Source organism: Podarcis raffonei, chromosome 10 (genome assembly GCF_027172205.1).
Source record: "Podarcis raffonei isolate rPodRaf1 chromosome 10, rPodRaf1.pri, whole genome shotgun sequence".
NCBI classification, from domain to species: domain Eukaryota; kingdom Metazoa; phylum Chordata; class Lepidosauria; order Squamata; family Lacertidae; genus Podarcis; species Podarcis raffonei.
In genome coordinates, this window is record NC_070611.1 from 41,417,018 (window position 1) to 41,561,196 (window position 144,179).

At 41.4% G+C, this 144,179-nt stretch overlaps 3 protein-coding genes, 1 long non-coding RNA gene and 1 other non-coding gene across 7 annotated transcripts in view; 3 read left to right on the forward strand and 2 right to left on the reverse strand.

Annotated features, from left to right (window-relative positions):
• Window positions 1-2,307: 2,307 nt before the first annotated feature.
• On the reverse strand, window positions 2,308-19,476 carry LTA4H (leukotriene A4 hydrolase). The gene is made up of 19 exons (XM_053404989.1): window positions 19,260-19,476; window positions 17,489-17,619; window positions 16,831-16,951; window positions 15,388-15,456; window positions 11,573-11,677; window positions 11,362-11,414; window positions 10,437-10,509; window positions 9,571-9,711; window positions 9,342-9,365; window positions 8,351-8,421; window positions 8,122-8,233; window positions 7,497-7,641; window positions 7,306-7,409; window positions 6,581-6,651; window positions 5,471-5,525; window positions 4,602-4,697; window positions 3,662-3,744; window positions 2,923-3,027; window positions 2,308-2,763 (listed from the first exon to the last, which is right to left on the reverse strand). Exons 1-19 carry the CDS (start codon window positions 19,410-19,412, stop codon window positions 2,619-2,621), a joined length of 1,857 nt encoding a protein of 618 aa, XP_053260964.1. The 5' UTR covers window positions 19,413-19,476; the 3' UTR covers window positions 2,308-2,618.
• A 99-nt stretch (window positions 19,477-19,575) lies between these two features.
• LOC128421796 (uncharacterized) lies at window positions 19,576-20,809 on the forward strand. The gene is made up of 2 exons (XR_008332374.1): window positions 19,576-19,722; window positions 20,639-20,809. It is a non-coding gene; the product is annotated as an uncharacterized LOC128421796 (long non-coding RNA).
• On the forward strand, window positions 19,706-19,777 carry TRNAD-GUC (transfer RNA aspartic acid (anticodon GUC)). Its single transcript has one exon. It is a non-coding gene; the product is annotated as a tRNA-Asp (tRNA).
• A 22,555-nt stretch (window positions 20,810-43,364) lies between the features above and the next one.
• On the forward strand, window positions 43,365-88,559 carry ELK3 (ETS transcription factor ELK3). Of its 2 annotated transcripts, none has more exons than XM_053404994.1 (5): window positions 43,365-43,742; window positions 75,528-75,736; window positions 76,724-77,518; window positions 82,160-82,282; window positions 86,907-88,559. In XM_053404994.1, exons 2-5 carry the CDS (start codon window positions 75,530-75,532, stop codon window positions 87,003-87,005), a joined length of 1,224 nt encoding a protein of 407 aa, XP_053260969.1. In that variant the 5' UTR covers window positions 43,365-43,742; window positions 75,528-75,529; the 3' UTR covers window positions 87,006-88,559. The 2 variants fall into 2 exon arrangements, with proteins under 2 accessions (XP_053260969.1, XP_053260968.1); XM_053404993.1 differs by lacking the exon at window positions 43,365-43,742 and adding an exon at window positions 45,021-45,039.
• A 5,246-nt stretch (window positions 88,560-93,805) lies between these two features.
• CDK17 (cyclin dependent kinase 17) overlaps window positions 93,806-144,179 on the reverse strand; it is a 71,836-nt gene continuing 21,462 nt past the window's right edge. Inside the window, exons 1-17 of one of the 2 annotated variants that reach the window (XM_053404991.1) lie at window positions 140,182-140,201; window positions 136,348-136,496; window positions 130,016-130,180; window positions 125,236-125,369; window positions 116,821-116,946; window positions 109,561-109,617; window positions 107,555-107,669; window positions 106,607-106,701; window positions 104,305-104,367; window positions 101,391-101,514; window positions 100,318-100,438; window positions 99,726-99,823; window positions 99,360-99,465; window positions 97,417-97,459; window positions 96,428-96,518; window positions 95,786-95,863; window positions 93,806-95,412 (exon numbers count right to left, since the gene is read on the reverse strand). In XM_053404991.1, the coding sequence (XP_053260966.1) occupies window positions 95,375-95,412; window positions 95,786-95,863; window positions 96,428-96,518; window positions 97,417-97,459; window positions 99,360-99,465; window positions 99,726-99,823; window positions 100,318-100,438; window positions 101,391-101,514; window positions 104,305-104,367; window positions 106,607-106,701; window positions 107,555-107,669; window positions 109,561-109,617; window positions 116,821-116,946; window positions 125,236-125,369; window positions 130,016-130,180; window positions 136,348-136,465 (1,572 nt within the window). In that variant the 5' untranslated portion in view covers window positions 136,466-136,496; window positions 140,182-140,201 and the 3' untranslated portion in view covers window positions 93,806-95,374. Of the gene's footprint in view, window positions 95,413-95,785; window positions 95,864-96,427; window positions 96,519-97,416; window positions 97,460-99,359; window positions 99,466-99,725; window positions 99,824-100,317; window positions 100,439-101,390; window positions 101,515-104,304; window positions 104,368-106,606; window positions 106,702-107,554; window positions 107,670-109,560; window positions 109,618-116,820; window positions 116,947-125,235; window positions 125,370-130,015; window positions 130,181-136,347; window positions 136,497-140,181; window positions 140,202-144,179 lie in introns of those variants that run through there. The other variant, XM_053404990.1, reaches the window with a different exon arrangement.

Below are 144,179 nucleotides of genomic sequence, written 5' to 3' on the forward strand. Positions count from 1 at the left end.
GTACTTCCGGGTTTGACGTGTTTGTAATCTAAAACGTATGCAAACCAAGACATATGCAAACCAAGGTACCACTGTACTTTATTGTTTTTATTCATAGATTGCAAGTCAGGGATGTGGATCATTTTTTTAGTTTAAGAGTTATTCCGGTCCCCCGTCTCCCACCTTAGAGGAAGTCTTCAGGGGGCCATATTGACAATAGTGGGCAAATATATCTCTTGCCCTTGCACAGCAGGCTGCATTTAATCTCTCTGTCACACACACACACACACACACACACACACACACCTCAATCCACCTGAGCAAGAGGAATTATCATAGTTCAAGGACACACTCCATCTAGGAAAAAGCAATGTTGAAAGGTTTACCATGCTTGTTATAAGCCATGCTGAAGGTTCTGCAGAACCATCTGGCAAGGTGAAAAATCTCAAAAATCAAGACAAAAAAATGGCAGCACTGGAGCTGGGTTCTGCATGTGCACCAGAGAAGTCAGTGAGCACGAGAATGTCATTATTCACCATCAAAGTCAGAGCTGGTGGGTGTCTTTCTTACATGCTATGCACATTACTATTTTGAATGTGGAAGGGACTGCATGCCAGCACTCCACTTTTCATCACAAAGGGACAAATGTAATGGCCTCAAGGACTCCAGTCTTCTCTCTGCTGTTCCATCCCCAACTACTTATGTCCCCAGTAGTAGATGCTACCTTTGGACACATCTCATGATTCTCAGCCTTTGGCACCACTTATAGCAGCCAGCAAGTTTTTCAAACCATACATGCCACTGCACACTGTTATCAAGAAGATGGGACAGGCTGCAGAGATGTGATCTACAATTTATTACTTCTATGAGCTACTGCAATCCCAGCTACAAAATCAGCACTGGTCAACAATGGCAATTTAACAACCTTTAGACTTCAGCAACCTGAACAAGAGTCGTTTGTAGTCGGGCTAACTATTAATCATTAATTCAGATGTGTCTTTTGGGCACTGTATTATGTAAGTATACGTGGTTGCTCTCACTGAACTGCTCTTCACTTAGGCAATTTCTGATTAAGTTGCTTTTGTGCCTGTTGGTACTTTTATTATTCTGCAATGCATGGGGGGCGAGGGAATAGTGTTTATGCTGCCATAAAGAATACCACTGACTTACCTTACAGAACTGTTAACGATTACAACTAGGTGATACATGTAAAGGACCTAGAACATTTATGTAGCACTTTCAGGTCTTAAATGTTATTGCTATTTCATACTTGTTTGTTGTTAGCCACGCAGGGTTCTGTAGACAAGGTAATTTGAGTAACAAATATGGCAGAATTCAGATAATATGCATTTCCAAAACAGTGGGAAAGTGATGTTGCCATTATTTAAAAAAATAAAACTTCAATTAAGAACGTTCAGGGTGGCTTACATACAATAAAACAGATTAAGTCACCTCCATGGAGAGAACATGACAAGTGAGATCAAATGGAGTTCAGAAACTTAACTGCTTTATCGTCCAGTGTTAAGGTCTCTGAGAGGGGTGGAGAATGGGCAGCCTTGAGACTAGATCAGGCCTGCAGAACCTTCTGATTCAGGCCATGGTCCCTTTCACAACAGAGCATGGTGGAAAGCCACTGTGTTGCATACTCAGGCCTTTGGCATCTGCATGTGTCTGCCTGGTTCGTCTCTTTCTCCTTATGACAACTGGATTGCTGCAGGCTAGCAGCTTGCTGGATGGTGACTGCTTGGTGGGGGATGGAGACAAAAGGGAATGGAATGGAATGGAATGGAATGGAAGGGTATGCATGAGTGTATGTATATGGAGGGGCATGTGCATGTTTGTGTTTCACACCCAACAGCAGTTCTGGTCCCAACCACCACTGGGAATGCAAGGGCTAGACAGTAGCTTTTTGCATGTCAGTACTCCGTATACTGGGACGCAGGTGGCGCTGTGGGTTAAACCACAGAGCCTAGGACTTGCCGATCAGAAGGTTGGAGGTTCGAATCCCTGCGACGGGGTGAGCTCCTGTTGCTCGGTCCCTGCTCCTGCCAACCTAGCAGTTCAAAAGCATGTCAAAGTGCAAGTAGATAAATAGGTACCGCTCTGACGGGAAGGTAAACAGCGTTTCAGTGCGCTGCTCTGGTTCGCCAGAAGCGGCTCAGTCATGCTGGCCACATGACCCGGAAGCTGTACGCCGGCTCCCTCGGCCAATAAAGCGAGATGCGCGCCGCAACCCCAGAGTCATCACGACTGGACCCAATGGTCAGGGGTCCCTTTACCTTTACTCTGTATACTGGAGGCAATTAAATATACGGAAAGACGATCTGATTTATCATAAAAGATTTATTGCTTCAAATAAAGCAGTACATGTAGCAAAACTATGAATGCTACTTGTGGTGAAGTGCCAAATGCAGTGTCAAAATATATCTTAATTTTCCCGGTTTTGCAGAATTTTAAATGAGGCACAAGATTGAGATGCCAGCATGAATAATCAGGGGTGGGGGTGGGGCAGAGGGGGCACTTATTCATTCAGCATCAGAACAAAAAGCCAGTTCAGTAATCAAACATGCAAGTTACAATGATTCTTTTTCACGGAGGGAGCGGGGAGAAGAAAGTCGTTTTCTTATTGGAGTTTATCCTTAGGTCTGCAAAGGTTGGGCTGTTTGTCCCTCGAGTCCCAGGTCTTTGGTTACCAACATCGCAGTCACTGGATGCATGGAAGCTTTGTGCTGGTGGAAAGCACTGACAGCTTGAGCACGGGATTTGTCAAATTTATAGAGGTCCCTGAAATAGACACCACAAAATAACTTTTAAACGACTTTTTAAAAAATCAAGACAAGTACCATTTATCTTTGAAGAACCACTTTGTACATATTTAACATGTAAGATGCAGAGAACTTCCTATATTGAACCACTGCCTGCCTGCTTAGGTAATTGTCTTACTTAAACAAAGGACGAGTGAATTTCATTCTGCCTTGTTCTGTAGCCATCTTCAGGGCCAAAGGAATGGCATCTTCCCAGTTGGCTTGAATGCAGAGACGCAGCCATCTGAAAAGCAGAATTAGCTTTAGTTAGCAAAATCAAGATCAAGAAAATCCAAGTTTAACAACAAGCAGTCTCCAAAGTGTTGGGACTAGGACCTGGGATACTTCAGGACAGTCACTGTCACAGTCTAATCTACCTCACAGGGATTCTGTGAAGACCAAACTATTTATACCACCCTTTGCTCTTTGGAGGAAATGTGAGATGTAAGTAATAATCTTTAAATTTATATATATTTAAAATGCTTGCATATTTTATTCTGCATCTAAGATTGCTTATTCAATGAATTTGGATCTCATTGGCAAGATGTTAGGGCCCCACAAACCACATGCTTGCATGTATCTCTAAATAAACAGGTAAATTTAGAACTTTGCAACCAGCTGTTCCTGGTTGGACAGTATTCAAAACTACTTTCAGGGATCTATACCAGGGACGAACAGGATTATTTGTTTTCACAGTTGTTCTACAACCTCAGGTATGAATGGGTACACACATCACTGCTCAGTTCTATGTACTTGTGCTTTCATTTATATTTTATAGATAACAGGCAATTTGACTGCAGATTTAATACAAGTTACTACTATATAGTATCAATCCATTACATTTATAAAATTTCAGAATATTCCTACGTTTTACAAACCTGAATCTAATTTCAGAGTTGTTCACAGCATTGAAGTCATAAACCTCCTGCATTCGCCTTACATGGCTCACTGGAAGAGGATTCTAAAAATATGAAACAAGGGGTACAAAGAAAAGCAACATCAAGTCAACGACTCTTCACTTCTAAATAATTGTGCCAGCTCTAGAGTTCACCCCTGAAGCAAGAAGCCATTGTGCCCGCACAATAGACCATATGTTTCTGAAATGACACACAGACCAAAGTTGTAAACAACAAAATGGCACTCATTCTGCAGTCTGCAGAAAGTGCATGCATACTGTTCAGGGTGGTCAGAACAGTAGCACAAGATACCAACATCCCACAGTGGTTCTACAATTCTATATAAGCACAGCAATAAGTTAGAAGTACAGTGGTACCTGGGAAGTCAAATGGAATCCGTTCCGCAAGTCCTTTCAACTTCCAGAATGTTCAGAAACCAAGGCATGGCTTCCGATTGGCTGCAGGAAGCTCCTGCAGCCAAGCGGAAGCCGCAGAAGCCATGTCAAATGTTTGGGTTCCAAAGAACATTCGCAAACCGGAACACTCACTTCCGGGTTTGCAGCGTTTGGGAGCCAAAACATTCGACTCGCAAGGCATTCATGAACCAAGGTACGACTAAGACTTAGTCTCTTATCTACTAAGATGACAAGATCTAACAGTCATTGAGAAATGAACATGCTATGACTAATAACTGAAAGCCTTGATCTGCCCCAGCTGCAACGAAACACGCCTCTCCTGCATCTGTCTCCTCAGCCACAGCAGGAACTGAAACCTTCCAAAAGCACTCCTCCATTGTCTCTCGAGACAAACGGATGCCAACCTCCCCTAAATTTCACTCTACAAACTTGGAAACGCAACAAGAAAGATGGTGGCACAAACGTTTATCCTGAAAGGTAAAAAAACACATTTTGCCTATATTTACCTCCAGCAGCAGTAGTGCAAGAAACTCAATAAGCTGATGTGAAGACAACTCTTTTATATCAGCTGAGCTGAAGGAGCCAAGATTGTTTTCCGTGGCCTATAAGACAAGCAGAATTAGAAGGAAATTGGAGAAGCAGGCCTTTAAGAAATTACAGGGGGATAATTTACAGGGGGATAATCCAAACACAAATAAGAAATTACAGGGGGATAATCCAAACACCAGCAGTTAAAATTTGAATTTAATTTGTTTAGAAAACCTCATTTGGATACATAAAAGTCAAAAGAATAACTCAAGGGCTCTGGATTCTTTTCTCTTGGGAGGAATGCTATCTGCATGGAATCCTTATGAATTACAGTGACCTTTCAGCTGGATGTGTCAGTAGATACCCAGATGGGCACAAGTGGATCAAATCAGCCCAACCCACCTCTATCTATCCCCCAATCCATAATCAAATCATGAATAAAGTACTGTATTATGACTAACTTGTTCTTAAAACAGCACCAGACTAGAGAGGCAGGCTGAGACAGCAGCCATGACCCTGAAGGAAGATTCAGAAAATGCCTTAGCTTTTGAGCAATAGCCCCTTCTCTTTATCTGATCTGCTCAACCTCCAACACCCTATCTCCCCCTATACCACATTTACTGCCTCTAATGTAAGAGAAGTTTGCAAAGCTCATGTCAAAAAAATGAAGTCTGAAGTTAAAAAATTCAATAAAATCTGAAGTTTGCCTCAATTATAAATTGACTTTACTAAATTCTACATTGCATTGAATCCCCAGTTATGCATGTTAAAAGACAATGCAAAATGAAACACAAGTAATTCACTCAACATGTCTTTAACACGTTATGTACATGAGACATTAACTCACTTTGACCCATCTTTGACTCAAGGCAACACAAGCATTTGACAGTGTTGAATCATACCTGGTGAAGACATAAAAATGAGTATGTCTTGTTTAGAAAAGGTTTGTATCTTGAACATACACAGAACACATGCATTTGTATCTAGAGCACACATCCAAATTCTATCTTGCCAGCTGCTACAATATAGTTTATGAGTAGCTCTCTTTTATACTCCTCACTGATCACATCTGGCTTTGAAGAAAGAGAATAGACTATATTACTGTTACAAGCCACAATAGAAAACGAAAAATGAAGTCTAAAGGAACATTTTATAGAGTAGACACATTTAGAAATTGGCATAACCAAAACTGTGCAGGTGTTTGAGGAATATTTTTTATTATTGAAAGAGACATGCTTATGCTGCATTTAGATCATTTGCTATAGTCATACTTAAAACATTTCTTACCCCAGTCCAAAAGGATCAAATCAAGTTAAATAAAGAGTGTGTGTGTGTATAAAATTGACTATAAATAAAAAATTTAAAAATAGGAAAAGTGATTATATTAAGGATCTAATATAATCAAGGATATATTTTTATTAAATATATAATTGAATATTAAATTCTAATAAATTCAGTTATATAAATAGCTCTAATTATATATTTAATAATTTAAATTATATTATAATTACCGTATTTTTCGCCCTATAGGACGCACTTTTTCCCCTCCAAAAAATAAGGGGAAATGTGTGTGCATCCTATGGGGCGAATGCAGGCTTTTGGTGAAGCCTGGAGAGCGAGAGGGGTCAGTGCACACCGACCCCTCTCGCTCTCCAGGCTTCGCGGACCTCTCCGCAAGCAGCGGGAGCCAGCGCTGGGCTCCCACGGCTTGCAGAGAGCTGCCTGTTTGGGGGCTGGGGTCGGGGGAAGCTCGGGCGGGCCTCCCCCGCCCCAGCCCCGCGCCTGGGGGGGGGGAAATAATTTTTTTCCCTCCCCCCAAAAAAAACTAGGTGCGCCTTATGGGACGGTGCGTCCTATAGGGCGAAAAATACGGTAAATAAACATGATTATTATTAAATATACAGAGGTGCTCTTTCAAAACAAATAGAAATGTTACAGAAAAAGACTATGTGCTTACGTTGGTTTTACTGGAGGCATGCCAGGAGTGTTCATCCATGCATTCCAGTCAACTTTGTTAAGAAGGTCAACCTAAAATGAACAGACCAATGAATTATCCAAAATCTTGGAAGTGTTTTATTTCTTTGAAACTCATATTGATTCCAATATTTTTGAAGACTTATTATTAACTGTTCATTGATAATTTTAATGGGAATCACATATACAATGAAATGATCTGAATAACTTGAATGGTGAAATCTGAGGTTTCTTCTACTCCTTTCATGCCTAATTCCATATATAACAAGACCAGTGTAATGTGTGGTTCTACCAGCATTTTGCCGCATTGATGACACAGCAAAGATGGCATAATTGAGAAGGCATTGTGAAACTGAAAGCTACAGACTTCAGAAGACTAAGCCCTCAAAAAATCATTCAGCAAAGTGGACTTTTTTGGGGGAGGGGAGAATGACTCATTGTCAGATTAAACTTTTCAATTAACACTGTTGTTGCATGATAAACACAAGTAAGCAGGGAGCTAATCAGGAGAGGTACACATATCTCTGCAATATGGGAACTTCTAGGAGAGAGGGGTACCTGCAGTACAAGTTTTTTCTAGGTGGAAGTTTACTTTCCTATGACACTATAACTCTTGCTGACATTTGTTGCATAGCCAAAGGGATCGGAGGCTGGCTGCTCTTGATGGGGTTACACTCTAGCATCTCGAACTGGAAGATTAGACCTAACCTTGTCCTTGAAGTAGGAGTACAGGAAATTCTTCCAGTCTTCCGTGTCTATGCTCTTGTATGCAAACTGCTGGATGTATGCCCTCAAGAAGCCAATGAAGACATCTGGGAACATATAAGATGCATTAACCAGAAATAAAGTACTGCAACAGGAAAAAAGCCACACATATTTAAAGGTAAATTAACCAATACCTGGCCCTCCAAGAAGCTGTTCTAGATAAAGTAGTAAAGCAGAGCCTTTCTCATACGGAACAGAAGAATATGCAACATCAGGATCTACTTCTTTCAGATTAGGGATCAGGTGAGTCACAGGGTTTGTGCTTCCAAGGGTGTTTATCTAGAAAGAGACACATATTGCTGGAAACTGATGTGCTTGGAAGCTGTAACAGAACTCTACCTGCCAGCAACCAGATTGCTGAACTTCCTTCCAAAAGAAGTCTGGTAGTTCCTCTTGTGTGTTTTTGGAGGGTAACAAAGTATTTGTATCCTAATTCATCTCCTGCACTGGAATGTATTTTAAAACTTACCCATTGATTTTATGCCATGCTTATACTGCTGCTTTGTTATTTAATTGATATACTGTTTATTTCCCTCCAATTTTTACTGAAGTTGTGCTTTTTAATCTGGAAGCTGCCTTAGAGGCCAAAAGGCAGGATAGAACTTTTCTAAAGATAATTACCGCAATATGGAGCAGAAATTAATTCTATCTGCAATACCAGATAAAAGCAATAAATTTGCTCTTAATTTTACATGTGCCCAGCGTTTCTGAAGAAAAGTTATGTGTAAGTTAATCTTCAAATCAACCAGAAGCACTCACCGTGTTCTGCAATTCTCTCCAGCCTCCCTGAGCTTGGAAATGCCTGAACTGCTCACCAAAGAGCCGGCCACCGATCCTGCGTTCCAAGTAAACTGTGTGTCCTTCGTTTAGCCTGAAACACCAAGCGCACAAGTCATTATTTCTGTAAATTAGAGAAATCTTTTAATGAGTTAAACGCACACCAAAAGAAAAGCCAAGTACGTCTTAAAAGCACTTGGATTTCACCTACCAAAAATGCTCCCAGGTCTTGTTTGTTACCAAATTGCCAGTCCAACTATGAGAAATTTCATGGGCGATAACCTGAAATGTATAGAAGTGGCATAAGCACATAGTGGTCTCTTTTGCCACAAACACACATATCTGTAACAGAAAGGAGGGTGCCACTTAGGTGGCAAAGATGCCCTAAACTGGCCCCATGCAGACATGGTAATAACCATGGAGAAGTTGCTTCAGTTTTTATGGAGGTACTTGGGTTATCCTCCACTGAAATTAATCATCAACTCCCAAAATGCAAAATACTGTTGAATTTGTTACACATTTTAGTGGCATCTAACCTAACATTTGTAAATTTGTTTGGTTTCAGCTTTATTATGGTTTCAATAGAGAAGCCTGTTTATTTAAAAAAAGGGGGGGTAAGCACTAGCAACTCCATGATCCTAAATACATTCTTTGGCCTTTCTCCCACACAGAAGAGGGTCCCAAAACAACTTACAACATAAAAATAAAACCACACTTGTTCCAAGGCAGGTTTAATGTACAATATCCCAGTGAGGCTCCATAGATCTGGTTTCCAGATCACCAGCAAACTCCACTCCAGCAGCTACTACCACTGCTGTTATTATCTTTTTAATTAACCGTAATCTGTTGTCTTTTTTAGTTCACGTACTGTTTTGAGAACAGTTGGTCTAAGTGTTAACTGAGCAGACTGTTTGTATTGTGCAGAACTCTATAAAGTTGCAACATTTTTAGTTTCTTAATATTGAAGTTTAAGTTTAAAAACTTACAAGACAAGTAAACAGTGAGAAATAGTGGGTGATCTCCAATGTTAGTGAAATTCTAAAATAAATTTCATTGATTTCAGTGGGTCTACGTCTATTCCAAGTACGATTACTGCTTAGAAAACATACATAGCACCTAATGTTTCAGGCACCTTGTTTAGATTTCAGGGGAAAAGAGTACCTTCAGTATAAATACTTGAGTACAGCTGGACTTATACTTACATTGGATAATGATCTGTCACCAGCCTGCAGCAAACAAAGATCAAAAAGTTACGTCTCTAATCCACGTCAGATGAAAGCTTAATATAGTATCATTTCCCAATTCAGGCTAAGTTAAGGTCACTTAGCAAAATGAAAGCCACCATGCAAGTCCCAAACTCTAAATGGCTTTAATATGATGTTCTAAGGAAAGCTATGTAATGTAACCCATAAGAGAGGGAGACACACTTACCAGTAATGTGGGAGTCACAAAAGTGAGGCAGGGGTTCTCCATACCACCATATGGAAATGATGGTGGCAACACTAGCAAGTCATACTGACCCCATACATAAGGACCTGCTAGGTCTTCTGCAATTTTCAGCATGGCTTCTGTCTGAAAAAAAGGTCAGGAAACTAAAATAGATTCTAATATATATATATACAGGTAATGCCCAATTAGTGAGATAAGATACATCACAGACAGGATAGTAACTGACCTGTTTGTACAGAATGAATTTTACTCAGACAATAGAAACCAAGTCCCTCCTGACTTGCAATTCAGGAGGTCTGTAAAGTCATTATTAGTGGGGAAATAATACAAGTGGCTTCATATTTTAAGAAGTGGGAAAGAACTTACAAACCTGTCACAAATATGGCATTTTGAATTACAGTAATACAAACACAACTGTGATAGAGGTAGGATACAATCACTTTCAAGTCATCTTATATGCAGGTGAGAGTTGTGGAGTGATCCTCTGAGACTATCTTGAAGCTGAGGAATGCAGTCAGCTTAGTCAATTAGCTTTTAATGTTCAAACTTGCTATATGTTTGCTTTACATAGGGTCTTGGGAGAACACTCGTTCGCTTTTCTTATGCAAAATGTACAGCCACCTAAGGAATAATTAAGTACAGGCAATGACCATTTCGCACAGGGGCTCCATTCCCAGTCCCCACAAATGTCAGCTAAGCCCTGCCCGTTCTGCCTTCCTCCAGGTTCAAAAGGACCTGTGCTTCGGCAACTACGTGTAAATTAGACGTACCTAAAATGGTCACTGCCTCTACCAGCTATTCATGTTTTCACAATATACCAAAGTCATATAATCATAATTTTCACTAACCTCTGAAAATTCATGTGCAGATTTGTCCACAAGCTCCTTTTCAGCCCACACCAAAGTTCTGGGGCCAATCTCTCTGAAGAACAAAATTCAGTCAGAAAAACCAGGAATACCATCTTGGATTTCCTGGCTGCTTATTTCTTAGCGAAAATTTCAGTGCAGCTGTTTGTGGACATTTTAGTAGCTGGGGCGAGTGGCTGTAAAAAGCATTATTGAAAGGGAATAGCTGATGTGAACAGTTCCTTTAATTGCCTCTGGTTCCAAAGATTGGCGCAGACATAAGTCCATATCCTAGCCAGAGTTTGTGCATTAGGAGAAGGTGACAGGGCTTCACCAAACCCTTCTTCAACACTTTACCCTTTTGCAAGCAAGTTCTCCCTGCCAGCCTTTGTCATACTTCGTCATGATATTCACACTCCTCTTTATTTAAGTATTCTGTAGCCCAACAATTGGAGTGACCTGGAAGGACTGATGCAAAGATGCATTGCCCAAACAATGTGCATGTACCAGTCAATTTATGCACATCTGTCTTGCAACTTCTACTTCTCCCAGGAGCTCAACTATATTCTTCAGTGAGGAAGCAACAAAATACCATCTAATTCTAGAAATCGCTTCCAAAACAGCCCGTTCTTACTGCATACAAAATGATTAGAAAAGGAAGGTAGAAAGTTGTCTTGCCTGTCACAAGCTAGATTGAACTATAATATTCTGTTAGCAGCCAATATAGAACAACAGATGAAGTGTGCTTTCAGATTCGTGTTCAGATATGAATCCTACTGAATCATTTTTACCGTCCTCCAAAGTGACATTGTAGCAATATTGATAAATAGGCTGCAGCCCACTCTCAAGCCCTTGAGAGAGGACAGGCTCAAGCAATTTCTACACTTTATAAATCGAGGAATTTCCACAGTTATTGAGTAATACTCACCTGCTTTCCAAAGCACCAACAACTAAAGCAATCAGATAGCAGGGTATTGGAACCTAACCCCAAAGGAGAGAAAAATAATAGAAACAATAACAGTGCTGCATGTCACATATTTTACACCTACAAGGCTGAAGCCAGAGTTATCCAATATCCAATGATGCATATCTACATTATGTAACTGACCATTGTGGGCTGAAAGTGCATAATGGCTTACATTTTGTATGAAGCGGTATATCTTCCTTGTGCTTTCTTCTGGGTCAGGCAAGTCTCCATCTCTCTTGGCACTCATAAGTGCCACCAGCTCATTCGGAACAGATATCTAGTGAAGTACAAAAATATATTTGTTTTTATTTAATAATGTTAAACTATTTCACACCTTGCAGGCAATGATACCCTAGAACGGCTATTCTGTAGCAGTGCAGCTCAGAAATAATTCACTTCTTGCCTTACCTGAAAGCTCCCCTTATTTTCTGCCATGTTCACACCTGGGTTTTTCAGGAGTGTTAAGTGACACATTCCCTGGTGTCATGACAAACATCAAGTTACTTGATCACAAGTAACACATGCCAATGTGCAATTTTGATCTTTTGGTTCCCTGTTACATACTGCTCTCTTGGAGAGAATGAACAGTGACTGTTCCTGCAAAAAGACACCCATAAGACGTACTCTTTGAGCATAGCTGTGTGGGCAGTAAAACACTTTCTGGCAGGAAAGAATTGTTGCAGGTCCTCTGCCCCAAATTAGACTGGAACTGTGACAGAGGATAAAAGGTTAAAACTGCCTCCCATGGTCCTGGCCTGCTTTGTTTTCCCCATCAACTTTTTTTTTAAAAAAAATAGCTGTGCAAGGGCTTAACAGCCCATAAGACAGAGGCCTGGGAACCTGCACCCAACATTGAGCAACCAACCACCAACATATCCCTCTCCAGATTTCTGACAAAAGTAACCTCTGATATGTTTTGCAATGCATAAAGAAAGATACTCTAAAGGAGAACATGTGGATTTGATGTTAAAATGTTGAGTCAGCTTGTTAATAATGCCACAGCAGTTTCCACATTCTGGAGTTCTAAGTGCTGAAACTGCATTCTCACAACCTCCCTCTTCAGCTATTTAAGTGCTTATCATGACAAATCTGGCACAAATGATGCAAAACTTGTCACTCTGCCATCTGGTTATGGGTAATAAAGTGTCTGGGGCTGGTAAGCAAGAGATTCCGACTTCCAATAAACTTAACTTTATATCCATCTGTTTCTTACGGCATTCTTTATAGGCAAGGGTAAATTATACCCTTGAATGTTTTAAGTGTGTTCTAAGGTGCAATTTACGCAAACAGCAACACCGCAGCAACTGAAAAAGTTGCTGGGTTGAGGCTGCAGCATAGACAGTTTGCACGAGACTAGGTTGTAAAATCTTCTTTGGTTTATTTATTGGTAACATTTATTGCCCATCTTCCACTACATCTTCCATGTGGTGCACATGGAATTTTCCAGTGATTTCCCAGCAGGCACTGGTCATGCCCAGGCCTCCTTGGGTTCAGCAGTGTGGCTGCAACATGCACCCTCAAGATCCTGCCTACACTTTTCTTTCCTAACCTCCCCTCTTTTTCTTGGTAACAGTTTTTATTCATTATCAGCATTAAACTTTTTAACATGGCTGCAGCATTGATATATCCATCTAACTTTGTTTACACTAGAGCATATGACATGCAACAATTACATAAAATTAAAATAAATATTTTTGAATATATTAACAAAGTTGTATCAAAGTGTATCTACCAAAATTATTGCAATAATTGCAGATATGAAATGATGTATAGTAACATGCATTGGTATTTTGTATCAATAACAATTAACATTTATAGGAATTTAAAGGAAGTGGGAAGGAAGGAGGAAGGGCACTTTTAAAAAAAAATCCTTAATCCTTAAATCCAAACTATGATATTTGCATGGATCTTGGAAAAACATGCCTGCTTTTCTCAGATTTTTCTTAAGGCCAGATTGGGGAGATGTCATGTAGTCCAGTCTATACATGACCTGTCACCTGCCAGATCCTTTTCAGGTTTAGGAAAGCAATGAGTTCAAGGCACTCCACAGCTCCTGCTGCTGAGGTGCAGGCTTTGGCAACTAATTTACATTAAACCTGTCTGGCCATTCTCTACTGATACCCACTGGTCCCTCCAGAAACCCTTGTCCAGGGCCCAGATCAGTCTGAGATGTTGAAGATGCAGCCAAGTGACTGCTGTCAGTGTGCCCATTCTTTTAGGGAAGAAGTTGTGGCTCAGAGAAAGAGAGAGAACAAGCTTTACAATTTCAAGTCCAGTCCTTGAAATCTGCAAGCAGGACTGGGAGAGTCACTTGTCTGAATGCTAGGAGAACCACCCCCAAGCCACACCCTCCTGAGCAACACCCCTGACCAGACTTTCTCTGCAACCTCCTTGACTGTTTTTGCCTTGCTGGAATGTGTCTTCAAACTCTGATAAAGCTTTCATGGATGGAGGATAGAGAGGGATGTAAAAGTATAAAGGAACTAGCTTACTGTGCAAAGGTAACATTCACAATGTTGTTCTGCCCACTTTTGCCTCCAGCCCTGCCAATCACTAGCATGTGGCCACTGGAAGGTTGTCCAGATAGGAATGTGGCTATGGGCTGAAACTGGTTCCCCACACCTGATGCAAGCGATACTGAGCTAGATGGACCCAAATTCTGAGACCGTATGAAGCAGCTTCATATGTTCCTAATTATCTAATGCAAATGTGCCATGCAAGTCTGATGATAAGCAAATAGATCAAGCTCTACCCAGCTTACTGAATGGCTCAATTGTTCAAAGGACTTATGTCATGGAGCATAAGCACAATTTCAGAAGAAAGTTTTCAAAGCCAGAGAGCTTGGCTTCCTTGGGCTGGGAAAACAAACATCTTCAAGCCTCCTTTATTTAGCAACATTTTCTTTAAGGATTTCCCTGAAGATAGAAATTGGTTTTACTGTAAGCTTATAGTGGGGAAAACTTCTACTCAGCTGATTTACTTTAGCCGATTTGTTAAGATTCCTGTGTTATGAATCCTAAGCAGTTTCTGCCAAGTACTAGAACAAATAGACAGCTTGGCAAGTGCTTGTTGGATTCGAACAGAGTCACTTTTATATACAAACATTTCTTCCACACTCACACAAACCCAGGAGAGAGAAGCAGTCAAAGGAAAAAAATCCACTTGAAAGAAAAAAACAAGCTAAAAAGAGAAACCACAAAAGGCAGGAAAAGGGACGCACAAGACCAGCTGCTTCCAGAAGTCAATTTTCCTGCCTTTGGACACTAGATGGCAGGGTTTCTCACCTGCTGGGCCATCCTCCATGGAACAAAGTATTATTTTATTTCCAACATTGCAAATTCAATCTGTCAAAACCTATTCCATGGCACCCTCTTACAATGGAGGCTAACCAACTGGTTTTCTGCATATTCAAGAGTGGCTCCAGATCAAATAACTATCCTCGCTTCATAAGCCATAATTTATAGAAGTGGACAAGTTTGATTAAGCAAGAATCTTACTGTTTGGTCTGTACAGGCGCACCATCTATGCGGAGCCGTGGGGGCCAAGCCTCCCCAAGTTCTACAGTGGCCCTGCACACACACCATGGGGCGTCCACATGCCCTGCAACATGCACGAGTGACATCAGCACGCAGAGCACACGGGTCTGTACTAACACCTAGTTCTCCAAACCCCATCTATTTGTTGAAAGACAGTGGCACCTTCCAGATAGAGCATGATAAGGCAACCAACTGGAATCTTATAAAGTAGTAGACACTTAAATTTGTGCACCAAAGCTTTACGAACAAAATAACAATTGGGTACCTGCAAAGAATGCAAGAGTTTTTCGCTATACATTTTCAGGTTTTTTGTCTGCATGTTCACTCAAGTTGCACAGTTTGGTGGCATGGTTTTAATGAATAACAATGCACTAATTGAGATTATGCATGACTTCTAAATAAGAGAGCCAAGTTTGCACCTCAGGGGTACAGAGCTTTCAGGTTCACCTACTTCTGCATAGTATGTTAGCTTCACTGAAGGAGTGTCCTGGCAGGGAAGAATAGCTCTGCAGTGTGTGGCCTAAAAAACAAAGTGACACAGATTACAGGCTGCTGTTCTTACAGATATAGTAATGCACAAGGAACATTTTTTTAATATTACATTTTGCACTACACTGCTACCAATAAAAGCATAATACCCCCAAGTAACCACATCCAGGCACAATTTAATTAGGCTCATGTGCCTGCTTCAAATTCATATATACATTTCACATTCCCTAATGCAGTCCACCAATCAAATGCCCCTTAGTTTAGAAGGCATTTGAAGTTTGAAAGGCAAGTGGACCAGTAAGATCACAAGCACATGTACTATTTGAGATTGTCTCACCACATTATAAACATTGCTTCAAAAATGTCATAACAGAGCACCCTCCAGAACTTTACACAACATACATGCTTCCAAGTAATCATAAAAAGGCAGTAACCAGTGATATGGGTTTTCTGGAAAAAAAACTGAACAGGAAATTTCCTAGACTTGTCCCCAAAAAAGTGTTCTATCCAAAACTTCAGCAACTATCAAGCATTCCCCTCCCTACCATATCTGTTCCTGTGTAATTCTATGAGCTTCTCTGAATTTATCTGGTAGCACAGCCTACATCTGCTTCATCCTGCACCTAATAGATCGATCTAAAGCAAGCTCCTTACAGGAATGGTTCTACTAAGTTATTTTCATACCCCAGTATAAGGACTTTAGGAAATGGGTAAAGTTTTCTCCCTTTTTTTCTCCCTTTACTGCTCATCTCCAGAAGACCACAGGGAAAGTCTAGACAGCACCTCCATCATCAATTGTCTTTGGTGGAAATTAAATGGTTTGATGTTCTAAGTATCAAAATGATTTTGTTTTGCAAATCTTGTTCAACACTATTATAATCTTATTTCTGACCTTTGGTAAAGAATTACAACCCTATTAACAGTTGCACTTAGTATTATAGTTCATACAAATGTGTTGAACCATAAATGTCTGACATTTAGAAGATAGTACACAAGATTTGCAAGACACAATGACCCTGTTCTCTTAGCCACCAGGTCATAAAACCTCTTTTAAAGAATGTTCAATTTCTTGAGATATGCAAGAACCAGGATCAGTTCTTCAGCTCCAATATAACTGAGGTCTTTTATGCCTTTGCACCCAGCCAATGTACCCACTATGCAATGGAAAGTTATCACACAATGGGATCCTGAGAGCCTTTACAGACTGCTACTCACTCCCCCAATACACTGTAAGATTGTATGATATATACTTTAAGAGAGTCTGTGGCAGATAGTCTTGGCTCAAGTGATTTCAGTTGACAGGCACCATATGGCCAAGTGGAAGCAGTGCAGGATACACAAAACTATAAGTAACATGTGGGAAAAGGTTGCCCATAGCAGAGAAGGAAAACAATGGTTTGCTCACCTGACACTGACTGAAGAGAAATGGGTGCCTTTTCCCCGATGTCTGCTCGGGAGTGAACCACTGGAGTGCTGAAGACCTTGGAGACGTTTCAAAAGTGATCTCTATAACCACATCTTGCCCCCTGTGAACATTGGAATAGTGTGCATTTTTGAGAATAGGTCAGATGTGATACCTCCATCATCTTTGGAAAGCTCTAACTTTTAAATTTGTAACTGCAAATTTAGGGACAAACTTAGGCAACTGTTTTCTTAAAATTTTAACAGCCATTTAATTATGTTAATGAAGAATATGTAGTGGGCAAATAATCTTCCATTCAAACAACTACAAAGTTGTTCATGCATGAGCAACAGTAGCCCCAACTCACAAATACATTGACTGGTGTATATTAGAATTTCAGGACAATCATAACTACCTCAAGAAACAAGTCTTATCAGATTTTATAGCAATAAAAATAGCAATAAAAAACCTATACGGGCCCAAAGTATGTATATTTTGCCAGACTCTTAAGCAAATTTCTGCAAGTCTGGCGTCATGTCATATGCTACAATATTACACAAGCACAACTGCTAGTTTAGCATGACATGGCCTCTTAATATAGCACATTTTAAGATAAGATCATCAAGAGACCAGAAAAGGGGGATAAACTGAACACACATACTTTCCCAACTCAAAAGGTAGTGTGATTTCCAGCGGTGCTCCTTTGAAGCTATGACGTTCCCCAAGAACAAATTGTGCATCTTGCTTATTGACAACCACTTTGTGTATTGTTAGATCCTTTGTGTCCAAAACCTGTAAGTGAGTTCATGAGCTATTATTGACAAACGCACTAATATATATTGAAAATTGAATCAATGTATTCAATATTTTAAATGGCCAAATGGCCAATATAAATTCTATCTGTTCATAAATTCCAAAAGAAATAGAGAAGCAGACATTTACAAAGGCTCAAAAATGTAGCCCAGCCTTTCCTTGCATGTTGTTAACCGGCTTTTCCTCATAGTCATGCAAAAGGATTATGTTGCCAAGACAAAAGGGACTGAGCAGCACTTGATTGCATTGCCCAGCTCAATTCTCAGAACAGTCAGTGCTATCAATCTCTAGGTGCTATATGAATACAAGACAAGCATCTTGCAAAGCTTTATCTGCACAGCACAAACAATTATATGCTTCAGAGCTACACAACTGCAGCTATGTTGTGGCCAGTTTTCTACATATGTTTTTAAGATGTAGGAAAACACAGTATCTAGAGTTAAATGTTCTGTTCATTCCACAACCTTAAGTCTCTGTGCCTTCAAGTACTTACAAAGAACAGAAACTGGCATTGTTCCAAAGTACTAAACAGCCGACGAAACAAAGACACGTAGGACAGGTGTAACCCATTTCTGTGGCCAGGAGAGTCAACTTGAAGAAACTACTATAAATCATACATTTATTTACACAACAGCAGCACCAAGTAAAGTATATCAGTCCCTGAAGTGCATTAAATATTTTTAGGATATTGTGTAATCATTAGGGACAATATCCCAGAAACTGACAGACTGGTATGCAAGTCTTGATTCCCTTTACTGAGAAACTTGACTTGGATCTTTGTTTACAATTTAGAACATCCAGCGATCTCTCCAACTTCAAATCAACCGAAAGACTTTAGCAATCGCCACCAGTTCTTTATCAAGGACTCTGTCACTTAAGTTTAGAGAGAGAGAGACAAGCCCTTGAGGAACTTGCTTTTGCAAGCCCCTACCATACCAGCGTGACAAAGTACAACTTCCAAGGAAACAAAATGCAAATGCTGCAGCCACGAGAGAAAGTCGCCAGCCTCAGAGCATCTGCTTTAAGCTTAAGACAAACCAACTTAAAACAGAAGCCCAAGCCAGCTTTGCGCATAATCCCTCCGCCCGTTTCCTCCAAAGCTGTGATTCCCAATGCGGGGCACATGCCCCACAGGGGGGCAATTTCATTTTTAAGGGGGGGCAATTTGGAAGCTTGTTTAGACCCAGTTAGTGGCCTTTTAGGCTTCCTCCACGGGAATAGGAGTTCAATTTTTGAATAATAAATTATATGTGGGGGGGGGGGCACCAGGATTTTAGAGATACTTAGGTGGGGCATGGCCAAATAAAGGATGGGAACCACTGCTCCAAAGGCAGGTCTGCTGGGTTCCTCAGAGATAAACGCGCCCACAGGTAAGAGGAGGAGAGAGAGAGAGATATTATCTTGGGACGAAGGAGGCGTCAAAGGAGAAGGTGTCACCCAGTAACTTTCCAGGCGGTGCGGCAGGTGCGGCTTCCCAGGTTTCCCTCTGGGGCGGCCGTCGCCCTCCGCCCCACAGAGGGGCCTGCGCTCCTGCCGGCTACACGACGGAGGGCGGCCGGCCCTCCCCTCTCCCTCCAGACCTAGAGCCCCGCGCCCCGCCCGTCTAGGGAAGAAGTTACCAGTCGGCGCAGGCTGTCCCTCTCCGCCCTCACGGTGAGGGCCGCGGTCCCCCTCAGCGAGCGGCTGGCGAAGTCCACGCGGCAGCGCAGGTGGAGATGGTGGGTGCGGCAGCAGCCGGGCGACGCGAAGGAGCTGGGATCCGCCTCGGCCATGGCTGCGCTCTAGCCTTCACGCCAGCCGGCCCACGGCGCTTAAGAGCCGGCCTGCCGGCCACAGGCCCCGCCTCGTGAGGCGGGGTCAAGGGAAAGGGATTCTGGGAAAGACAGTTCTTTAGATGGGGAGAGCCTAAGGAAAATACGGAGGGCGGACTACTACTCCCACAATCCACTACGGGAAAGCCTCGTTCAATGGCTTCTGTTTGGATGAGTCGGTTATCCTATGGCACACCGCGAATTCTCCGGAGGAAGAATTTAAATTGACAGAGGAAGAAGGTTGGCCAAGTGGTTCCTCGTTAGTATAGTGGTGAGTATCCCCGCCTGTCACGCGGGAGACCGGGGTTCGATTCCCCGACGGGGAGGTGCTATGTTTTTTCCTTCCTTTCTTTGCTCTGTCTATACTGTATATATAATACAGTTTACAGCAACTATTTCGAACATGTACAATTCACCTACTGGTTTATTAATACTTGTCTCTGCTTGTAGAGTAAGTGCTGGTTTTGCACTAGCAATGCTTACAGCAATGGCTAATGATATTAAGCTGAAAAGCAGCTTTTTAATAGAAGTTCATTATTCATACCTCAGGCGATTACAGGAAACCTAGGGTGGCATCATTAAGTGAATTCATATTTTAGGTTGAGATTAGTGCTCGTGCATTTTACTTGATTAAAGAAGTGCCATCCTGTTTCATCAGGGATGGGGGAATTTTGCAAGACTACTATGTTTTCAAAATTTATAATGAAAATTAATTGTGGGTTATTAATTATGAATAGTATTCACAATCGTGGCAAACGGATAGTTGATTCCAACTGTCCACTTGGACTGTGTGGCTCACCTGTTGGAGTGGCTTGGGATGGAACTTGAATGTAGAGGGGGACTCTTCTTCCATTAATAATAATAATAATAATTAATAATTTTATTATTTATACCCCACCCATCTGGCTGGGTTTCCCCAGCCACTCTGGGCAGCTTACATCATATCTAAAAACATCAATCCTTATAATTTTTCCTAAAACCATTGATTTTTAGCACATACAGAGATTCCCATGTGCCCAGCTCATAGATAACCACATGGATCTTTGGATCAGGTCTGCTTGTTTAAATAAATTGTATTCATTTGTTTCTTAACGAAAGGTTCTACACTTGATCTTAGCCACAAATTACAAATATAAGCAACAACAACAACAAAAAGGACAAACTAGTCTATTTTTTTATCTGTATAGGTACATCTGTGTGCAGGTCTGAAAATCCATGTTATACTGGAGTCCTCAGCACAGAAGAAAACTCAAGGCAGCCAAATTGAGATGTAGGGCACTGAAGATTTATATGTGGTGCTTTTGGCTTCCTTGTGTAAGAAATAAAATGATACCACACACAAAAAAAATTCTGGTAAAGAGTTGAGTCAGGTTTTGTTTGACTTTGGGTAATTTTTGTATCATTTTGTAACATTTTTCCAGTAGGGCAGTAATATAAAGTTTATCATACAACCTGTCAATAGAATGCTCTATCTGTCATGTGTTCATTTCATTGGTTATTTATGCCTCTCTGAAGTGAAGTCACTGTGGGGAAGGAGGGTGTGAACATGGGCACCTGAGTCTCTTCCTAGGTGTTGGGTACTGAGAAACTTGTAAATGGAAGCCTATTCTCTCTTAAGGCCCTTTTATCAGTTCAAAGATATGCTAGTTTAGGAAAATGAAGGAACTGTGTTTCTCTCTCTCTCTCTCTCTCTCTCTCTCACACACACACACACACACACACACACACACACAAATCTGGTTATAGAAATTAATGGTCTTACTTGTATTAGCTTTATATGAAAAGCATTATATTCATTGCCAGTTGCTTACTTAATCTTGCTTTCTGCATGAGTTGATTATTAAATCTACAATGCTGAAATTTCTGTGCTAAGACCATGCATTGCAAAACCATTAGTTTTAGTTCCTCAGAACTAATTTCCTGACTTCAGAATTATGGATAACTTCCTTTTTCTTGTGGTACATCCCTTTGTATTTAGCTTGCTTGCTACACTTCATTAAAATATATACTGATCTTTAAGCATGTGGCATCACAAGTTCAAGCAGACTTGCATATTTATAGTACGGTCAGTTTCTAATCACTTATTTTAACATTTGCATCCTGTTCTCATTGCAAAGAGTATTTGGGGGCTGACTACTTGATAGTGCAATGGGGTGTTGTGCAAGCATAAAGAGGCGCTGTAGTAAGTTCCATCCGATCATATCATTGCCCCATGGTGTGATGGACGGCACTGCTGTCCGTTGCCTCTGAAAGCTTACACAAGAGCAAACCAGTTAGGACATGATCTGAAGCTTCACAGGGATCGGACATTCAAGATTGCTCCACATAATCTGTGGCTACCTCATTCCTCCATGCTGAAGTGTAAGGGGCAGCCCCACGCAGTGCTAAGCATGCATCAACATTTCTGCATGCAAGCTGGAACTACTATTGCATCAGAGCATCACTCTTTTAGCTGCCGCACATTTCATCTTATTTTTCCTTTAGGCAATGCTGCAGTCACTTCAGTGCACCACCATATGAATTTAAACCACTCTTAATAATAATGGTAGACCTACATTTTTGTGACCCTGAAGTTTAAGCTTTTATGGGTGCCTCTTTGCAACCAGCAATGAAGTCTGGGTAACCACTGTTAGCTTCTTTAGTGGGGTTGTTCACAACCATCTTTACAACAGCTGTGCTACTGACTCTCAGACTTTGGGATTGTTGAAATATATACAACAAAACACTCATAAATTTGTGTTGTGGAACCCATTTTTTAAAAAAGTAATGTGGACTAAAGTTGTTTCTGGGCCCCCCCTGGGATAACAAATTCTCCTGTGGCACAATGGGTCAGTGTCTCTGGCTGTTAATCAGAAGGTTGGTGGTTCAAGCACACCCAGGGATGGCTGTGAGCAGAATTCCTGCACTGCAAAGGGTTGGACTAGATGACCCTTGGGTCCCTTCTAACTCTACAGTTCTAAGATTCTGTATTGGCTGTGAACTCTTCCAATAAAAAAGTATATTGTGAGCTGTTAGGAGTCCACCTAGTGGGGAAAAGCGGGACATAAGCCTTTAAAAGAAATTCAAAAGCTAATGTAATTTCACTCCTTTCTCAATGCCTGGAAGTCACAGTTAGTAGACAATACTGAGCAAAAGAGTTCAATAGTCTTATCAGCCCAAAGCAGTTTCCTGTGTCCTAACTCTTTCAGTTACTGGTTGGTTCAAATAAATTTGACACACACACCCCAATGTGACAAGACCTTTACTGGAGAGAGAAAGAGAGAGAGGACACATTGATAACACTTGTGGTTGCAGCCTCCACCAAATATAATATATTATTTGCATTTAATAAGAACCACGTCTTTCAAGCTGGAAGCTGGTGAAATAAAGGAGATATGTACATACATTTGGTTTATTCCCCAACTATTGGCTGCACACTTTATTCATTCCATCTTTCTTCCTCCCCCAAAACAAAAGCTAGCAGCAAAAATAGGTTTGTTATTTACTTAACCATCTGCTGTTTATATGCAAGCCCAGTGGAAATAGGAGGATAAGAAAAGCCTGAATGTCATCATAGAGGTCTTATTTTTAAAAAAACCAGCAAACCAGGGCAGGCACCTTTATTTCCTGTCTCTCCTGCCACTGTTAAATGCAATTATAACTACGAGGTGGCTTTCAGACACCAGCTAACAGAATGGCATGACAATAAAATAAAGCCAAATTAAAACAAGGAACTCAAAAAGTACTTAATTTGGAGACAGCTTGCAATGGAGAAGCAGGAGTACAAGTTAAACACCTCACACTCTAGGTACAAAGGTGGGCTTGCTAGAGGGAGCAGTACAAGTTTTTTTTATATATTTAGAAAAGTTTAATAAAAGTTGAAGTCCAAAATGTCTTGCAGGAGACTTTTGCAACCACAGGTATTATATTCACCAGTATTATTTGCAATTTATTATTTGCAGAGGAAACTGAATAGATTCAGAATAACTGTTACAGCTGCTTCCAGTCCTGGTTTGTTTGAGGGGCTACAGCAACTATCTCAGATTCAATTCAACTTATGAAGAAGTCATTTTCACCCCAGTCTGCATTCCATAAATTGGCTGCCAACCACTAGGGTGTACCATTGTCAATGCTTCAGCAAATAAGCAAGCAAGCAAGCAAACAAACAAACAAATACTTTGTGAAAATAGAGGAGAGAGTTGGGAATGGTAGTTTCAAAACTAACTCAGTTTTTTTAAATTAAAATTTGGAGTAGGAAATAAAACAAAAATCCTGGTGTGAATTTCATCTCTGCTATTATGTGTGGCACTTCTTCTGCGATATGTATAATGGGGAAGAGAATCTCTTTGATATCAGAAAGCATCAGGCAAGATTCAGTTACAATATCTTAAGAGGTGTCCAAATACACAGCAAACAACTTGCCAAAATATACAGCTGATAAGCAAATGTGACATGCAGCAATAGTATTTTCCCCACCAGTTCTTAATCTTTTCAAGCCTTATATTTAAAAACAACACTGCAAGCAAATTTTCACAGGGAAATATAAATTGTTTCTCTTCAGTGAGCTATGAAACCATAAAAACACAAAATGAGTATCAGGAAAGCAAGCAAAAAATTTACATATTTATTACCAGTAATGCAATGGGAGTCAGAAAAGGTTATAGACAACGGAAGGCAATAATGCCCTTATCCTGTGGCACTGGCACAAATGGGGGGATTATTCCACTTAAGAGCAGGCTGCTATGCAGTTGGTTGGTTTCGAGCTGACTGGACTGATTATGCACAACAGTTAAAAATGATGTTCTGTGCTGGAAGTTGGAAACAGTAAGAACAGAATCTGGTAAACTTAGAATGTGCAGTAATTCGTATTTGTGTTCCAGCTTAAAAACCTTTGGGTAGACTATTAGAATTTATTTATTTTTAATATTAATAATGTGGTAAGCTTTTAGTATCCCTGCAAAGATCTTTAGTGTACAGTTCTGTATTTCGAGTCAGATTCCTTTCACAGTCATCCACATCTGAAGTGAATAATAAGTTTATTATTATGTAGTCTGAGGAATGGCTTTTCATAGCCCATTGCTTACTTGTTTCTGCCATGAAATATGCGGAAGAGCATCCACAGTAAACTACACAAACTGGAAAGCAATAGCAACAAAAAAGGGCTTTGCAGATTCTAGGGCAGGGATGAGGGTCCTTGGGCCCTGGGGAAAATAAAAGTATTTCTAAGTAGCCCCAAGCAGGTGTTGTCTTTCCCCCAGCTGTGTGTCAGTTAGCAGAAGACAACAGGAGACAATAGCAAAGCTGAGAATGGAAGGTTGCCAGGGTAACAGGCAGGGCATGGTGTCACACAGGAAAAATGCATCCCTTTGAAATTTAGAGGTTGGGGGATAATGCTGGGCTGCTCTGAAGGCTCAGCTCCTCCTGAGATGTGGATGCCATGAAATCTCTCTCCATTGAAAGCTTTCAGTGGAAATACGTGTAAATAAATCATATTTCAAAGACACTGTAGACTGCACCACACCTCATTTCCCCCAAAGGAACACAGACCCTAGTTGAGTTCCAAGACCCCCTGTAATCTTGTGTACCTCTTGACAGAGATTGGGGTGACAAGTAACAATATAATACATATATGCAATTTCAGTAATAGGGAATTCAGTCCTGAGGTAGGACCCAGGGTCACCAAGATTTTAGCCCTCCATGACAAATCCAGGGAGGCTGGCCTAGATTGTGAGGGAAGCCTCACTCACCCAAATTTGCTCCCATATGTACTCTCTGTCCTTTGTAGCCCTTTGCTGCTTGTTTACTTTATTGAGTTTCTGGTAGAGATACTTCAGTGTTACTATTATCCAGGCAAACAGGTTTTCCTGCACATTTCTATCAGCTTCTTCATCAAGAATACTTAAACAATGTTAACTGGCAGTTAAAAAAAAAAGAAGAAAGCTAAGCAGTGTTAGAGATGAAACTTGTTGCAAGGTCTGATAGCTGCTGCAAGTGTGTTAAATAAGGCCAGTTTTGTAAGTTTGTGGCGTGTACTGAGGTAAATGAAACCCATAAGCAGGTGGTTAAAAGAAAAACGAAGCTTATATATAAAGGAAGTCGCTATTCTAATAGGGTGAATTATAGTATGTAGTACATTCTGCACTACTAATGTAATTAACCAGACTTAAGTAGTTGTTTTTTTTTAAATCCAAGTTAGGAAGTGGACTAAGATTCTGTTAATAGATAGCAAGAGCCGGTTTCCTGTCCCTACTTATTTCCTCATGACCATTTTTTCCGACCACAGCTCAGGAAAGACTTGCACCTGACCCGAGGGCTATTCAGCAAAATTGCTGATCCACAGTATACATTCAAAGCACATTTAAAACACCCAACACACCCCAGAGAATCCTGGGAATTGTAGCAGAGCTACAGATCCCAGTAGTACCCTTAACAAACTACAGTTCCAAAGATTCTTTGGGGGAAACCATGTGCCTTAAAGGTGTGCTGAATGTGCTTTAAATGCCTGCTGTGATCTGCCAAATATTGTTGGAGACCCAACTGCCATCAGCCCTAGTCAGCCTAGCCAGTGGTCAGGGATAAGGGATAATATAATGGGAGTTGTAGTCCAACAACATCTGGATGTCACCCAGCTCCCCACCCTGCAATACTGGTATATGCACACCCACATTTAAGCCAAGTGTGCCCCACGAAAATTTCATTTCTATTGTTATTGCAACCTCAACCTTCTTTTCCCACTGGCCTTCTGCCTCCATTCTATGGGGTTTGGGGAAGTAGTTTATCTCTCATAGCTACAACTGGTATAAAAATTTCAGAGCTAATTGTCCAGGTAAACATTATTAGGAACCTCCCCTGCTCCTTCCCATCCACAAAATGTGTCTCCACTTAAAACAGGGGTAACCAACTTGGTGCCCTCCAGATATTGGCTGGACTACAGGTCCCATCATCCCTGCCCACTGGTCATGTGAGATGGGGCTGATGGGAGTTGTAGTCTAGCAACACCTGGAGGGCACCATGTTGGCTACTCCTGATTGAAAACAATGCAGGTTGGAAGAAAGAAACCAGAGGTTTCTGGCTGGCAACTGTATAACATTACATATGCATTTGGTACCGTGTCATATATTTTGAAACTGCACAAAATAGCACACATTTATTTGCTCAGGTGTATCAGTTATCACAAACACTGGCACCACTGAAGGAACCGGACTGGAGCAGCACACTCAATTGCTAATATACCACACAATGTATACTTTCCAACACTGGAAATATGTCTCAGGAAGTCGGCTGACTGGCTGGCAGACATTTAATTGCTACAGTGGAGCTGTTGTGCCAGACAGACTTCATGCTGCCTTGACTGTTGAAGTATATTGGAAAGGAAACCAGTAAAGTAACACTTTTGATTAAGAAGCTGGGGGTGGGGGTGGGGAACGACGTTGATGAAATTGCATATGGATTCCAGAAAAGTCCATTCCACTACTGAACATCTCTTACTGTCATAAAGTTATTTCTGATACGTATTTAGTCGGAATCTCCTTTCTTGTAACATGAATCTACCGGTTTGGATCCTACCCTCCAGAGCAGGAGAAAACAAGCTCCCTCTTTCATGTGATAGCCCTTGACAATATCTGAAGATGGCTATCATATCTCCTCTCAGTCTCCTCTCTTCCAGGATAAACATACCCAGCTCCCTCATTTGTAATACATTCTGCATAAAGGTAAAAGTAAAGGACCCCTGACAGTTAAATCTAGTCGCGAACGACTCTGGGGTTGCGGTGCTCATCTCGCTTTACTGGCCGAGGGAGCCGATGTTTGTCTGCAGACAGTTTTTCCGGATCATGTGGCCAGCATGACTAAGCCACGTCTGGTGAAACCAGAGCAGCGCACGGAAACACTGTTTACCTTCCTGCCAGAGTGGTACCTATTTATCTACTTGCACTTTGACGTGCTTTCAAACTGCTAAGTTGGCAGGAGCAGGGACCGAGCAACGGGAGCTCACCCCGTCGCAGGGATTCAAACCACCGCCTTCTGATCGACAATCCCTAGACCACAGCGCCACCCACAAATGTATCATTTGTAATACATTCTACATACAAAACACTAAAAATAATGTTCTCCCAATGAGATCACTTGATTGGCTCAACATTCAGACAGATTCAGTTTTTAAATCATGTTAATAATTAATATTAGTTCTCTAAAATATGGAAAGTATGAGGCAATTTCTTGTACTGAATAGCATTTACTCTATTTTGTATTGGTATCTTACATTATTATTGCTATTCATTTGCATGTTTGGAGTTGTTAGTCTTACATTTAATATTTAATAATATTAAAACGAGCCTTGATGCCTCATCACTCAAAAAGCAGAGAGACCTAGCAGATGCATCCCTAGTAAAAAACTGCTTATGTTCTAAGTACTGTATCCTTTTTCTATAATTACATTGGAGAATCGCACACATATCAACATACTACTTTTAATAAGCAGCTACTGAGATCAATATTTATTGCTGATATACGTAATTGCATAGAGAACTGTTCATGTCTCAGTGGTCCCTCTGTGGAGCAAAACCTTTAAGTCTCAAGCTATGTTGTTTATTTGACCATGAGTGAGTGCCTTTGTATTGCAGACATAGTGTATTTTGGGAACCAGAGAAGGTGCTGTTGAAGTGCAAAACCCCACTAATATTATTATTACTGTTTTTTGAACTTACGTATTTCACATTGTGAATAGCTCTGGGTTTTCAGCATGTGAGGGATTTGAGGACAGAACTGTGAATAAAATATTCCTATTGTTTACATGTCCCTTTGTGTGTCTCAGTTTGCAACTTCACATATATATATACTTGTTTAGCTGAGGTTTCTGTGTGTGCATGGACAGGCACCCCTCCCTAAGGAAGCTATGACAGAAGGCCTGTGCAAATGTGCTTCCTCTTCCTTTTACTCCCCAACTTTTAAGGTCAGAGGATCTGGAAAAACCTCCTCCACCCTGCGATTTGATCTCATGATTGCAACAGTGCCACTGTTCCTCTCCCCACTGCCAACCCCCTCCAATCCACTTCCCTTCTCCACCCTTTCCTCTCCTAGTATAGCTGTTAACCCCTTAAATGCCACTTATTGATTCAACCACTCCATAAGAGAGAGGAGGAATGAGGGAACGCAACATTTCATACAGTTACCATGTACTGGAGTGACTTTTAAGCATTCTAGCAGTGCTAGGATATAGGAAAATTATCCTATTCTGGTGCCCTAGGCATCTGATTTGCATGCCACATTTCATCTTTTGCATGCACACAGAGACATATAGAAATACTTTTCTTTACTCCAATATCTTTACAGGGTTGTGGTTTGATGTGAGCTGGATCTCTGGCAAGATCAGGGGTGTCTGCCTCACTTCTACAGGCATTGTATTTGGTGGATGAAATTCTCCACGCTATCTGGAAAAGCAATGATTTATAAAAGGCCAAGATAGTTAGCCAGGCGTATGCAGTCTCCTTATGTAGACAAAAGTTGGGGAAGCAATCTGAAGATTGCAAGTGCTGCCAACACTGTTAAAAACTGTGAAGCTTTGCCTCCTGCCCTATTCATCCACTGGTCTGCTGCATATCCTGCCTGCTATGGCAAGAAACTGGGAGTCCTATTTGCCACAGCTAGTTGGTAGAAGATGAATTGGGAAGCCACAAGGCTGCATCTTCTTCCGCTGTTTTGATACCATTATAGATAGAAACACCACTTCCAGCGGTGAGCTTGTCACCCAAAAGCAACATTGGCAATCGTTAATAATGATTGTGTAAATAGGTCCATTTACATTATATATGTACTAAAGAATGTATATAACCACTGGCATGGGAAGGGGGTGCGATGGGTGCGGGTCGCCCCGGGTGTCATCCCTGAGCGGGGGGTGACATCGCCGCCCCGCCCCCTGGGACACTCACCACTTGCTGCGGGCGGTTAGCCCTGCCCCCAGGTACACAGCATGTGTGCCGCTCTGGGTGCCAGAGCAGCTAGTTCTGCCTCTGTATGTAACACATAGTGTGATTCAAGGTGTCTGCTTACATCAGGGGTAGGTAACCTAAGGCCCAGGGGCCAGATGCAGCCAATCGTCTTCTCAATCCGGCCTGCGGATGGTCCAGGAATCAGTGTGTTTTTACATGAGTAGAATGTGTGCTTTCATTTAAAATGCATCTCTGGGTTATTTGTGGGGCATAGGAATTCATTCATTTTTTTTTTTTTAAATATAATCCAGCCCACCACATGGTCTGAGGGACGATGGACCAGCCCACAGCTGAAAAAGGTTGCTGACCCCTGGCTTACATGGCTGGTCAAAACAGTTTGCTACTTGAAGCAGAGTCTCCATTCCCTCTCTAGGCCCAACACCTCAAAAAGTTTTGCTGCACGTTTCAGACATCAAGGAGTTACCTGCACTTATCTTTCTTCTGCTCTTTCCAGGCATGGTCCCCAATTTAAAGTGTTTGAGCACTTGCTCCAGAACTTTCCCCATGAAAACCCACTCTTTAAAGCTCTTTAGAGCAGGTTGTCATGGGGAAAGCTTGGGGAAAAACAAACAAGGAAACAAAAAACACTTGGAGACTTCTACCTCGAAAGATCAAGGCAAAAGTTAAGTGTGGATAAGCCCCAAGTTCAGCCTTTATTTATTCTTCCCCACCTTCACCGTTCTGCAAGTGTCCCCCTACCCATGCCCGATCTGCAAACTGTTTACAAAAGGTGCTAGTCTTTCAAGTACTATAGCCCCCCTTGTTTCAATTTCCCTGTAATCGGAGCATATAATCATTGCTTTGCTGTTATGTGGTACCATACAGCTTTGAGTTGCAGCACTTCTTTTTTCTTCTTCTTAGAATAATTCAGTGCACAACAGGATGGCCACATTTTCTGCACAGAGAGCAAAAGCCCACCATTTGGCTGAACGCCTACTCCGCATAACACAACCTCAAGGGCATCCCCACATACAGCACATTGCAATAGTCCATTCTTGATGTTATCAGGGTGTGACCAAGCTACCTCCATCCAGGAATGTCAATAGCTGAAGCTGGCAAAACGCACTCCTTGCTGTAGAGGCCGTTTCTGCCTCCGTTGACAACAACAGCACTTAGAGCACCTCCAATCGATGCACCTGCTCCTTCAGAGAGAGGGAAATCCGCTCCTAACTCAAAACAGCAGAGTGTTACATCAGCAATTGGCTGGTAGTTGTCATCTCCGGGTCCAGTGTTGTTTCTTAAGGAGCAGGTGCTTCACTGTCTTATTTGGAAAGGAAGAGCTTAGTCTGGTTTCCTTTGCCTAGTTCACCCATCCAGATCTCAGCAATACCTGCTAAGCTGGACCCACAACCATGATAGATGCTTTACTCTGCACCAGGCATAGGCAAACTTGGCCCTCCAGATGTTTTAGGACTACAACTCCCATCATCCCTGACCACTGGTCCTGTTAGCTAGGGATGATGGGAGTTGCAGTCCCAAAACATCTGGAGGGCCGAGTTTGCCTATGCCTGCTCTGCACTGAAGAGCACTGTCAGAACAGAGGGCAGAACAGCAGGGTCACCTAGGTCCAGGTGGAGGAAGGACTGGCCAAGAGGACAGCTGTCAGATGCTATCCCTCACCTCTCCTTACCTGACATGTCCATCCTCTCATGTCATATCTCACCCTGCTCAACAGTTAATATCCTGGCACCCCAACTCACCCCACTCGACACACATACACACACATTATATTCAGCCAAGCTTGTGATAGTAGCCAAGTCTATTCCTGTTGCAAATGCATCCAGATAAGTAGGTCCCACCTGGTAAGGGCAGGCAGCACCTACTCAGATGCAAAGGTTTCCCAAGGCTCGCATGTAGACACAGACCTAGATGTTAACAATGTATGTGGCTATACAGATAACGCACAAACTTCCATGTAGTTTCTGGGTCCCAGAGATTTGGCTGCCAGAACACAACATGACAACAGAATGACCAGCTGCTTAACCAGCCAGAGACAGGAGAGGGAGCTCTCTCCACATTAGTCAAAAAAGAAGAGATGCTGTGAGGGTATCCTGCTTACCAAGTTAAGAGACAAGAGCTGGAACTCTCCCTATTACTATTGTCAGGTTTTGTTTTGTTTTTGTTTAACAAAGACCCACCTCTTTACTTCTTTCTGGATACCTGATTCTGAGGGAAAGTTGGTAAAAATAATTCAGGGTGTTTTGAAATGTAGTGAAATTAACATTACCTGCCTTCCTTTCTCACGCCCATTCACAATTTTCAAAATATTGTTGCATACCACCCCAGTCTCCAAGTGGTGTGAGATCGCAGTGTTTTGAGGCACTTACCCAGAGTTCAGTTTCCTCGGAATGAGGGACAGTGGAGACAGCAGTGTTTTTATGATATATGGTTTATTTACATGGATATACAACCTGAGCCTATGGTGGAGGGGCTCACAGTGTTAACACCCCAACAAGACCTTGCTTCTCCTATAGCCACAGCCTTGGATTCCAGCAGAAATCAAGCATGTCTCTCCCGCCCAGACTTCAGGCTGCCTCCTCTGTCTAGCGTCTATCTCTCACACACGTCAACTTTGGGTTTTGTGCTTCTAACTGCCAGCAATTTGGTGGCATACTTCACATAAAATGCTCCCAGAACCAGAAACCCATCACCCCATCATTGCAAGTAAAGAAGGAAGCTATACTTGCCTTACTGTACCTGCTCTCTGGCTGGGGAACGGTGGAGGAAATCAGCCCAACACCTGACATTTTCTAAGTAAAGTAAGTCTTCCTGAACTTGAAATTTCCTTCTTAGTAAAGCATGCATCAGGTAGCATAAATAATTTAAATCTACTAGTAAGGCATGATATTTTTGTAATTTATAAAAAGCGATGAATCCACTTTAGGAGGAAAGGTACTGGTTTGCTGAGAAGAAATTGAAAGGGCACCACCATTTCTTCATCCTGTCTAGACTGAAAACAGTTTACGTTCTATCAGTGTTTGTGGTCTGCAATTTTAAAAGAAAGGGAAAATAAGCCCTGCAAGTTGGCCTTGTTCGTCTGCCTAGTGTTTCCAGGCAATGGATGCTGCACCAGCATGTCTTACCCACAGGATAAGTGCTTTCTAACATTAGCATTGGCCAATGTGAGCAAAACAAAGATGTCTACATAATTATACCTTTACATGCAGTACCATTTATTCCAGGAACAAAGTGCCATGGAGCATGGTTTGAGGAAGCTAGAAATAATTGCGTCCTGGAAGAAATCTTTGAGAAATGCCTCCATTAGCATGCCTCCAAAAAAGCATGCCACTTACACAAGAATCTGTTCCATGCAAATCTTTCAGACCTCTTAGAATGTTTCATTTGACAGACAGGAGTAGATTAGGCATGTGCAGACAAACTGGAGAGGGGCAAGACATGTGTCTGTTTCCTAGCAAGCACTGGTACTCTCTGTACCGCTTACAAAAGATGCATGGAATATGTATTGCTTGAAGCAGAAAAGCATCTCCCTTTCTCCATGAGATCACATTGCATTATGTGTATGCATCCCTTCATCTTCAAAAAGCAATGTAAGTAATGGTGACAAGAACGTATATTCTGAAGGCACCCATTGTAAATGTGTGTACATTAGAATCTTGACCTGGTTTTGGCATCCAGGATGCACTTCATCAGAGCTAGAAAAAATCCCAGGCGCAAGATCACCTGCATGCTTCAAATTTGCAGCTGGATCTTATGAATATTAGTATTTTTTGTGCCTTTCCTACTCTATGTAGGGCTATTAACCCACAGGAAACATCAGTCAGTGGTCAGAGCCGGAGATAATGGTGGATAGAGCCATCCTTCTTTGCTCTTCTCCAGTCACTCTCTTTCCATACCTGCCCTTTTCTCTATCTTTTTCTGCAAGCATGATAAGCAGTGGCATGATTTAACAAAAGCCCCATCGGTAAGTACCAGTAGTTCTCACTTCAAACCTTTCGGGTACCTTCTAGATCAGGAACCCTCAAAAGGCAGGGTTCTTGGTTGTGAGGAAGTTTGTGCTCACAAACCTCCTCACAACCAAGAGGGGGGCATGTAGCCTTCAGATCTCCACACAAATTAGATGGAGGCCAGGAATGGAGGGGGTATGTCCAGTGATGTTGAGGGTTGGGCCAAGGGGGCAAGCCTCCACCCTCCTCCACACTTGTGCCCAAGCTGTTCTGTCAACAAGCAAATACACTCAACATTTTGCTTACAATAACAACCTGTTAAGAGTATTTTGTGGCTTCAGATTAAAATCCAGTGGAAAGGACAACCATAATGACTCAACAATAGGTCCCTTCCTAAAGGGTACTCTGCTATGTCCTAAGCATTGCAGATCTCCAGAGTGAGGTTGGTCAACAGACTGGAGCTGACATAGTGAAATGATCTGAAGAACCATAATTTCTCTCCACTTTGAAGAGAGCTAACCTTGCAGAGTCTACTGTGGGTTTCTTCCTGCTCAGGGGAGGAGAAGCCAACCGTTGAACACTGTAAAGCAAAACAAAAGGCAGAAGAAACCAATCGACAAAAAAGACTAGGAAAATGAAAGAGTCTGAAAGATGAAAGTAAGAAGAGTCTGATGTCGAAAAAAGTAGAGTCCCTCTAGATTACCTTTGAAAGGAATATATTCCAAGATCACAAAAACCTGGAAGCTAAACAAATGTAAATATGTTAGTTCATTTGAAAAGGCAGAGAAGAGGGGGAGATGCCACAATGAATGGCTTGTCTGCTCTAGAATCCCTTTGAAGACTGCTCCTGATTCAGAAACCTATGCCTGCCCTGGTGTGCGAAGGAGGACCCAGCACTGTGTTCCTATTGGGGCACTTGTAAGGGATAGGAGCATCCTGTACAAGCCTGGAGTATATTATCTCAAGTGATTGGATTGTATGAGAACATAGAAGGCAATGTCTAGTTAAGTGGGTTAAAGATACAAAATCGTTTATTGTGTTATTTTTGTATTCTTCTGTTTTATCATGTATTATGTTTTAAATTTTTGTGCAACCCACCCTGGGATTACCTTTAGTGATGAGAGGAGCAAATAAGAAATACTTTCTTTCTTTTCTTTTTTTAAATTAATTTTTATTTTATTAACATATAAAACACATACATATACATTTACACAATACATGTACACAACACACTACCTTATTCTCATAACATAAAACATACCTACATTACTCTATATAATACCTGCCTATACTATACATATCAACATACCTACACACCCACCCCACACGGACACCCATCAAGTGACTTGACTTCCAGCCATTCTTGTTACGCTACTTTATTTTTACAACTAGCTTAAATGCATTTCATTACAGTGGTACCTTGGGTTACATATGCTTCAGGTTACAGATGCTTCAGGTTACACACTCTGCTAATCCAGAAATAGTACCTCGGGTTAATAACTTTGCTTCAGGATGAGAACAGAAATCGTCCTCTGGCGGTGTGGCAGCAGCAGGAGGCCCCATTAGCTAAAGTGGTGCTTCAGGTTAAGAACAGTTTCAGGTTAAGAATGGACCTCTGGAACGAATTAAGTACTTAACCCGAGGTACCACTGTATTTCTTTTATCTCTTCGCAAGTAATAAATACTTTCAACAAACAAAAATAAAGAATACAATATGGGTGGCATCTGACTCAGAGTACATCCACCGAAATAAACCAGCTTAGTTGAGTCATGACTTACTTAAGTCCGTTGATTTTAATGGGTCTTTTCTGAGTATTACATTTTTATTTGAAGCCTGACTTCCAAAAAGCTGGGAGACAAGATAGATTCTGGAAAACATGGAAATCCTACTGTTGATGTAATGGACTGTCCTGTTCCTTGTGCTTTTTGTTTATCATCTTTCATCCAACTTTCTTCTTTGTTCTCTAAGCTGAAAAGGATGCAACTTCTCATATGACTTCCTCAGATTTAGTAGTCCTCTTCATTTCATTGCATAATGTGCTAGCTGGGAATTAATTCCTTTCTGGATATTAATTCTTTGAGTGCTCGCATTAAAAGCAATAGGCTTCTTTACAACATAATTCCCACCTCAGATAAATTGATGTGAGTGCAAGAGAATAAAAAAGGTAAAGCTAATTATAATTAGGGCTGAAACAGAAGAGTGCTAGGTCACTAGCAGTCAAGCATGTGGGGAGTTGGAAATATAAATATCAACAGAATTAGAAATAGTCAAGATGGAGTGTTGGGCAGATCTTATACAGTACAGTGAAACCTCAGTTTTCAAATATAATCCATTCTAGAAGTCTGTTTAACTTCCAAACATTCGAAAACTGAGGATCAAAGGGCTGGCAGCAAAATCCATTGAAAAAATGGAGAAATGCGCCTTAGAAGCCATTCGACTTTCGAGATACGTTCAAAAATGGAAGCATTAACTTCCGGGTTTTCGGCGTTTGGCTTCCAAAACGTTTGGCAGCCGAGACGTTTGAAAACCGAGGTTTGACTGGAGCTGGGTTAGGCAATGTCGTGCCCTCTAGATGCACGAGAGAAAATTGCCCAAAGCAGGACATTGTTGAGTGAGTCACCACAAGTCAGGGACTCCAATGCACAGGCCAGGAAACTCTTGGTTTAGTCACTGCTATTCCTGTCACAGATCAATACTAAGAATGGGGTAACTTGAATGTAAGGCTGTATCTACACTGATCTGGAAAACGCTATTTTAAAAAAAGTAGCAAAGCTCTCAATGCAATTTTACATTGATGACAGCTCGCTGCTCTACAGCCCCATCTGGTGCTACATGTTTATAACACATTTTTAACGTTTTAAATGAGCAGTGTAGATTAGTCCTTAGGACAAATCAGTTTTAACAAATGAGGAAAAGAGAAAAATGGAGCACCCCAGAAATCACATATTGTAAACCAGGGGTAGGGAACCTCAGATTCAGAGGTAAATTGCAGTTCTCTGGGCCTCTCTATCTAGCCCTTGGTACTCTTCCAAGCTCCTCCTCCTCAGCTATACCCCCACTTCCTGCCCCAGGCCGAATGTGTTACTAGCCTTACTTTGCACCTTCCTAGAATGTTTCTACCTGGCTAAAATGTGGCATTGAACTCTGATAATTAATGCCTAGATGGAGGATACAGAAGGGTGTGCAAAACTAGCTTAATGTAAAATGTATACCGGTATTTGCTGCCCTGCACATAATTTGCCCACACCCCACAGGCTGTCCGGAATGGAATATGGCCCTCAGTATGAAAAAGGTCCCGGCCCCTTTTGTCAATGATGATAAGAGTCTTTTAAATATATATATTCCATATAACCTTAATTTAAGATGCATTATTGTTTTGTCTTCTGGTCTGAAATTTCCTTTGATATAAATGAAAGCTCCCCAATGAAGGTTATCTAAGTAGTTTGTTGCTACTGGCAGGTATTTAGGATAGATCACATAAGGTAGAAACATATCTAGATCCCAGTATGAGCTGAGAAGTGGTGTACAAACCCTAATTTTGTTCTTGTGATTAACAGCTCAGGCTTTTGTCTGCCACATGCACAGTGCACTCTAATTTTGTGTGTGTTTAAGCCAGGGGTCAGCAAGGTGGGCTGGATTGCAGGCATGCGATTTCCAGTGTCTGCGCATGCGCAGATGCGATTACTGGCGCTGCGGAATTGAGTCCTCGCACCGTGCTGTGCCAGTTTAGCACAGCGCATGGGGACTCACCGAGTGGGCAGCTCGGTTCAGTGGCAGCTTGTGGGCTGGTTAAACTACCCCCATGGGCCGCTTGTGGCCCATGGGCCTTAGGTTGCCTATCGCTGGTTTAAACTGTCTGCAGAGTCAGTGGAAGATTTTGGGGCCTTAAATTTCCATGGTGCCCTATGCAACGAAAAATTTGATGACCCCCCCCCCATCTCTCGCCTTCCATTGTACATCATAGTTGCAGCACCCCCCCCCCACAGCACCCTCGAGGCTTCACACACAGTGCAACCAAACCAGTCGCACTCTGGCAGGGTGATGGTGGAAACGGCTATTGAAAATACATCCGGATAAAAGCTGTAGGGTTCGGGGGTGGGGTGGGGAGGTGTAACAGACTAAAAGTTCAGCCTGCGACCGACAAATCTATAGTGGAGTTAATTAATAACACTCTGGTGTCAGATAGGTAGAAGGCTACCCTTCTCCTCAACCCTTTTTCCTGTTCATTCAATTGAAACAATTAAGAGAAAAGGCTTACCCACCCTTTTCTCATTTATCTTGGGCTTGCATTCTTGATAAGATCCTGGGATTCTAGTCATTTTGATTAAATTTCTTTCTTTTTTAAAAATCCAATTTTGACAGTGAACATTTCATACGGAAAAGAAATGCTATGTGGTTGCATATACATTTAACTTTTATCTAGTTACGAATTCAGAAATGGACAGAGGCAAAATAATAAACTAACATTTTGATAGGAACATTACATTCTTAACATTTCTGCAAGGAAAAGGATATCCCTGCAGGAAGGAGAAAGGTGGAGCACTGCCTATGTAGCATTTCTTGTTCAGCATTGTACAATCCTTTGCAGGGACACAGGAAGAGGATACGGAAGTTTCTACAGGAAGAAGGAGGAAAGTTCAAACATAAACAGTGGCCAAAAATTACCAGCAGTTCGTTAGATTTCCTTTTGCTTAAGTCTTTCAGTGTAAGTCAATATAAAAAAAAAGTCATATACAAAGGTGTGCTGCTAAACACGCTAAAGCAAATAAGATTAGAACAAGCACAGTGTTTTAACATTAAAGCAATCATTTAGGGAGCATATTCGTTTTGTAAAAATATAAATAAGTTTAAAACAGCATGCTGGCTATAAGGCAGCCATTACTATGACTATCTGTGGCCTCTAAATCTCCCACCTAAATAAATATGGAAGTAGGAATTCTAAAAAGAGTTAATGTCATTTCCTAATTAGATTTGAATCTTCATCTTTGCTATGAAAACTATAGCAATTTTTTTGGGGGGGGCGGTAAAATTTAGCTGTGGCTAGTCAGAAAGTGATGATAAATATCCCTTCAAAAACTGAGAATTTGGATATAGTGGTACCTCGGGTTAAGTACTTAATTTGTTCCGGAGGTCCGTACTTAACCTGAAACTGTTCTTAACCTGAAGCACCACTTTAGCTAATGGGGCCTCCTGCTGCTGCCGCGCCTCCGGAGCACGATTTCTGTTCTCATCCTGAAGCAAAGTTCTTAACCCGAGGTAATATTTCTGCATTAGCAGAGTCTGTAACCTGAAGCGTATGTAACCTGAGGTACCACTGTAGTTCAGTTCAAAAAGTAGTTCCTGAAACTACGAGGTACACCTGCACGTCTGATACATCAAGCCAAACTCAGGTGGAATCTACACACATATAAAAAATGCTGTGAAAATGCTTTTTTAAAAAAAGTTTTGAAAAAATACATTGAATTTGGCATAGCTCACTGTCCCCTTCTAGTGTCACATTTGCATACTGCACTTTACAACACATTAAAAACGTTTCATTTGCAGCTGTGTAGCTGAGTCCTCAGTCAACTAGTCATGTGTGGCAGCCACTCAGAATCCCCTTTTGATATCTCCCTGGTCCAGACTGCAAAAACAGAATTGGGGTAGCCATAAAGATTTGACATGTCAGAATCCAGTTAGTCACAGGTAGCACAGGTGGTGAACTACAGAGCCTGAATCTGGGAGGATTGTCTTTCTTGTGTCAATCAAAAAAAGGGTTCACACCACGATAGGACAGATTCAAAAACAGTTTCTAAATGAATGGTCAAACCATTGATGGCTTCTCTTGCAGCTTATGCTACATCTTCACAAATAGGTGACTGGATCTCCTGGTAGTTTGTGTTTTTTATAAACTGTGTCGGTTTAAAGCACACACACACACACACACACACACACACACACACACACACACCAAGAATGTTGTGAAATGAAATTTGTTAAAGGTTGTGAGAACTGTAGCTTTGTAAACTACAGCTCCCAGGATCCTTGTTGTCGTTGAGGGAAATGGGCTTTAAAAGTATGGCATATTTGTAGCCAAAAACGCAGCTGCTTAGGATGTTTGGTCAGAGCAGCAGCCCAAGGAAAGGGGGTGTTTAACCTCACTCTCTATTTTCCTGATCAAAATCACACACACATCCAGGGTGCTCTTTGTCTAAAAGGGGAACATACAATGCTCCCTTGTAATCTTCTCTTTGCAGGAAAATCCGAAGCCTGAACTGAAGAAGGCAATTCTGATAAGGAAAATAGTGGAGAGATGTTTTAAACACCCATATCCTCACTCTCCTCTCCCCAATCCGACTGCTGCTCTGATCTCTTTGAGAGAACAGGAATTATGAGGATGAGGAACTCCATCTTTGTCATGCTAAATTTGAGACTACAGGAAAGTACAGAGGACAACTGAAATGCGGACGGAATGAGCTGAATGGCAGAGATTTGGATTTAGAAGAAGGGGCCCTCTAATGCTATGATTATATGAATGACTGCATGCAGGGAGCATAAAAACAACCACCACTGAATTTTCTGCTTAAATCTAATTGTGCTTGCTCTGATCAGCACAACTAACACAATGCACTTACCTCTAGGGGTTTGTGTTTCCTTTTGGAAATGAGACTTTGGTGTCTTTATGATATGTGGTTTATTTACACATATATACTATTTGAGCCTACAATTCACAACATTAACACCCAAAAAGGGTCTTGCTTCTCCCATAACTGCAGCCTTGGATTCAAAGAGAAATCAACCATTGCTCTGTCTCTCTAGCTTTCCAGCTTGCTGCTTTCATCACTGCAAAACTCAACTCTAAATTCAAGCCTTGTCCTTCTAACTATCTCTGAGTTGTGGGATGGTCTCCACCCATTTGTTTGTCTCGCACAGAGCCCTCTTTCATTTGTTCTCCTAATGGCCGATCATCCAGGTGATCACCTCATCAGGTAGCTAGCCTGGCCTTGATTAGTTTTTAACACTTGCTGGATCCAAGGATTAGAAGGGTCTGGCAACCAGTTTAACACACACAAACCAACTCATAACAGTATGAAGAGGAACCTTGCTGTAAGCCAGATCCAAACATAGGAGCCCAAGCATGTGGGTGGAAAAAGAGGACTCTATCTGGGCTCAGAGGTTCATTGGGGCCTGCCCTGGTTGCAAGCCCATTACTGCAAAGAATAAAAAAGAGGCTAACTTGTAGATAATTATTGAGGATGTTATTGTGGTGTTCAGACCTTGTAAGATTTGCTAGAGTCAATAAGTATTGTAAGAACAAGAAAGACAACATTCTGAGTAGTATGTGCTTGCCCTTATCTAAACAAACCTGGGGACACACACAGAAAGTAAGTTGCACAAGAAACACTAGAACTTGCAGTCTGAGAGACTTGTGCCTCCCTATGGCAGATGCATTCTCAAGAACTACAGAGTTCCTTAGTTACTGATGGCATTCCCTGTACAGGAATTTTCACCTAATCACTTTGCACCAGCAGTAGCTGACATAATGTCCTCCAGACATTACCAGACTACAATTTATGTCAGCCCCAGCCAGCGTTGCCAATACAGTTGTACCTTGGAAGTCGAATGGTATCCGTTCCAGGAGTTTGACTTCCAAAATGTTCGAAAACCAATTTTTTGCTTCTGATTGGCTGCAGGAAGCTCCTGCAGCTAGTCGGAAGCCATGGAAACCCTGTCAGATGTTCAGCTTCCAAAAATAGTTCACAAACCGGAACGGTCACTTCCGGGTTTGCAACGTTCGGGAGCCAAACGTTCGGCAATTAAGCTGTTCGAAAACCAAGGTACGACTGCAATTAGAAATGATGGGCGGCTGTAGTCCAACAGTGTATGGCGGGCACAACACTGGTTTCTCCTGCTTTAGGAGAAATCACTTTGCACCTACCTCCTTCCACTACTTGCTGAAACTTACAATAAACCCTAAAAAGTTACTGAGACAGGACTTACCTTTGAGGAAGGCATGCTGACTCTTAAAAAAACTCAAAAACAAGACTTGTCCATGTATATCATGGGTAGCCAAATTGATGCCCTCCAAGTGTAGAAAATTCCCATCATCCCTGACCATAGGTCTTGCTGGCCAGGGCTGATGAGGTTTGTAGTCCACAATACCTGCCCAGCACCACTCTATTCTGTGTGCTTGTTAATATTGTATTTAATAATGCTTTTCACCAATAGTTGTAGAGCAGGTGTTAAATTTAGCAGCCCCTTATGTCCTGGATTCCTGCCAACCTAGCAGTTCGAAAGCACAAAGTTCAAGTAGATAAATAGGTACTGCTCCAGTGGGAAGGTAAACGGCGTTTCCGTGTGCTGCTTTGGTTCGCTAGAAGCGGCTTAGTCATGCTGGCCACATGACCCGGAAGCTGTACGCTGGCTCCCTCGGCCAATAAAGCGAGATGAGCGCCGCAACCCCAGAGTCGGTCACGACTGGACCTATTGGTCAGGGGTCCCTTTACCTTTATGTCCTGGATACTTCCTGATCCCTTTTTAAAAACTGTTATTGCACTGGCTGCTTCTCAGTCCTTTGGTATAGGAACAAGTTAGATGTCTTTGCTAGAAGACCAGCAACTTCACATGTGAGCTCTTCAAGAACTCTTGCCATGGTAATTTGTTCATTTTCAATTTGTCAGTAAGGCCTAGACCTTTATTGTTGTTCAACCCAATCTGCATCACTTCCTCAGACTTCCTTTCTGAAAAAAATCAGTTTAGGCACTAATATCTGCCCTGCATCTTTTCCAGTGAATACATGTAAATTTGTCCAGCTTTTATTCAATCCATTTATCGTGCTTTAGCACACCTTTTACTTTTGTGTCATTCAACAGCTTCCTAGCTTGCCTTCCTAGCCAGATTGCTGAGGTCTTTAAATAATTTAAATATTTTTTATTATTGATCTTAATGGTCTTTTTGCAAGATGCTCATCAAATTCTCCCCTCGCACCAGCCCATTACTCTCTGCTACCATTTTTTGGCTAGATTATATATATATTTGTTCCTTTACCTCTTAATTTGGGGGAGGCTTCCATTTTTTGAAGGAAGCCTTCTGGCGTCTAATAACATCCTTGGCCTAAGCTCTATAACTATGCTGGCATTCTCTTAGGATTTGATGGTACCTTTCCTAATCTGCAGTGCACATTCTGGTTGAGTTTTGTTTCCATTATTTTGGTTTTGAATAAGCAACAAGAGTTCTGGAGATATTTGACCCTCTTGTCTTGCCCTTTTCACTTACATTTTATTTACAGACCTCCTTCTTTCTGAGGCATTATTGACTTTGTTGCATTGTAAATGCTGAATCTAATAGTACTTCACTGCTTCTAAGTGGTTAATTTTGCTGTTCCTTAAATTAATGTGTGTCATAGCACTGAATTAAGACTACAGTCCTGTGCATTGGTAGTAGCACCTTAAATTTTATCTGAGTTGTGGATTTCAGCAGCCTGTGTACTGGATTGCAGAGCTTCTCTGCTGGGTCACTGAGCTCAGAAACCGTTTGATTTTGCATTTCAAGGGACGGAAGGCTGCCTTTGAACTGTCCCATTGTGTCTTAATTTAGCAGTTTATAGCACCTCTATCAGTAGAAAGCCTGGTGAAAAGTTGTAAGGGCCACAGTAATTAGCAGAGCCGAAGTCCAGACACCCTAATCAACAACAACAGAAAATGCAGAATATTTGTTGTTGCTTACACTATATTAGTAGAGCTATTAATACATGCATGCTTATGAATAGAACTCTATTATTGTATAACTCTGTTAACACAGCATTTAACATACAGATATGTGCATGTGGGGTCTCTCTGCGCGGGTCTGCAAGAACAGTTAAATGACTCCAGCTTGCTGTTATCCCAGCATTTTGGGGGAAAGCTGGTTTATTATTTTTCAGCGAAGCCACCTTATGTTTTTAGTAGCTGTGGCTGATGAGCCAAGTTTGTTGGTCTTGTTTGAAGCTCCTCCCCGGGGGTGCAGAACAGGAAGAGGTGGAGGTCAGAGGGAGCTGCTGGAGTTCCTTGGTTTGTGTGTGCGTCTGAGTGAAGTTGCCATTACCCTTTTACTATGTGTGTGTCTTATATTACAGCAATGCTGCACATCAGTGGCCAAAGAGAGGGGAGAAGGGAGGAAAAGCCTGTTTACACAGACTGCAAACCGCCTGGGGAATAATGCAGGAAAGGAAGTGAGCCGGCTCGCTGTCTGACTGCTCCAACTTCCTGCTCTCTCTCACTCTCGCACACACACCAACCGGGGGGGTGGGGGGTGGAAGAGAGAAAGAAACAAGGGGGGATCAGGATCTCATTACAAGAGCAACAGAGCGTTTTCGAGGACTGTCAGTATGGAAAACGGGGGGATTTTACGCAGCTCCCTTTAAACCTGCGAGGAGAGATCGGAGAAGCCCACCAAACTCCGGGTATGTAAGCTTTTTAAAAGTTGGGCAGAGTTTGGAGGGGGGAGGCAGAAAAGGGCGAGGGGCAGACAGGTGGGAGCAGCATGGGATGGCGCTCAGGCGGTTCCCCCCTCCACCTTCCCTGATAAAAGGCGAAAAGTATCGCGCCACGGGTGGGGGGTGCGGGAGATCCCTGCCCCGCCACAAGGCATCCGGTTGGGGCTGCCGGGGGAGGCGGGAGAAGAGTCCCGGGTGCCGGGAGCTCCAGTGGCAGCTCCAGAAGCCCCAGTTGCAGCTCTTTGCTGCGGGGCAGAAGTGCCATCTGTCGGGGAGGGGGGTTTGGGAAATGTCTGAGAGGGAGCAAAGTGGGTTGTGTGTGGGGCGCGCGGAGCGGGGGGGGGGAGAGAGAGACTGGCGAGACATCGCCCTTTTGGACGGTGCGTGAGAGAGGGAGGGCAATGGGAACTCCCGGGGTGTGGGGGGCAGAAAGGAGTCCCTGGCTTCTGCAGGAGGCGCGCGTTGTGTCAACTGCTTGTTGTGCATATGGCAATGTGGAGGAGTCTCCACCTGCCGTTGACAAAAAAACGCCGGGGGGTGGGGGGCTAAAGATGGGGCTCTCTTCTGCAGCGGGGAAGAGGGGTGTGAGGAGGGGCGTCCAACTTGGCTGGAGAAATGGGAGTCTGGGGGTGCCACTGCGCCTCTCGAAGCGCGCGCGCGCGCGTGGCGGTGGGGAGGGTTCGCCTTATGTTTGGGGAGACGGTGTGGGGGCCAGTGCCTTTGTGAAGCGGGTGAGCTGGAAGGGGCGCGCGCCGCCTGACAGGCTTGAGGAGACGAGAGTTAATTTCTCTCCGAAGGCGCTGCGTCGCCATGAACCACTTTAGGGGTGTGTGAGGGGAGAGGGAAAGAGAGTTTGTATGTGCGCCTTTATGTGTTTCCACAACCTGGGAGCGAGGTGGCGGCGTCCCTGCTCTTGCTGCCACATGGGCCGTTTTATTAAGACAATGAATTTGAGTGTGTGCGCGCAGAAGGAAGGAGTGGGGCGGCGAGGTGGGGTGGGGGGAACCGCACACCAGACTGTAGCCCAGAGGAATTAGAGCAGTTTGCTTAAGGGCAGCGCAAATTGCTGGGGGCTGCAAGGAGAGGAGGAAACGGCCAAGGGGCTTTGGAGGAGGAGGGGGGCAGTGTTGGGAGAGTTTCTGGCTTGTCTGGAAACAGCAAGACTAATTGCCATGCGCTTCCGGTTTGAAACTGGCAGCAGACAACATCTTGAAAATGAGTCACTGCAGCTCACAAAGAAACTCTGTGGTTTTCTCCTTCTCAGGTTTATGTATTTGCTCTTTTACAGTTTCCTTTGTAGTTTTGAGAGAGAGCGAGAGCTGGAGAGTTTCCTTCACTCTCACCCTCTGCCTCCACCAAACCCCCTCCCCACTCCATTTTTATATTTTACACCATCAGTTTAAAAGGGGGGGGGAGAGACTGGAGAGTTGTTTTTGGATCTGGCTGTGCTGAAGGTTAGAGGGACTCTGATGCTGCAGGAGGAAAAAGTTCCCTGAATTTTCCACTGGCTGCAGGAAGAGAGCCCATTTAGTCATGGCTAAGTAATGTCTGCACACACCAACTAATCTCATTAGGAGTTTCCGTTCCCTAACACAGGAGGGTTTTGTGACGCCCTCTCAGCTTTTCTGCCCACTACTGTTGAAAGCGAGACAAGTTACATCTTTATTTAGTCAGGGTGGGGGGTGGGACCTACTTAATTTAATGCAGCATCTTTTTTATCATGTGATCTTGAATGCTTTTTAAATGACAAAGGACACAATGGTTTCATTTTAATGTTCCTAAAATAAGGGCTTTACCCTTTACTTTGCCTTTTTATACTTTTTTATTGGTTTTAGGGCTTTGATGTGTAATATTTGAAAATGGGATCTATTGTATCTTATTATTTTCCGCCTCCTTCCTTCCATCTCTTTTAGTAAATAGAGGATAATAAAATGTTTATCTAAAAGCAAATATATGCTAACTGCATTTGGCCAAATTATCTTGCAACTAATGTGTGCAATTTTGTGATTATTTTAAAATATTATGTGACATTTGCAACTTATTTTTGTATTGAAATAACTTTCGTACCCCAAATGAATCATGCAAATGATTGGAGGCTGTCCTGTCTAGGCCTGAATGCGTCTGTCACATTCCAGTGTACCACTATCAAATTTCTAACTGATGAGGTTACCAGGCATCTGGGAATTTTCCTAGCCATAATTGCATTAATACCCAAAAACATTTTATCCAGGATTGGGACCCTTTGGATACAAATGGAGAATATCAGGATCATTGTGTGTTTGAAAAAAGTGTAATAGGTATTGGTTTATTGCACTTTTATTTTGGTTTTCCCATGTTCCCACAAAACCTGATATGGGATGGCTTAGAAATTCAATAAATTGTAGAATTCCAGGTGGCTGCAGTGGCTAGAAGTGCTTTCTATCAATTGCTGTGGGCATCCGTCTACCTCAGGAGACAATGGAGGAGTGCACCTTTGGGGGTGAAGTCAATTACATTTTCTGTGTTGACTTCACTATTTACCTTTGAGTAGTGGTCTGAGAATTACCATCCAGGCTTCTGTAACTTCAAGGACTGACTGTTGTAGTATTGCTGAACATGGATGCCTTCAAATAATGTTTAGAAGGTCTAGGTGCTGGACAGTGTGATAGCTCAACTCCTTCCAGGTAGGTATGGCCATATTCAACTGGCATTTTGGCACTTTGCTCAATCTTGGGCTGCGAACACCTATGCAAAGTGCTGGGTTTGACCTTTAAAATGGTGCATAGAGTGAATACTTTATCAGTGTCTGCTGTTTTCTGGAGAAGTTATGCTCAGACCCTTACAATCATAGACATTTGATGAGCGGTGGGATGGAGTACTGCTTTTGAATAGTGGTGCATAAACTTCAGAATAGGGACAACCAACTTGGCATCCTCCAGATGTTGTTGGTTGCATTCCAACTCTCATGAGCCATGGTTGACTTGGCCAGTGTTCAGTGACGATGGAAGATGTAGTCCCAACAACATTTGGAGGGTACCAGTTTGGCTCTAGAACATTATTCCCAAAGAAGCACAACTCCAGACAGGTGGTTTTTGCAGGTGTATTCTGCAACATGTCATGATTCAATAATAGTGGTGGATTTATAGAGAACCATCCATATATCATCCCGCTTTTAGGGCCGGACAATATATCAATATATTGTCTTATATCAGTATCCAAGAGCAAATCATGATAACAATTAAAAAAAAAATTACCTGGCAATATATTGTGAATCGTGTGTGTCTTTGTGTGTGATAGTCAAAAAGCATGATACAATGTTACCTTGGTTTAAGAACAACCCTGTTTACGAACCATTCAGTTTACGAACTCCGCAAAACCGGAAGTAGTGTCCCAGTTTGCGAACTTTACCTAGGTCTAAGAACGGAAGCCGAATGGTGGAAGGGCACCACTGGCGGGAGGCCTTATTAGGGAAAGCACACCTCAGTTTAAGAATGGTTTCTGTTTAAGAACAGACTTCCGGAACGTATTAAGTTCGTAAACGGAGGTACCACTGTATTGTGAAAATTGGGAAGCCAATGCTTCTTCCTGTCCTGTGCAGCTGTTGCCATTGCTAACTCTGCCTCAGCTGCTCTTCCATGCCTCCTGTAGCGGCAGCAGCAGACTGACGCAAAATTCGCTCTTTGAGAAACCGTGTGTGCCCTGCAGGGTGGCTTTCTGTCTTAGCTCTCCATCACCCCTGCCTGCCTCCTCAGTGGCATGCAAAAATCATCCTTGGAGATATCGTGTGCACACACATGCGTGCAGCCTAACTCCACCTGAGCGCTCTGTTTCCTGAGCAGGTGGAGCTGAACAGCCTGCAAGCGGGAACTTCCCTCCATCAGAGACGCCAGGCTCTTTCTGAAAGGCAGGCACTAGGCTGGTAAGTGGCTTAGGTAGAAGCGTGGCTTCTGGAATCTGGCGCCCCTTTCCTCCTCCTGTTCTCAAGTAAAAACATAAACTTGGGTAATAGGAAAAAGAAAAACATGCTGCTCAAACATAAGACCCTCTCCTTTTTCGCTGTGCTTGTTCGTTGCAGGTGGGTGTGTGGTTGTCTGTATACACCTAAGCTGATTAGAACTCAGTCAAAATAAAATGTGGTATATCTATACCAGGCTTCTGCAAACTCGGCCTTCCAGATGTTTTTGGCCTACAACACCCATGATCTCTAGCTAGCAAGACCAGTGCTCAGGGATGATGGGAATTGTAGTCTCAAAACATCTGGAGGGCTGAGTTTGAGGAAGCCTGATCTACACCCATATATATCTTCATTCACCATGTTTGTTAGTAGGCATTCAGTAGCTCTGATAAGAAAGAAATATTGGGGGATTTGTTTTGTTTTTGTGAACAGAAATGCTGGTATAATAACATAGTACCATACACACCAGGATTTGACAAAAGACCTCACTACTAACATGTAGGCAAGGAGCTTTTTAACCCTATGACTAGAAATTGTGGGGCAGGCAGGCAGGCAGGGAGGGTATCCTGCCACCTCTTCAGTTTTCAAGATACGCAACAGATGTGGGGAGCAGGACAACAAAACAGAGAAGTGTTTCTGCAGTCCTTTCACATATAGTTTAGCTTGTGTTGCAGTTGGAGTAGGGGTACATGTTTTCAACCACTTAAATCTCAGATTTTCAGCAGTGATGATTTCATTATGCATCAGGAGGGTTTTAATCAGGTCTACTGACACGAAAACACATAAATAAAAATTCTGTACAAATTTTATAATCTGTATGAAATAGACAAATGAAGCATACTTGAATATATTTTCTGGTTTTGTTAATTATGGGAAGGTAGAATGTTGACTCAGGTCAATGTTGAACTCCCAATCAGTATTTATTTATTTATTTATTTATTTATTTATTTATTTATTTGCAACAAAAGCAAATAGATAAAATAGGGTTACTGTACATCCAGAATTCCCCGGGATTTAACAGGCAAAAATAGCACCCAGGGGGAATTTTGGAAAACTGGCAAAATGTCCAGGATTTTGAGATTGAGTTTAAAAAGCTCAACAACTATGAGCTTCCTTAAAAAATCTCAACAACTTTTGTGTTGTGAATTTTACTTCTAGAAATATGGCAACGCTAGATAAAATCATTCACAATAACAAATCATTGCTGCCAGTATCCAAAGCACTCTTTCAGGTAGTGCAAGGATTCCACTGAATAACACTGAAAAAGATGTGTCTTAATCAACCACCTGAAACTATAGAGAGATGGGGCAACATACACCTCAGTAGGGTGAGGAACCCCCACTGTGAAAAGGCCATTTCCTAGGCTCCCACACCACATACCTCATCCTGCATGGGGACCACTAGGAGGGCTTCAACTGTTGGTTATGGGCCAGTCAATATGGAATAAGCCATTTTTACAGATATTTGGATCCCTAGGATCCCCTAGAGAGCCAGTGTGGTGTAGAGGTTAAGAGTGGTGGACTCGTAATCTGGCGAACCGGGTTCGCGTCTCCGCTCCTCCACATGCAGCTGCTGGGTGACCTTGGGCCAGTCACACTTCTTTGAAGTCTCTCAGCCCCACTCACCTCACAGAGTGTTTGTTGTGGGGGAGGAAGGGAAAGGAGATTGTTGGCCGCTTTGAGACTCCTTCGGGTAGTGATAAAGCGGGATATTAAATCCAAACTCTTCCTCTCTTCCTAGGTGTTCAGGGCTTTAATACCTTGCATTGGGCCCAGAAAATAATTGGCATACAACGTAGCTGTTTTTAAAAGAGGGTAATGTTATTGTGGCCTGCTGCTTGTAGGTATTAGCCTGATTGCTGCATTATTTTGTACTAGTTGTAATTTCCATAACATCTTCAGTGGTAGACCCATGTGAAGTGCATTACAGTAGTCCAGTAGAAATCCAGCTGCTTCTTGCAGCATTGCAAATTTTGCCTGGCATTGCACAAGCGCATTTTTAAAATTACCTTTGGAGGCATAAGGACTGCACTCTTCTTGAGTGATTTTTGGCTGGCTGGAATGTGGCCTTGAACTTTGATAATGTTTCTTGCTTGCTGGCATAGATGGAGGATAGAGAGCTGTGCAGATGGGCATAGAAACCTCTGACTTTTACGTCACCTGCAGTGTTAGGAGTATTTTTTAAGCATAAACTGCACAACCACAATCACTTCACACAATTTGGGATTAGAATTTCCTGATTAGAATGCATGGATTTCAGGGAAACCTGAGTCCTATAACAGTTTCCTGCTTGGCAGGGGGTTGGACTTGATGGCCCTTGTGGTCTCTTCCAACTCTATGATTCTATGATTCTATGATCTCATAAATTAAATGGTTCAGGCAGCATTCTTATGGTAAGTCCCATTGATCTTTCTGTAATACATTGTAATACTAAGTAGGCATATATATGATGGACTACCTTTTGTTTATTGGTATTTCTACCAACTTATAAACAAAGGAATTAACTTCAAATATTATTGTTTTTTTCTGTTTTTAAATGAGAACCTGATTTTAATTTGTTCATGATTTAGAATGATGCAGCAGGGCTAGCTAAATGTTTGCTGGCCCAGGACCAAAATATTTAGGAGAGGGCATGCCTACAGAACAGGTATGCATACAGAAACAAGCCCCCTAAAACATGATGCTGTGTGTGGATTGAAGTGACACTTTGAGACTAGGAGGCAAGTGGCTTTGACAGTTGTAGCTAAAGCAGAGGTGAAATAGCATTAGAAAAGTTTTGTATTACGAGATTGGCATGAATCAAGGTAATTCTTATATTAATTTCCTGGTTTGCTTATTTGGATATTCAGATTCATGTGAATGTAAATGATGTAAATGTAAAGGATGTAGATGTACAGTGGTACCTCGGGTTACAAACACCTCGGGTTACAATCACTTCGGGTTACAGACTCCGCTAACCCAGAAGTAGTACCTTGGGTTAAGAACTTTACCTCAGGATGAGAACAGAAATCACGCGGCAGCAGGAGGCCCTATTAGCTAAAGTGGTACCTCAGGTTAAGAACGGTTTTAAGTTAAGAACGGACCTCCGAAACGAATTAAGTTCGTAACCAGAGGTACCACTGTATAGCTGATGTTCGGGGAGGTGGTGGTAGGGTTTGGCAGCATGCCCTCACTTATCCTTACATGTTTGCTTACACCTGAGGAGACTCAGTGTCCACGTAGGGCTAGAGAGATCTGGTACAAATGTAAGAACACTATGAGAATGATCTTTTGAGGAACCTTGCACTTTTGTACCACTGCTGCCTCCTCTCCTTTCTTCTTACCATGAAGCAGTCTCTTTCCTGGTTTTGTGGCAAACCATAGTTTATCATTCTGTCTCAACTGGAAAAACTATTTTATATGATTGCCCTGCAAAACAGGATTGAAAAGCAGAGCTGGATCCTAGTTTCTGGTTCTGATTTATAGGGCAAGCACAACTATATCTTGCGGGTTTGAATGAGATGGCAGAGTATGCTTTGCCTGAAGCAAGGAAAGAAAAGAGGTCATCGCTTCACATGATGGTAGGAGGAAGCAGGTGTGCCTGAAGCTGCTTAAAAGCTGATTCTCGTAACACCAACCATGGTGTGGTGTTATGTCTGGACTACCCGAAACAGGTGGAGTCCTATGCTACTAAGTAGACTATCTGCTCCTAATTATGCATCTTGAAGGCCTAATGTACACGGGATCAGGAAGTGCACAATTTATTCTGATAGATTGCCAAAATGCGAAGAAACCAGCTGCACACTTGTATGTAAAGCATGGTACGTGTAGAAAAAAACCCCAGCTTCTTAAAGAGAAAACTATGTTGTTAAAATAATCAATGTTCTTCAATCCATGTGTGCCACGGTGTGCTAGATAACTATCTTAGAAATAAGAGATGGAAAATAATTTCTCCTTGAAACATAAGGGATGAGACACAAGGCACTTACGTACTGTATATACTACAGTGGTACCTCGGGTTACATACGCTTCAGGTTACATACGCTTCAGGTTACAGACTCTGCTAACCCAGAAATATTACCTCGTGTTAAGAACTTTGCTTCAGGATGAGAACAGAAATCGTGCTCTGGCGGTGCGGTGGCAGCGGGAGGCCCCATTAGCTAAAGTGGTGCTTCAGGTTAAGAATAGACCTCTGGAATGAATTAAGTACTTAACCCAAGGTACCACTGTATAACTTTAGGCTTCTGGGAGCAAAACAAAACAAAAAACAAACCTCCTAGTGTGAGCTCAATGTTATTTTCTTTTCTGATCACAGCTCCTTCCAGGGCATCAGAGACATGCCTGAAAGTCTTCTTTTTTGCAGGGGAGTGAAGTTGATGTAGACCCCAGCTTCTAATTGAAATAGATGTAACCTTGTTTTTAGCAAACCTGATACACCTCATGCTCCATGATTTCCTCAACAATTGTGCAGTCAGTTGTCCTGTAATGTTTCATTCCCTTCTTTGCAATTCTTTAAAAAAAAATAGTTTAACTTACTAAACTATTGTGGTTCCAATTCACCTCTATCAAAACAAATAAGAAAGCAAAACTACCAAATGTCTAAGCTAACTGGGATCCTTTCTATCCCCAGCAATGTGTCGAAATAGAGTGTGGTACAGATGATCTTAGGGCAGCATTCACTTATGCAAGGACTTTTGCTTGTACAACAGGGTTTGCCTCCCTATTGCCCCCTGTATCCCCCCATATTGGGCGGAGCAGTGGTGTAGCTAGCCGCTCGGGTGCCTGGTGCGGGGGCATGTCCTGCAGTTGGGGGCGGGGTGATCTGCCTGTGGGGGCGGGGCGAGCCTCTCCAACGCTTGGAGCCTCTCTGCCACCTCCCCTTCAGTTGTAGGGCAGCTGAGGGAGAGGCAGTAGGCAGACACAAGTCCCACGCTGCCGTTTCAGGCAGCACGGAACCTGCAGGAGCCTAAGCCACCATGTCACTCCTAAAAAGTTTTGTGAGCCCAATTTTTAAAATTGGGAGTGGGTATTGTTATGACTGGCAAACTGGAATGCTTGTGCAGATGGAACAAATGGAAGAACACAATGTTGAATTTCTGCCTCTAGCAGTTTGCCTGTATTGTAAATTCAGTTTTTATAAACTTGCACCACTTCAAAAACACCAGAATAGAGTCCCCTCTGGTTTGTACATTTTTTTACCTATACATTTATCTTTCTTCCAAAAACATCATCACGAGAGAGATGAAGGGGTCCTTTGGACCCCAGAGTTTAATTTTGCTGTAGGGAATTAATTATTAATTAATTGGCTTCATCTTGGTGCAGGAGCAATGCTGTAGTTGTAAAACTTGAAGCAAAGGAGCTCATCATGGCTCAGTAGTTGAGGACATGTTTTGCATGCAAAATGTTCCAGGTTCAATCTCTGGCATCTCCAGTTTGGGCTGGCGGAGACCAGTGCCTGGGGCACCAGAGAGCTCCTGCCAATCTGGGTGGACAACACTGAGCTAAGTAGGGACCAATGCTCCTACGTCCCTTTCAGTACCACCTCCTTAGCCACATCCCCAAGCAGAGTCTTAAGAACACAGGCAGCTGTACTGTTCCACTATAATAGATAAATACATATACAGTGGTACCTCGGGTTACAGACGCTTCAGGTTACAGACTCCGCTAACCCAGAAATAGTACCTCGGGTTAAGAACTTTGCTTCAGGATGAGAACAGAAATCTTGCGGCAGCAGCGGGAGGCTCCATTAGCTAAAGTGGTACTAAGAACAGTTTCAGGTTGAGAACGGACCTCCAGAACGAATTAAGTTATTAACCCGAGGTACCACTGTACTCGCACGCGGATACACCCATATACCAAAGAACAGCAGTACATAGCCTTAATATCCATTTCTTATTTGTAATTTTCTTTTAAAAACAAAGACTCAGTTAGACTACTGGAATACTTCAGATATTTATTCTGAGCTCAGTTTTTCATCTAAGCATTTTTTGCTTCTGTTTGTTTCTCCCATTAACATTATGGGGTCCAATGTGCCCCAACAGCTTTTGTGTGAGACTGTCTTTTAGAATGTGATATGCCAATACATTCCCCCCCTCCCCTGTTAATCTGAGATCATTAAAAAAAAAAATCATAGCTTTTATTTCCAGCCAGAACTTTAAAGGGACTCAGGGAACTCCAATCGCAGATCAACACTGTTAAAAATGATGGGGGACTAACCGATAGAGGGGCCTATATTCAAGAGAAACCTCTGAACCTCCCTCTGGGATATATCAGCATAGAGCAGAATAGTTAAAAACCCCGAGATGTCCTGAAAAATGGACTGGTAAGGGCCTCCATAATTCTTCTATTTACATTTCCTATACTTAATTGTGGTCTCCTTTGGGTTACGGTAATTTGTGTTGGGACTACTCCAGGATACATTTCAACTGATTCATGTCAAAAGTAGCCTGTTTATTTACACTATACACACCCTTCACTTCCGTAAATGCTGACTCATGGCCTAGCTGTAGTGGAGCGCTGAGCACTTTGCAAAGTGGTTCTTTATTTTTGCTTTTGCCACGTTGAATAAGGGCACCGCTTGCCTGCCAGAAAGGTATCTGTTGGCCTTGAGCTCTTCTCTGTCATTGCAAGCCACGCCCAATGCTAGTTACAACAGGCCATGATGACATGCTTGCTCTGAAACGCATACTTTCCCATGCCAACTCTTGGTTTATTCTGCTATTTTCTGCGGTTTGCTCCTTCACTATTTTGCACAATAAACATATCGCATAGATTTGAGTGATGATGCATGTTTGTTTTATTTGAAGCTTTTTTTGCTTTAATGAATCAGCTAGTATTTTGGAGACTTTAGAGAAAGACAAGAGCATATTTGTTCTTAAGAATTTTGTTGAATTATGTATGACTTCAGAATTAGTCATGATTTAGAGTGGAATGTCAAGATGTAGGAACAGGAAGTCAAGCTTACTAAACATTGAAATAAAACACTAAAGCACAAAGTGTTTTAAAATGTATATAGTTTGGATTGTATAGGTTCTTTCTTGAGAACAGGATTAATTTTGACGTTGGGATACACTTTTGCAAAGTATTTGTTCAAGTGCTGACACTTAAAAGCTGTTCCAACTGTTGATGATACTCGTATTTGTATGACGGGAGACAAGGTGGGGACATATGCAGCAGATGGATAAACTCAGGCTAGTGGAAGAGTTATCAAAAACACAAAACTTTTCAACCTGTTCCCATGAACACAAATTAATGGACGTAGGGCTTGTAGCCTGGAAAAAGCTACACACTGACTAATAGTCAATATGGTTCAGTTTATGTACATCCTGTACCAGCAGCACTCTCAACACTACAGAATACTGAAACGCAGCTGAAGGCTAGAACAGGCAGTTGCAGGATGTCTTAGCATCCTGCTGAAAAAGAGAAACAAGGAAATGGAAGACACTCCAAGGAACTGGAAAACAAGTATGGAGCCAACATAAATCCCAATTAGGGTGCTGTGTCTTCCTTCAAGCCCTTCACAGCAGGCACCAGAACTCTAAAGGACGCACATACAATAACCTAGTGTGGAACAAACCAGTGCAATATTCATTTGGCCATAGGTCAGAGAAACCCGTAATACATAGTAATCTGCTTTGAGACATTATGGAATTGCCTTTCTAGGAATGCTTTGAGGAAACACTGGGCATGCATTTGCTGCAAATGATTTAGGTATGAGAAACCCAGGACTTACAAAGCACATCACTACTAGCATATAGTTGGTTTATCTGCAGCTAACTACTATTAGACAAGCACTGAATAATTTATTTTAAAATTTGATTACGTGCATGTGTGTTTGTTTCCTCAATCATGTTTATTTGAGTTTAATGTAAGCTTAGTTGTTTTTCTTTGCACATAATGTACCGGTATTCAGTTTTATACTGTTTTACCCCATGAGCAACTCTGCTGAAACATGCATAGTAAAGCTTCTTGTTAAATCAAATAATGCTTACAAGAGGCTTCTTTTATGCACGAAATGGTGCAGGAATAGATATTTTTCTGAAACCTATATTACATTTTTATAACAAAGGATCTACCTTTTTCTTAAAACTTTGCCCATTAGTGTTACACTACATATTAATACATCTGCAAAACAGACTTCTGTTACAGTGAAGGCTTCTCTTAAATGACAGCGATGACAGTATCGCGCTATAGAATCTGTGCATGCTTATTTATCATCAGTCTGCTCAGCACAGAGTGCTTTTACCCATGTGTGTCAAATCTGCAGTTATTTTGCTATTGTTTTCTAGGTTTTCTAAGACTTAGCTACGCACATAGACACCCATGCAGGGTGAGTGGGGAGTTCATATCCGGCCATTTCTAGAATACTATATGGAAATGATCTACCTGTGACTAGCAGCTGCCTCTCCACTCCTGTGAGCGTGTTGTTGGAATTAATGTCTGTGTATATGTACCTGTATGAGTGCTACAGTGTACGATACCTAAGAAAACACAAATGTTCTCTATATTATGTTTTCAGTGGATTTATACTCCACTCTTTTATCGAGTTCTAAGGTGGCTAACAATCAAATGCAACAAAGCTTAACAGAATAGCAAAGTATGTGGTAATTTGAAAGCCGTACATCAACAAAATAAGCAAATATACCCTGATTTTTACTGTTCTCCCTTTCCTTTCTGATTTTACCTTTCTGAGAATCTTTCTTCAGAAAGAATTTACCATTGTGGAATAGTTAGGCTATGGTAATTTGAAACTTTCACAGTTTATTTTAACTATCTGGAGCACCTTTCCCCAAGGAAACGTGTGGAAAAATTCCTTAGTAATTATTATTTCAAATTAAAACAAATGTTGTTGTTTTTATGGAGGTAGTGCATAAGTATAGTGGCGAAATGCTGAACAACTCAGTCGATCTGATTAATTCTTTGCCAGAGACCTACACAATTTAGGTTGGCAGTATGGATAATATCCAACTAAGTTGTACTCAGAGTAGACCCATTAAAACCAATGGCCTTAAGGTCATTGGTTTCAGTGGGTCTACTGTGGGTATGATTAATGTAGGATATCACTTTATACTGCTAAGTGTAGAAAACTTCAATTCTTTCTCTCAGTTGTACAGCAATATGTCTTTTGTGGGTTGCATTTCCCCATAAAGTAATCAAGCAGCCCTTGTGTTTGTAGAAGCACAAATACCCAGATGAAATCTATGCAAGGAGGGCCTGCCACATCTTGATAAATGCTGGGGAATGTTGCGTAAATGAAACAATCTTAGAAATGATGGAGCAACTCCTGCTTGACCAAAGCACTGTGTGTACATTAGAACCCCATAGAGCTTTGGATCATGGCTGAGGTGCCGCGTGTTATTAGTGCAAAAATGGAAAACAGATAAGGTACCAACAAAGGAAGAATGGCATGTTAAACTGTTGGAATATGCAGAGCTAGCAGGGGTGACCACTAGAATAATAAATCAAAATGATGAAAGATATAAGGAGGACTGGATATTGTTTATTGAATATATGAAAAGTATTATAAGCAAACAATATACCTAGCAGGATGGTAAGATTTTCAGCAGTGTAAAAAATAGCTAACGTTTATAAAAGTGGTTGTGATAGGGTGAATCAAGAGAGCTGGCATGATGTGTAGTGGCCGGAGTGTTGAACTAAGAATGGGGAGATGCAGGTTCAAATATTCATTCAGCCATGAAGCTTACTGGATCACCTTGGGCCAGTCTCTATCTCACAGCCTAGCCTTCCTCTCATATAGAAGGTGTTAAGTTGTGGGTGAACATATCAGACGACACAGTGATTCTTCAGACAGCTCTTGTTTATTCACAGGCCAGAACTGAACAGAACTGAAGGGTTCAGCCAGCCTGCTTATATAGAGCTCCACTACAATGCAACAGTAATAACTTTCTGTAACTATCCAATCACTGGACGTCACTTTCAATTCCTAATTTGCATATGTGGACCTGAGTGAAAACTATCTACAGTATCCCTCTGCCGGCCCAGGGTGAGAACTTCAGTACATAACAGAGGGTTTTTGTGGGGGACCTTGTATGCCACATTGAACTCTGTGGCAGAAAGGTGGGATACAAAAGCAACATAGGAAAAAAATATCCTATTGAGAAGACCATCAGCTGTAGAACCACTTGGTTTTCTTGTGTTCCTTTGCTCAGGAGATCTACATGCATCAAGTCCCCAGAAGTGTTGTGTCCTCTTGTATTTTGTAGTAGTAGCAGGAGTAGTAGTAGGTTTTTTTGGGGGGGGGCGGGCGGCTGGCTCTAGCAACTTGTTAGCATATTCCTAGACCTGTAACCCATGTAAACTCAGGTAAACTCAGTGTTACCTACAATGTTTCCAAGCTCAAACAAAACTTGTAGGACTCAAGGTACTGAATATTTAGAACAATTCCTTTGTGACAGATACCTTATGAAGAAACTAACAGTTTCTTCTGACCTATAAAATATAAACAAAGCTGTAGCCTATGCCCTTTTTCTGTCTGCAGTTGGTGTTTAATGAGAGATTAAACTTCATTTAAAAATTCAGCCAACTAGAATTAGATTCATGTCCAAGCAGCCATGTACAGGTGCCCAAGTGCTTCTGTGTGCTCAGCAGGGCTCTTTGAACTTTCCCTTCTGAATACTGCACCTTGTTCTTCATTGGGCCATATTTCAGAGTGGCCTTTGTACAGGGAGCTATGTTGGAGAGGGAGATTCAGGTGTGTGTGCTCCTGTTCATGCCTGCAAGCACTGCCCATAACATTTTCCATCTCCACCCCTTCTATAGGGAAACAGTGAATGGGTAACACAAACCCAAAGAAAGAGAACCACCAAGGCTCACTTCTTTAATGGAATCTAAGATGGATTTTAGTTTCGCAGTACTAATATAGAGTTATTTGGCTTCTCGCAGTGCAGTCCTAGCCATGTCTACTCAAGTTAAGTTCTGTTGAATTCAATGGGGTTTAGCCCCAGCTAAGTGGGGTGACACATGTTACACCAAACATAGGTGCGAGCTGTCTCTATACAGGTACATCTGCTTGTGTGAAAGAGTATATACATTTGTTGATTTGTTCAGCTCGGCTGTCGTGTACACAGGTACACAGATTGTACACATGTTGAACATTGCATGTAAATCATTGTATGAGTGTACAGCTCAAACTATTTGTGTACACTCGTTCAATCCCAACAGAGGGCTTTGCAGTGGCAGCCAGGAATATAAAACTTAAAATGCTTACACAGGACTTTTCCCTTTACATGCTTTAACAACCCTTGGGTTGAGCTTCCAGTGACATCAGGGATGTTTCTATACTTGAAAAGTACAGCCTACACTGTGTAATATTTCTAGCACTGATGGATAGACTTGTAAAAATGTGTTGCCCCATTTAGCCTGTTTACTGTCAGTATAGCAAGCCACCTTCTGGTGAGAAAAACCATTGGGAGGAGAGTCCAGAAGCAGTGGGGAGAATAGAAGCTTCAAAGTCTATTTGAAGTATAGATTTGTCAGTGAGGAAGGAGTGTAATAAATATTACTTGGGAAACAACTAAGCCAGGGGTCAGCAAACTTTTTCAGCAGGGGGCTGGTCCACTGTCCCTCAGACCTTGTGGGGGGCTGGACTATATTTTGAAAAGAAAAAAAATGAACGAATTCCTGTGCCCCACAAATAACCCAGAGATGCATTTTAAATAAAAGGACACATTCTACTCATGTAAAAACATGCTGATTCCCAGACCATCCACGGACCGGATTGAGAAGGTGATTGGGCCGGATCCGGCCCCCGGGCCTTAGTTTGCCTACCCATGAACTAAGCAGTCGTATACAAGTAGCAGTTACTGGTTTCTGTTTCATCCTGATCACATCTAAGTTTTCCATGTTTAAAGAAGGGGTAGCCATCTCAAGTTTTATGTAAGTCAGCAAAATAATTATCTCTTTGCCACACGGACATGAGAAGAATACAGCAGAGATTCATATGGAAAGAATAAAGATACAGGCTGGCTTTGAACCTGGAACCGAATGCTGTGCCAATATGCCACAGATGCTCACCACATGAGCGGGGCAGGAAGCAAGATGAGCCTGTGCGCATTTTTATTTCCATCCCATGATAGATTCTTGGAACCAGTATAGATTTATGGGCTTTTTGGTTACCCTTTGAAACATCTGAACAGGTTGGATTTTAAAAGCCTTAATGAGGAGGAACTAGCAACATTTCCTTCCTACTGAAGGCAGTTTCCCCAGTCTAGGAAGAATAATCTGTGTGCAGACTCAAGCTTTTATGTGAGGCTTGCATTGCTTGAGGAGACCTGGAATAACAAAGATGCATATAGTAAAAAAAAGAAGCAAACCCTACATTCAGCATCCTATAGGGTGGTATGTAGGGCAATTCTTGCTGGGCTGGGTTTGCATTCACATCTCCTAAGGGATGACTTGTTAAGTGTGTGATTATTTTTGTTAAGTGGTATAACATTTTTATAAATAAAAGTACTGGTGTAGTAAACCTCAGTAGCAAAAACGAACTGATAGGATGCTGTAGAACCAGGACAGTCACACAGACTCCACTACCGCCACCTCCGGGCCAACAGGGATCTGGTACTGTATAGTCAACGTTAACAAGGCTGACCATCTAACTGGGGTGCATTGTTGGAGGTGATATTGCAACAAATACAGCTATTGAAGCTATCAAAATCTTGACTGAAATTATCTGGAGGCAGAAGAATTCAAAAGGTGGTAGGGGAGAAGAAGAAAAAGGAAGAAAAACTAAAAGGAAGATAGCGTGTAGGGGAGAAATGCATAACATTTTGAAATATTAGTGAGCAAATTTCAAGCATGCCTATGAGATTAAGGGAGAGGGGAAATGTTATAGCTAAGAGGAAAGTTGAATAGGGCAAGTTTAAACTGGCAGAAAATATAAGAAAATTTGACAGGTACTTTAATTGTCTTTAAAAGCAGCTCTTCACATTTTGGAACATTGCAGCTTTGGCTATGGCAGGCACCTCAAAAGTCATCCAGTACCTCTTTATATATTAAGTCAAAACTTAGGTTACCCCTAACATTGATGTATATGGTCACATTCTACTCATGTAAAAACACGCTGATTCCTGGACCATCCATGGTCGGGATTTAGAAGGTGATTGGGCCGGATCTGGCCCCCAGGCCTTAGTTTGCCTGCCCATGGTTTAATATCTGCACTAGCTTTTTAAGGACATAGCATGGGATTTTTAAGATTTAAGCCTCATACCTAATCACTCATCTTTTCACAGCAGGTAGCCGTGTTGGTCTGCCATAGTCAAAACAAAAATTTTTTTTCCTTCCAGTAGCACCTTAAAGACCAACTAAGTTAGTTCTTGGTATGAGCTTTCGTGTGCATGCACACTTCTTCAGATACACTTGAAACAGAAGTTGCCAGATCCCTCTATATAGTGAGAAGGTGGGGAGGGGTGTTACTCAGAAGGGTGGTGGGAATGGGTGATTGGCAGATAGCTGTGATGAGCCTGTTGACGACTCTTAACGACTGCAATAGGTCTTACAGGAAAAAGCAAGGGGTGAGAAGGTGAAAAATGGCTTTGTCATGTATAATGAGATAAGAATCCAATGTCTTTGTTCAGACCAGGTCTCTCCATGGTTTTAAGTTTGGTAATGAGTTGCAATTCAGCAGCTTCTCTTTCCAGTCTATTTCTGAAATTCCTTTGTAGTAAAAAGAGCTACTTTGAGATCTTGTATAGAATGTCCTGGGAGATTGAAGTGTTCTCCTACTGGTTTCTCTGTCTTGTGATTCTTGATGTCCGATTTATGTCCGTTTATTCTTTGGCGTAAGGTTTGGCCTGTTTGTCCAATATAGAGAGCTGAAGGACACTGTTGGCATTTGATGGCATATACAATGTTAGACGATGAGCAATTAAATAGTCCCGAGATGGTATGTGTGATGTTGTTGGGGCCAGTAATGGTGTTGTCCGGGTGTATGTGGCAGCAAAGTTGGCATCTGGGTTTATTGCAGGCTCTGGTGCCAGTGTCCGTGTTACGTCTGGTTGTAGTATTATTGTGGGTTAGGAGTTGTTTAAGATTGGGTGGCTGTCTGTAGGCAATGAAAGGTCTTCCTCCCAGAGCTTGAGAAAGAGAACTATCATTGTCCAGGAGAGGTTGTAGATCTCTGATGATGCGTTGTACTGTTTTAACTTGGGAGCTGTATGTGATGACTAGAGGTGTTCTGTTATTTTCTTTTTTGGGTCTGTCTTGCAGCAAGTTCTCTCTGGGTATCTGTCTGGCTCTGTTGATCTGTTGTCTAACTTCATCTGCTGGGTATTTTAGTTCTAAAAAGGTTTGCTGTAGATCTCTTAGGTGAGAGTCTCTGTCTGTAGAATTGGAACAGATACGGCTGTAACGTAGTGCCTGGCTATATACAATGGACTGTTTGGTATGTTTGGGATGGTAGCTAGAGGCATGTAGATATGTTTGTCGGTCAGTTGGTTTACGGTATAAGGTGGTGTCTATGCGCCCATCCTGTATTTTTATAGTAGTGTCCAGAAAATGTATTTCTTGCATAGATTGATTCATTGTTAGGTTGATTGTGGGGTGAAAATCATTGAATTTCTGGTGGAAGGTGTCTAGGGTCTGTTGACCATGTGTCCAGATGATAAAAATATCGTCAATGTATCGCAGGTACAAGAGAGGTTTGAGTGGGTAGGAGTTTAGGAAACGTTGTTCTAAATCTGCCATGAAGATGTTGGCATACTGTGGGGCCATGCGGGTGCCCATTGCTGTGCCGCTGATCTGAAGGAACAGAAAATCACTGATGACCTGTTCCTTCAGATCAGCGGCACAGCAATGGGCACCCGCATGGCCCCACAGTATGCCAACATCTTCATGGCAGATTTAGAACAACGTTTCCTAAACTCCTACCCACTCAAACCTCTCTTGTACCTGCGATACATTGACGATATTTTTATCATCTGGACACATGGTCAACAGACCCTAGACACCTTCCACCAGAAATTCAATGATTTTCACCCCACAATCAACCTAACAATGAATCAATCTATGCAAGAAATACATTTTCTGGACACTACTATAAAAATACAGGATGGGCGCATAGACACCACCTTATACCGTAAACCAACTGACCGACAAACATATCTACATGCCTCTAGCTACCATCCCAAACATACCAAACAGTCCATTGTATATAGCCAGGCACTACGTTACAGCCGTATCTGTTCCAATTCTACAGACAGAGACTCTCACCTAAGAGATCTACAGCAAACCTTTTTAGAACTAAAATACCCAGCAGATGAAGTTAGACAACAGATCAACAGAGCCAGACAGATACCCAGAGAGAACTTGCTGCAAGACAGACCCAAAAAAGAAAATAACAGAACACCTCTAGTCATCACATACAGCTCCCAAGTTAAAACAGTACAACGCATCATCAGAGATCTACAACCTCTCCTGGACAATGATAGTTCTCTTTCTCAAGCTCTGGGAGGAAGACCTTTCATTGCCTACAGACAGCCACCCAATCTTAAACAACTCCTAACCCACAATAATACTACAACCAGACGTAACACGGACACTGGCACCAGAGCCTGCAATAAACCCAGATGCCAACTTTGCTGCCACATACACCCGGACAACACCATTACTGGCCCCAACAACATCACACATACCATCTCGGGACTATTTAATTGCTCATCGTCTAACATTGTATATGCCATCAAATGCCAACAGTGTCCTTCAGCTCTCTATATTGGACAAACAGGCCAAACCTTACGCCAAAGAATAAACGGACATAAATCGGACATCAAGAATCACAAGACAGAGAAACCAGTAGGAGAACACTTCAATCTCCCAGGACATTCTATACAAGATCTCAAAGTAGCTGTTTTACTACAAAGGAATTTCAGAAATAGACTGGAAAGAGAAGCTGCTGAATTGCAACTCATTACCAAACTTAAAACCATGGAGAGACCTGGTCTGAACAAAGACATTGGATTCTTATCTCATTATACATGACAAAGCCATTTTTCACCTTCTCACCCCTTGCTTTTTCCTGTAAGACCTATTGCAGTCGTTAAGAGTCGTCAACAGGCTCATCACAGCTATCTGCCAATCACCCATTCCCACCACCCTTCTGAGTAACACCCCTCCCCACCTTCTCACTATATAGAGGGATCTGGCAACTTCTGTTTCAAGTGTATCTGAAGAAGTGTTGCATGCACACGAAAGCTCATACCAAGAACTAACTTAGTTGGTCTTTAAGGTGCTACTGGAAGGAAAAAATTTTTTTCTTTTCACAGCAGTTTCCCTGAAAGCATACTGTGATGCATACATACATGACTGATAGGCTCTAAAGTGCTACAGGCAATGCATTTAACTTCTGCCTGGAAGAGTTCAGTTCAGCTTGAAAGTTTACTGTCTTGCTTAATCAGTTGCTGCAACAAAAGACACAATATTCCAAATGGCTCTGGAACCTTTCTGTGTTGTTGCTGGTTTTCTGAAGCCATCTTAGAAAACTTAACAGGAGTTGCAAAAAATTCTTAAATGTTTCCACTGGGTGGTGCTGCAGGAATTCCTACCTTTTAACTAATATCTGGCTTTCCCAGAAAGACGCCTCTGAAATATAATAGGAGGAAGTCCTGATTTAGATTATACAGTGTCATCATATTGGGGCGGGGGGGGGCAGGCATGAGGATGCACTGACTGGGAAATGATGCAGTTCTGGGTATGGAAAACAGGATCATCAAATATTGTGTCAGTTACCAGAGAGAGAGAGAGAGAGAGAGAGAGAGAGAGAGAGAGGAAAATTTGCTAAAGCTCAGTGAAATCTATCTTAAAACCTACAAGAGAATTACCGGTTTAGATGAAAATCTGCATTAATAATACAGAGATGTATCTGCCTAGGACTCACTTTACTTTGTTATAAACTTGTTTTTAATGTTATATTTTAAATTGTTGTGTCCTGGGTGGGTAGTAAAATCAAAATATAGTACAGTGGTACCTCGGGTTAAGTATTTAATTCGTTCCGGAGGTTCGTTCTTAACCTAAAACTGTTCTTAACCTGAAGCACCACTTTAGCCAATGGGGCCTCCTGTTGCCGCCACGCCGCCGGAACACGATTTCTGTTCTCATCCTGAAGCAAAGTTCTTAACTCAAGGTACTATTTCTGGGTTAGCGGAGTCTGTAACCTGAAGCGTATGTAACCTGAAGTGTCTGTAACCCAAGGTACCACTGTAGTTATATACTGCACATGTTACACATTTCCTTGCAAGTCCAACTTTTAACAGTTGAATCATACTGTGTGGCCCCTCCTCTTGTATTCTGTAAATCACCATGAACACTGATAGTGGGATGAAGATGACAATTTGAGCCCTCACCCAGCAAAACTCAGTTTCCAGTAAAGAACAAATTCCCTGTGACCTACGATGCTTACATGAAATCTCTCCTTGGATCCACAGACTGCAGTGGAGTTACATGGGAAATGCCCCGTCCCCAAATCAAAATGGTAGCTATTCATTTGTAGTCAGCCATTCAGTGTGAAAATAAATGGTCCCTCTATTTACGTTCCTTTAGGGATCTCATTATTTACCTTAACTATTTATTCACTACTGCAGGCCTTTGCCTTGCACAGGGTGAGAAGGGTGTTGAAAATACCTGAGAAAGTATTATCATATGCCACAGTTTCCCATTCAAAAGAAACTACAGATCACATTGATCACTCCCACTTCCATACTATCAAAGGAAAACCTGTATTTTGGATAGCTGTCGGGTACATGGGCCAGGGGCTTTTAAAGATGCATGTAGCCACAGCAATAGTATTTGCTGCTGCATAAGGTGAGAAAACGCCAGAACAGGAAAGATCCAGGAACCAGCGTGGTCTGAGCAGTCTGCATTGTTGACTTCCTCTTGCCGCAGTAGGAAAGCCCTACCTTTTCCTGGGGATGTGCTTTCCATATGCTTGTGTGAGATTGTATCCAACTGGGAATAGGGGCAGCTGTCTTGTGGACATGTCCTTATTGTGACATATAGATATTATGCAACTGCCACAGGATGCATCACATATATGAAGGTGTTTGTGTGTGTGTATATCTGTGGAAAACACTCCATGCTTATAACAAAGTGAGATTTTGCCCATGAACACTTACGTATGCTCAATAAATCTCTTATTTTTTTAAGGAATCACAAGCCTCTTTGTTAAGTTTACATAAAAAAAATATTTTACAGCATAAGCATCAATCCTACTCAAGAGTAAACCCCACTGAACATATTGGACACAACTAATTTAGATCCATTAATTTACTTGGGTTTGAGTATATATTAACACAAGCCTGTATGTTATTCCCATCTGTTCCAAATTGAACATTTTCATACTAAAAACCTAGTGCAACTCCGTGAAGAAAATGTGCCTTTTTTTTCATTATTCATCCTCATGTCATTTTCCCCATTCTCCACCCCAGCCCAATTTCATCTTTAATGCATAAAATCTGTAAGCCAGATCTGTAAGATCATTTCCTCGGTGCTGGTTTGTCCAGATCAATAAATGTTAAAGGGAGTGGCAAATGCTATTGGAACATCTGGGCATAATATATATTCAAGGAGGAAAGCAAGTGTCTGAGCCATACTTAAAACTATGATTCTCTACTGAGATGCTTCAAGGATGAGAAATAGGAAGTGGTTGGGGAAAACCCAGCATTTCTGCCAGATGGGGAAAACTTATTTACTTAGATAAGTGATCAAACATTCAGCAAAGGACGTTAGGCTGATAATTTATTTTGGGGATGGGGAACCTGTGGCCTTCCAGATGTTGTCAGACTATAATTCCCACCATCCCAGGTCATTGGCCATTGTGGCTGAGGCTGATGGGAATTGGAGTCCAATAATATCTGGAAGACTCCACGTTGGCAACCCCAGATGTGAGACAAGGAAATATATATTAATGGCACAGTTGATTTATTATGTCAAGAGGAAAGGGGGAAAACAAAGTTGGAACAAATTTAACAAAAATGGGTATATACTTTGAGTACTGCAGAAGCAGTACGATATTCAAATACACAACATTCCGCACACACCAATTTATATACAGTGGAACCTTGGTTTTCGAGCGTTTCAGAAGCCAAAGGTTTTGGAAGCCGAACGCCAAAAACCCGGAATTAATTGTTTCCCTTTTCGAATGCGCCTCAGAAGTTGAATGGCTTCTGCTGTGTTTTTTTTTTTCCTCAATGGATTTTGCCAACTGCCCATTGCCCCTCAGTTTTTGAAGATTTCGGAATTCAAACGGCCTTCCAGAACGGATTACATTCAAAAACTGAGGTTCCACTGTAGTTTTATTGTTTATACATATTTTGTCTGAATAACAGAAATGTAAGCATGTATTTTACTGATGTTGTTCTAAAAACATTTTTCCTTCCTCAGGGGATGAGCTTTTTCTAAGCTTGGCTTTTAAGTCTCGGAAACACCCGAGTACATGGTGTTTTTGCATATTGATGCTAAAATAAAGGGGGAAGACATGCTCCATTCAGTTACACATTTGTAAACTTATTCACATTAGGGCTCCATGGAAAATTTGAGTTTCGTTTGATTAGTTTCAAGGTAGTAAAATTATCTGTCCCCCCCCCCCTTATGTAGCCCAAATGAGAATGACAAACTCTGTAGAAGCTGGATTGGCATTTAAGGGGTTAAAAGAAACCTGCGGTGCTTTAGCAAAATAAAGCCAGAGCTGAGATTACAAACAAGGACAGATGTAGAAGGCCAGGTTTCCTCTGGTCCGTTTTCCCCTGTTTCCTGCCTGCAGCCTGCAGAAAAAGAGGAAGCGAAGTGCTAGGGAGAATGTGAAGCTAACAATGCCCTACGTCATTCAGCTGGGGGGGGGGACAGGGGGGAAAGTTCTGCTAGACACAGTCGAGATCGAGCAGCGATAAATGGATATTCACGCACTAATACCCAAGAGCCTTTTCGAGCGCCTGGAAGAGAAAAAAAAGAGTGGAAAGTTGTGTCCTTGGAGAGATGTGCACATACAGACACACACTCACTCATGCACACAGACAGACATTAGCCGTGCACTAGGTAGCTGGAGAAGTCATATTTCCTTTTGCCAATGTGCCTGTAATAATGGCTCATTGCATCAAAGTTAATTTACCTGCCCTGGGCAGATTGGTGGTGGGAGGAGAGTGTCTCCTGCCTCCTCCTTGGAAAAGTTTTGGCTCTAGAACAGGCTTCCTCAAACTCGGCCCTCCAGATGTTTTTGGCCTACAACTCCCATCATCCCTAGCTAGCAGGCCCTGTGGTCAGGGATGATGGGAATTGTAGTCTCAAAACATCTGGAGGGCCGAGGTTGAGGAAGCCTGCTCTAGAAAGAGATGCCCGGGAGCATGCTGGGAATGTGTCTTCCTCACATGACTAGGATGGGGAAAGCTCCCTCACCCAAGGCATGAGCGCTGGCACCTCTCCTTGGGAGAAGGAATTCCTCAGCCCAGGTCTGTGGCGGCTGGAGGGAGGGATGTTACAGAGGCACGTGGAGCCTATTCCAGAGAAGCTCAGTTGAGAAGCTGCCGAATTGGGCTTTGCTCTGAGAAAACGAGTACAAGAATCACTGTAGTAAATCAGTGAAAGTAGGTCTAATATAAGCCAGGGATGGGGAAACTTTTCCAGTCCAAAGGCCACTACCCCTCATGGGAAACCGTTTTGGGGGACAATGTGCTAGTAGTATGCAGGCCCAAAGATCTCCCCCCACCTCATGTGAAATTAGGACAAGCAATGAAACATTCTAGCCACAAGTGTGAACAAATCTGCATAAACTTAATGAATCCTCTCGCATACCTGGCGCATGTTAGCACCTCTAATTTGGCCATTTATTGCCCCTTGAGAGCGATGGGTTCCCTCCAGGAGACATGTTCCACTTTAATTTTAAAAAATGCAACCCCCCCCCCTTTGCATTTCCTGAAGAATCCAAGCTCAACCCTTGCTGGGAGCAAAAGTTACCCATTAAATCATGCGATCTAATTGGTTAAGGTGCCTGTGTGGCGGGAAGCCTAATCGCCATGACTCATAGCAGCTCATACCTGTGCCCTTTTATATTTAATGTCACCTGTGTCAGGGAAGACTTTGGTCTTTAAAATTTGCAACCTGTGCCAAGGCCAACCCCCCCTTCTGTTCTGCTCAATTCACCATGTCATAGTTGTGGCATCCCCAGGCTTGGTGCCCAGTGCAGTGGAACTGGTCACGCTGCCCTAAATCTGTGTCTTACCTCTGCCCATCCAGGACATTAACAAGATAACTTTGCAAACATAGGAACTTAAACCACTGTGGGGCTACCTTTGAGGGTGACCCGGAAACTACAACTAATCCAGAATGCGGCAGCTAGACTGGTGACTCGGAGTGGCCTCCGGGACCATATAACACCGGTCCTGAGAGATCTACATTGGCTCCCAGTACATTTCCGAGCACAATTCAAAGTGTTGGTGCTGACCTTTAAAGCCCTAAATGACCTCGGTCCTGTATACCTGAAGGAGCATCTTTGCAGCGCCGAGGGCCTTCTGGCAGTTCCCTCACTGCGAGAAGTGAGGTTACAAGGAACCAGACAGAGGGCCTTCTTGGTAGTGGCGCCTACCCTGTGGAACACCCTCCCTTCAGATGTGAAGGAAATAAGCAGCTATCCTATCTTTAAAAGACATCTGAAGGCAGCCCTGTTCAGGGAAGTTTTTAATACTTAATGCTGTATTGTTTTTAACACTCAATTGGGAGCCGCCTAGAGTGGCTGGGGAAACTCAGCCAGATGGACGGGGTAATAATAATAATAATAATAATAATAATAATAATAATAATAGCTGGCGCCCATCTATTTCACAGCCTTTGAAATTTCACAGCCTTCAGTCAGATGGTAGCCTCATGTACCATCAGGCTATATCCTGGGACTTCTAGAAGTGTGTGTAGATTTCTGCTGTGCTACAGCCATTTATTGTATCATTGGTTTTTTTGATGACAGGATTTTAAGCCGTTCTGTAGAACCTTCATGATTGGAGAATAGGACACAATGATACGGAATCAGAATAAATATCTGGATAACCTACCATCACTAGGGAATCAGTTGTCCTTGTTTACATGCAGTTTAGGAGGACTGCAGAAATCTCTGCAGAACAGTTTTAAAGTGGCACATTTTCAGGTGCCGTGCAGGGAGTGGTGAATCATTTCATGGTACTGAGGCAAGTTTGTAGCTAAGAGGTTGAGCAGGGAGGAGCAATTTATATGCCCTCCCCTTAATATAACAGATTAGAAGTATAAACCATTAACCATGAAACAATAATATTAGCTACAAGTGGATCCAGCAACAAAATGTTGCAGGAAGAAACGTTCCTGCTCAGTCAACTGCCCTGGCCCTCCTCCACAATATTTCAGACCGATTTCCAGTTTGGCGGTTGTATTTTGGGAGTTTCCCCATGGTGGGCTGAAATTAAAAAGCTTGATAAAAACCTGAAAAGGGTAGCAATTCTGTAATGATGGCTTCCTGGTTCATGGCAGTTGTAGTTGGTCATTATATCTGAACTGGTCAGACTATAGTTACTGCTTCCTTTTGCTTCCAAGCCAGAGAGGCATTGTGCGAGTCCCCATCTTCCCCCTCACCCAGATGTATTCCAGAGTGTTGTGGGGACCTCAGAGCAAGTTTGGGGCATGTGGGTGGAGAGTTCAATTGAGTGAGCAGAAGTCATTCTACTTGTGGAATGACTCCTTTGGATGCTGCTCCACAACTGGAAAGCCAGTTTGAAGCACCTATTCCAATTCTTGTTTGGAGAAAACAATGCGTTAAAGCAGGGATGGGAGAGACCTGGCGCCCTACAGATGTTCGATGACAGCTTCCATAAGCTGACTGGGGATGGTAGGATGGAAGCCACAGATCCCTCTTCGTTGTGACAAGGCCATTTTACTTTTATGTATTCCCTAACCAAAATCTATGGCTGTGCACAGACTAACCTGTCTGTAGCACAAAAAGGTTGTGTTTCCCCCCTCGATCCAGAATTGTTCCTGCGCATCCTCAATATGCTGCTTTCCATCTGGATTGATTCCAGATACAAGGGTGGGTGTGGTTACTTGATAAGCCTTTGAAAACCCTTCTCTAGATTCAGTTATCCATACCTTTTATTCCCTGTACTTGCCCCAGGGGAATGAAGAAGGAAATGGTGGTTGTGATCTTGGCTTATATACCCACCCACAACAAAGTTGGGCAAGTGTGGATACACCCCTCCCCCCCATTGTATGGACCTCCAACATCTGTTTACCTCCATTTTCAAATGCACACACCATTTGAATCAATCTGCAATAAGCTTTTGTTTTTGCAAAGAAACCAGTTTCTCAATAAGCACTTTCAGAGACAAAAATATGCAATAGATCCATATTGTTTGTGGGCTACAGAAAGAAGTACTTGGTCTATGTTGATTCTTCGATAAAATGTTGTGCAGCCTATGATTGCTTCATGCATGCTTAAAAATTAATATGTGAATGTAATAACATAAGATGGTTAACAAGAATCATATGGGCAAGGTGCATTTTCAAATAGTACTTTTTTTAAAGTGACAGGGATTTTTCTTTGAAAGGATCTTCCAGCAAAATGCTAAAGGGATGCATTTATACAATTATCCTGATTTTATATTGCACCAAAAAAGGACTTATCTGGAAACACTTAAGATGTGCATAAAAACATTGTGTGACATAATGAGTGCCTGGGCTTTACAAGTGCCAAAATATACATATAGTTGAGCCTAAAAATACATTTTACATAAACTTATATGGGTTTCCTCATGAGTCTGGAATGACTCCCCATGAACCTGTGCCCTGTCCCACACTGCAGTAATAAGTGTTGCATAGATGGGAATTACAGAATAGACATTCTTGCTTCTTAGAGGGAAATATTTAAATTGTTTTTTAAAAAACAACAACAAGGAATGCTAGTGAAACAAGTGTGGGTAGGTGAGACAGACAGACAGACAGACAGACAAACAAACAAACAAACAAACAGAATGAAGTGTTAAATCTGTGGTGTGCATAAGGCAGAAATGAACCACCCTGCTATTTTGCACGGGAAGTCATGTAGCCACTCTCACTAGTTATCCAGATTATGTTCTGCCATAATAAGATAATAGTTGCTCATATTGATTAAGTGGTAGAGAGTTTGCATGCCTGCCCGTAGTGAACTACTTTAGAGTTGAGGAATTGAGAACGGGACAATTCCAAGCTGAGGTCCTCATAGCCTTTTTTCTCATATTGGAGAAATTGGAATAGTAGCAACCCATCTCAGAGGAGTCTTTGATTCATATCTTGTGATGTGGGAATATTATGTACCCCATGTCTTCCACAAGGCTGTTGCTGTGTGTGCATGCACCTCAGGTTAATAAACCTGTGTCTGTACGTGAGTCTGCATAATGCCATTACAAAATTTCTCAAAAGAATTAAAATGTTTAATAACATAGAATGTGTTTTTCTAGAAAAGAAAAAGGGGTTTTAAAAATTCTGCTTATAAGGCTGCGCTAAAGCCTGATAGGTTTGCAAACAGAATCGTGTGGGATGATTCCTTGTGCACAGCTTCATCTGGCACTTTGCAAGGAAGCGTTTGAAATTATTCAGTGCCAATGTGGAAGAGTTACAAGAAGACTCAGAAGTTGTGTGCCACCTAGTGGCAGATACAGAAAATGTGCACATAAGGCCGCTTTTTATAAAAATAAATACAGTGGTACCTCGGGTTAAGTACTTAATTTGTTCTGGAGGTCCGTTCTTAACCTGAAACTGTTGTTAACCTGAAGGACCACTTTAGCTAATGGGGCCTCCCGCTGCCGCAGCGCGATTTCTGTTATTTCTGGGTTAGCGGATTTCTGTTATTTCTGTAACCTGAAGCGTATGTAACCCAAGGTACCACTGTACTGTATTTCAAAATCTACAACAGGGCAACACCTTTATTGGGACCAGAGAAAATGTCACAAAAGTGTGGCAAGCTTCCAGGTTCTCTTGAACAACCTTCCCCAGGTATTGTACACAAAGCAGAGGGAAGCAGGGAAGTTTAAAAATTAGGCTTAAATAGTAGGCATGGTTAGTTTGTAGACCAGTTCCAAGGCAGAGATTGTAGATTTACAGATATTCTGAAATCACATTATTTAGAATGATCTTATATTTTAGACTGACTGGAAGAAGTACGAATATGTCTCCCTTTGAATATTACCTTGCTTATATATTGCTTTAACTATCTTACTAATAGAATGACAGAAATATATTGCTTTAACTGTCTTACTAATTTACTTTTTCCTTGTTGTATAAACAATAGATGCTAATTCTTTGTAGATTTTTGACGTTTGCACAGATACGGGTTTTATTTATTTAAATGAGCTTTCCCGCTACGTTGAAATGTTCTCAAAATGGATCACAAAATAAATAACTTCAAATAATAAAATATGAAAACACCAAGCAATTGTGACCTTATAGACCTTCCCCGTTCAACTTGAGGAAGTTTGGGGTTTGAGAAGAGGGTGGTACGTGTAAGGATATTGGGGGCAGGGTTTTTTGTGTGCCCCCTTTCCACTCTTAATTGAAGCATATAACGTTATCCAGAATTTCAGTACAAGATTGGTTGCGCACAGTATAGGCATCTACTGGTCTCATCACTATTAAGTAATATTTGTACAAATTACTCTGGTTGATATATTGAACACAGCTGGTCAGATGTTTGAATCAAGACATTCACATGGTTTGTCACTTTAAAGTTTAAAATCAACTATGGTTTAATTTGAACATGTTCTTTGCTCCTCTCTCGCTCCTTCCTGCAGGGGAAGAAACAATCCAGAGCCTGGCTTTGTGGTACATGCAGAACAGCACTTGTAGTTGGTTGCTGCAAAAGAAATAGTGACTAGTAAGGCAACAACAACTATGTTGTTTTACTGTGCCTGTGGTTTATTACAAGGAAACAAACCATGAGCGCTGGTTCATCACAAAAAGCTAGCATCTTGATTGTATCCTCCAGGCGGAAGAGAGATAGGAGCCAAACACCTGCATTTTAGCAGCATCTACCAGCTTGTTCACATTAAACCATAATTTATTTTAAACTAGGGTTTAAAATGATGTACAAATAGGGGCATCGTTTCATTCTGTTAGCAAAAAATATATGTATGAAATGGGATTATCTAGCTGTCTTCTGCCATCACAAGTCCAAATTGCACTGAAATAAAGGGACTGGCTTTTATGCCATTGTGTTTTACAATTGCAATGCTGTTTTTGAAGCAAGGAGCAAGAATTTGAAAGACTAAACTATAGCGGGTCCCCCTCCCTGCTTGAGTTTACTAGGTGGGTGGAATCAGTAATCTGGATAGGAGAAGCAAAGAGAAAAAGCACCACATGCAACGAAGAAGCAAGAGAGAAATGGTTTCTTAAGTGTCTTGACTTTACCGAAGCACAACATGGTTCCGGCTAGGTCAAGCCATTCCACCCGTCTACAAAATGAAAGCAAGCGAATACATATAAATAAAACCTTAGCAATCTTTTCAGTGCAAGGCAAAAACATTTTTATTTGGCAATACATTTCAGGTTGCTGTAAATCCTAGTTTTGCTCTTATTTGCTGTCTTCCTGTTATCGTTTGATATTGTAATACGAGGTCTAGTTGTATACCAGCCTGGAATCCAAATCGGATGAAGGGTAGTGTGTACATGTTTTAAATAAATAAAATATTATAAGAAGTTATAACAATGTACTGAAGATCCTAAGTTAAACTATAATATTGCATAATTCTTTATCGTTTTTAAAAATAACAATCAAAAAGAGTTATTTTCCTATCACGGTTCAAACTGTTTGCTTAGACTTGAGAAATGCCTTAAGTCTTAGCACTGAGATGCTGGGCATGTGTATCTCTCTGCCCAGGTGTGAAGGGTGTAGTCCCAAAAATGTAATAGCAAAAAGGAAGAGAGGCTATGAAAAAGAAATATTACAACAATATCCAGCTCAGAACTGAGCGAACATAAGCACAGCATTTTCTAAACAAAGTAAACTGTGAGAAGTTCTGGAAACAATCTGTGGCCTTTTCACTTTTATGTGTACAGGGTGTATTCAGACATGTATTTGTCCCAGGAAAGCTGTACTCTGTCAATGTATAGGTGTGTTGACACCAGTCCATTTTTACAAGAACATCACTGTAACTTTGATGTTCTCTATCGCCATAGTATATTTTGCTTCCACTATCAACTTTATACAAAAGCAACAGCAGGAAAATGAAAACCCCAGAATTACAATAGTATTCTGAACACAGTCAGGACAGAAATAAGATTAGAGTTAGGCAGTCCCTTTGTGTCTACGCTTAGAGAGGGAGAGGGAGAAAGACCATGCAATGGCAGCCTGGATCCCATTGACTATTACAGAGGTAAGAGAGAGGGAGAGAGAGAACAATGGGCCATTGTGCAAAAATGGTAGCTTATTGGGAAATCCTTGGGACATTGGATATTCAGAATAAGATGTATCTCAGTATATGCTAAATGTGAAAAATGATATTTTAAAAAGGATGCCTCAATCCAGCATGGAATAATGCCAAAGCCCACTGAAATCAATGAGTTTCACTCTTTGCTGGGTTTAGGCTAGAATATTTCTCTCTCTCTGGAATATTATACTACAGTATTAGCAAAAAATGATAATTTTTACAGAATAATTTTACAATAGGGTTTATTGGGATATTTTAAAATGTGTTTTCTTCAGTATTTTATACATCCATTTTTTTAAAAAAATTGTACTTTCCTGTAGCACGTATAATTCTGTATATGATCCTACATAAGTGTTGTGGTCGAAACTAAGATGAGCAGATTAGGCAATGTTTACATTGTCTCCCTCCTTTTTTCTGTCCATTGCAGGCATGGAGAGTGCAATCACATTGTGGCAGTTCCTGTTGCAGTTGCTTCTCGATCAGAAACATGAGCACCTAATTTGTTGGACATCTAATGATGGTGAATTTAAGCTACTTAAGGCAGAAGAAGTGGCTAAGCTGTGGGGACTCAGAAAAAACAAAACTAACATGAATTACGACAAACTGAGCAGAGCGCTGAGATACTACTATGACAAGGTAATTTTAAAAATTCTATTTGTACAGTGCTTAAACAAGAAAGTAAAGAGTAGTAATATGCTTGTTAAAGGTGGAGTGCTGCCTTTTGGCCAAAAAGAGCCCCCCAAGGCTGCTCACAAAAAGTTAACACAAATAGAAAATTCAGACAGTAAAATACCACTTACTTACAAAGATTTCAGCCAACCATATTTTATCAATAATATATTTTAAAGTTTTAATTTTTTTTAAAACCTAAAACCCAAACGCATCATTTTCCTTGCCTAAATGCAAAAAGCAACCCCCTCAAAATGTCAAAAACAGTGCAGCAGTAATTTCCCCAGCAAACTGCCACCTAAAGGCAGGACAGCCTACAGACAGTTTATAAGGAGGAAGCATTGTCAATCAGATTGCACATATTATATTATGTTAGGCAGTTGCCTTTATAGAGTGTCAGACTATTAGTCTGTCGGACCCAGAATTGACTACTCCAACTGGCGGTGGCTCTCCAGCTTCTCAGGCTGAGGTCTTTCTCATCCCCTGTTACCTCAGGGCCAGATCTTATCTCCTCTAGCACTTGCAGGCCAAATTTGACAGGTGGGTGGGGGCTGCCCACCTGTCAGTCACCTGATGTCACAATGATGTCAGGTGATGGAGTGCTCTGAAATCCCCACAAGCAGCCAATCCCAGCTGGCCTCCTTGCCAGTGCATATTTACGAGTGCGCTTAAAGGCTCCCAATTGGTCATTGGCAGCCACATCGCCACCTGCCTCTCACCTGACATCACAAGGGGCTTCAGGTATGACACAGGTGGGCATGGTTTGGGGGAAATGGACTTGTGGCCTAAGTAACCACGTCAGGCCCAAGTAAACCCACAGGCTACCTGATTTTTTTAACTCGAAATGCCAGGAATCAAACCTGGAGCTTCCTGCCTTGTAGAGGAGATGCTGTTCACTGAGCTACTTTGTGAAAATACTAACAAATGTCACACTTGGTTTGCTGTTTAATGCAGAACATCATCAAGAAGGTGATTGGGCAGAAGTTTGTGTACAAGTTTGTGTCCTTCCCTGACATTTTAAAGATGGATCCTCATGCTGTGGAAATCAGCAGGGAGAGCCTTTTGCTGCAGGACAGCGACTGCAAGATGCCTCTTGAAGGTAGAGAGCAACACAAGCATGGCTTGGCGGCCCTGAAAGGCGCAAGCCGTAATGAATATATCCATTCGGGGTTGTACTCCTCTTTCACCATCAACTCCCTGCAGAACCAGCCAGAAACTCTCAAGCAGATCAAAACAGAGAAGCTGGAGGAGAAGCTGGAGGGGCCCAGCCCTCTGGAAGAAGTCCGAACTGTTATAAGGTTTGTGACAAACAAATCAGACAAGCAAGTCATGAGGCCCATAGTGTCCCTGCCATCAACATCCGAGGCAGCAGCTGCTTCTGCTTTTTTGGCATCCTCTGTCTCTGCAAAAATATCCTCACTAATGTTGCCCAATGTTGCCAGCATCTCGTCGGCTTCGCCATCTTCCTCCCGGTCGCCGTCTCTGTCTCCGAACTCACCCCTCCCTTCAGAACACAGAAGCATCTTTTTGGAGTCCAGTTGCCAGGATTCTGATTCTCTCGAGCCACTGAACCTCTCGTCAGGATCCAAGGCAAAATCTCCTTCTCTTCCCCCAAAGGCTAAGAAACCCAAAGGTTTGGAGATCTCGGCACCTCCAATGGTTCTTTCAAGCACTGACCTCGGCTCCATTGCCCTCAACAGCCCAGCACTCCCCTCAGGATCCCTGACTCCTGCTTTCTTCACTGCCCAGGTAAGACTTTGACAGGGGAATCCTATGCATGTTTACTTAGAAGTAAGCTCTGCTGAGTGTAGTGGGACTTACTCCTGCGTGTAGAGGATTGCCTCCTGAGTTCCTTTTAGTGATGCCCATGGCGTGCACTTGGGAAAAGTGCCTTTTTCCCCCAAGGACAGAAAGAAAAAAAGCAGCTTGTAGTTTATTAAGAATGCATGAGTCCTTTTTCTATTAAAATGTTCCTTAGATTAAAAATACAATCAAGTTACCGCATTTTTCGCTCTATAAGACACACCAGACCACAAGACGCACCTAGTTTTTGGAGCAGGAAAACAAGAAAAAAAATATTCTGAATCTCAGAAGCCAGAACAGCAAGAGGGATCGCTGCGCAGTGAAAGCAGCATTCCCTCTTGCTGTTCTGCCTTCTGGGATAGCTGCACAGCCTGCATTCGCTCCATAAGACGCACACACATTTCCCCTTACTTTTTAGGAGGGAAAAAGTGAGTCTCATAGAGCAAAAAATACGGTACTTATTTTTTAAATCAGTTATTACAAATAAAACAAATACAGCAGGAGCAAAAATCAGGAGAGCATCAGTCAGTAAAATATGTAAAAGCAGTAATACATCAGCATAGGCGAAATTGAAAGAGAGGCAGTGTGGCATAATGGTTAGTGTTGGACTATGACCTAGGAAACCACGGTTTGAATCCCCACTCAGCCATGAAGCTCACGCTCTTCCCTTAACCTGCCTCACAGGGTTGTTGTGAGGATGAAATGGGGGTGGGGAGAACCATGCACACCACCTTGAGATCCTTGGAAGATAAAAGTGCCACGCAAATGTAATCCATCCATCCATCAAAAACTGGGGAAATGTCAGTAGTTAAATAAATAAATAAAATAAAATAAAATAAAATAAAAAAACACTGGGGAAATGAAACCGTCCTAATCTGAATGACTGTAGTTCAGGCACCTCCCAAATCTTTGTGGGAAGGGTGTTCAAATAGGGGCACTACCACTGAGAAGACCCAGCTCAGTAATGCTCTGCCTTCCATGTAAATTTCATTCCTGTATTAACAGCTTTCCAGGTTGGATAACTCACCACTTCCAGCTATCTGCTAGAAACCTCTGCACGCGTTCCCCATGACGAATTTTGCATAGCATTGGGGCTTACAGGCACATTTGCAAAGTGGAGATGCTGTTGGGGGCACTGCACACAGACACACACACACACACACACACAAAAACAGAGAGAGAGAGAGCAAGAGAGTAATCAAATACATGTAAACCCACTATTGCCCATCTGCACTCAGTTAGGCTTTTGCTTTTCTTCAAGCCAAATCTTGGGTGGGTGTGTTGATCTTGCTGGAGAGTGCAGCTGGGAAGCAAGAGATCACACCCCTCCACAACAATTAGGCTTGAAAAAAGCCTTCTAAGAAAGTGGACACTTTAGATGCCAGGAAATCGGGATGCTTCCATGAACAAGAGGCCAGACCGTCCGTCCCCCCACCCTTTTCAAAGCTAGACAGCAATCATAACCTTAGAGTGGGATAGACCGTTAGCAGCTTAATTACATTTTGTAGTTTGCTGGCACCGTGGCCTTTCTCAAACAAAATATAAAATGACATGTTTAGGTCAAGCTGTTTTCTTTAATCATAAAGTGGTTTTGTGGTATTCAGAATAAAAAAGGCTGACTCCTTAAGGGCAGAATGAGTGTCTATGCAACTGTCTCTCCCTTTTGCATTAAGCATCAGATGGGCTTTAAGTCTGGAATCCTCTGCCACTGAATCCCAGGCATCATCTGCTTACATTAGCCATTTGGTAACAACAGAAGGTTGGTGCTCTACACTAGCATTGAAAGGTACACATCGTGCTAGTGAGAAGTGGGTGCTCTCTTTGTTGTCTTTGGGAGGTTGTTGATGGAAATCAGTTGCAGTCCTCCTCTTCCTTCGCTGCCATCTTGCAAGAGTCGTGTGTTATTCAGTCCAGCAGCAGTTCAGAAACTGCTATTTTAACATGGTAACGTGAATATGTATTTTAAAGCAGCATTCTTTTAAGTATTAAGATATGTACAGCCTGGCCCTTTCTGGAAATAACTGAAGACACTTTTGTTTTGATGACCTTTTCTGGTTTGATGAAAAGGTGTCTGTCTAGTTTTAAAAAACTAACCTTATTAATACTCTAAAATATCGGACAAACTAACTCTCTACAGGAAACACAGACACTGCACCTTAAAGCATCCATTCTTTAAGTGTTAAAACACATAATAACCTGGCTGGGATGTTAGCCCATCACATTCCAAATCTACCTCTTTTGGGGTTAAAGCCGCTTGGCTGGGACAGATGGGAATTGTAGACCAAAACATCTGGATGGCACCAGAGTAGAGAAGGCTGGCTTAAAAAATGCTCTTTGCTCAAGCCTTGTATAGAACAATAGGATTCCAACATTGTGCTGATGAGGGAGCAGAGCTTAGCCAAAAGACATGTGGTAGAACAGTTAACACTAAGCAGCGATCAACTCGGTCTATGGTGCTAAAAAAGGAAACCTAGTTATTTTGGGTATGAAAGCCTGAGAGTTTGCAGTTCTTTTAAAAATAAATGACCTGACAGTTGCTTTCTGAGCTGTGGGCTGCTTGCAAAAGAAATCTCAGATTTATTCATTCATGAGTCATGCTGCTGAAAATAGCATTTGAAAATCGACACAGGCCTAGCTAGGTAGATTTGGGCTACAGACCACTAACCTGGGCGCATGTTCCATGGAGTTCAACAAAATGCACCTCGGCAGAAACATGCACATGATTGTGCAGGAAGCTTCAGCAGGATGGCTGGGTTGGTCTGTTGCAGCAAAAGCATCAGTCTTCCAGCATGTTAAATGCCAGTCCATAAATTGTGGCATAAGTTTTGAAATGGACTCTAGTCCATGAAAACTTGCTGTAACAAATGTGCCATTATTTAAGTCACCGTTTAGCTTTTTGTAGTTGTAGCTGTAAAGTGGCAACCCTATACACTTTCCTGGGGAGTAAGTCCCAGTGGCTAGGAGATTTCAAAGTTGCATTCTGTGGGGTCTTATTCTGTCATCCTACAATAAATATACATTTTATGGTAAATATACCATTTATGGTATACAGTTATGTCCGCTTCTACTCTTCTTCAAAGATTAAAAGTGAGAACAATGTCTGATATTTGTGAAAATTTTTGTTGCCTTAGTTTGGCAACTTCCACCTAAATATACATTTGTGGATCATTGCAAGTACTAATTTCTTTTGCTCCATGTGAGCTAATGATGGCAAGCAATAAGGAAGAACCACAGTTCAGCGGTAGAACATATTCTTAAGGGTCCAAGCTAAATCCCTCATCATGTGATAGTCAGTATGGAGCTGTCCAGAATATATGCAGCATGGGGGGAAAAGCAATGTTCATACTTTTTTTTACCTTCTCTGTTAGAAAACAAAGTGCTTTCTCATTGTCAGCTGGGCAGATGTATCATGTGATTGTGGCAAAACAAAACTGAGCATGATGAGGCAGTGAAACTGCTTCCTTATTAAGAAAAGAGGTACTTTGCTCTAGAGTGATGTCATATTCTACAAGGGACACATTCAGCAACATTAACTTGAAGTGTTAATAAACAAAATAGCTTGCAGAGTAAATAAGCAGAGGAAAGGAGAGTATTATGCTCAAAGATAATAATAATAATAATAATAATAATAATAATAATAATAATAATAATATCATCAGCCTAGAGATTCTGCCATGGCGAAAAAGCAAAAATGAACTAAACAGTAGTGTTTTTTGTCATGTATTCCGGAGCAAGGGCTGACTTAGTTTAGACCTGTACAGCTTTCGTATTCCAGTTGTTTTTTCATGTGTTAGCACTTAAAGTGGCTATAGAATATGCAGAGTACATTGGTTTTGCTCAGTGCTTTGGACTTACACAGTAAAGCTAGACCCAAAGGATTGCAAACATAGGAAGGTGCCGTATACCAAGTCAGGCCAGCGGTCCATCTACATCAATTTTGCCTATGGTGACTGACATTGCCTCTCCTGGGTTTGAGAGACAATTTTCCCCAGCCTTAGCTGGAGGCAGCTGGAATTGAACCCATGACCTGATGCATGCAGAGCAGTTGTTCTGCCGCTGAGGTATGGCCCCTTCCCCTAAGGGGAACTGACACGAGGAGTGTCCTGCAAATGCTTAGGTGTCCACACAGTGTGATAATAGGCAGATTCTATGGCAGTTCATGTGCTTTTGCTTACATACACACAGCTTTGGATCACAGAGTGCTCTCGTGTGAGACGTAGAACAGCCCTTTTGTGAGGAGAAGGGCATATTTGGACCCTCTTTCTCCATCATTTTCTGCTCATAGTTCCCCTTTCCAAGAAGATGCAGCTAGAAAGAAGTTGCATAGGGACTCAGCCAGAGAAAGCACAGTATGTGCAATGACAATTCTTACACCAAATCCCTGTTAAAATGCTAATGTTAAAAATCCCGAGGTTCAGAAAGGAAAACAGTTTCTAAGCACAAAACATCTGTCTGAAAAAAAGCTATGGGGCGAAGCAACGAGGAGGGCCTCCTGTAACATTCAGCCGGGCAATGTGAGTCAAGACATGGCTAAGCCAAAGAGTAGATGAACGTCGGAACACACGCCGTGTGTCTTTTGTCTTGCAGACCCCCAATGGATTGCTGTTGACCCCGAGTCCCTTGCTTTCTAGCATTCACTTCTGGAGCAGCCTCAGCCCCGTCGCTCCTTTGAGTCCTGCCAGGCTGCAAGGACCAAACACCCTGTTCCAGGTAGGTTGCAGCAATGACTCTGCTCTCTGAGGGGGCGCTTTCTGGCCAGGTAGCCAAAGGAACCTTTTTGAGGCTGGGGGTGGAGGCATTTCCATTCTGAAAAGAGGTAACATTAGATGTGCAAAAACAATCCCTTCTCTCAGGAAAGGAGCTTCAGTAACAGGGGGAGAGACAAAGCAATGAAGATGCCAAAAGGCAGGAACTTTACACATTGCACTGAAGGAGGTTTACTGCTTCTCTGGAGTCATCCTCTTAAAGGGGCAGGCGATTGTTATCACTAGGGCAGCAGCAGAGGTGGCTTCGGTTGATAATTATAAGCCAAGCTGAGATAGCTCAGTTGGTAGCACATGAGACTCTTAATTTCAGGGTTGTGGGTTTGAGCTCCACGTTAGGCAAAAGATTCCTGAATTGCAGGGGTTTGGACTAGATGATCCTCGTGGTCCCAACTCTCAAATATTTTGATTCTAAGTCCCCCCTCTGTCATAAGTTAGTGAAAACAAACGTGCCAGACACCTTGATGATACCTTGATGAAGATGTTGACCCAGTGTGCGGCACCTGTGAAAAAGGCAAAAATCCTTGCTAGGGATCATTAGGAAAGGAACTGAAAACAAAATTGCCAATATCATAATGCCATTATACAAAGCTATGAAGCAGCTGCATTTGGAATACACCGTGTGCTGTTCTGGTCGCCTCAACTCAGAAAGAGGTTCAGAAAAGGGCAACCAAAATGACCAAGGAGATAGAGCAACTCCCCTAGGAGGAAAGATAAGATGAGCAAAAAGGGACACAATAGAAATGTGTAAAATTATGCATATGGAGATACTTTGGGACATCCAACAAAGCGAAACGCTGGAGGATTCAGGGCAGATGAAAAAAAGTACTTCTTCACACTGCCCATAGGAGGCAGTGGTGGCCACCCACTCAGATGGCTCTGAAACAGTAGACAAATTCATGTAAGCATGGTAGCTGCTGGCCATGATGGTTATGTTCTGCCTCCACTGTCAGAGGTAGTATGCTTCTGTATACCAGTTGGCCACACAGTGCTGAACTGGGTGGGCCATTGGCCCGATCCAGCAGGCTTCTCTTATGTTTTTCTGGCAGCTCTGATGTTTCAGCCAAAATATGTCAAAGAGACTGTACGTCAAGACTTATCTGTGCATGGGAAAACAGAAAACCCCCCACAAAAGAACATGAAGGTTTCTCAAGAGGATTAGCATGCCCCATCTGAGGCTGTGTTAAGGGAAGCTGCAAGAACAGTTTAAAATCACAAGGATTAAAAATGTAGAGAAAGCGCTCATGATCGCAGCAGGGGCATCTTGGCTCCATGAGTACAGTATCATGTGGGTTTTTTCCAATCCCTATTTTAAAGAGGGAGAAATTATACTGGGTATGAAAATGTTAGCACCATCACCTGGAATTTGGCTTCCTTGGCTGACGCAGGAAAACTACACTTACCAATAACAGGAAGGAGTAAATTTATGTCAGGGAAGCACCTGGAGCAAGCAAGGAAGATGTAACTGCAGGGTTACCATGCCGTTGAAGTGAGTGGGGGCTGAGATCACCAAATTCCTGCCACACCGGGCACTTCAATGTGTCTCCGTAAATTCAGCCTATAAGAACTGTAGGCTTTTTATTAAAGCTCTGTAGCAGCAGTGCTGTGGTGTGCTATCTGCAAATATTCAAGTTTGTGTTGTGCTACCTTGCACTCGCATCTGCATTCCTGGGTTTAAGGATTTTTTCATACAAAGAAGACAAGGATTTTTGCTGAAATTCGGGTATCTGGTTGCAATATACCTGCTTCTCATGTTCAGGTCAGAGTCCTGTTGCAAACGTCTCTAAAAACTGGTGGCTTTGTTTTTGTTGTTGTTGCCTACTACAGCCATGCAAACATGCTTGCATTCTTTCATTCCACCCCTTAATAAATTAACAATTGTGTGCTTGTACAAATTGGTGTGCTCAAGGCATTCCCACCAAGTATAAATTCCCTCTTTGTCCTAGTAAATGTTTTTCTGCTGAGTGTGTGCACTCAGGAGGGGGGGGGGAGAAACCACACGCCCCCTAAGTGACACTGGGTAGTGTTTAAGCAGAAATGGAAGTTGGGGAGAAGGTGCTGCAGGGAAGGAGTTGTGGGCTATTCCCAGGTTGTCAATATACAATGCACCTCGTGCAAACCAGATTCATATCCAGTATATACTGCAATGCATTATGTGAAATAGTCCAGTGTTTTGTAGATCGTCGTTGTACAGGCTTGATCCTGACTCTAAAATGCACACAAGGGGAGGGAGGGGGGGAGAGGAAAAAAGTTTGGAGTATATACAGCACTAGATATAGAGCATTTGGAAGAAGACACTTGCCACCAAAATCTGGGAATGGACCCCAACTTGTGCAGCACAGCTTCAAGAACTAGGAAACCCCAAATATCCAACTCCCCATATATCCTCACTAAGCTTCAACAACTGTTCTGACTTAGAACACAACCTGCTTTGTAGCAGTCCTCCTAGGGCTCTCTTTCGCCTCACACGAACTCCCTTATTTTTAGCATTTCATAATTTTGCACACTTGATTAGAGCCATCCAGCTAGGATCAGACAGAAGCACCCACGACTTGCCCTGTAGTGAGAGCCAAGTGCATCCAGCACCTATTAGTGGTAACTGGAAGTGAAAAGGGGATCCAGATCCGTCACATCAAGGGCCCTGATTTGACTAACGTGTGGTTCAGAGAAAGGCCAAGATGACAAATCTATTAGCATAGGAAAAGTGTTCTTCCCAAGAACCAAATAAGAAGTGGCAACAGCCGCTGAGCCTGAACCTGATCTAACTCACCAAGGATTTGACTTGTTTCTTTCTTTAAAGGGCTCACTGCGCTCACTTCCATCTTCACAGGTAAAGCCTTTCCCGATCAAGGGTGCTTTGAGGGCAAAGTACAGCACTGCATATTGTGAGAGCAAGTTTTGTATCCAGGATAATATGTGGATGGGCAGAGTGCTGAAATCTCAACTAACGTTCCGGACAGGGGTTACAAATTTTGTCCACACATAGGATGCAGATTTTCTCCTTCCAAAAAAATATATTGAGATTGGGGGGGGAGAGATATCAACACTCCAAATAAGCTTGCTTTACCTTTTTTCAAGGTTTTCCTTATGATCACCTTTTGAGGACATACTTTATAAAGCTTAAGCCGATAGTGTGCTTTGGTGTACAAAAAAGGGCTGGAAAGCGACAAATGGGGCATTACAATGCTGCTCAGGTGATTTCAAGAAACTTATGTATGTGGGGGGGGGAAATGCAGGTGCTGTTACAGAAAATTAAGACACGCTATTCTGGCACACAAGCCAAAGGAGTTGGACTGGTGAAACTATTTCTCTTAAGTTGGCATACAGGTAAAACAACTTCTGTTTCCCAGCAGATGGGCGAGGAGAGTCCTGCATCCAGCTTACTTCACTGGATCAGGTTAATTGGTAGAGCCTCTTGAGGAATGTAATTAACTTACTCCAGGTTTGAAAGCTTGCAGTATAATTAGGGCAATGAGAGACTTGTTCAAAGCTGCAGTTCACTCTGCAATAAAGGTCTAAAACAATAGCAGGGAAGCACGGCTGGAATTCATCTCAGACATCCCACTGGCTGATGTTGCTTTGCAGCCAGAATCCATACCATTGTTTGTTTGCATATTATTTGCCCAATAGTTGCAACTGAGCAGTTCCAGGGAAGAATCTGGGACCCTTCGTGTCAGGCAGTGCACAAACACACAAAGAGAGCTCATTCTGAAGAGCTGGGACTCTAACAAGACATGGCAAGTGAAGGAATAAAGACACAAAGCTATGATTGATTGCAGGATTAATTTATTAAGCAAATCAGAGCATTTTGCATAATTGCAGGAAGGCTGAACATGTATGTTCCAAATGTCTCTATTTACAAAAACCTATTAGGATGAGTTGCTGGAGGTTCATTTCTTCTTCTGCCCCCTATCCCTGAGGGTTTCCTGAAGTTAAGTATCTGACTTGGGTCGTCGCATCTTGTTTCTAATGCCCATGCAATTAAATCCATGCACAGCCTGCCATTTCACATGCTTGGTTGATTATAACATTATTACAGGACAATTACATTTTTCTAGTGTACCTTTAGCAATAACAACACCCTCGCTTCTTTTAAAACAGTACAGGACAGTCAGTTGTAGAGTAGAATTAGAACAGTGGCATGGAGGTGAAGAGCTTTCGACTACATTATTTTTGGGTACACATGCTCCCACAGTCACTCTACTCAAGGAAGTGTCCCTATTTACATTGGTGAAACAATAAAGACTGTGCCAGAATGGTGGCTGCTTGGGCTGCAGTTAAGATGCAGGCTGTGCTTCTATGAGAGGTGGGCTGGAATTAAAAGTGGATGGGACACCCCTTCTCTTTCTCTGTCTCTCTCCAATGCTCCTTTCCCTTCCCCACTCTTTGCCATCTGCATGAAATTAGGCCAAGGGCTGCATGTGGCTTAAGGGAGCACAGGTTGCCCATACATCTTAAAATTATTTGGTAAACTTAAAAAGCACTTATGGTTTAGAGTCTAGCGTTATCTCTGGTTTGAACCTTAATGCACATCTTAAAGACAATATTTCTTGTTTGTTCCCCTTTTGCAGTTTCCAACTCTGCTCAATGGTCATATCCCAGTGCCAATTCCCAGCTTGGATGGGACTTCTTCTCCAGTTCTCCTGTCTCCAAATGCTCATAAATCCTGATGTCTCAGCAAATTAAAGGACTCACTCACAAACTGGATTTTACACAGCCATTCTGATGGGTTTCATTTTTCTGGTGACACTGGGAGGACATCATGAAACCCTCTTTTACTATGGTTTGCACTTTTCATTACATGAATGATCTACTTGTATGATGTTTATTTAGCATTTTTAAACAGTGTTTTTTTATCAGAATCTGTTGTGCATTAAAATGAGTTATAATTTTTTTTTATATCCGTGCTCTCCAAGTGTTGAACACTGTTAATGAAGTACTTTTCTTAATAGATTTCAAGACAATTATCTAAAGGATGTGAAACTTTTTAATCCTGTATTTCTGCATATTATGCACCATGCTTGTATAAACTATAACCGGCTGTGCCTTCTTTTGCATAATGTTATATAAATGATTTATATATTTTCCAGTATTAAGGTAAAGGTTGAAAAGGAACCAAGTATTGAACAGCCCCTTCCCCATGCTAGTATTTCAGTATTACCCTTGCGGTAGGCCATATGGTGCCGTGTATTCATGTAATTTTGAATTAAGTGCTTTCCAGTTATATAAAGAATCCTCCTATTTCCTTGCTGAACTGTGGGGCCATAATAAATATTTTGGCCAGTAAGTGTGTTTAAGAATAGGACACTATTTAGATATAGGTGCTTCAATTCTTCTCTGTGGTAAGAGGAACATGGCCTTAAATATTTACAATGTATTTTAGGGACATTCTTAAATTGAGAAGATATAGCCTTGCTCAGTGCCACTCATTTTCATGTATTCATTGACTGAAGAAACTAATCTGATCTTCATTTTCCTGACCATACTCAAGGTATTGTACCTTCTAAGTTAAATTTTCCAGGACTTTGAAGCCAGTGGCTCCCGTTTCACATGGCCAAAGGCTTAAAAAACTAGGCAGTTTTGGACAATTTTAAGAAGAGTTTCTAGCCCTCATGATTACATTTTTTTAAAAAAAGTCTGTGAGTGTGAGAGACATACAATACAAAGTGTAATGTGTTCAGTAACAGGTTACTACAGAAAAAATATTACTGAACGCTGTGATTTAATAACACCAAGGTGTTTGTTCTCCTCAGAAAGCTAAAATACTGAAGACGGAGAAATAGAGGTTGTGTCACTTTCTAGAATATCATGACTATAGTTTCCTGAAGGTGACATACAACGCAAAAGCAGAATTGAATAAGTCTGGGTGGCACTGTATAAAAAGAGCATTGTGTCCAGGAGCTGTATTCTGGAAAGTATCTCATGCATGCATATTTTATGAACATGTTAACTATATCTAAACACTGAAAATATTTAGATTAAATGAAACATCCCAACCTATGTCATGTTCCCAAAGTTCATTTGAGAAGTTATATAAACTCCAGTTCTACTCTACACAAAGCCTACTTTAATAAGTCAATCTAACTTGAAAAGCGCTGGTTCCATTGATTGAGAAACAGCCAAACACTCCGGCAGAAATAATAAACTGTTGGTCTTCCAGGTTGTGAAACTGAAGCCTGTGTGTGCTTTTAAATAAAAATATGAATAAGGAATACTGTCCTATAGCTGGTTCCCACTGCACTTTACAGTGGTACCTCGCAAGACGAATGCCTCGTAAGACGAAAAACTCGCAAGACGAAAGAGTTTTTCGTTTCTTGAGTTGCTTCGCAAGACGAATTTCCCTATGGGCTTGCTTCGCAAGACGAAAACGTCTTGCGAGTTTGTTTCCTTTTTCTTAAAACCATTAATACCCAGGGAATCCGTGCTTCGCAAGACGAAAAATTCGCAAGACGAAAAAACTCGCAGAACGAATTAATTTCGTCTTGCGAGGTACCACTGTATATCCTCAGGATTGTACTGCAGTGAGGTATATCATTTATGCTTTCTGGAACAGCATTTGCTATTTGAAGACACAGCCACTAATCCTGCCCCCTCCATGTTTTCACAGTATTGTATACACTCCTCTACAACTTCTAGCAATCCTCTTCCACCTCTGCAAGAGGCATCATTTTCAATGGCCAAAGTTATCAAGCTCTATAAATGGAAAGCATATCACTGCTGAATACACTCTCACACACTAAATTCTATTTGCCATTTATAGTGGGATTTGGATAGCACATTTTTACACACTGCTCTTACATTGCTATCTTCCTGGTGCTTCTAAAATTATGTTCCACGTTAATTTCCAATATTGTGGTTTCCAGACTACCATTTGTCGCAAGCAATCAAAACAGCTATTAACGACCTCTGTCTTCCAGGTTTATAACATAGGCATCTTGTAGGTATAGTATATTCTTAAATTCTGGAGGAAGATGGAGCTTGATAAAAGAACTCCCCAAATCCTGATGTTTTAATGATTAAAGACGAAGCATAATCTGTACAACAGGGTTGGCCCTCCAGTTGCTGCTAAACTCCATTATCCTCTGGCCATGGTGGCTGGGACTGATGGGAGTTGGAGTCCACCAACAAGTGGCGGGTCACAGGTTTTCTATCCCGGCTTTACACTTTTCTGTGTTTGATGCTATAAAGCAAGAACTATCCCACATCTCAGCAATTTTAGCAGGAAAAGCATAGCAGGGGAAGAGTAAGACAAAATTATTTCTTTTTCAGAGCATTCTAACATACCAACTGTGAGCCTGGTGATTTCCAACTTAAGAAGGTATAACAGGAAAAAGTAAACACAGACCAACTATTCTGTATCAATGGTAATTTTATATTAAGTAAAGAGCAGAAAGCTGAACACAATGGAAGGCACATATTAGTACATTAAACAGTTCTGTGCTAGTTCTCTTTCTCTCTCTCAGGTAGCAGGACCAAATATCAGTGTGCTGACAGTGCAAGACTTCATTCTTCCACTTTTTCATCAAATGCAGGTTAGGTACTTTAGTGAAGTCCCTTCCAGGTCAAATGTACCAAGATTAATTAAATCACCTGCCCTCTGTCTTTTCTAGCTATTCTTAAGTGGCCTTATGATGTCAAAAGATTTGCCCTGTAGAAAATTTATAACCGAAGCAGCCTTCCGTTTGATTTTCAATAAGAACTGGGATCTCACTCTTCCTTTGCAAACAGCCATGGTGCTCTTACTACTTGATGTCATCCGCTCTATATCCCTCTTTAGCCATTACCTGCATGAAAGCAGAGTAGTGAGTAGAGAGGGGGCCTGCTTTTACTCTCTCCCTAACTTTTGCCCTGCTAGCATTGGTTACTCTTAAGTTTAGCTGCAGTTGTTTCAGAGGCTTCTCATGAAAGCTCACCCTGTGATTTAGACTCTTGGAAGATCACAGTTCTTAAGTTGCAAGGGGAGCTTTGACAAGTAAAAAAACTTAAGAATGGCCCTGCAGCCCCTTTGTATTCACTCCCCTGAACTGAAGAGGGCCTATGAGTTTTGTAAAGACCAGAAATGACCATTAAATAATAAAGTGCATACCCAAACCAACTTTAATTCTAATCTCATTTCCTTATATACAAGTCAGTTGAAGTCATACTACTAAGCTTACTGCTCTTTCTAAATGTCTAGTGTATTTCCAAAAGCCTCAAAATGCCGCACTTAATTTTGTGACTCTGCTAAGGCCCATGCTGTTTAACTACCATGTGCTGAAAAGCACTGGGTTTCTCTAGAAAAGGCATTTGTCCTACAATGAAACAAGTGTGAAGCCTCATTGGATGATGGAATATTTATCAACCAACTTATTAACAGCCCTATTTACCTTTTACACCTTCATTGGGAAACGCCCCCTCAACAAAAGATGTAATAAGGTATCAGAATTTTGCATGGTTTGTGGCAATATGCTACAGTAGAAGAACAAGAGCAGATCAGCAGCTCCGCTTAACACACCAAAAAATTATTTTTGCTGGTATGCTGGCATTTTGTGCAGCAAAACACATTAAAGTGAATGGCACACCTACCTCTTCAAATATTTAAGGATACAGGTGTGTCTATGTGCTTGCTGTGTAAAACACCAAAGTACACTGTGCACTCATGTTTTCTGCAGAAAGTGTGGCGCTCTCATTGTCTGGGCTGGACAGAAGTATGCAGGGAGACACAAGAACAGCCACAAGAGGATGTGGTTCTCCATTAACGTGTCAAAGTGGATATCATTTAATAACATTCATTGCTGGCATTCCATTAAGGTAAAAAGGTGTCTTTTCCCTTCTCTTGGGGATAATGTACATCATTCAGAATCATGCAAGCGAAGTAAAGCTGTGAAAGTAAGTTGCAAATAACTCTTTTCCCACTCACATTATGCAAGGGCTTTGCCCCTCTGAGTGAAATAGATGTGTTGTTCACCATAACCTTTAAATGTGCTCCATAATTCAAGTTCTTTTATACAAGTTAACACATACTGTGGTCCAGAGAAGGTCAAGAACATGAGAAAACTGTTTGCAATTACAAGTTGCATTTCTGAAGATCTCCTTTAGTGGCTGGTATGATGGACTGAGCAACGTAGAAACGGCCCAAAATATCCATTTAGCTATCCTGCTTTCCCAACACAAATGTCCTCTACACTTCAGAAGTCCTTTGATTGTTTTAATACACTCTTTACATGTGTAAACATTGGAATATCTTCAAGTTATCTACTTAACCTACCTCACAGGGCTGTTGTGAGGATCAGTAATATTTGTACAATTCTTTAGAAAAAAAATAAAAGATTACATATGCAGCAAGTAGCATTATTAAGCATAAAGCAGAACCCAGTAAATATATGAGAAACCCCAGATGTAATGAGTAATTGAAACGTACTATTTATTCCCACCCCCCTTTTACGTGTAATACTTCTCTCAATCCCCTCTCTGCTGGCTGTGAGGATTTTTGTTTTGAAATCCTCTCTCTCTCATACCTGCATTTTAACTATTGAACGTACGATTCCATTTTGGGTACTTTATACTCCAATATTCCTCCCACATTCTTTCCACATGTTCACCATCCATTAATGAGAAAAGAAAATGTATTTGAAAAATTATCCAAGTGAAGAGAGATTTGAGTGAAATTCCCATGAGCAGGGTGCAGGCTTTTTATGACTCTTACCTTACCTCTGAAGTGGCCAAGCACAAGGGAAGCCATCATGAGGTAACTGCTCCATCATGGGGCCTTTTCAGATCAGAAAGCGTAGGTAGCCAGGGAAGGTACAGAGTGCTGGAGAATTGTTTACTGGAAAGAAAAATATATACAGCCTCCTCAGAAAGAAAAGATCAGTCAAAAACCTGACACTGACTGAAATTCTAAAGTGCTCTGAGAATGAGGCAGAAAAACAGAAGACCCTTTTAACAGAGCAAGAAAACTTTTGAGAAACCGGAGGGCAGATTTTTCAGCATAGCACTATAGTGGTACCTCAGGTTACATACGCTTCAGGTTACATACGCTTCAGGTTACAGACCGCTAACCCAGAAATAGTGCTTCAGGTTAAGAACTTTGCTTCAGGATGAGAACAGAAATCGTGCTCTGGCGGCACGGCAGCAGCGGGAGGCCCCATTAGCTAAAGTGGTGCTTCAGGTTAAGAACAGTTTCAGGTTAAGTACGGACCTCCAGAACGAATTAAGTACTTAACCTGAGGTACCACTGTACTTTATGTACAATAATTAATGAAAAACTTCATCAAAATAGAAGCATCAAATTCTTTAAAACTAAATTGTAACCAGACCTTTTGGGATGACATGCATACTAGTATCAACAGGAGCAACAGCGCTTTCCTGAAAAACAAAAGGCAGCTCCTGAGGTAAAATGGACATTCAAGAGTCTCGGCTTTCATTATAAGAACTGTTGACCCCTGAAGACTGACAAGTCCAAGTATAAAATGCAAGCAGCTCAAGAAGAAAAAATAAGAAGGGAAATAAAAGTCTAAAAGTTTGTTTTTCAGTTCATTTCATATAAAAGTGTATATCATTATTTCAAGTTTCTCAAGTACACAGAATGCAAATTGGCATCCAATGTATTTTTTAAAAAAATTGACACATAGATTACAAGCAAACAAAATAGGTAGGTTAGACTTATCTCATGGTGTATTTATTTCCAATTGATTTGCCTTTGCTGAAACTGACCCACTTTTTATTCTATTCCTGAAGCGGATTTTGTCCTTGGCAACCAGAGACTGAACCATTTTGCCTTGTTTGGTATGAAACATAGAATCACAGAATTGTAGAGTAGGAAGGGACCATGAGGGACATCTAGTCCAACCCCTGCAATGCAGGAATCTTTTGTTCATCGAACACACGGCTCTGAGCTATCCCAGCAACTTCATGTTAAATTGGAATCTACTGTTACATTTATTACTGACATAAAGTAACCAACACATAACCAGCTACATTGAATTCACCATGCTTTGTACAAAACCAGTCCTTGTAATTCTGACGAAACTTATGCCTTGGATTCAGAAACAGTGAACACAACGGAAAAGTATAGCCTGGATCGGACATGTTCCTGGTTTAATAAACAGTGGTTTGTTGGATCTGGAATTTACTGCACGCCTGCATTCTCTTGCTTACTGTTGCGCAATCCACCTCCACTTGCATGTCCAGCTTAATACAATAATTCCTGTTTTTTCAAGCCACAGTTTGCTGAACTAAGGTGTCTGAGTGCTCCCTACAAACCAGGATTGGACACAGTACTTTCCTAATCCAACAAAACATGGCATGAACCCGACCTAGGATTCTTTCAAGGAGGGATCACAATGCAATAATGCATGTTTGGCAGGTGTCCGTCCAGGACATTAAGTCCTTTCTACATCTCATCTACATGAACAAACTTGTTTATTCACAGACTTCACTGAATCAATTTAGCAGAACGCTTGTCATAAAACATTCAAACACAATTGAGGATTTTCCATATAATATTTATACTTTCAAAAGTACAATATTAATACAGGTCCATCAGTTAGAAATAACAGCAGTTTGTTAGCTCTACAGGGCTTCTTTAACGTAAAACCAGCTTACAAATGCTGAAAAGCAGCAGTGGTCCAATAGTCACCATTACACATGAATTTGTCATCTCTTCCAGTCCAGAAAATTTAAAAAAAAAAGTTCCCAAATTCAATTTACTAGTATCATGAAATATTAATAAAACATCCCCAAACATGCCACAATCACTATTCACAAATAAAGTTAAAGGAACATACAAAATATTTTTTTCACTTAATACTGTTAAATAACAATAATAAACTACAAGATTTCCTGAACAGAAATGGTAGGACCCCTGAATGTTTTACAGTGAACTTCAGGAAAAAAAATTAAGTTATCTATGACTATTTTCATGATATACCAGCCAAAGATTTACATAACCATTTCAAAATATACCAATAAAGATTTACAGCCTCTTGAAGATGCACTAAACAAATAGGTCCAGAAAGGGGAACACAAATGCTTAAAAATACTGTTACTATCACCAGGAGGTATTTATGATACTCACTGAGATGCATAAGCTTAGTAGTAACATGTTGACTAGCTCCAAAAAAAAGAGATAACATCTAAGATCTTTAAAACCCTCTAAGTTCTCATGCTTTACAAAGTCTGCAATGCAGAGTGATGGACTTCTCTAGTATGGACTTGCATTCTTCCAGTGGATTTCCAGAAAAATATGTTGACACTGAACAGCCATGGAAGCATGGGGCTGGGACGCCCGGATCCCATCGTTTTGTTTTTAGTCATTCAATAAACATCAAGAATAATACCAAGCTTCAATTTGTAAGCCAATCCGCACTAATAGACATGGAACCTGATAGCATGTAACAAAAGGAACTGTTTTTCCCTCACTTCTTCAGATCAACGTCAGTACTAAGTGCTTTGAAAAAAGGTCTTTTGTAATAAGTTTTGTTACTTTACATCTAATATTAAATAAGAAGTTGAAGGGCCATGAATTTAAGAGCATTAAAAGACAAATTTACCTATTTAACAGTCAAGAAAGCTTTGTTTACATTCCAGGAAACATTGCAGTTAAAAAAAAGAAAAGATAAGATATAAAACTGCAGCAATAATTCATGGAGAAACAGATGCATTCACATATTATATAAAGCCACTGCAATTTCTGCAGGTGTTCAATTGTTTGTTAACTATACAGACAGTAGTTATTTAGCAGCAATGATTCCGCAATAAATAATGCACTGTGTTTCTCAGTCCTGCACAAAAATTGCAGCTACTGTTACATTAACAGTTGTAACCTACTGGCTCTAATGGCAGAGGAGACCGTAAAATTGACTGTACAAAAATTTGTCACACTGTGACAACAAATATAAAAACATAACCAGCAGGTCTGAAATAAAAAGACTGCACTGTGAGGAGGACAGTGTAGACAAACAAGATTTCAAGTCCACCAAGGGAAGGAACTGCCTTCAGGCTAGAGTCCTCGATAGGTGCAAGGCAGCCTTGGGCTTGGAACCTGTGTGGTCGACTTCTAGAACAGCATGCTTTGCCTTCTGTTCTTTCCATGCCCTGAAACATAAAACATGGGTTGTATAAAGGAATCTGAGCAAAGTTTATGGCTCCTACCAACCACTGCAGCACATGATGCCAGAACGTTTGTGCATCGCAACAGACATGCAAAGAAGCGATGCAGTTTCTGTATGGCTTTATCCCCATAGCAACCCTATCACTTCTCTGTGAAATGAACCTGCGCAGGCATCTCCAAGCTTAATTCGTAAGCAAAAACTCTGTACTTTCACAACGCTAAAAAGCACACCATGCGATTGAGGAATCCAAATAATTCCAAGAATTCATTTACAAGGTGTCGATTTTACAGTTTCCTAGCCCTCCAGCTACTGCAGACCTGAAAAACAACAACAAAAATTCTTTGACGCTTACGTACCCGTCTCTGGATAAGTGGAGTTTCGAAAGCCAGGATCTTTCTGAAGCTGAATCTCTTTCAGAGTGAATATTGACACACCTGAAACAATATAAAGAAGTGTATTTTTCCCCACTTAAGAGCCTCTTTTCTAGAAACATACACTGTGCTCAGAGGCTGCAAGAAACCACAATGACTGCCACATGGAGTTAGAAAGAAGCAAATACTGGGGTGGGGGGAATGAAGGAGTTTTAGGGGAGTGCTATGACTACTAATGGTGCTCCTAACACTGAAGAGATTATGAAAGGGAATCAAAAAAATGATAGGGAGAAAGGAATAATATATATTTTCCCCATTGCTGCCTTCAAATGCAGCAGGACAAGAGCAGGGAGAGCTAAGAGCCTAAGCTTTATTGACCCTGATAGATTCAAGGATCGCATATGTGAGAGAAAGTTCTGTCTGAAGTTTGGGTGAGGTGTCAACAACTGTGAAGTCCTACTCTACCAGACTCTAGTAGACACAGCTTTTTGACTCAGTGCTGCCTTAAGAGATGTTAGTGGTTTAAGGAACAATCATCCAAGGAACATTCAGAAACAAGGGAAGTAAGCCGTCACCTCACTCAAACAAATGCCCAACTAACATCAATGACAAGAGTGGTCTGCTTACTTTCTGGCAGGGCATGTATCCTTGTTCCAAGACTTCTAAAATACGCATGCTTCATAGCTTCTTCTGCTGAAATCCTTTTCTTTGATTCATACTGTTAAAGCAAACAGATGTTTTTTCTCCCGGATCATAGCTGAGTTTTTGCACACATGCTTTGAGTAGGGATTTAAATGCAAACTCTTTGAGTGGTACTCAAAAGCAGATTAATAGCTAGTGCAGTTCTTTCAAGTGTGGTAGGTAAGCTGTGTCCTCTTTAGTCCATTCCGTATTTCTGTGGTATTTCTTTTACCAAATGAAGCAATCCTCAAGCTGAGGACCAATGCAGCTCTAATACTACAATCCTAAACATGTTTCTGCAGAAGCAAGTCCAATGAAGTTCAATGGGCTTTTCTCCCAGGTTATAAGACCACAACATAAATGATACTACCAAAGTGTGGATAACCATGGCTACACTACCTCTGTACTATGTCTAGTAAGGGCTTCGGCTGGTACACCAGTGGCAAGTCAAAGATGCTTCACATCAGAGAAGCCACCTAAGCTTTCAAAGAGAAAGCCAAATTTGAATGTACCCAAAGCTAAACAAACAAACAAACAAACAAACTGTCATGTAGAGGGAGTCCATCCCTGACTCCCAAGTCAGATGAAACACCTACACACAGTACTTCCATCATATTCATTGGTCCTTTTCCAGCCTATTACTGACTCCACACATCATCTCAACATTGAGCAGCTAAAATTTGAAGGGAGGCCACCACCACCACTGCACAAAAGTGTTTCCAACAAGGGGCAAAGAACTCTTGTCAATTAAACCAATTTTTATTTATTTTTTATTTGATTGGCCAGTGTTCTTGCCCATGTTTGAACTGATCACACATTCAATTTTGTACTCTTATCACCCACCAAGTAACCCACTGAACTCAATTTTCAGTGTTCATCTGAAAAGCTCAGTACAGATGTCTAAAGAGTAAAAAAGAAAAAGAAAAGCAGCTTACCTGAAGAAATCTTACTATCAGTTCAATTCCTTCCGAGTCAAGCCTGGAAACAAACAAAACAAAGTTTAGCATGTAATAGTTATGCATTCCTAAAACATTGCTTCAAGCAGAATCTAACAACTGAAGTGATGTGTACGTGTTTTCAGTGGAGAGAGATCTCTGCAAATTTCAAATCACTCAAGAAGTGGAGCTATAATAAAAAACAAATTATACACAAACAAGGACTATGAGACCCTAATTATGCAACTCCACTAACAATGCTCCTCTGCCAATTTGCCCATCCAGTACATTATTTTTAACTCTAAAGCTAACGGTAGGATGAATGGGCATATGATAAATGTGGCTGCCATCAAGGTATGTTGGGCAGTATTTTTTTTAAAAAAAAATTGCATTATTATATAAGGCTACCTTTAGCCTGTGCTTAGACTCTGCCTCCACACACTTGTGTAAGGCAAATACGATGAGAAAAACCAGGAAACATAAAACACATTCCATTATATGCTTTGTCTTAAATTGAATAAAGCTTAAGTTCTAGAAACGAGTTCATTCCCACTTGATCATAAGGGACAAAAAAGTATTTGTTATTATTTGGGAACATAAGAACATAGCAAAAGCCTGCTGGATCAGGCCAAGTCCAGCATGCTGCTCTTACAGTGGCCAACAGATGCCTGTGGGGAACCCCCAAGCAGGATCTGAGTACAAGAGCCCTCTCCCCTCCCATGGCCTCCAGGTATTCAGAAGCACTACTGCCTCTAGCTGGGGAAACAGAGTGCAGCCATCATGGTTGTAATAGCCATTGATAGCCTTCTCTTCCATGAATTTGTCCAATCATTTAAAGCCATCTAAGTTGGTGGCCATCACTGCCTCCTGTTGGAGCAAGCTCCCTAGCTTTAAGTAGGTGCTGTGTTTAAATGAAGCACTTTCTTCTATCTGAAACTTCCCACATTCAGCTTCACTGGATCTCCTGGAGTTCTAGCGTTATGAAACAGGCAGGAAAACTTTTCTCTATTCACTTTCTTCACCCCATGCATCATTTTTATAAATCTTTATCATGTCGCCTTTCCTTACTCGCCTTTTCTTTAAACTAAAAAGCGACATGAATGCTGCCACCTTTCTTCAGAGCGGAGTCGCTCTGCCCTCTTGATCATTTATTTGCCCTTTTCTGAACCTTTTCCAACTCCAAGCTATCCTTGTTAAGGTAAAGGTAAAGGGACCCCTGATCGTTAGGTCCAGTCGTGGCCGCCTCTGGGGTTGCGGCGCTCATCTCGCTTTACTGGCCGAGGGAGCCGGCGTACAGCTTCTGGGTCATGTGGCCAGCATGACTAAGCCGCTTATGGTGAACCAGAGCAGCGCACGGAAACGCCGTTCACCTTCTTGCTGGAGCAGTACCTATTAATCTACTTGCACTTTGATATGCTTTCGAACTGCTAGGTTGGCAGGAGCTGGGACCGAGCAAGGGAGCTCACCCCATCGCGGGGATTCGAACTGCTGACCTTCTGATCGGCAAGTCCTAGGCTCTGTGGTATAACCCACAGCGCCACCTGTGTCCCTCCTTGTTAAGGTAAGGCGACCAAAACTGTACACAATATTCCAAATGTGGTTACATAATGGATTTATATAACAACATTATGACATTGACAGTTTAATTTTCAATTCTTTTCCTAATGATTCCTAATATGGAATTTGCCATATTTCACAGCTGCTGCACACTGAGCTAAATACTATGACCCCAAGGTCTTGTTCCTGGTTAGTTACTGCCAGTTCATTAGAAGGCAGGTATTTTACAAATTTACTACCTACCTACTACGGCTAATCCAAGTGCTATAGTCCATTGGGGAAGAATTAGCTTTAGATTCTAAATTGATATTTTCATGCTATGTACTCAGACAGATTTGTCAACATGTTGCAGTGTCTCCAAACACAACATAAAATAACTGTAGTACCTTGGAGCATGGTTGATTAAAGGCTGTGGCTTGTATTTGGGAAAGTTGTAGTTCCTAAATTCATCACTGGAAGTAATGCCTGGCCACGTTTCTTGTGATGGAGTTCCTAAGTTGAAAGAGAAAACAAATCACACCCATATATGGACTAACAAAATGCAAGCAATTACACATAGCATCTGAACCCAAAGTTCCCCCACCCTGTAGAAAGAAGAGATGGTAAGCAAGCAACTAAATTTTGGTTAAATTCAATAAAATTGTAGATTAATTTGCAAAAATTAAAAGTACCTCTCTTTATGGAACACTTTCAGAAATCCTCTTAGAAAGCATGATAACCCCATAACTGTAAGCTAAGCAAAATCTATTTACCTAGAAGTCTGAAAATTAAGTGCAATTCGTCTTCAACAGTTGACCCGGGAAATAGAGGTCTTCCAGATGCCATTTCAAAAAATATGCACCCAACTCCCCTACAGACAGAAAAAAATTAAATGACAGTTCAAAAATACTGATTCTGGTTTCCAGTCTAGTTGTACTTAAATGCAACTTGGCTTTCTTGACCTACCCATATAGTGCTAGTCATGCCAGTAAGAGCAAAACAACAATAATATAAAATAAGGTACCGCATTCTCTTTCTTCCAGAAGAACCAATTGGCAAAAATTGCATGCATGGAGTTTTCTCCACCTGATAGATCTCAATCAGTCTCACTACTGACATTTAGAGTTCCTAAATAGGGAAACATTTGCAGAGTTGATTTCTTAAGTAATTTGCTACAACTAAACCCAGGTTAAAATATATTTTTCTATTCTTTGCCTGCCTGCCTCCCTCCACCGCTGCTGTAAACTAAAGAAGTGCTTTGAAATGTTTAAGAACACTCTGCAGTATTACTGAGTTTCGTATTCACATGTAGGAGGCATAATTTCACTGAAAGCAAACATGGGTTAGTAATTGAGAAAGACATACCACATGTCAATTTGCGTTGAATATTCGGAAGATCCAAGGAGAACATCAGGCGGCCTATACCATAATGTGACAACCTCATTGGAATAGGTCTTCGTAGGGACAGATTTTGCTCTAGCCAAACCTTCAATGAGAAAGTGTCACATTAGTTTTCTGTAGCTCTTCTGAAGCCTGCTGGCATTTCATATTATATTGCACTGTATAGATATCATCTGTCCTTTCATCTGTGCTTCTACAGACATTCTGTGTGGCTCAGAAGATACTGCTGAACACACTAAGTAGAAGAATCAGAGCAAGGGGGGGGGGACACATGGCCCTTCAGGGGCTATTAAAGTCCAAACATCCATCAGCCCCAGCCAGCATGGCCAACAGCCAGAGAGGATGGAGTTTGTAGGTCAGCAGCATCTCAATGGGAGGTTACCCAAATTTATACAACTTGCTGAAATACGCAGGCTTGGAAGTGCTTTTCTGCTCTGTACCCAAGGACAGGGAATTAATCATAGCTCTAGGAGTGACTTAATGCTTAATTCCCTTAATGTTTAGGGAAGCTTTTAATGTTTAATAGGTTATTGTATTTTAGTGATTTGTTGGAAGCCGCCCAGAGTGGCTGGGGGGACCCAGCCAGATGGGCGGAGTATAAATAATAAATTATTATTATTATTATTATTATTATTATTATTATTATATTAATGCTTCCAAAGGGTGGTTTTTGAGGCTCCCAATAACTGTGCAGCCCCTGTGCTACTGAACAACAGGATAGAGCTCTGGCAAACTTCAAAACCATAGGAGCTATGTAGCTCCTGAGTTTCTCTGACAAAGCAGGAAGAGCTGCTTAACCCAACTGAACTAAAGCTTAGGGGTGCTTGGGGGTTTCCCACTGGCATCTGGTTGGCCAACAGGATGCTGGACTAGATGGGCCAACAGCCTGATCCAGCAAGTTCTTCTTATGTTCTTAGAGTATGTGCACTGTGGACATTCGAGCATATATGCACAATTAATTGCATGTGATTATATGAGAGATATTCTAAAGAGTGGACATTTTCCCCCCTCAATGAAGCAAACCATTCACTCCATACCAAAGTCTGCTAGTTTTAATTCTCCTCTTTCATTAATTAGTAGATTTTGTGGTTTCAGATCTCGATGTAGCACTTTTCTCCTGTGACAGTATGCCAAACCACGTAGAATCTGGTATAAAAATAACTATAAAAGGAAAGAGGAGAGAGAGGGAGGGAGAGAGAAAGGTTAATTCAAAATTAAACTTTCAAAACTGATAAGGAACCACTGCATGGTTGATTATCTGATCGTAACTGCCAGTCTCCAAAAGCAACATGTACACTGAAAACAAAGAGAAATTCTTCTATAACTGCAAGCTGCTTTCAGGTACCAGCTACCTTAATTGTTATTAGCAAGCTTATCCTTATCACTCAAGTGAATTCTTTTAAAATACCCCTCTCTCATTGCTGCCTCCAATTACCTTCCCTTACACTGCAGTCTTCTATTTCAAATGCAGTGAAAAGGAGATTGCAGGTTAACCCAGTGACATGCTAAAGCAAATGAAAAGGCAGCTCTGCATATCAATGTATCTTTAATCACATTTGTCATACTTTCCCCATCATGAGAACTTCGATTTAGATACCACAATAGCCCCGTGCCTGTTTCCTTATGTTCCTTCCCCGTCGCTTCAATTTGCCTCTTGAATCAACCCTTTGATATCCTCCATATTGTCTTTTTCTGTGTGTGTTTCTATGCCTGAGCAGGTGTCTGCTGCTGCAGGTTCTTGACTAAAGACAAAAGTGTCCTCATAGACCTATTTCTTCATACAAGAAACAAGCACACTCCAGCTTATTATTATTCATCAGCTGACTGAGAAACACGCACACAATGCCTTGGCACATTGCCACACATTTCACTGCTGAATTCTGCCGTGGAACACTTTGGGAAATGGTTTTTGAACAACAGCAAACCAAAAAAAGGTTGTGGTGCTTTTCTCGTGGCTTTGCAAACCTTTTTTTCCTCAAAAAGGGTTTGGACAACTGTTATTCTCTTTGGCTCTCTTTTAAGAATTTCATTACCAAACCACATTGGGCTATCCTCCCTTGCCTTAATTCCTCAATGCCGGGGATGAGGAGAGCAAGATGTCCAATCAGAAGCCTACATTTGCTTGCCTCCATGAATATTCAGTATCAGTGTTTTCGTGTCCCCAGTCTACACCCACACTGTGGGTATTTTTTGCATCAAGAGACGAAGGTAAAAATCCCGCTCTGAGAAGATGACTGCTGCAGAACAGCAGCTATTAATCATTTGCAGAGCACTCTGAGTATATTCTATTTGTCACTGAATCTTGCCCTTGTTCCCAGGAGCTCAGGGCAGCGTACATGGATTTTTATTTTTATTTATCCTCCCATTCCTCCCCTATGAAAAAGGTAGATTAGGCAGAGGGAACTGCAGGTCTGAGCAGAGCCTTGAACCTGGCTTTCCTACATATGAACTCCATGTTTTAGTCACAGCACCACCTTCATAATAGCCTTGTGGGGTCATCAGTGGGCCCTTAACAATACCTGGAGATGCCAAAGATTGAATCTGGAACCTTCTGCAGACTGAGCAGATGCCCCACCACTTTGCTACAGTCCTGCCCCAAACTGAAGATATAGGGAAGGATGCAAGCAGGTGGGCATAGTAGCTCTTTAGCAGACAAAGATTATGAAGATATACACCTTTAGGCACCAGGCAAAAACATTCCTCTTTAGCCAGGTCTTTGGTTGACTGACAATGCCCTTTTAAATTGGGTTGTTCTTGTTTTTATTTTGATTATGCATTCTGTGTTTTTATATTGTGATTATATCCCGTGAGCCACCCTGAGACCTGCAGGTATAGAGTGGCATAACAACAACAACAACAACAACAACAACAACAATAATAATAATGGATTCAGACTTTTTAAAAGTCCTGAATAAGCTGCAAAGGCTAAATATATGACTATTTCAGCTCATTGTTAACCTGCATGTGTTAAAAAACAATGATTTTATTTCATCTGACGTACAGTCATGAGTGTCGGAAGGGTAGGTTGTCTCTTTCAAACGCTCCTATACAGTCATACCTTGGAAGTCGAACGGAATTCATTCCGGAAGTCTGTTTGACTCCCAAAATGTTCAGAAACCAAAACGTGGCTTCTGATTGGCTGCAGGAAGCTCCTGCAGCCAATCGGAAGCCACAGAAGCTGCGCTGGATGTTTGGCTTCTGAAAATTGTTCGAAAACTGGAACACTCACTTCCGGGTTTCCATCGTTTGGAAGCTGATTTGTTTGGGAGCTAAGGCGTTTGAGATCCAAGGTATGACTGCATATACCATGGCAAGGCTTTAGGTTATCAATCCAAGCCCCTTACAAAATATGAGCAGCAGCCTCGATTTTTAAAAGTTGTTTGCTGCTCATTCAACCCTTGGATAAACCAGTCCACACCCCAAGGTTAAGAGGTCCAGTTTTTTCCTCCCAATGGAAATTATTTTGAGAGCTAAATCAGATGGGTTAAAAAAATATGGGGAGATTGTTACACCAAATAAAATAAAAGGATCTATGAAAGGAAGGGTCCAGCAATGTTATAATAATTTGGGCATAAAATCAACTGGAACACTTAAAATAGCCAAATTTCATGTCATTCTGGCACGCTATAGGATCATCCACATTTACTCCATCAGTCATCAAGTAAACAACCTCCTGCTTGAGAAACACGAAATGTTTGGTCCACTGAAAGGCAAGCAATTGCATGCAAAACTATGTAACTTGAATACTTGCCAGTTAAGAGGTTCTCTTCAATAAAGCAAAGTGCTTCTATGCAAATTTCACAGTGGTTTACTAATTAAACCTGCTTTCTGAAGGGGAAATTACTCAAATAGGAATGCTCCCCCACACATACACTGAAAAATATATAAATATTAAGGAGCACCAATTATGAAAAAGAGCAAAATGGTTGGAATATAGTGACTATGACTTACCTTTACATTGTGCATACTCATAATGTTACCACAATCATCCATATACTGCTTTAAATCTTTGTCCTGTGAAAACAAAAATAAGGCGTGAAGTTATCTACAATAGGAATACAAAGTTATGTTTATTTCTTGCTATTCCTTCAAGTGTTTATTTCTTTAGAGAAGAGAGAGGTGCCTATTCTGCCTGATGGACCAGATGTTTATTTCCCTGCTCCTGGTGGGCCAAATCTGACAGGTGGGCAGCTTCATCCATCACTATGACCTCGGCTGATGCTGTGCCTCAAAGCTCTGACTGTTGTTGAACATTGCCTGAAATCCAGAGAAGTGTGAAGCTCTTTGCAAAAGGCCTTTTTGGTTTTCAGAGTTTAGAATCTAAGCCATACAATCTAAAAGGCTCAGGGAAGATAGCTACAACCCTGCCAATCTATATCAGGACTATCGTCAGATTAAAACCGGAACCATTAATTGGTAGATTGCTCAAGCTTAGTAGGACCAGTTTTGAATGAGACGGTAAATTATAGACAGTGAACAGACACACTTTTGAGGAATTTTGGTCTCCCCTAAAGCAAGAAAAGAAAGAGGAATATGTTGACGAAAGCTTTCACCTCTCACAACGCTGCATTCTATTTTTTACAAAATTCATTTAGCATTTCAATAGTGAAAAAGGATTTGGGACACACACACACACACACACACACGATTATATAATGCATCAGCAAAGAGGCAGATGATTAATCAACTCTTTTTTTATCATTTGGCAGCTCAGCTTTAATACTACTCCTAGAAAATGCTTATATTCAGACTTTGGTGAACCTTTGAAGGTAAAACTTTTGAGGGAAGTAGCTAAAACACCTCTCTGTTCATCCTTATAATCTGAACCAGGCATAGGCAAACTTGGCCCTCCAGATGTTTTGGGACTACAACTCCCATCATCCCTGACCGCTGGTCCTGTTAGCTAGGGATGATGGGAGTTGTAGTCCCAAAACATCTGGAGGGCCGAGTTTGCCTATGCCTGATCTGAACTGTATGCACAGATTAAAAGAATTGTGTTTGCAGCAGACACAAAAAGTTCATGATGGAGCACAGGGGAAGGGGTAGAATAAAGTATGTATACCCAAAACTAGTTGAAACCAAAACTGAGTTGCTCCAGAAAGACACTGACAAGCTAGCACAAACCAATACTTTGCAGGACTGATCCCTGCAGAAAAGTATGGATGAAAGTCATTAGGTCAAACTCAGAAAAGACTGGGGGAGCAGGAAGTACTCCTGGTTGCTTGCTACTGAAATATGAACAATTTAAGCACAAAAATGGATCCTGAAACAATCCCAAAGCTGTATCACCGAATCCTATTAATGATAGTCCCTTTTCTATCCTTTTCTGCCCCAGGTTGCAGACCCTATGAATCACCCTGTCTCGTCAGGCTTATCTTTTTTTGTAACCACAGACACTGAAGCAGCACAGAGACTGCGTTTTAGAAGGTCTCCACCTTGTCCTCATAGCAAATATATGATTAATTGCCCAACTTCTCTAATATAGAACAACTGCATTTTCTAGCATGCCAATTAGGCACCCAAACATGAGAGTGGATTGGCTGTATATTCTTTTTTAACAGTGCCAGCACAATGTAATAAGGTAAGTCATACTATAAATAGCTTAAGGTAGTGCTGAAATGGCATTGTTCCTCACCCCCCCCCCCCGTGGGAAAAAAAGGTAGTTGACACAACAGTGGGATCCTGAAAACAAAGAGCACAAAACAACTGGCTTTCAAAAAGGAAACATTTGGGCTATTTTAGGAGGTAAAACAGATCCCTCTGTTTCTGGAACAGAATATGAGGAAGATGTACATCTGCAGTACATACAAAACTTTAGAAGGCAAATGCATTAAGTATAACACACTCAAATTATATATATAAAAATAAATTGTTCAGTAGCACCTTAGAGACCAACTAAGTATCTGAAGAAGTGTGCATGCACACAAAAGCTTATGCCAAGAACAAACTTAGTTGGTCTCTAAGGTGCTACTGGACAATTTTTTAATTTTTTTTACATATTTCAACTGCGTCAGACCAACACGGCTACCTACCTGAATCTACACTCAAATTAAAGAGTTTTGTAGCAAACAACAACAACAACAACAGCAAAAAACAACCTTACTACAATTCATACAAGAAATTGTGGTAACGGAATGAATTAATTAACGCCGCTGCCTCCCACAATTCACATATACCGAAACAGTATTATTATACTTCTCGAGAGTTAAACAAATTCAAACAAGAAATTTGAGTGGGAAAGAAAACAACTTACCAGGTACTCAAAGACCAGAGTTAACGATTTGTCTGTATGAACAATATCATGTAGTGTAACGATATTTGCATGTTTTAGATCTTTTAACAATGACACTGCAAAAGAAGAACAGAATTAATAGCCAGGACTGGTAAATAAATGGAAAAATTGAAGTGTACAGATATTAGCGTGTCAAATGGATAGTGGACTAAAAATAGCTCTGTATGGAAAGCTATATAATTTTTTTACACACCATTATTTTAGTTCATGTGCTACAGATCCAGGCAGAAATACAATTATGTTCTCCAGGTGAAATCAAAGGATCCAAAGGCCCAGAGTTTTCTCTGAGTGAGTGGGTTAGGCACACTTTTATCTGTAGGGGCTTGAAAAGCAGAGGCTTAGCCCCGGGGAACTACCTTGGTGATGATCAAAAGGGGGCATATGGAGGTCGTGAGGGAGCGGAGAGGAGAGGAAAAAAATATAGGATGAAAAATGCCATGTATTTCAAGGGGGGGGGGACATGGTTTAGATGTGCTGTCACACCAAGATAACAGACTGTTTTACTATGACAGGGTTATGCTCAAGAGGAGTTGTTTCTCATGTCTGACACTTGGGCAAGCAAGCAAAAAGACGGCATGCTTCATCATTTATAACTGCTGGGAATGTCACAAGATGCATTTCTGGCAAAGAAATATACGGGCAGGGCGCAGAATTCTCTGTCACATGAATTCAAGTTGATCTACTGGCTTGAGGGTTTCAGGCAAGGTTCTTTCCCAGCCCTGCCTGGGGATGGCAGGTTTCGAACCTGGGATCTTCTGCATGCAAACACGGTGTTCTGCCATTCTGATATGGCCTTTCCCCTCGGGTTCAGGATTTTATGCATTTCTTCACAACACACAAGTCATGCTACTGGGGTTCCAGTTGGTGGAACCATATAAAATGCAATAAAATAAAATAAAATCTGCTTACCTTCTCTAATGGCTGTGCATGGTGCCCCCTCTTCGTGTTCTAATCTGATTTCTTTCAAAGCTACCAAGTTTTCTGTCAGCTTACTTCTTCCCTTATATACAGTTGCATAGGTGCCCTGTATAGCAAGGGAAAGGACAAAATATGTACACTCATAAAAATTGTTTGAGAGTTCTTCTCCAGCTATAGAAAAAAAGCAAGCCAAACTTTGATTTTTTTACTTTAAAAATCATAGAATCATAGACTTGTAGAGCTGGAAGGGACCATGGGGGCCATCTAGTCCAACCCACTGCAATGCAGGAATCTCAACTAAATCATAAATGACGGACAGCCATTCTGCTTAAAAACCTCCAAGGAAAGAGAGTCCACCATCTCTTGTGGAAGTCTGTTCCACTGTTGAACGGCTCTTCCTGTCAGAAAGGCCTTCCTGATGTTTAGTCAGAATCTCCTTTCTTGTTAACTTAAAGCTACTGGTTTGGGTCCCAGGCTTTGGAGCAGGAGAAAACAAGCTTTCACTATCCTCCATGTGATAGTCCTTTAGATATTTGAAGATGGCTATCATATCTCAGTCTCTTCTTTATCAGGCTAAACATACCCAGCTCCCTCAACTATTCCTCATAAGGCTTGGTCTCCAGACCCTTGATCATATCTTGATTCCTCTCCTCTGCACACATTCCAGCTTGTAAATATCCTTCTTAAATTGTGGTGCCCAGAACTGGACATTTCTCCATCTTGTCCATGCAGAGGACCTACCACGTGCTTGTTCCTCCTCTTGCTTTGAAGATAGTCAAAGAAACCTTTCAAAAATCATTTTTAATCTCCCTTGCAAGCTTGAGTTCATTCTGAGCTTTGGCCCACCTGACCTTCTCTCTGCAACATTTGACTACTCGTGTATACTGTTCCTTCATGATTCCACCTTTCTTCCGTTTATTATACATTCCCTTCTTATATCTCAGCTCATCTGTAAGCTCCTTATGCAGTTTCAAAAGGGGTTAAGTTGGCACTGTGGTTAAAATCTGTGCCAAACAAGCACTTAAGCATGGTTAGGGCAAGTAGAGATAGTTTTCACTCTGTATAATAGAGGTGGAAAAGAGCCAATCAAGGGCTAACCATAGGATTGTTTAACCATGGTCAAGCAACTGTGAGTGCAACAAGTGTACCAGATCTCATTTACATGCTTATTTTTTATTTCTTTGGGGGGGAAATTGAACACATAGGGTTGTAGCTAATGCTAGTGCAACTCAAGAGTAGACTGACTAAAATTAATGGACACGAGTAACTGGCACATTAATTTCAATGAGCTTACTCTGAGCAGGAATTAGTTCGATATCACCCAAAAATCTTGTTTAAACTAATTCTTGAAAAAAATGCAAAGGATGACAAAACCAAATAGTCCTCATCTATGAATCACTAGGGCCTAAAATAACAGTGTTAAGGTGTAATGGTGCAAATACAAGAGTGCAAATATCATTAGTGTAAGAAGTATATATTTTGTAATATAATGTTCCCTTAGGGCAACTCATGTGATGTATAACCGGGCGAAATCAGACCACATAACATCTCTATATGCTGAAGATGCCCTCACAAATCAGATGACTCAATTGAAACTGTCATGTCTGTCTCAAGCTTTCATGTGTTGTCAAGTAGTCATCTTTATATAACCACTGCTGAACATGACAGCTGTTAGGCATAGTTATTACAAAGGAAAACCATCATGCCTTTAACAAACAAGGCACAGTTACTGGTTTTCCAGCCTGCCCTATTGCTTATCCTGAACAGTCAAGGATTTTAAAACATAAATGAAAGGCAGTGGATATAATGTTGGTTGTAGACCTGCACAGACACTGTTGGTTTCAGCAAGTCACTATCTATCACTGTCACTCTTGTGAGAGAAAAAACAAGATTATAATACACCTTACACATTGAAGAAAACGTTGATGTAAGTATTAATTTATTGATAACAAGACCCACATCTCTTGGGGGGTTGTAGGGTGGAATAGGATACATACCTCACCAAGCTTTTCCAATTTTATGTAAGTTTCCATTTTCCCAAATCCGATTTCAGACTGTAATAAGGGGGGGGGGGGAGAGGCAAAAGGCAAATTCATTTAGAACTACTGTAATAAGTGAGATACTCATGAAGAACTGTTCACCTATTGGAAAACAAAACTGAGGAAGTAATATGTCCAAGCCGGGTTGGGATAGTCTATACCAGGATAAAAACTAGGGCCTGGAGCTGCACTTTCTTTAGTGGACTTCCTGCCTGCACCTTCCCACTGCAGCCCACTTATCCTCTTGAAATCTGCTTCTGGGGGTTAGAAGATTGCCTGGAACAGCAACAGATGTGGCAAATGGGGAACTGAAGCAGGAAGAAAGAATAAGCAAATATCAGAACTCCCCTTCCCTTGCCACCTTTGCAGAAGCACTGGCTCACTCACTGAATCTAAGCCCTGGCTTTGAATTAAAACTAGTAAAAACTAGTTTCCCCACTCCGGGCGTACAAATTGGTCCCAGTTAAAAATATTAGCACTACCACAGGTGCTCTGGGAAGCAATGTGAAAGGAGATTACCCGCAGCCCAGTAACAGAGCTTGTGCCAAGTCCTTTGGAAGTGGATTTGCTAATTTACCGCAGAAGTCATCACGGGCCCTGATCCATCTCCCATCAAAGCAAGATATGAATGCATGACTAGTTATGCAAGAACATGGATGGGGAAATGTACATCAGAAGATGTATCCCATTCAAATTAATATATAGACGCTACCCACACTTTGACCTAATGAAATTATTATTATTTTTTAGAAAACCCAGCAAGAGATATGTGCATGCAAGTCTGCTTATCCTATTGGACCTACTTAGTTGGATTGGGATGAGAGGCTGTGGTTTTTCTTTATTGTGCCAGCAGCAGGTTGCAAAATCTTTCCTCATGTGGCCTGCCTTCCCACACACTTTTCTTTTCCCATATAAGACTCTGAGGGCTACTTCTTACACACGCTTGGTCCTTGAGAACAGATACCAAGGTACAAAATGCATACCCACGAAGACAAATATTCATTTATTTCCCAAATGTTTAGACCGCCATTCATCACACACAGCAATCACAGGAGGGTTTCCAACATCCATCCAAAAACATGCACATATGGTTGATAATAAAAACATATTTTTTTGGGTCAAACAGTAAAAATATTAGAAGTGCAAATTAAAAACCTAAGACCTTGAACTACCACATTAAATTTCCTCTGAAGGCCTGGAAAGTTATCGTAACTTTTAATGGAATTCCAGAAGTGCAGTTGCCATCCACGCCTCCAGGGGGAGAGAATTATATCGGCATGGTGCCACAACAGAGAAGCCCCTGCCTAGTATTGCTGACTAGCTTGCTTCACCCCCTGGTAGGCCAGGACATGAAGTGCATATGCACGCACACAGGCATACACACACACATTTTTTAAAAATGGACACTTTCCCACTTAAAATACATGCAAGCAGTCGGCCAAGCCTTTTCCACTCACTTGGTTTTAGAAAGACAAGAATCTTGATGTAGGTTGCATGTCTTTCATGATATATGTGAGAGCTATGAGTGTTTTGTACTTCATCCAAGAACAATATGCTGCTAAAAAGCACCTCTTTCCCTAGCAAATCAAGAAGTTAGTTTCCTCCACCATCCTTCCATTTTACCACTGAACACCAGGAAAAGCCCGGTAAAACTGGTAATTTTCAGTGCCATTTCTGAAACTAACTTTTGCTGGGTAATTGCTATTCTTCCCTCGACCCAGTAGTGGGACTAGAGTCCTGCTTTCACACCTCCTCTTAACTGCAATTCCTGTACTCTGCTTGCAAAAAGTGCATTATTAAGAGACTTCAACTCATTATCTTCAGTAATCCTGAATATTGCTTCTCCTGTGCACTGAAGCTATACATAACAGAGAATGTTGTGTTGCCTCAAAGCTTTATTGCTGTCTCTGTTGGGGAATCTATTTATACATAAGTATAAACAAAGTGGAAATGGGAAGGAACTATAGTATGCACACAGTACAGTCCTTAAGAAAAACAAAAGACTACCAGCCTTTAGGGAAGGTTTTACAGAATTTTGTTTTTAAAAAGTAGTAGTAAATGTTTCTCATTATTTGTGCTCCTATCACAAACCAGGCTATGATTCTAATCAACTTCCTAGGGAGGGAGCCCCAGTGACAGGCTTAAGATCGTGTTGTATGTGGGTTTCTACAGTGCTCCATTTACTGCAGCAGAGAAAGAGTAGGATGGAAAAAACAGATGACCCTTCTGATAAAAAACAAGAGTTTAAATTACTTAGTATATGGAACTAAAAACCATTATCAGAGACTTATTTGGGGGGTGGAGGAAGTCTGCAGAAATAAAACAATCACAAGGTCCTGTTTAAAATCAGGCAAAAAGGGGGCCAGATAAACATGACATCTGAATGCCCCCCACCAACCACACTTCAGTTGGCAAGGATGACTGGATGGGAAGCTAAACACAGAAAGACAAATAGCAACATCAGTTCCTTGCACCCTCTTAGGTCACTGCAAAACAATCCTGAACTAATTATCTAGAGCAGAATCATGCAGTGGGATATGAACAATGCAAATGGTGGCAGCAAGGTGGCTGACACTCAGGGAGGGACTGGGCAGCAAAGTACAGTGGTACCTCAGGGCACAGACGCTTCAGGTTACAGACTCTGCTAATCCAGAAATAGTACCTTGGGTTAAGAACTTTGCTTCAGGAAGAGAAGAGAAATTGTGTTCTGGTGGCATGGCGGCGGCAGGAGGCCCCATTAGCTAAAGTGGTACCTCAGGTTAAGAACAGCTTCAGGTTAAGAACAGACCTCCAGAACGAATTAAGTTCTTAACCCGAGGTACCACTGTACCTACAAATGAGCTTTATGCAATCCCAGATACAGCATGTCAGTGAAATGAAGTTGCAGTTGTCATGGATGCCCCTGAATCATACTAGCAGCTCCTGCCTCTTAGCCCTGACATGAGGCCCTGAGGAGAAAGACACCAACCTTGGCCTATGGGTTAAAGCTCTCACTCTGTGTAGATGGGAAATGTTCATGCATGCATACTGCAAGCCCATTGCTCGTGTATTTGCTTTTTACCCTTCATGTTCCCCTAAACAGGGACTACATTTGCAGCATCTGTTACCAGACTTTATTGGCAGGAGGAAGAATAAGCAGGAGAAAAGGCAAGAGTCACTGGGGGCGGGGTGAGGGGTAGCACAACCAGCCTTGCCATGCAGCGAGGGAATGTGATGCTGCTACCCTTTGCAAGGAAATGCTGTGTCCCCACATCAAATGCCATCAGAATACTAATCAGCTGAGGTAAGGGCTGTCTAGCATAAAGCAAAAGTCAGCAATTATCTGCAAATGGCTGATGAAACCATGCTGACAGACATTCAAAGCTATTTTCCCTACATGACTGGTTACTAATTGTGGGGATTTAAAATTCTACTAAAGTTCGCAGACATCTTTTGCTATTTATTTAAATGGAGCCAGCTTTCATTTTTCTCCTAATGACAAAAACCTACTTTATAATCAACAGGGCTTATCTACTATAAGTCTGTTAACAGAACTAATCGTACTCATTTAACTCTCCTACTTAGTTGGGCCCCCAAAATGGTATTAAATATGTAATCCATTTCCTCCTAACCAGAGTTGTTTCATAATGTGCATTCACCTACAGTAAAGGGCTGTTGCAACTTCAATTTTTAAAAATAAATGTGAGGGTTTCACTATAAGCGTTATCAATGTGAAAGGAAACAGAAAAAAGGAACTTCACACAGGTAGACCCCAATGAAAGTAAATAAAAGAAAAACTCTATACACAGCCCATTAAATGACCCCAACACGGCCAAAACCTCCAATTTAAACAACACAGGCAACTGCTGCATGAACATTATGTAGGTAAGATAAAATAGAATTGAACTATTCAGTTCTGTCCTTCCCCACCCCCACTCCCACCCACTACCACCTCAAGCATGTTCTGAGATGAAAGAAAACTCAAATTAACATTGAGGCTTTGAAGACTAGGAATTAAGATTGGGAACTACTATAGTCTTGAGATACCGTCCCTGTAAGGTGCACTCTTGCAGTACAACCAATAGCTCTCAGTACCTTTTTTACATTAAATATTGGAGATACAACTCACTGGCTTGTATCTCACATCAGGCTAGCCGAAAAAGTATAGGTAGTGACCCTTTTCTGCAAGTCTTTTCTGGCTTTTCTTACAGGCCTTGGCATCCTATTAAGCAACCAGCAAACCTGCTATGGGCAAAAAGCACTGTGTACTTCGCAACGTTCCTCTCTTCGTTCTAGGCAACATTTCTCCCTTATTGACAGCACCAGCATTGGCACCCATATAACTAACTGAAGCACCACTGTTTTCCTAATACTGGCATGTGCTTGTATAACATTTTACACTAATGGAAACTGAGGACTGGATTTAACTCTTGTTCAAGGCCAAAAAAAGGGAGTGAAATTTTGTAACTGGATATATAGCTCTTAGGACATATTTGCAGGTCATGCTAAACCATGGGTGTGCAAGGAGGGAGTCGCTGGAAACCCTGGAATTGTGCACTCAGTTCCCTTCCTGCACAGTCAAGAAAAAGACTTTGCTCAAATTGAACCACACTTTCCATGAACGCCAGGTTTCTGTCCTAACTCTGGTTAGCTTTCAACAAACCAGTTTCAGAAACCATGGTTAGAAGTTGCCTCGTTTTGAAACTGACCCTATTTTGAAACCACAACCCCCGGTCTGGACAACATGACAATCAGACATTCAGGGCAAGGGAAACTAAGAATTGGTGAAGTTCTTCCAGCCACACAAGAGAAGTTGGGGGTGGGATATGTGATCATGAGGATCCTTGCACCTTCTTCCCCACTAGTGGATGTGACAAAAAGCCAATGGTTAAATTGGAATATATTTGACCACAGTGTTAGATTACTAAAACACAGAAGGGTTAAAAACATTAGGTATAGACTCTTGCTCTTAAATGACAGATGAATTAAAGGTGTGCCAAGATGATACATTGCTACAAACACAACATTGCACTTGTCAGTACATGCTAAGCTGATTAAATATTTACTCCACTAAGCTAGGCCTTTAATGCAAATGTTTTCAAAGAGAGACCATAAAATTGTTACTCTGATTTTAAAAAACAACAACACTTGATTCCCTCTGCTAACAGCAAGGTTTGTGCCACATCTGAAAGGCTAAGTTGAATGCAGAGTTTCTTGAAAACAAAATTGTTGCACATCTCAAAAGAAGAGCACAGCGGACTGAGCAGAAGGAAAGAGGCAGCACGTGCATTGCCCGCAAACCCAAACACAGCTGCCAGATCTCAGCTTACAACAAGTTCTTTTAAATGTGGAAGGGGGAGTGCGGGCGCAGAAAAGGCGTCTTGTAAGAGATGGTCCATTTTAAATGCACACTGTGCTCATTAGAGGGCACAATTTTTCCTACTACAGCTTGAAAAACAGGTTCCTACAAACAAGGATTGCTTGAGACGGAAGCACACTGAAATAGATTTATCTGAATGTGCCAAGACAGGTACAGAGCAGCCCTTCTAAAAAACACTTCTTTGCAGCTGAAAGGATCTTAAGAGAACCCTAGCTTTTTCTTTTGACTTTAAAATTGCTGTAACCAAATTTATTAATTTTCTATTCTTTTCCCATTTCACCCTCCCCCCCCTAAAAAAAATCCAAGGCAGTTCGCAATCCACACAATTAGGAAGTTACCATTTGTGAATCAGTAACTACTGTTAAATACACACTTCTAACATCAACACCCCCCCAACATTGGGTATAAACTTACTACTCTCCTACCTGGCACCATATGCAACCTGCCTCTGCCTCTACAATTTAGGATAGTGTCCTCCCTCTGTTGTTGCTAAGAACAGCTAATCTACTCCCCTGAAAGCCTTACTTTCACCTTCCAATTTTCCTTAGCTGTCCACTTTCCTCTCATCCAAGGGGGAAGACACCATACCAGAGCAAGCCTACTGAAAGGAAGCTCTTCCTCCAAAATCTGCTCCTCTTGATTATCTCGATTGCAAATAATATTCCAAAGTCTTTGCCTGCTGTCACTACAACTTTCTGATCTTCTTGGCTTTTTATGGCTCATTCATGTAATTAAATGTTTGTGTTGGATGACTGCAAGTTATATTTTCAAAGCCTTCATGAAGATCCATTCACAATCTTCAAGAAGTCACCATGTCCTTATGTCTGGCATAACTTGCAATGTAAACAAGAGCTACCCTACCTCCGATTGGCAGAAGTAAGTATTTACACATAATATTTTCTCCAAGTTTAAAACAAAGCCAGCATGATTGCTATAAATAAATGCTATGAATAAAAACTGACTTAAAACAAGAAACAATGTTCTAGGCATACTCTTTAAAAAAGTATTTTTAAAGTTCTAATCAGCGAGTAAGCTCACACTGAAACAATAATCTTTGCATTTTATCACCTCTTTCAATGCTATGACACTAGTGCTTTCAGCAGAACTTCATTTTAATATGGTATAGAAGGCAGACTGCAACTGCTGCAGTCTTCCCTTGTCTGAGGCATGTTTTTATAAATCACAGAATACTTATAACTAGGGCATTTAATAATTTATGATTCCACAGGGACACATAATATGAGAAGTTTCAAGTGTGAGATGCCGGGAAGAGCTCACAGTTGGGCACCATTGGCAGGAACCCATGGTGCAGACAAAGCTTTGGCATCATCATTCCAAATAAAAATCAGCATGAACAAACCAGCAGGGGAAAGGGATGATGATGAGGACAATAACAACAGTGATATTTACAAAACAAATGCCACTACCACCATCACCCAACCCACTTTCTAGCCCAGCATTATGTTCTTTTTAAATAAAAGTCTAAATTATAAATAACACTAGTAATAATTATCTATCTTTCCTGTGCATATACCAAAGATATAAGTACATGAAATGTACACAAAGATATAATTTATTCTGGCAGCTGTTAATGAGCTGACCATATTTTTGGTGACCACTATGGCAGATGTGCAAGAGGTCACTTAAAGTGGTCAGGTATCTGTATCCTAAGTACAGAGAGGAGCAGAAGAAACTACTGGAACTGAGTCCAAAAAAATCAAGCAATGTGAGGGACAGTAGCAGATGTGCCACACTGCTGTGCAGCAGACCACAAACACTGCTAGTCACAATCAAATGCCACAACACATTTCAGGTGCTACCAGAGTATCTGTCAACTAGAAAAGGTAGCAGCAACTTACCAGGGATGCTCTGCGAGATCGTCTGCTCATTGGTTGATCAAACGGTGGACTGTTTATCTGTAGCTTTTCAAGATATCCATCTGGTATCCTGATGTCTGCAGGTAGTGACAAACGCTTGTTCAGGTCCTGAGGAAGTTAACAACCATTGTTAGAGGGGCACAAGTAATTAAAAAAACCCCAAAAACAAAAACCAATCAAATATAAAGTTGATTCAAAGAACATTCAATGTTCGATAATTGAAAATACTAATTGTGAAGGAAGCAGCATATATCTAATAGTTATGCCAAGGTTAGGTCAACTTGCTATTGGACACAGTCTCCAAGAACCAGTAAATCTCAAAACAACTTGTTTCCAAAGAGAACTGCAGTTGCACTACACATCTCAACTGCTTCAACGAAACGAATTTGTATTTGCATTACTGCACAAGAGGATGTGCTTCAGAGTATGACCCCATACTCTGAAGTAACCCCATCAAACCCAGCTAGACTTACACCCAAGTAACTACATATATGGTTGAAATCTATTGTGTTCTATTATATATATGTGTAAACACACACACCTAAAATATGGTAACTGTCAACAGGTGCTCAGGGATGAAGGCTGTCTCCATAATGCTTAAGAAGAGTCATATTCAAACCTTCTTAGACACTCACAGTTTGATCACATACATTATCAAGTATTCTTGAGTTTCTTTTCCTCTCAAATGGACCTCACAGACTGATGATACTTGGCAGAGGCAAAGGTAACCTCTGGAGCCCAAGATTCCTAATATTCCATTCTCTAAATAAAAAAATTCTGACCACGTTCTGGGTTGAGTCCATTAGCACCACATTTTTCTGCAATGTAATTTACCAGTCTGGCATGCTCTAGGCTTCTGCCCTCACCCTGCCACTGAAGTGTGTCCTAGGTGTTCTCATAACTCAACTATTACTTAACCTGGAACAAGATAAAGGTCAAATCTGATACTCTGACTCCAAATGGACTTGTACCAAAGTTCTGATTTATATTATCTGCCCTTTTAGGTACAGTAAGTATTTCAATTATATTCCTATACAGTAGTACCTCAGGTTAAGTACTTAATTCGTTCTGGAGGTCCGTTATTAACCTGAAACTGTTCTTAACCTGAAGCACCACTTTAGCTAATGGGGCCTCCTGCTGCTGCCGCACCGCCAGAGCACAATTTCTGCTCTCATCCTGAAGCAAAGTTCTTAACCTGAGTACTATTTCTGGGTTAGCGGAGTCCATAACCTGAAGCATATGTAACCCGAGGTACCACTGTATTCAGATTTATAAACGTAACACCATTGTGGACAGCAGGCAGCAGTTAACCTCTAGACAGCTTCCAACAGCTAGGAAGGTTTATCAGTAATAAGGTACACTTGCACACCAGTTTTTGGCAACTTCTTCCAAATTGCGACAGTTTTCAAAATGGATTATCAGCACTTGATAACAGTTTCAAACTCTTGAAGCTTAAATTGGGTTTGGGCCTGAATTGCCACTGAACGAGAGGGACTGTCTGGAAAGATATAAGGCATAACTCTAACCTGGCCTGAAGCTGACAAGTGATGTTTATAGACATAATCCAATGTTTTTAAAATAGTTCATATTCTTGGCTGTCAGACAGAATTATTGAGAGCCAGGGAATAATAAACTGTTGAGGAAGCAGCAAAGTAAGTTATAAAGAAAGAAGAGATGTGAAAGAATAGAAGCAGAAAGTAAAAGAGAGATGAGGACTGAAGGCAAAGAAGAGGATAAACTTTCCAGAAATGTGCAACGTAAGCTTTAATAATATAGGTGCACTTCACTGGACAGAAAGCATAAAAAGATAAATTATTAAACAATTGGCAAAGAGGCTAGAAGCCTAAAATAATGGCTTCAGGTTCCCAAATCTTCCTTATTACAGTAGCTGAGAAGCACATAATAAATCATGAGGACAGGCACTTAATTATTTGACTCTAACTATAGCATTGTCCTTGCTACTGCAATGCTATCACAGAGAGAGAGAGAGAATAAATGGAAAGCGATGCCCACATGCCATGGTCATCAGGATCCCGTAACATTACCAATGAGAAGAGGGGGGAAAGACTGAGCTTCAAAGTTTGTAGATGTCAGCTTGATTGCCCAGAGAATCCATTATAGGTCAAATGAAAGTGATTTGCTCTCTTGTGTAAGTATCAGACTGAATCAGCCATCTCACTAGTTTCAACTAGCATCAGGAAGACATCATGTCAGTAACAGCCACAAGCTGCTTGCTAATAATTTACACTGCCGCTGCTCAGCAAAGAGGATTTAATATGGCTTGTTTGTTCCACGATGCTGTTTGCTCTGCTGTTTAATTTCCTGATAAGCTGACCCTAAAGGCCTCACAGCCTTACAAATAAAAGCATACATAATATGTAAATATTTAATTGCGTCTTCCAACATGGCAAGAAACTATGAGTCCATGCCATACACATGGGTCCACTTTTCTTACTGTTTTTGTATTATGTACTCTTATTATACAGCATGAGCTCTCCTTTCTCTCAGTTTTTTTCCAAGCTAACTTATCACATTGCATTTTTGTAACATGACAGAACTGGAACACTTGCAGTGAACTGGATGCACAAATTAAAGTACTGTACCATAAGAACAGTAACTTCTACCGTCTTTGAAATATAAGGATTGTAACTTCCACAACTTAGCCTTTTCTCAGGATACTTGCAGACACACAAAATCTTGTACTGTTGAAAGTAATGTTGGGTTGCTTTCACTTACTTTGCTCAAGACTTCAGAGCAAGGTGTAAAATGGCAACTGTATGAGCAGAAGAAACCTTCAGATCCCAAACAACTGCGGGTTTTAAGGACTGTAAACATTATTTGTTTTGTTGGAAAGGTAACGGGTAAGGTATATAAAATAGCAAAAGATCAGGATGCCCAAATAAAGGCATATAGGCCATGACACTAATCTATGTGTAGGCACCAGACAATTTTCAAACATGAATCATGGTGCACCACTTTGTTGTTTTACTGCATCATGCCATGTCAGGAACACACTCAGCTAATGGCAATGAGTAATATTTCCCTCATGAAGGAAGTCAATTTTTCTGCAGCACAAAATGACTTATGGGTGGCTGACATCATAATGTTTATTGCACTTGCTTGTTTAATGTTCTGCTGAATTTTAAAAAAATGAAGGGCTCTACTAAAATTTAAAAGAGAAGATTAAATACTACAAAGAGTAATAATGATCATACCATTTAAATAGCATGGGGCTCCTCAAACTTCTCTGGTCCTGCAAATGCCAAAAGAAAACAGGGGCTTATGCATCTTTAATAGTTGTGTAGAAGAGGTGTTTTCAGCGACTGGGACTTGCCATGCACAGCGAAACTGCCTCTTCTGTGCAACTATTAAAGGTACAAGAGCCTCTGGCCTCTTTCGCACCTGACCACCTTATGTAAAAAGGCTGCACTGAACTTCCCATAAGTGTGCACCTCTACTATTTTTTATAGTGGATGACAACTGATCTTCCCAAAATTGCTTTCATTTACAATTGGGTTCAACTAAGGGGTCCTAAGAACCTTTCCAGCTTAACTTCACAGTAAAAAATTGATACAATTGTTTTCTGTGTTACTGAAGCCCTGGAACACACCACCCATTATTTCTTTGGCACGCAAGACATGTGCAAGTCCACTGCTGCATGATAAAGATCAGTGCTTTGGGACACTTATGTAACATAAGCATGAGAAGAGTATATCCCATGCTCCAGCCAGCCAAGGAAGAAGGCATGAGAGGGGAGAAGCTGACACTTAGCTCTGTTCCCTTCCTCTTTACAGTGGATGTCACAGTGGGTTGGGCTGCTGCACTGCTAAATAGGTAAGGCAAAAAAGGTAAAGGACCCCCAGATGGTTAACTCCAGTCAAGGGTGACTATGAGGTGAGGCGTTCATCTCGCTTCAGGTCGAGGGAGTCGGCGTTTGTCCACAGACAGCTTTCCGGGTCATGTGGCCAGCATGACTATACTGCTTCTGACAGAACGGGACACCATGACAGAAACCAGAGCGCACGGGAACACCGTTTACCTTCCCGCTGCAGCGGTACCTATTTATCTACTTGCACTGGTGTGCTTTTGAATTGCTAGGTTGGCAGAAGCTAGGACAGAGCAACAGGAGCTCACCCTGTCACGGGGCTTCGAACTACCGACCTTCTGATCAGCAAGCCCAGGAGGCTCAGTGGTTTAAACCACAGCACCACCCGCTCCCTAGGCACTGCTAAATAGCTACTGCTGGGCAGTAAAGTGCCTCAGGTTCTATGTGCTCAAGGATCCTTTCCCTCCTTTCAACTCCATTTGGAAACTCCATTTCCAAGCATCTTATGTTCACTACCTCATCCCCAGGCTCACCACACAATCTGAAAACTGCTGATCAAAGGAACACATTGCCTATCAAGTTAATCATGTCATTCACAGACATGGGAGCCACTTTAAACCACACAGCCTTCTCCAGCAAATCTATTTTGCATAAATTAAATTTTCTAACACATCTGAAGCAGAACACATCTCAGAAAGGTCAGTAAGCATTAAGAGCTCAACTTCGGAACACTCCAAACACACTCATGGAGAAATCATTACCTCATAAATGGACAGAAAGCTAAACATAATAAGATCTTCAAACTGTAAGAGAACTTAAAACTGTGAATGAAAACCTAACAGTTTAATACAGACATTTTTAAAACTAAGTTGTAATTAGTTTTTTTTAAAATAAAAAATGTGCTTAGTGGATATGTGAAAAAGATTACACATTTGAAAAATTATGTTCTATATAAGAGAAAAGAAGATAATAGCCTGACTGAAGACCCTTCTTAGACAGTATGTTGCTCATGGAATGAAGGGGAGTATGGAGATTAGAACAAAAGTTACTGGTTATTATTATTATTATTAATTAAATAAATAAATTTGTATACCGCCCTTCAACCATAGATCTCAGGGTGGTTCACAACATAAAATTACAATATAAAAACTAACAAAATACAAAACAAAAACAAAAACAAACCAATAATCCTCCCTCCCACAACACATTTAAAAGGGCAGTGGATGTCAATCAACCAAAGGCCTAGTTGAAGAAGAGTGTTTTTGCCTGGTGCCTAAAGGTGTATAATGAAGGTGCCACTACAGAAAAGGCCCATTATTGTGTTGCCCCCTTCGGACCTCTCATGGAGGAGGCACACAAAGAAGGACCTTATAGACCTAAGGTTCTGGTAGGTTCACTTGGAGAGAGGGAGTACTACAGACCTGAGCCATTTCAGGCTTTATAGGTCAAAACCAGCACCTTGAATTGGGTCCAGAAACTGATTGGTCAGACCAGAATCAGTGTAATATGCTCAAACTGTCTGGTCCCAGTGAGCAATCTAGTTAGCATATAGTATATATACTACTGTCTGTGTAGGACAGACAAAACAGGTTTCTCCAACCTTCAGTCCTTCAGATGTTCTTGACTACAACCATGGCTGGGGGCTGATGGGAGTTGTAGTCCAAAAATCTGGAGAGCACCAGGTTGCAGAAAGCTGCTGTAATAACCACAGCAGAATCTTTTAACTGCTATACATGCTACTGGCATCACAATTTAAAGACATTCCAGTTCAATAAGAGGAGCCACCACTCAAGTGGTCTCATCTATTATACAATAAAATAATTCTGAAAAGTAGATATTGTCCAAACTTATCCTTGCAATCTCTAACTTGTTATCAACAGCCTCATTTTTCAGAGTACCCAGACATCTTGCCAGCACTGACATCATTGATTGTGCTTGCCAACAGACGTGTAATTAAATCATGTCATTCTAATTTCAATGGCATTAGAAACACGTATTTTGAATTTGGTAGCAGAGGGAAGAAATGGAAGAACCGACAGTCTGTGAGGAAAATGTTTCCAGAGTTTATCTGATGAACTTAATTATGAGTATTATGTGCATCATTTTCAAACTGCTAAATGTAAAAGGCTTTCAGTCTGGATACTTAATTTGGAGGGAAATAACTAAAGTGAATGTCAAGGCTGCTTTTTGCATTCTTAGTACATAAACTCAAACAGGTGAAATGGGCAAGTTGCCGCACAAATCAATAGGAAAAATGTGTCCTGAATTGAATCCAAAAAGCAAAATTATAATTGTCAAAGTTCTTTTGGACTTTCTTTTGGGCAACAACTTTGTAAGGTTCTACAATGAAGAAGTTGACTTTAAAGCAGGTTTTGCCTTTGTATATTAAAAATATCAACTAGTTACATCTCAGTTTTGCTGCAATTTTTCTCCAGGTAGGATGGCTGGCATGCATACAAAGCCTTATAAATGAAGGAAATTAAGTATTCTTTCCTCCCTTTGTTTACCATCATACAAGATTCCGTTTGTTAAACAGGAAGACTGAAACGCTGAAGAAGTCTAGAACTCTCCCATTGTGTTTAGTTTCTGAAGTGTTATGCAGATTAGTAAGAGGCAAGGGAAGGGAATCTCTGGCCATTACTATATGGTCAACAGTTAACTCATGTCCTGCTAATTACATGTTTTAGTCCAACAACATCCTGAAGGCCACAAGTTCCCCATCTTTGCTCAAGAGTCTGCATGCCAGGAAATGAAAGTTGACGAGGGCAAAACAAACTCCTGAAAAAAGTTCCAAAATCTGGCCACAATAGGGTGTAGTGCTTTCCCCCCCAGCAACATTTGGTGCTCTTCACAACACAAAATCTGAGAATATTTATTTAAAATGCCCTGGTACCAAAATCAGATACCCCTGTCTCCAAGCTGCAAGAGACTCCAGGGCTCACAGTGTTAACACTCCAACTGGGCAGTTCTCAAAGCCATAGATTTGGAGTCAGTCCACAGGAAAGCCAAGCTTTTCTGTCTAGTTTCCAGCCCAGGCAAAAACTCACACACAAACTAGCCCCTGACCTATACTTCTCCATCCTAGGATGATGTGGCATTCACCCAGACGATGTGGAAAAAGACCTATGGTCTGACCAGGTTTACTCTTGTAGCTTCTAACCTCACAGATATAGGTTTGGAATGGGCCCACATATATCATCAATACCACCCCCTCAGGCCTATATTATGTTTACATCTTTCATGCGTTTTTATTTCACGATGCTTCTGGGCAATTTTGAGCATCTGGAATTTTCAGCACCATGTCTCTTTGGGTCAAACTAAATGTGCTTGGGATTCTCCTCTTCCCCCCCACGCTCTCTACACCACCAGCAGATGTCTCATTTAGGATTGGAATTACAACATTGGAAGTTAGCCTCCCACTTGCTCTCAATTTAATTACACTCACCAAGTCACTGGAGGTAAATATGTTTACCAATAGAAAAGTGGCCTTTTGTTATGCAACAGGGAAGCTGTGGGTGCCTCCAGACAGAGACCTTCAATATTGAACCAACATCAATATTTCCTTCCAGAGAGAAATTCCCTTCCATTCTTGGAGACAGCTGTAGCTGAGGAAATCTCTTCCCGCTCAGAGTAGAAGCATTTAGAGTCATGTTGCAACCTCCTTTCCCTGCCAACTTCAGTTCCTCCAAGAGGGACACCAGAAGGTGCTTAAACTTTCTAGACTTTGTCCAGGAACCCCAAGTAAATTATGAGGGTTATGATTGTTTGAGGTGCCCTTTGTCAAGTCCAGGGAACTCAAGAGGGACATTGGGATGGCCAGAATGGTTGGACAATTCCAGGATTTATGGTGTCAATGACCATGCTTCCATCAACTCATTTCACGCTTCTTGCAGTACAGCAAGAATAGAAGGAATCTGAATTCAAAGCTGAGGAAAATCTATTCTATCAGGAGGACTCTTCCTGCATTCTTATGATGGAGGCATGTTACCCATTTCCCACTGAATTAGGGGACAAAGGAATAGGAGATCTATGGGCACTGATAAGCCCTGGAAAAACTACATGAATTCAAACAAACTAAAACACTGGAAAAGGAGGGAAAACTTAAGGAGAACAGGAGAAAACTGAAAGTGAAGCTATTAAAAAAAGTAGACAGGTCTTAAAAATTAAGCTGCCATGCAAAACAATCATTCTCCTTAAGAGGGCAGACTCAGGAACTAAACGTGGCCATTCAAGTTGGTTGACCATTCTTCTCTGGAAGGGTAAATTAAAGTACACTGGCCCAGCCTTCAGACTAGGAGAGTTAATCACTTGTACACTTTGACATATTTGCATACCAACTCTCTAAAGGGTTAGATGATTTATTTACAAGAAGTTCTCACAACACTATCAAAGATAATTTGGAAAAAGCATGAAAAAAGTTAATTGCTACTTCAGTAACTACCAGCTAATTATAGTGAACATCAATGAATTTACTCTAGAACTAACTGACAAGAAAGGAAGTAGTTAAAAGCAGGCAAACAAATCCCAAGTCTCTTGTTAACATAATATAGTTTCCCATGGGGGAGTATTACCTCCATGGAAATCCTTCTGTGTATCCGGTTTCTGAGGCAAACACCTGTAGGGGATTGGACTTCATCAGACGACGTTCCGGAAGCTTGATCACTTTCACCATCTGATCCCATTTTCAGATTTTCATGTACAATATCTAAATCAAAGAAAACCAGCCATTACTTCACATTACTGTCTCTCAGTTAAGCAAGCACTCTGCCTTTATTGCCAACCAAAGGCACTGGAGGAAACTAATTTTATCAATAAGATTGTGCCCACGGCATTATTGTTCTTTCTAAACATAAAACGACACCATTTTGGTCCAACAAGTCTTATTGACTTGAGTTTCTATTTTTTTAATTGAAACTTCTTTGATTTGCTTGTCTTTGAATACCAAGGCTACCAATATGCAGTTGAGATAGCAGGAAAAATGAGTTTAGAATGTGTATGGTCAAAATCTTTTGCAAAGTCATACAGCTTCATATTATGGATACATTTAAGAGGATGCTTTATTTAAAAGCTGCTAAGAAAGAACATTTAAAGTGAGAGTAATATTCAATTATCAAACTACTTCAAGTAATGGCACTGTGTTCTTGAAATGGGTAACAGTGCAAATCAGCTCCTTGCATATGCAATAGTAAATGTCAAATTGTGAATGTAACATTTACATGTATTTTTTAGTGTTCTTAAAAGATAGTAGGAAATGAGAAAAACATACAAGAACCACAACTAGTGATGACTAAATTACATTGAGATTTGTATTATTTACCTCTAATGACAACTTTATGAAGGAAAAATAGGAAAATGTCTAGTTGTTGTTTTTAAAGACGTTGGGTTAAGAGAGCTTAACAAAGCTTTTGCCAATATATTCCAGTGAAGGAAATGTGAACAGACTATTTTTCTTAGGGACACCAAATCTATGATTTTCAAAGTAAACAAGGAGTACTTTCTTGATGAAACATAAGACTGCAAGATAAAAGGCATATCTAGGCCATTCTGAAGAATTCAGCGGTGTGAATTATCTTGTCGTGCTGCATAGTATTTAACAGATTCCTTTTCAAAAATGGGGGAGTGCATACTTCTCTGGATGAAAAATACCATAATAAAGCTACAACAAGTCTACAACCAAACAAACTGTCCTAGAAGAAATAATCCAGCAACACAATGGGCTAGTTCATATGTAAAATGAAACCATGGTTTACTGCAACACAGAGAAGCCTCAGTGAGTCTAAAAAGGGTGTGGGGCTTTGCGTGCTGCTCTCTCCCTTCTCCTCCCATACAGTCAAGACTTATGCCAAGAAAAATTACAGTTTCAAAGAAACTCAGCTTAGAGTTATGTGCAATCCTGGAATATTGGTTAAAACAAAGGTTAACTGCTAACAAGACAGCTTCAATCCATGGTTTAAAACATAAGTTACAAAGTGTTTAAAGTCTAATAGTTTTCTCAAAACTTTAAATAATATTTGCTGCTGCTGTCACAGCACAGCAGCTGCAGGGCAACCTCACCCACAATGCCTCATTCTGGAAGGACCCTATGTTCCCTAGGAAACTTTGTTAAAGTGAGGCATTGCTGGTTGGAGGCCCTAAAGAGACTTGGTACACATACAGGCTCTCCCTCAGGCAGCAGAACATCTTGTGCTGGCTCTCCCCCCCCCCCTTTATTTTTGGATTTGATATCCCGCTTTATCACTACCCGAAGGAGTCTCAAAGCGGCTAACATTCTCCTTTCCCTTCCTCCCCCACAACAGACACCCTGTGAGGTGAGTGGGGCTGAGAGACTTCAGAGAAGTGTGACTAGCCCAAGGTCACCCAGGAGCTGCATGTGGAGGAGTGGAGACGCGAACCCGGTTCCCCAGATTACAAATCTACCACTCTTAACCACTACACCACACTGGCTCTCTTTTGAGTACCAAAGCTGAACTGAGTTCTACAGCTTCATATTATGCAAAACTGAATCTCAAAATCAAGGTGGGAAGAGTCATTTTGTTGCTGCTATTCTTTAACATACTTGGATTCAGAAAAAATATTGCCTACTGCAACTATTGATCTACTGCAAATCATCCAGAACCTGGCTGATCTTTTGCCCACTCAAGGTTTAACTATTGTTTGCTTTAAAACAGGATTCCTCTTTTGCACCTAACAGTAAGTCAAGATTCTTTGAAATTGAAAGTAAAACTAGTCAGGCATTCTCCCAGCTGCACAGGAGGAGAGTGGGGTGGAGTACACAAATCCAATGCCTTGCTCTGGTTTACTGAAGATTATCTAACCCACTATGGAAATGCATACATATATTTGATTTTGACAGAAGCTAATTTCCTTTAGTATGCAGTTACAGGCTGCTTTATTTTCTAGGCAAATCATGTGCAATCAATGTGTGGGAGACGAGAAAGACTACACCTGTTCCACCTGTGCATATAAACTGTTGTGTACGTACATAAGTCCAATCAACATAGGCCTAGTTATGCAAAAGCAACATTAGACAATGTGCAAGTGCATCCATTACATATCATATCCAACACATGTTGACTCAGGTTTAGGTGACAAGGGTGATACAATCACCTTGCGGATACTATAGGCTTTGTGCCATTTTAAACATTTACTTTGTTATTTGATTCCCCGCCCCCCAATAAATGCTACTTTAGCACTATGCTCCCATAACAGAAATGGATAACTAATTAAATTAACCCTGATGCTACAAAGCCTAGATTCTAGCACTATACACTAATAAATGCAATATATTATTTTAAAAATAATTATCCAATAATTATTTAATAAAGGAGGGTCTACAATTTCCCATTATGTATTCCAGTACTGTCAACTAAAGAAAAGAAATTAAATCATATCCAGGTACAGGGTTTATAAATAGGCCTTTGATACAACAAAACATGTTTGTATGTGTATTGTCACATACATGCTTTAAATAAATTATATGGAAAATGACTGATGAAGAAGGTGAAGGCTTTATTGAAAAATGCCATCTGCAGATTAAGTAGTTAGTTGCAGAATAGTTGATATCAGACAACAAAATATTCTATCATTCCACTGTTATGAATACGAAAGATTCTTCTGTGAGTAATGGCATCCATTTTGGCAATTACAGTGCTTAAGCTTCCAATTCAGTAGAAGCTAGGTATAATGACTGCTGCAGTTTGCTAAGCTGGAGTAGCTTCTGTTTGCAGAAATTTATTTTTATAGCCCTAAATATTCTTGTATCTACTTGAAAATAAAACAAAAAATGCACTTTGAATTAATTAAAAAGTCATGCATGGTAGATGTTATTCCCATTATTATGGCAGATGCAGGAAACTGACTATACCAACTGAAGTCCCCTTCTGCTTGTCAGACAAAGCTGCACTCTCTTCATAGGAATGATTTCTATATCTTGAGCTTATTGACATAAAATTACACCTCTGGGAAACCTAATTCACATCTGCAGACACAAAGCACTGGCAAGCCTGCCAGTTAATTTCCGTACAAAGAGGGGAGGGGAACCTGCACTCATGAATATTTAAGCAATATTCCAAGGATTCAGTAACATAAAAGCATGTAATTGATTCAGACAACAAAATAATTGCAGGAGGAGAGATCACCATAAGACTTGGGAAGGAGACTGTAAAGAATGGATTGGCTATGAATCTTGTGCAAACGTTTTTCACAGCTGTCATCTCTAGCCAATGGGCTGAAGTCTGGCAATATCATCTTCCTACCACTACCAACTTAGAACAGTCAGTCCCAAATGTTTCATCACGGGGACTCATGATTTACACTCCACCTTTATTTTGATTGCTTCAACCACCCAACGTTACTGCTATCTTAAGCTTCATTTAAGAAGGAAGCCAACAAGGAGATGGCAACAACTGCAGTTTCCATTTAGAATGAGAAGGATGTATACTTTTGAGATTTCTCGAAGCCTTCTTTTGTGAAGCACCATAACGCTGTGTACATGCTTTGTGGCACACTCTGGTCTGGATTAACTGGGCCTTTCTGGGTGACAGTATCCCTTGAATCATGGGGCTCTTGAATCACAAGAGTGAACACCCAAATAGGGCTTTACAGCACCATCCTATTCATGTGTACTCACAAATAAGTCACATTGAGTTTAATGGGACTCACTTGCACATAAGTATGTATAGCACTGCAATCTTAGCGGCCTTTAAATACACGATTCTATGAACTGCTGGGCTTCTGTCAACTGCTGCCACTAAAGTGGTACATGCGCTGCTCCACCGGCAATGGAGCAGAAGGCCGCCAGTGGTATCCCCAACACAGTCCAGTGGATAGCAATGAAATGGAGGGAAGGTGACATCAGCCTGGGATTTGCAGGATGCTGGGTTGCTCTCACAGCTGGTAGGCATCAGGACTGATTTGTTCCCAATTGCTGTGCCAGCCTCATGCAGGTGCAGGGATCAAACCTGATCAGCCCAGCTCCACACCTCCTTTCTGTTGCCGCCACTCTGAGCAGCCAGGCTGTGGATGTGGTGGTACCTCCATGACTCCAGAATTTTGGCGGCAGCGGCAAACAATTTGGATTGTGGTCTACGTGAGGGATACAGTCTACCTTCCTAGGTGTTAGCCATTCACATGGAAATGTTTTATAAATTAATACTTACAGTTTGGATTTGTTTACCGCTTACAGTTGTTGTTCTTGTTTTGCATTCAACTAACTAGGATGCCATCCTACATAGATGGTGTCCACCAGTTTTATTTCTATTATTATATTAGAAATATGATTGCCTTACTGATACTCTGGAGTGTAGAAGCCATAGAATAACATAACAAATTGATAATATAAGGACACATTACCTAATCTGCTCCCGTTCCTTGGCATTGCCATGAAAGAGCCAAGGCTGCCACCGATAACACTGTGTGGTCTTCGTAGCGGAGGCTTTTTGAAGGATCCCGTGTACTGGTGAAGGAATGAGTGCATACTATGGGATGTTGGAGGTCTGCCATTCTTCACAATAGGCTCTGAAATTTGCCAACACCAACCAATTCATCCCACAAGCAGGAAATTCAGGAACATGTTGAGAGAGAGAGAAAAAAGAACAGAGTTACCACACAGTCTGCTTACTGCAGTATTTGAATGAGGTTCAAAATATTTGAAACCTGGAAGGTAGATCATCAACGGTGAAGCACATCACACAAAAGAAAATGCACAATAAAAAATGTTCGCTTTCACTCCCCCCTGTGCACAGAAGCTGAGCCAGAGAAACTCCCTAAGCATAGCTGAGAGCCAGAATATTGTATAACCTAGCAGGCATGCAGCAATCACTGAGCCGGTACAAGAGACAGACAGTCAATTCACCCCGATATCATCAAGGTCTTGTACAGACTGACACCTCTGGCTCATCGCTAAAGGAGAGAAAGCAGCTGCTGCAGAGGGTTGAAGAGAGCAACAATAAGTAGGTGAACAAAAAAAAAAATCAGATGTCCTTCCTTTCAGGGGTAGTGCAAAGCCATCACAGTATAGAGTCCACAGTAAAAAAGAAATCTGTATTTTTGCTGAATCTGCATAAATTTAAACAGGTTGCACCAGCTTTTCCTGACGAATAATGTTAAAATTATGTGCTCAGGCAATTTACATTTTTAATGCAGGGTACTTGCAGCCCGGTGTATCATCCCTCAGACAATGTGGCTGGGAAGCTGAGGGAATCACATTCTTTGAAAGTCCTGCCTAATGGACTCATCTGAAAAGGTTCCATCCTTAAGACAGCTCATATACATGCAGAAAGGGTATTATTCCGTTTTGTGAATTTAGAATACACCAACATAAGCAGAGCATAATAAATATATCATCAAGTACCTTTAAAAAAAACCCATAGAGAAAACATGAAGTGGTAAGAAAACTAAATGGCCTCAGATGTTACTGAATTACATAAATTTATTCAATTAATACATCAAAGAACCGACACTGTCTGTTAAAAAGCCTTAAGATATTCATGAAGTACCTTTGATTAAAACTAAACAAATCTGCAAGAAACAGATTGTTCCAAAGTAATCCCACACTGTCAAGTTCTCTTCTTCTATTAGACCAAAACAGTGAGAAGTCCAATCCTATGTGTGGAAAGTTTACGAGCTTTTGTGAATTTTGGATCCATAATGTAATTAAAATAAGTAGCCAAATTTCCTCAATGAGGAAAAAAAGAACTTTTTAAACTGCAAAGTGTTTATGTGCTAAAATGCAAGCATAGCTTTGTGTCATTTCATTGATTACATTTTTACTCTCATGTAGGAACACAGAAGTGTGATCTGTTTACTTTCAGCAATAAATACACATAGTTGTATTGAAATCACGTTTTCTTTTTCACAAGGAGAAAACTGTAACAAATTATTCCTATGAACCGACCCGCTCTCTATTTTGAGTTAAACAGAGGGCAGCTCAATTCATTACAATTCTCTACACAGGAACAATTCTTGTTTAACCTTGTGCCCAGGACCCTCACATCCTAGGAATGTGATAATGGCAACTAGGAATGTGAAATGTTTTTTACAGACCTATTCATTTCTCTTTCCTGAGAAACAATCCAAGTAACTTTAAGCTATGTGACTGGATGAAACAGGTTGCGTGACTGGATGAAACATATTACCCTCTTGAATAGCACTACCCAAGCAACAAACCAATGCTGCTAGCATTCTTTATTGCCCTTGAAGGTATCATATACTTATTAGCACCTCTCTGCCTCCAGAAAGCAGGGCGTCCTGCAAGCTGGGAAGAAGGCAAAGGCACCGCCACTGTTGTAGAGGTTCTTAAGCACAACACTGTCCAAAGCCAGGCTGCAGAAAACCTTCCAAGCTTAAAGGCACAATCTTCAAGCTGACAGAAAATGTCTGAGAGGACTGACTGAGTGGCAAGAGAGCCCAAAGGAGGGGGAGCAAGCTGGAAGAACAAAAGGAGCAGGGTCAAAGGGCAGGGGAGGGAGAGGGACCAAGGGAAAGAGAAAGGAGAAAGGCAACTTAGCATGGGAAGGGGGTATGTGGGGCAGCAGGAACCGAGGGCAGCCAACCTCTCTCGCCTTTGTTCTCCGCTTATTATGATTCCTCCTAAGTCTCCAGTGCTATCACGTACTTATGCACAGCGCAGACACTGGAGCAGTTCTGCTTGCCTAGCTATATTTTCAGAAGCTGTAACGCACAGGGAATCAAAAGTTAACACCGTTACTTCGTGTTGTCTCTTCTACATAACAGCCCTGTAAGACAGGGTGAACACCTACGCTCAACCACTTCCAGACCGTAGTGAAAAGCTTCCGACGGCTAGATGGACGCTAACAGGGGTTTTTATAAAAAGGAACATCCTGTTGCTCGACCACAATCCATTTGTGCTCATTAAATAATCATGTTCATGGTTTCCCTTTGCTTCTCTGAAGCAAAGCTGAGTGGCTCATTCAGTAGAATTTTGTCTCTCTCGAGACAGATGCCAACACCAGAGCACAAGACTCTTAATTGCAGGATTGTGGGTTCGTGCCCCACGTTGGGCAAAAGATTCCTGCACTGCACACTAAAAGATCAATTTCTTACAAGTGCGCAATGAGCATTTTGTAGCTCTTGTAACAGTGCCAGTTTTGCAGACTAAATAGGCATATATGGGCTAAGGCAATCCCACAAGCATACTGGTATATATTTAACTCCCTTGTTGATATTTGGTGAGCTGCTTCTTATGATGAAATCATTTTACTGCTTTCCCACAGATCCCACAAAAGCATCTCTAGATTATTAAGATTTACATATTCTGGAACCTAGCCATCAAGGGAATGGTCATAAGCTTTATTTCTGTGTGTCAAGAGCCTTTCCTTTGCAACTGTTCACCACAGCAGGATATTCTGGTCCTCTAAACGAGGGTGATGTCTACCCACATTTTGCATCTGTTCAGAAAACAGCTAGGATACTCTAAGAGAAATCAATTCAAGATGACTTGCAGGAGCCTTAAATTAAACAGTGGCAGATCTCAGAAGGGGAAATGGACAGGTATTAACACAGCTCTAAGTTTCTTTGTAGATGATGGAAACAGTATAAACAATGACTTCCAGAAAAACAGAAGTGCACTCTCTAAATACAGAACGAAGCAGTTGCTTAGGAACAGAATCAGGAAGCATTTCATATAGCAAGATGCTTGGCAGCCAAGGGACAAAGAAACTCTCTGGTGAAATGTTTAACTGTAGTCATATGGATTTATATCTAGCTGTGTACAATATGCGTGTTGGACTTTGGATCAACAACAAGCTTTATGTCGCATGCTTTACCATGAAGAAGCCAACAGTGCAAGATCTGTAAGCAAAGGCTTCAAGCCAAATGGAAATAGCAAAACTGGTCCTTACTGGTGCCTTAGCACCAGTGCCCTGGGGAGGTCGCTTTGGTGCTGTTAGCATCGGTTTGACTGCACCCCTAAAATTTATGGAATGTATCCTCCGCTCCCTTCACCAGCTTTTCCCAGATGGTCAGTGCAGCTTGAAGCTTCCAAAATGTGTAAATATAAACAGTATACTTGAAAAAGGCTTAAAAGGCCACATAGTCAATAGGACCGGTGATGTAGAATCTCATTTGCCAGGGTTAAATCTACTCCACTTCCTATCTGACTAAAAAAACAACACCAAGAGTACACTGTCCTTTGCCCCTCTTGTTCATGATTTCCTTGCAGTACTTTGCGATGCTCCTCCCCCTTCCTACACAATCTTCCGCCCCACACATAATGTTCTCTTCCCTTCTGCTACTATTTGTTCCTTCTTCCCACAAAGCTTTGCTTTCTCTATACATACAGTTACTTAAAAATGAGAGTTAGCAGCAGGGTTCTGTTCTTGAAGGCCTGAGGTGGCCGTTCTAGCCATGACTTCATGAATGCCTTTTACACAGCAGCAATAAACATAAGAGTTCACTTTCCTTAGAGGCGGATACACAGCAAGACAAGCACACATGTGGGCCAGGATTTGGCTGCGTAATGGCAAGTTAATATTATTCATTCTGAATTGTTGCAAGAGGAAACACAGCATGTGAGCAAGGAAAGATATTCTGCTCTGAAAACACACACACACACACACACACACACACACACGTATATCAGAATAATACAGTCTGAGAAGTTAAGCCATGCCTTAAGAAACAGTCCTTCGGATAGTGAACTGTATAATTTGACTCATTCTCAGGTCTGAAGAAGGCACGCCCACCTTTATGCAACTTCTCCTTTTTCATATAATGCATCACAAATAGCTTTCCCACATGCATAGGAACTGTGACCACTACTCAAATAAATAATTTGCATGAAATTAAGGGAACCATAAACACTGCTGAAGTTTTGTTGACATTATTTGCTGCAGCTTCTACTCCTATAGAGGTAAACTATTTATTATACAGTGGTACCTTGGGTTACAAACACCTCGGGTTGCAAACACTTCGGGTTACAAACTCCACTAACCTGGAACTAGTACCTCGGGTTACAAACTTTGCCCCAGGATGAGAACGGAAATCGTGCGCCAGTGGCGTGGCGGCAGCAGGAGGCCCCATTAGCGAAAGCGCACCTTCGGTTAAGAACGGATCTCCGGAACGAATTAAGTTCATCACCCAAGATACCACTGTACTGAACAATAGCAGAAGAGGCTCTAACAAACCTTTAGCTGAATAGTAGCTGTTCTCTTATTTGCAAATAAATTCCTGTATCCAAATCTAGAGGAGGGAAAGCGCTATGCAGAATTTTGAATGGTCACAGAATAGGGTTTCAGCACCTCCTCCCCATGAGTAACTAAAGCAAGATAATTACAGTGGTACCTCTAGTTACAAACTTAATTCGTTCTGGAGGTCCATTCTTAACCTGAGGTACCACTTATGGAGCTTCCCACTGCCACCGCCGTGCAATTTCTGTTCTCATCCTGAGATAAAGTTCTTAACCCGAGTTACTACTTCCAGGTTAGCAGAGTCTCTAACCCAAAGTGTTTGTAACCCGAGGTATTTGTAACCCGAGGTACCACTGTATATATTGCTCAATCTATTAGATTATCTTCATCATTGCTTCTTCTAAGCTATTGATCAACAGTTACTTGCCAGGATCCCAGGCAGATGTCACTCCAAGCCAGTTAACCAGTTGCACAAAGAATGGGATCTGGGACCTTGTTCATGCAAAGCACCACTGAGAAACAGTCTTCTGCCATATTATGCAATTTGAAGAAATATAAATCTGTTAAGGAAACATGTATGGATTCCAGGTGTGTGTGTGTGTGTGTGTGTGTGTGTGTGTGTGTGAAGAATTTGGATTACCTTGGCACAGAAATTTGAAATACTGAAATCTTCCTAGCAGTAAGACACTAGAATCCCTTCCGATATTGTTGGACTACCAATTCCTGCTGCCCCAATTCACATGATCATCAATGAGATGTTGTGCAACCAATCTCATCTGTTATACTGCAAAACACCACTACTGGACAAGCCATGCACACTGTTCAGTGCTTTTCAGAAGCCATGAGTTTGGGAACTCAGCTTATGCTTTCTAAACAACGCATCAGCTGATATTTTACACAGCTGCAAAAATAAATAAATTGAAAGCAATGTTATAAACACAATACTGAATACCATAATTTACAAGGCAGTAAATTGGAACAGTACAGAAGTGGCAATTCTGCCAGTTACGTATGAAATGATACCACATTTTTGCAGCTTAATATGTTAATGATACAAGGCTAGACACAAAGGCATTTTTGAAGCATTCCCATCAAATCTGTAGTAACTCGAGCTTAACATATATTACAGTGGACGCTTGGGATGTGAACATGATCCATGTGGGATGCACGTTCGCAACCCGCAGCGGCACGACTGCACACACGCAGGTTGCAATTTGGTGCTTCTGCGCATGCACAAAGCGAGATTTAGCACTTCTGTGCATGCGCGACCCTCCAATCCCGGAAGTAACCCATTCCGGTACTTCCGGGTTTTGGTGGGTCCATAACCCGAAAAAACGCAACCTGAAGCATCTGTAACCTAAGGTATGACTGTACTTGCAATTACTTCCCAAAAGTAAAGATACACACTTGTTATTCTAAACTAAAATGTTAAAACTAATTTAAATTCATCACTCTTGCTGCAAGTAACTTTTATCATTAAAAGAATACCATTTTCATAAATACTTGATAAAATTTAAGCAAAGCGGTTATTTTTACCGTTATCTTTACTGCTGTTTTCTTCAATGGTCATTTGTTCGGCCAGTTCAGAAAGTGACTCATCAATCGTCTGGCTCCCACGCAACGTTAGGGAAAGTCTCCTCTTGAACTTTTTCATTCTATCTGTAATAAGTCTGGCTCACGGAAGCCTATTAAAATAAGAAAGTTGTTATTTTAAACACTTGTTTCAACCATAAGAAAAATGTGTTTAGTGCTGATTGCTTATACAGTATCAATCTTTTACAAACTTAAAGACTGACAAATCTTTAGAAAATGGTAGTTCCACAACTGTGTTGTTACCAACTAGAATATTCTTCATCTATGTGTTCCTTCTGTCCAACTTCATATGTAGATGGTGTAATTTTAAAAAGGTACACCTTATGGATTATGATGAAATTTAAGGGAGGTCTAACCAATAGAAGCACTTCCTGGGGTATTTGACTGCTGGAATTTAGAAGCTGGGTTTGGAGGAGAGTTTGTATACACAATTCTGTTGGGACTAGATTAATTGCAAATGAATTAAAGTTCCTTCACATTAGAAGGAACCTTAAGTGGTGAACTTTCAGCTCTCCAAATGTTGTTGAACTACAATTCCCATCATCCCTGACCACTGACCATGCTTGCAATGGATGATGGGAACTGTAGTTCAGCAAGATCTGGAGAGACAAAGGTTCACCGCTGCTGTATTAGATAAACTTCATGCAACAGCCTTCTGCAGCAAAACCAGAATACATCTTTCACAATTTTCCAGTGAGATCCCTCTCCTACACAAGCAGGCTGGGTGGAAGATCAAAAACGCAACGAGGGCAGTCCTTGATGGATGTGGTCAGAACAGATTTCCACAAATGTGCTTTCCGGGTCACTACAAACCAGACCAAATTATTTCCTGGTGACAGTCTTCCCAACCCCAACAAAACACAAGAAGCTCCCCCACTCCCAAGCTATACCATGCTCTCATTCTTTGCTTAGTTGAAGGGACAGACTCTGACCCACTCCTTTCCTGTAGCATATACAGTGGTACCTCGGGTTAAGTACTTAATTCGTTCCGGAGGTCCGTTCTTAACCTGAAACTGTTCTTAACCTGAAGCACCACTTTAGCTAATGGGGCCTCCTGCTGCTGCCGTGCCACCGGAGGACTATTTCTGTTCTCAATATAAAGTAGTAAAACAGGAAGATTTTTCTGTTTGGTTAATGTTCTTGTGCTTAAGATGAGCCATCAATTATGGAAAATCTTTGGGACTAAAGTACAATGACGTGGAAACATCTTCCACATCAGAACCAACGGAATGTATGACTTATTCCTTACTTCCTATCAATGCGCAGGGAAGCATTCTAAAACAAAGGGTAAAATAAGTCCAGAGGGATGTTCTGTGTGAGTCTCATAGTGTTGGCGAATAGACTTCAGAAAAGTAACTGATTCATGTGTTGTGGACAGTTTAAGTATTTTAAGGATTAGTTTATGAATCCTGCCATCCTCAGACCCAAGTGTTGCATTAGAGGAGAGGAATGGTTGCTACTCCCTTCTGTTAGCTTCCCATGTTGCTGCAGTAACATTTGAAACCCAGCGATGAAATGAGAATGCAAGACATATTTACTTTCCATACCTGGCACTTTCAACCAAGGGGGAAACCTATTCTATTTTTGAGTTGCAATTGTTTTTGATGTACAGAACATGGGCTGAGTACATATAGCGTTTAGTCCAAAGGACCCATAATGTTTAGGCAGATATAATCACATACAAATTATACTCCTTTCTGCAGAAGTCTGAATGGCAATATAAAAAGACTACTACAGGCAACCCCCTCCCTGCCCCCCCCAAAAACACACTGCTAATCTGGCAAAGATACATTTGTTCCACTGGTATGCCAACACAAACTAAAAGAATTAGAATTTGGCAAGAGAAATATACTGCTTAAGAATAGCTTTGAATCCATTCTGGGCTCCTTTGGGAGGAAGGGTGTGGATATAAATTTAATAAATAAACAAATGCAGCTCAGAACTGAACTAATGCAGCATTTAACATCTGAGTTTTTTCAGGCATATGCTGCTGAAGACTGGAAATTTAAGCAAAAAAAATATCAAAAATCAAATGTAATATCCATGAACCATCCCCTGCCAGTAACCTGAAAATGAATGCCCTTCATTATATTAAGACATTGATAGATGTATTTGCTTTCTAGTGGAAACTAATTCCATTTCTAGGCACAATACAATAGTAAATGGTACTGTCGCTGGGTAAAGTGTAAGGTTCACTGCCAAAAACCAAACACAAAACCCAACATAAAAGGTTGTGTGCAATGTAGCGACAAGCTGAAGTCAGACAGAGGTATACTTGTTCCACTGGTGAAATGTTCTGCAGCAGCTAAATTCTGTGCACAAAAAGAGAGAGAAAAGCATAAGCTGGCTGTTGCTGACTTTGTGCAACAGCTTGCAGAATCTGTTGGAAAACCAGTTCCTGCTAGCACAACTGCTGTATTCCTTTGTTGTGCAACTTTAAAACTCACAATGAACACTGGATATAACACACTAAATTCCACACTCTAATCTGACTTTGATAGTCTGCTTTTCTGTCTGATTGCATGCTACCATTGCTTCAACCTCATGTGGCAATGATTATTAAGCTATCCTCACAATGTAGATGCTCCTCTCTCCCACAATGACTTGGCCAACTTCTAGCTCCAGAAGCTGGAAGACAGCAAAAGAAAGCTCATATGAAGATACTGCAGTGTTTTTGCACATCCCAACCTGAGCCACTTTCAATAGTCAGCCTTGGAGTCAACAGGCAGCAAAGGATGGGGTCATGCAACTCAGTGCACTTTTACATGGAAGTGTTTGCCTTCTTCTGCAGGGCTTTCATTCTCCCTACTTACAAAGCTGTCGAAAATTAACAAAGCAAGTCATTCTTAGCACAAATAGTTATGGTATCAAATACGAAGAGAGGCAGCTGTAATTTCAGACAAAGCTTCATTTACACGGCATCCACAGCATGTGATAACTGTACTCAATTTTTTAGGGCCTTCAGTGATACAATTATGATGTTAGCTGATGGGCAATTATGCTGTCTGCTTTACAGTGGTACCTTGTGTTACGTACTTAATCTGTTCCAGAGGTCCGTTCATAATAGGAAACCGTTTGTAACATGAGGCGCCCTTTCGCTGATGGTGCCTCCCGCTGCTGCCGCGCCGCCAGAGCGCGACTTCCGCTCGCATCCCGGGGCAAAGGTCGCAACAAGGGGCATCTACTTCCAGGTTAGTGGAGCGCATAACCTGCAGCATTCGTAAGGGGGACGGTACGTAACACAAGATACCACTGTATTTGTACTACCACTGTATCTGTACTGTATTTGTACCTCTCTTTAGTGGACAGTTTTACAATAATCATCTCTTCCCCCCATATTCAGAGCAGTGCATAGCTGCCTCTGAACAGAAAAAAGACAGCAGGGTAAACTAAAGAGTGATACAAAGTTCAGCTCCATGGGCGTAGCCAGGCCTTTTGTTAGGGGGGCAGAACCTCAGTTTACTATGTGTTTTTATTAATTTTTATTGATTTGGGGGTGGGAAACTGCCCATCCCTGCCTCCCCTGGCTATGTCCATGTTCACCTCTGCTGTCTTTCATTACAGGAGTGATCACACTTTTTGCGGGGAGGGGTAGCACATCTTGCTGGCATAGTGTTCAGCTTTCAAATTTAAAAAAGGAAGAGCCTTAGACAAAAAACAAAAAACAAAACTGGTAATAATCAGGATGGTCCCTGCTGCCAGACACAGTTCTGTCTGGCGCAAAGCCTTTATATTTCTATGCCAAAATAAGCCTGCTTCCACCTGCTTCTCACTCACCCGGCTGATCTCTGACTCTCTGAAGTAACATGGGCGCAACAATTTACACCAATCTAAAAATCAACAAGGATAAATGGGCAGTCCAATACATTTCTGGAGGCATGGATGATACGAAGATTTCTGATACATGTGACAAATCAGACCCCCTAACACAGGAGTCCTAGGAAGAACAACAAAATTATGGGTATTAATGTCTGTCTGTGACAATAAACAGGAGAAGAAGAACTTGTAATTAGTAAATGAAAGCCATGCCATCTGTATAAAGCAACAGAAATGACCAGAGGCAGCAACAGAACACATGAAAACACATGACCAGTAAAAGCAGACACACACCTCTAATGATGTCACAGTTCCAAGAGAGTGTGGAAGTTCTTTCCAGGCAACAGATGCCTTTTAGCAGATGACTAATGTGCTGCCGAGTGGGATGCGGGTGGCACTGTGGGTTAAACCACAGAGCCTAGGGCTTGCCAGTCAGAAGGTCGGCGTTTTGAGTCCCCACGACGGGGTGAGCTTCCGTGGCTCAGTCCCAGCTCCTGCCAACCTAGCAGTTCGAAAGCTCGTCAAAGTGCAAATAGATAAATAGGTACCACTCTGGCGGGAAGGTAAACAGCGTTTCCGTGCACTGCTCTGGTTCGCCAGAAGTGGCTTAGTCATGCTGGCCACATGACCCGGAAGCTGTACACCGGCTCCCTCGGCCAGTAAAGCGAGATCAGCGCCGCAACCCCAGAGTCGGTCACGACTGGACCTAATGGTCAGGGATCCCTTTACCTTTTAGCCTTCTAGACAGAGCCCACCTGCATGTTTTTGTATATAAGCCCTAGTACTTGAAGAGATGGGATGCGGGTGGCGCTGTGGGTAAAACCTCAGCGCCTAGGGCTTGCCGATCGCATGGTTGGCGGTTCGAATCCCCGCAGCGGGGTGAGCTCCCATCTTTCGGTCCCAGCTCCTGCCCACCTAGCAGTTCAAAAGCACCCCTAAGTGCAAGTAGATAAATAGGTACCGCTTTATAGCGGGAAGGTAAACGGCGTTTCCGTGTGCTGCGCTGGTGCTGGATCGCCAGAGCAGCTTCGTCACGCTGGCCACGTGACCCGGAAGTGTCTCCGGACGGCGCTGGCCCCCGGCCTCTTAAGTGAGATGGGCGCAGAACCCTAGAGTCGGACACGACTGGCCCATATGGGCAGGGGTACCTTTACCTTTACCTTTTTACTTGAAGAGATGTGCACATTCCCAATATAAAGAGGTGGAGAGAGACAATGTACAAAACGTGAGCTTGATCATCGTTTCACTTCTGCTAATATCAAACTTGATAGTCCAGTGAAACATGCTTATTGCCCTCCAAGAGGAAGAGGAAGTGGAGAGTGTATGTCCAGAGAGTATATGGGGAGGTAAACAGATTTGGGAAACATCTGACCTGACAGGACCTCCAACAATTTAAATGCATTCCAAGACTATAATTCTCCCCCCACCCCAACACCAGGATGCTATAAACTTCCAAGGACTTTGAGCTCTTTGAAGTTAAATGAATTCTGGGTGGGGGTTCTGGAATTAATTAGAAAAGTAATTATGCAATCCTAATTAATCATATTTCCAGGGACTCTTTAAGCTTCTATAAAGGCGAAAAAGTTTCTAAGAGTAAGTAGTACTGCTTAAAAATATTATAGAAGGAGTTGAATTGATTCCAGGCTGTGCAACATGACGCACAGGCTCCTTGAATCCAACTTCCCACTCAAAATCTCCTGTACACTGCTGAAAGGTAAAGGTAAATAAAACCCTTGACTTCACAGCTTGAGTTCAAAGCTACTGAATCCTACTTACCTAGCAGCTCTAAACCCCAACAGTCAAACCCATAGTGCAATGGCACCGTAGCACTGCTGAGGTTCAGGCTTAGCTGAGAACTGTTGTTTGAGCTCATTGCTGCAACTGCTGAGCTCTGTCAACTCACTAGCTTTGGCTGAAAGGTGGCCTTGGTGGCAGGGGAGGGAGGGAGGGAAGTGAAGAGAACAATGGCACTTCCAGCCTCCCAGCAGAGTAGACTCCCTCCCCTCTCCTCTGTTGCTGGGTGATGCAGAATCTGAGAGAGGTCTAGAGTCACTTCCTCTCCCAGTCAATCTCAAATGGTGACTGTTCTTTGAGGGGGAGGCAGGCTTGCGTCCCCAGTGGGGCCAGTTTCGCCAATCCCTACGTATACCACAGCCAGAAGCTGTGAGATCAGACACCAAGTGCCCTTAATTGCTCCATACTTTGGTTAAATTCGGTATTTGGCCTGCACAAAGGGCAGAACAAAGTGTGACAGATCTAATCAGCAAATCTGTTTGATCATCCCTTCTCCCTATGAGACAAATTCTGTCTCTTAAAGGCAGATCCAGAAAATTCAAAGATAAGTTCTCCCTCAATATTCATGGGGAGTCCAAAACTTCTAGTAGCACATATATGCATAAAGGGGTTTAGCTGCTGTTAAGAGTTACCACCAATTCCCTTTTAAACGAAAAGACTGAACTAACTTCAGGAAAAAACAGAAACCAGAGAATACATGCTAAAATCTATTGAGAATGGGACTCGTTCATCTAGTTGTCCAACTATCACTACCGCTTTACAGCTAGCAGAAGTCTTGTATGCAACTTGATTTCTGTTTATTAATAATAGGAAATTGGTCACTTTCAAACTATTTAAGACAGGCAAGTTTAATAAATAAGGTCCTTGCTTACTTTACAACAGTTCCCCACTGCACACCTTCCATTAAACCTATGAAAATCCTGTGAAAGATTTGATTATTAACTTGTTTTGCATTAGGTTGGGATCTTAAGACCTGCCACTATTGGAGGCAGCATATTTACTCATTGGTCTGAGTATTTCATGCCTACTCTGCAAACTTTACATTGGCTAGTCACCAAAGGCAGATTGAGTTTTAGGACAGCATAAGGGCTCGTTTAAAGCTCTGGCTCCAAGACTTCACAGCTTGGTAAAAAGCTGCAATTTGAAATCTACTTGTATTCACGATAACTTAAATGTAAAGGCAATTAGTTGCAAAACTGATTTGCTGAAAGAGAACCTACACATTATGGTACATTTTCCTCTGGTATCTACTTACTGCTTCCCAGATTCAATGCAAATCTGAAACAAATCCAACAGAGGCATTTCTTTAAAGATCCATAGAAGTGCTTATTATTCTTTACCACTCAGTTTTCTATTAACTTGTTCTGCAGGAGAACCATTTTATCTTGTTTTGCGTTGGTTTACTCTTGCGTACAAATACTACATCACAGTGAACATTGACTTCCACATGTGAATTCTGACAATCCCAACTGGTTTGTGTGAATGTCCAAGTGAATCTATGAAATACTGACAGCGCCCCAACTGCTGTTTTGGATATACACAAGTTGGCAAATTAAATTTAGATCACTGTCAACATTAGCCATCTGGAATTGTCAGGACTCATACTTGAAAACATCACAGTTCACCATATTTTGGACATTCACAGCAATGTACACACATATTACAGATTTCTAATGAATAAAAGATGCATAGTGCTGCTGTTTCTTTTTAGCTACAGTACTTTGGGTTATATGACTATCAATAAAGTCTAACCCCGCAAAAATACATGTCCTTTGAACACGAACGTGGCAATCATTTCTGGCTTACAAATACTGGACTTTCCAAATGCAGAAATACCAGTACCTTTAAAACTATAGCATTCATATACACAGATCTGAAAAGCAATCCTAACAGCAAGATTCAGATACAGTATATCTGCTGCAGCAAAAGCTGCTTATCTGCTCAGCTCATTCCTACCACACTGACTATAATCATTTCTAAACTTTCCAGCAGCTACACTGTAGATAAATGTTTTCATTCATATGCAGGTGGCTAACATGAGACAAATTCAGTGAACTTGAACAGAATGAGGGCTTTCTATAGTTGTTAGTCACTGATGTAATCTGACTGTACCATTTACAGAATGTCTTCACTTACCACTTACATCATTCTGCTCAGTGTAAGGC

Bases quoted from the DNA above. Each gene is read 5' to 3' on its own strand.
- LTA4H (XM_053404989.1), bottom strand. From the start codon at position 19,412: ATGGCCGAGGCGGATCCCAGCTCCTTCGCGTCGCCCGGCTGCTGCCGC. The intron at 15,457-16,830 runs GTGAGCAAACCA...TTTGTTTTTTAG, and splicing joins TTCTCTTCAGTCAGTGTCAG to GCCACACACTGCAGAGCTAT. The intron at 4,698-5,470 runs GTGAGTTAATGT...CTTGTCTTATAG, and splicing joins TGAGTCAAAGATGGGTCAAA to GCCACGGAAAACAATCTTGG.
- ELK3 (XM_053404994.1), top strand. From the start codon at position 75,530: ATGGAGAGTGCAATCACATTGTGGCAGTTCCTGTTGCAGTTGCTTCTC. The intron at 75,737-76,723 runs GTAATTTTAAAA...TGTTTAATGCAG, and splicing joins TGAGATACTACTATGACAAG to AACATCATCAAGAAGGTGAT. The intron at 82,283-86,906 runs GTAGGTTGCAGC...CCCCTTTTGCAG, and splicing joins GACCAAACACCCTGTTCCAG to TTTCCAACTCTGCTCAATGG.